General features: G+C 46.2%; 4 protein-coding genes across 7 annotated transcripts; 3 read left to right on the forward strand and 1 right to left on the reverse strand.

The window, feature by feature from the left end:
- The first annotated feature begins 26,923 nt into the window (after positions 1-26,923).
- Positions 26,924-57,634, forward strand: Vax2 (ventral anterior homeobox 2). The gene is made up of 3 exons (XM_074051007.1): positions 26,924-27,267; positions 45,995-46,182; positions 56,609-57,634. Exons 1-3 carry the CDS (start codon positions 27,021-27,023, stop codon positions 57,047-57,049), a joined length of 876 nt encoding a protein of 291 aa, XP_073907108.1. The 5' UTR covers positions 26,924-27,020; the 3' UTR covers positions 57,050-57,634.
- A 1,577-nt stretch (positions 57,635-59,211) lies between these two features.
- On the forward strand, positions 59,212-85,128 carry Atp6v1b1 (ATPase H+ transporting V1 subunit B1). The gene is made up of 14 exons (XM_074049928.1): positions 59,212-59,455; positions 66,203-66,258; positions 76,523-76,621; positions 76,827-76,920; positions 77,566-77,643; positions 78,570-78,709; positions 79,618-79,719; positions 80,264-80,361; positions 81,321-81,444; positions 81,714-81,864; positions 82,109-82,191; positions 83,188-83,292; positions 83,481-83,610; positions 83,723-85,128. Exons 1-14 carry the CDS (start codon positions 59,338-59,340, stop codon positions 83,884-83,886), a joined length of 1,542 nt encoding a protein of 513 aa, XP_073906029.1. The 5' UTR covers positions 59,212-59,337; the 3' UTR covers positions 83,887-85,128.
- Positions 85,129-93,160: 8,032 nt separating this feature from the next.
- On the forward strand, positions 93,161-99,337 carry Ankrd53 (ankyrin repeat domain 53). Its single transcript, XM_074049022.1, has 7 exons — positions 93,161-93,189; positions 93,555-93,941; positions 94,064-94,229; positions 94,556-94,755; positions 96,024-96,188; positions 96,646-96,766; positions 98,633-99,337. The coding sequence occupies exons 1-7, from the start codon at positions 93,161-93,163 to the stop codon at positions 99,335-99,337; spliced, it is 1,773 nt and encodes a 590-aa protein (XP_073905123.1).
- Positions 99,338-99,966: 629 nt separating this feature from the next.
- On the reverse strand, positions 99,967-108,471 carry Tex261 (testis expressed 261). Of its 4 annotated transcripts, none has more exons than XM_074049930.1 (7): positions 108,241-108,471; positions 108,130-108,154; positions 107,148-107,227; positions 105,462-105,615; positions 103,512-103,579; positions 102,780-102,882; positions 99,967-102,593 (listed from the first exon to the last, which is right to left on the reverse strand). In XM_074049930.1, the coding sequence occupies exons 1-7, from the start codon at positions 108,454-108,456 to the stop codon at positions 102,478-102,480; spliced, it is 762 nt and encodes a 253-aa protein (XP_073906031.1). In that variant the 5' UTR covers positions 108,457-108,471; the 3' UTR covers positions 99,967-102,477. The 4 variants fall into 4 exon arrangements, with proteins under 4 accessions (XP_073906031.1, XP_073906032.1, XP_073906033.1 ...); XM_074049931.1 differs by having other exon boundaries at positions 102,780-102,898; XM_074049932.1 differs by lacking the exon at positions 102,780-102,882.
- Positions 108,472-129,709: the final 21,238 nt, after the last annotated feature.

Genomic DNA, 129,709 nt, shown 5'->3' on the forward strand with positions numbered 1-129,709 from the left:
ATAAGAAGAGAGAGCTGTACGAATCTAGAACTCCAGAGACCTGCATGTGCCTCCCTTCAAGTATCCAGTGAGCACCAATCAGCACATGTGTGTGAGGAGAGCACCTGAGCAGGGACAGACCATTCAAGAGGATTAAAACAAACAGTGGCTGGAGCTCACACAAAGCCTAGCACAGTGCCCGTTCCCATCAGCCAGACTGGGATTTCTTATAATTCACAAGGTACTGAATAAAGTTCTCAGGAAAGTCTTGTCTCCATGATAGAGGATGCTTAGTTCTAGACCAGGTGGTTCCTAAATCTGCCCCACAACTCGTAACAGCTGGATCTAAAAGGATCTTTGAAAGTTGTCAGAGTCAAACTGGAGTCACTAGTGTCAACCTTAACAAAAAAAAAGAAAAGAAAGCCAGGAGGTTATGAAGAAAGTGTTCTTACACATGTTTGCCTGACAGTAACTGTTATAGTATGTTATAGTATGGACCTGGAATGCCCCCAAAATGTGTGAAAGGCTTGATCTGCAATTCACAGCAATATTCAGAGGTGGTGGAAACTTTAAGAGGTTGGGCCTTGTTGGAAGAGTTTAGGTCCTTGGAGTCCACTTCTCTCTCCACTCTTCCCTTCCCTTCCTCCTCTCTCTCTCTCTCTCTCTCTCACTCTCTCTCTCTCTCTCTCTCTCTCTCTCTCTCTCTCTCTCTCTCTCTCCTATCTGACATGAGGCAAGCTTCTTTGCTCTACCACATGCCCCCTGTTATGTTCTGCTCACCACCAGTGCAGAAGCATGGAGCCAAGTGACCATGGACTGAAACCTCTGAAACTGTGAGCCAAAACAATCATTTCCTCCTTCAAGTTGATTTTCTGAGGTGATTTGCCACAGAGACTCAAAATGAATGCAGTTAGTTAGTCCTTTGTGAGAAGGACGGCCAGACCTCAAGCTTGCACAGAGGTCCCCACAGTGTTATGCAAAATGTGTTCCTACAGGATACCTGCCCAGAAGCTCTTTGTTCAACCTCCAACACCACTCTCGTTACTAATTATTGCGGCCAAGGATTATTGTTTCAAAATATCTCATATAGTCTTCCCTATTTTTGCCTTTAAAAACTTCTCTTTGCCTCAATGTCTTTGAATATGTTCATGGTTTATCATGGTACACGTATTCCAAAAAAAATATTATTCTTTGGAGAATCTCCTTCTGATTGTTTTATTTAGTTTTAAAGGTGTAATTTACAAAGTTAGACTATTACAAAGTTTGCATCTTAGAATAGAGCAAAAAATGATTTACCAAACAATGCTAGTCCTAGATTACTTGATTTAACACCAAAAATATAGCAAAATATAAAAACAAATTAATGTTTTATAGATTCTGGGAAAAAGAACTTTCAGCAAAGAATAAAAATTTAAAGCATTCCTTCCTTTAATTTTGTAATTTTTTTGCTGTGGAATAGCTCAAGATGTCAGTTCTGTTTTAAGTAACAGAATTGACAACTGAGCAAGGAAATGTAATTTGGGTTATAAAATTCTTGCTTTAATAAAAATTCCTTAAACAGTGAAAAAAAGATTTATGCAAAAATATTCAGTACCCAAAAAGGAAAAATTCGAAATATCTGACATTTAATCAAAAATTATGAGGCATACAAAGAAGCAGGAAAGTAAGATGAGAATAACCTATCCATTGAGGTCAACCCAGAATGCCACAGACATTGGCATGAGCAGAGAAGAACATTAAAATAGACATGATACCTGGATCCCACATATTAAAAAAATTAAGTAGAGGCATAAAAGATTGAACAAAAAGACCCACATGAAACTTCTGGAGAACAAAGGTAGGGAACTGGACTGACCCCTTGAGAAGAGGAGTTTAAAGGGGATTTCACAAGGGGTGTCGTGGTACACGCCTGCAATCCCAGTACTCAGGAGGCTGCAGGAGGATTACAAATTTGAAGACAATCTGGACTACACAGTGAATTCAAGGCCAGACTGGACTACATAGTAGTACAGTTCCAATAGATAGATAGATAGATAGATAAAGGAGGCTTCTCCGTTCTTGAGCAAGGGGAATTCACTAGGTTAGATTCTATAGGAAGCAGATGCCGAGACAGGATTTAACACGCAATATATTTGTTAGGGGAGATGTCTGTGAGGAGAAGTCTGCAGAGGTCTGAAAGAGGCCAGCCTGACCCTAAGTGAAGGAAAGAGGACATGTTGGTGGAAGCATCCATCCTAGGCTGCTGTTTGTCTAAAGAGTGTTCAACCAGGCCAATGGGGAATCCTCAAGCCAAAGTCACCCGTCCTAAAAATTTCATGTCTCCTAAGTGGACACTTTAGGGTTGTCATGGGCTCTGCCATGGCTGGGGAGCAGGCCAGACTCATATATTGCTCCATCCAGTCTCATGTCACTTTTAAACATCTGGTCTTTTGTTTGGTTGGTTGATTTTGATTTTGATTTTGTTTTAATGAGACCGTGTCTCCCTATGTAGCCCAGGCTGGCCCCATACTTGCAATCCTCCTGCCTCAACCTCTGGAGTGCTGGCATTACAGACATGTGCCAGAGTGCTGCTTTAAATAGCTGGGCTTTAAGCAAAGATCATGTCACTGTAGAGTTCACTTCTCATAAGAAAGAATGGAGAATCCAATTTCTGAAATCCTTGCCACTGCTGCACTTTATTATGTCACACCCATGCTCTCTCCTCCAGTAACCCATAGATGGCACCATCACCCTCTCCTTGGACATGAGACTCCTGCTGCTGAGTTGTTTCTTCTATTTAGGAGACTCTTGTTATTTGTGGATATTTGTAGGACTGAACCATAGTTATAAAGGAATCCTGGCATCAGTAAAACTAAGTAGGACTGCTAGTAACTCCATCCCTATCGTTCACTCCCTACACCAGGACCCATTAGACTTTAGCAAGTGTATAAACTTGCTTTGAACAGAGAGACAGGTGATGGCTTCATGGAAGACCAACAACTGCTAGCCTGTCCCCAAAGAGGAGATGCAGATAATCACTTTTGGCCTTCAGGACATCTCCAGAGTGAATGTTAGCACCAAGTCCTGACAACTCAGCCTTGAGAGTCTGAAACGCCCAGAAACTCCAGTTCCTCTCTGTTGTGGAGTCAGGTAGCAGTGGAGCTCCACTTCCCCAACACACAAACACACTCCACCAAAGCCATTCTTGCCAAGGTCATAGAAAAATGGCCCTTTTCTTATAAAAACTCATCAGGCACTTTTCCTGTCTTTGACATTCTCACAGGTCTGTGCAGATTCTTTCCTTCTCCCAGCCCCTAGAAATGCCTTCTGCCCTTGGATTGTACGATCACAATGGTCCTGGTGGTCTGCTTCCCTGGCAGCCCCTGCTCAGAAACCTTTACAAGCTCCTCTTCTTCCTAGGCTCCTAGATGGTGATCTTCCCTGTAGATCTGTTCTTGGCCTTCCTCCCTGCTCTCCCCTGAATTCTCCCTAGGTATCCTCCCGCCAGCCCCAATTTAGTTTAAATCTGAATCAGCCAACTGGATTCAAATCTGCTGCAGCTGGCCCTCCTCAATGGCTGTCACACAGACCCTCCAAAAGTCACATTTCCAAAACTGAACCCAACCTCATCTCTTGTCCACCACAGTCCCTAGGCCTACCCCAACTACCAAATCTGACCACAGCCCCTGTTCTAGTCACTTGAGCCAAAAACTTGAGTGTCATCCTTGACTTCTGCATTATCTTCCTAGGTAAGCTGCTGTAACAAATTACTACAAACTAGGTAGCTTAAAGCATGTAAGTTTTCATTGTTCAGAAGTCTGAGATCAAGGTGTCAGCTGGATTGTGCTCCCTCCAGAGGCTCTAGGGGAAGATTCTTCCTCGCTTCTTCCAGTTTCTGGTGGATCCAGGTGTCCTTTGACTCCAGTCTCTGATGCCATTTCCACATGGGTTTCTTCTGTGTCTGTCCTTTTTCTCTTTTAAGAATACTGTCATTGAGTTTAGGGCATACCCTAATCCACTCTGATCTCATCTTTATCTTTACCTTAATTATCTCAGTAAAGACCCTACTTCGAAATAAAGTCACATTCTGAGGTTCTGGGTGGATGAATTTGGAGGGGATGCTATTCAACCACTATCACTCTTCCACTTGCCTCACCAACTAACTTAACTGATTTGGCCTGTTTAGACAGCTGTCAAATCCACCTCCACCTCTCCATCCACATGATCAGACCATTTCCTGGATCATGAGCCCTGGTCCAGGTTTCCCAAGGCCCTGCCTTGCCTTCTGTCCACAACTCACACAGCACTCTGAGGAATTGTTCCAAAACAGATCAAACCCTGCTTCTTACCTCACAACTTTCACTAAACACACACATAACATACACACACACACACACACACACACACACACACACACACACAGCATCCATGGGAGAAGGCTTGAGCTCTTCATCCAATACCCTACAGTACAACTCTGTCTCTGAAATGGCCCTGCCCTGCTCTCTGGTTTGACCTCTAACAATTCCCCACTCACTTTGTGCCTCCCTTCCTTGTGCTCCAACCTAACTGGACCAAGAGCATTAGCCCTGCTGTGCACCAGGTGTATCTGGAGAAGCTGAATGGCCTTAACCCCTCCCAGCCCTAACCTCACCACCACCCTCCACCCCCTCTCCAACTCCATTAAGGCTTAGGTTAGAGAGAACTCCTCTGACTCACGACCTCAGATTCCCAAGTCAGGTTAGAACCCCTAGGGACTCTCTCAGCTCCCCAGGCCTCCCCTGGCACAGTCTTGGTCAAACTAAACTATCTGATCTGTGCCTTCCTGAGAGTAGGCACTGCGACAAGCTCACCATGCAGCCTGGCACCTCACTCAGTACCAAACAATAACAAATGACTCAGTGTGAGCACCCAGGATAAGCCGGGAACTACCTCCACATTCTACCACACAAACTCATTCACTCTTCCCAACAGTTCTGTGAGGTGGTCAATTAGCCTTGTTCCCTTTTTTGAGATATGGAAACTGAAGTAGAGTGATCAGGCAACTTATTCAATGTTACAAAGTGATTAAGTGGCAAATCTAGTATTCCAACTCAGGCGACCTATTTCTAGGGTCTACTCTGAACCTAATGTCAAGTATTTATGGACATAATTAGCTAAAGATTTAGTTAGTTAATGGTAAATGGAGCCACCATGACCCAGAGAAGTTAACTAACATTCCTTGCAGTTGCCTAATGTGGTCAGAACTTTGAGTGAAGACTCAAACTTCTAGACTAGCCTATACCTCAGTTTTCTAGACCCGAGCTGTTCTGAACACTCCAGAAAGGGGTCCAGGGGCCAGGAGATTCACTGGGGTCCTGCAGATGCAGGATTCTCAGGAGGGTAGCCAAGACTAGGGGGCTCCCCTCCTTCACTGCCTTGTCTAGCAGTTCTTGTTATATTCAGGGCAAAAGTCCTCCGGCACAAAAAAAAAAGTACTGGGGACTACTTATGATCTCCTATTCTAGAAAAATAACACCTGAATTGAGGTTCAAACTTCAATCTGACCAGGCCCCTCGACCTAACTGCCAGATTACTAAAGAAAGTACAGAGCAACATGGTAAACAAATCCCTGTGGGAATTCCTAAGGACTAGGGACACAGGCTCTTATTTTCCTCATTCTCTCTCTCTCTCTCTCTCTCTCTCTCTCTCTCTCTCTCTCTCTCTCTCTGTGTGTGTCTCTCTCTGTCTCTCTCTCTGTCTCTCTCTCTCTGTCTCTCTCTCGCTCACACACACAGAGTGAATAATTATAGATTTTAAAGTCTTACAAAACCGCCACTGGGCATGATAGCCCAACCTGCAATCCCAGTGTTGCGGGAAATTATGAGCTAAGAGTCTCTGAGGCAGTTTAGCAGGAAGCAACTTTTTATTGTGCCACCACAGATCCAGCGGACTCATGTCCAAAGGCTGAGCCCCGAGAACAAAGGAGTCTCACCTTATATACCCTTGCAAGCAGGTTACAGATGCCAAAAGCAAAGCTCAACCCACATATGGCTGCATGTGACTTCATTGGCTATTTCATTTCCTTAGTGCTATGTGACCTTCATGTTTCAATTCTTTAAGGTTTATCTCTCTGCTTTGCCATCCTCTCCCCCTGTCTCATGGTCAGAACACCAGCCTGTCTGTTTCTCTTCTGGCTTTTTTCTTGCTACACCAGCACTAGGAAGACTGAAACAGAAGGATCTCAAGTTTGAGTGCCACTTGGGATACATACCAAAATCTTACCTCAAATAAATAATAAAAGTCTTAAAGATTTATCAAACAAACACAGTGAGTGTCATTCTTTTGGATGCTGATTGAAACAAGCTATCTGTAAAAAGACACATGAGACAAAATATAAAAGGTAAATAATGACTAGCTATTTAAGTGACATTGAAAATTGATACTAATTTATAGGAATAATTGTGTTTTTAAGTGTTCCTAAAATATGTATGTATTCATGTACATACATACTGATGCGTTTACAGAAAATAAAATACTTTGAGGGAGACTAGTAGGGCTATAGATAAGAGAGATTAATTTTGAATCCAGGTAATGTGTACATAAGGGGTTATTATATCATTCTATTCTTGTATTTGCATTAAAATGCATAAAAGGCTAAAATAAAAAAAAAATCCTCAGCACAGTAAACCAGGCAGCAGAAGCCAGCCAATCAGAGTTAAGTTTATGAATCCCACTGGACTCTAGTGTGGAGTATGGTGATCCTGATTAGACGGCTGTGAGACAGGAGAGAAGTCATGGGTCGCAAAGGTGAGTCAGCTCTGGTCTGACAACTGACTCTGTCTCCCTTTCTGTTGTTATTCTCCTTTAGTCTTTGTCAAATTTCTTTTATAAAAAATTCCAATTTCCTGCACTGGGGATGTAGCTCAGTAGTAAGTGCTTGCCTAGTATGAGTGAGGCTCTGGGTTTGATCCTCAGCACCATAAATAAACAAACAAACACACAAACAAACAATAAAATTCCAGCTTTTTTTTTTTGATGTAACTAGAAGAAACAAGGAATGTTGGTTTTGTGTTCTGAGTATTAAAACTCCCAGTTCCCAGACACTTGGCCTTTCCCTTTAAGCAGGAGACTAGAAGAGCCTTCACTGGGGAATGGAATCAATCCAGGAGAAGGTCTTAAATTGATAGATTTTTTCCAAAGATATTGAGCAGTTTTAGAGAGTTGACAGGTTTTGAGATTTTATTATTTTAAAGTGCTTAGGCAAATGAAAAAGAAAACAATTATTCCTTAAAAAGTAGTAAAAGAAAGTATGTTCTGTTCCTCAGCTGTGAATAGTGTTTGCATACTTACATAAATACAGAATAGTAATGTGCTACATGTTGCATATTGCTTTCCAGCATCCATCTCCATTCCTGATATGTTCTTCCTTATATCACAGGGGATTTGCAAAAAACTAGCACTAATTTAGGGGAGACCAGTGGGAGGGGGAGGGTGAATGAAAGAGATTAAGGTGACAGTATATGGTTTATGGACTTCATATACCTATATGAAATAGAACAAAGAAGCCTCTTGCGATTGCTTTAAGTGGGGCAGGGAGGGGTTGAAGTGAAGAGATGATGGGGGCCATGTAACTAATGTACAATATAAGTCTAATCAGAATTGTCACTATGACTTCCCATGTATAACGAATATATCCTAATAAAATTTTATTAAAAAAAATTAACACTACACTCCTAGATTTGCAGAAAGCTTGGGATATGATCTCCCACAGATAGCATTTTTTTCTTTTGGTTTATTAATAATCTACAAGTACGCTGAATCGGTACACTTCTCCCTGTAATTCCATCAGGATTTTTTTTTTCATTCACGTCAGAAATCACACTATTTAGTGCATACGTGTTAGAATTGCTATAACTTCTTGTGATGTCCCTCACTTTCTAATGATGAGTTTCACAGTCTTTTTTGGTATGATATTAACATGGTCATGCCGGCTGCTTCTCTGTCTGCCTGATACATCTTTCTGTATTCCTTTACTTTCATCTCATCTGCATCTTTATGTTCTAGATATGTCTGTCTTATTTTTTTTCCAGTGCTGGGGATTGAACCCAGGGTCTCACACATCACATATGCTAGACAAAAACTCTACCACTGAGCTACACCCAGTCATATTGTGTCTGTTTTAAACAACAAGCAGCTAGAGTTACACACACACACACACACACACACACACACACACACACACTGGCTTTGATCCCCAGCACCATAAATAAATAAACAAATTAAAAAAATAAAATTCCAGCTTCTGATGTAACTAGGGAAGCAAGGAACGTTGGGTTTTGTGTTCTGGTGTTGAGATCCCCAGTTCCCAGACACATGGCCTTTTCTTCTAAGCAGTGTTGCAGTTTGAACTCAGACCTAGCACCTGCTGGGTGGGTGCCCCACTACTTGAGTCACACCCTTTATCCTTTTTGCTTTAGTAATTCTTGGGTTATTGTCTCCCATTCATGCCCTGGCCAGCCTGGACGCAGATCCTACATGCATCCCATGTAGCTGAGATGACAGGCACATGCCAACACACCCAGCTTTTACTGGCTGAGATGGGAGTCTCCAAAATGTTTTGCCCAGACTAGCCTCTATCTGTGATCCTCCCTAGCTCTGCATTCTGAGTAGCTGGTATTATAGAAATCAGCCACAGTACCCAGACTTTTTGCTATCTTTTTTGAGTTCTTTCCCCAAAAGTGTTTTCAGTGCAAGTTATTCTTTAGTATATATTGAGAAAAATAATTATTATGCCCTTGCGTTTGAATGACAAGCTGCTTGGATGCAAAATTTTGGTTTCAAGTTTATTTTCCCTCAATATTTTAAAACTATTGATCTCAACCTGAATTGTTTCTTTGGAGGTGATCTACTCTTCCACTATGGAAGATTTTAGCTTTGTCATTGCTACTCTTAAATTTCATTAGCACATGTGTAGGTGTGAGTTATTCCTTCTCTCATCTGTTTGCTATGCTATAAACCCTTTCATTTTGAAGCTGTTCATCTTATTTCAAGAAATTTAGCTCTACATGTCTTCAAAGATTTATTTGTCTGTGTGTTTTGTTTTCTCTCTTTCTACAACTCTTGTCTTCTGGATTCTGGCACCCCTACTTCTATCTAACATACTTCTTAACATTATTCTAAATTTTCCTGCTTGTTTTTCCTTCAGTGCCTTCTTCTGAAACATTTCTTAATTTGCTCTTCTAACTGGTTATTTGTCAACTGTATTCATTCTGCAATTTGTCCCATCCATTGTATTATTTTTAAATTATTTTATCAGTATATATTAATTGTAAAAATTAAGGGATTTCTTTGTGATATTTCTGAATACACATGTAACATACTTTGATCTGCTATGTTCTTTATTTCAACTAGTATATTACCCACAATTAGCATTTCCACTTGGTTCCCTTTTATAAGTCTTTTCTTCCTTGTCTCCTTTAGTGTATTATGAAGATTACTTCAAAGTACTGGTCCAGGTGCATCCTTGAGGCCTATTTCAGGTGATTCTCACAATTGCCCATATGAGTGTCCCCTGGTGACTGCTCTCCTGAGCAGGGGTCCACACATCCTGGGCCAGTAACCTGGGTACCACCAGGGTGCCACATTCAAACAGACTACAAAATAATGGCCCAAAGTCATTGCCTCTAATTTTGCATGTATGAAAAACCAAGCCCCAGAAACCAACGATCCAAAGTAGCCAGATTGAGGATACAGCTTAGTCTTTCAGGCTGCTATAATAAAATACCTTAGCCTGGGTGACTTATAAGCAGCAGGCATTTATTTCTCACAGTTCTGGATGCCAGGAAGTCTCAGGCAGCTGCCAAGATGTAAGATTGGAAGCTGGGGAAAGAGACCATGCAGCCTGGAACAAAGGAGACCCAGTGCACAGAGATGAGCTTCCTCCAACATCTCTCTTCTGAGATCTTCTGCACAGGGAAACTCCAGCTCCTACCAAGCCTTGCTTAGGTGCATCTTCTCTGTAACTCCTGATCCTCCTGCACTGCACCTGGATTGTGCTTTATACACAGTTATTTTTGTCTGCAACATCTTGTGTCATTTTTGTCATGTCTGCCTCTCCTACAAGCACTAAAAAGGCCAATAGTGACTATGAGGAGAAGGAGGAGGAAGATGGTGACCTCAGGTAGCCAGAGATGGGAGCTGCTAATGTGCACTACAGCAGGGTGGATCTTCTAACATCCTTGTACCCCCCTGTATTTAGGAGTTACTTCAGAAATGAATAAGGATGTCCCTTAGGCTCCTGTTCTAAGGAGAACTTGGTCCTGCCGCCTCTAGCCCCTTCTGGATGGATCAGAATTAGAGAAAATCAGTCCTGTGCTGGGCACATCAGGCGTAGCCAGAGAAATGAGACATGTGACCATCTTCCTGAGCCAGGTCTGTTAGACTTCTCCCCGCCACACACACACACACCCTAGAAGGCTGAGAAGGGACAAACAGGGCTGGGGACCACTACCAAGAGCGTTAAACCAAGTGCCATCGGGGTTATAAATTCATGATCAGCAGGGAGTACCAAAAGACCACTTCTCTGGAGGTAGCCAGAAGAGCACAGCTACAAAGCTGAGAGCTGGCTGGCACTGGACAGGGGCAACAAGAGAAGGAATGAAAGACTGCTGAGCCTCAGGGGGAAATACCCACAGAAGACTGGGGTGTGGTATTAGTATGCAGGCATGGTACATGTCCCACTGCCATGGAAAGAATAGTTACCTGCACCCTTCTCCACCAATATGGTATAGTAAGACGATGTCAAGGAAATAGGCTCCCCATGGGTAACTTTGGGAAAACTACCTAACCTGTCTGAGCCTCCACTGCCCCATCTATTAAATGGGGTAATGCAGCTCACTAAGTGATTATGGAGCTCATAAGCACACAGAAAGAGATTAATAAATGTTAACCCTTATCAGCACTTTCCTTATTGCATCATAACTGCCTGTCTGTGCATCTCCCCGGGTACAGGCTTTCTTACACACCTATGGGGAAATATCTCTGGGATCTTTACCCAGGAGTAGAATTTCTGTCACATGGTGTGGAAAGTCCCCTGAATATCTGTGCTCCCTTAGGAAGAAAACATCTATCTGTCATCTTGGCATTGCCAGTGCCCAGCACCATCTGTGATTAAAGTGGCTGCTCAGTGAGCTGTGGTGAAGCCAAGGAGCTGAGCTAGGATGAGGTTGTCCAGGCTCCACACTGGGCCCTCAGAGCCCATGACTCAGACCCCAGACCAAATCAGCCTCTGGAACCCTGTCCAGGTCCTTGAGCCTGATCTCCTTACTATGTGAAAGGAAGGGTTATTGTCCCCCAGCCCAGTCTTCACATAGCAGCCACCTTGGGTGTTCATTCTACCCTGCTTAAGTCTCCATCCACTTTTGTCTCTATCTCTAAGCTTGTGACTGTCACTATGGGGGTTCTGGGTGGACAATGGGGATACCATCTCTTTCTATTAGCTCTCCTCCACTGACTCCCAGCCCCCTAAAAAAGAAGCACATTGGAAGCTTAGGCCAGTTACACCAACCTGCTTACTGCACAGCCACTGCACAACCTTCTGCTTACTGCACAGCCACACTCAGATCCAGCCCAAGGGGGAATGGGATGGGATCTGCCAAGGGAAGCAGGGCTGCCTCCCTGAGGGAATGCTGAGAAGGGAAACTTCCTCTTCAGAGATAGATAGCTGATAAGAGAGAGACCCTGAGGACCCTCCCCTAGGGTGCTTCATGTGCTTGACCTGAGGTCAGGAAGCCCTGAGTGCTGTCTTCTCAGAGATAGGATCACAGATAGGACCACATCTAACCATGCAGCACTCCTGCAAGAATTAGTTCATGCTAATTTATTCCAGTCCTCATCTACGTTCTGAGTCAGATGACTTTATGCAATGTACAACTTGCCCAATTTTATAAGACAGAACTTGTATCCTGCCAGTTCCATGTAAGTAGAATCTCAGTCTATGAATAAGCCTGTGATCAGGCAAATATCCACTTGCCCACCTCTGTACTCAGGGGTGGGGCAGGGGGTGGGGATGAGGAATGTCAGTGCACCTGTGAGAAAATACCACTTCTTATTCCTGACAGTGGGTTCTCAATTCCCTGTGGCCCCCTCCAGCGGCTCTGCCTCTAGACCTGTTGGAGTCTTCAGGACAGTGTCAAAAAGCCTGTGCCTTCCACCCCCCGTGCCTGGCACATCCTATCCAAGACGGTTGACCACTCCCCTCCTGGTCACTGTCCTCACTACCTCCTCCAGCTTCAATGCCTCTCCTTATTTCTGAAGTCAGGAGCACTTCTCAGGGATGCCTTTTTTATTTCCCAAATTCCAGTCCCTGACTGAGACCCTAGACTCCACTACAGATTTGAGGACACTGTCACTGTTTATGTGGCCAAATACAGTGTCTTTAAATGTGCATCCTAAACTAATGACACCACTTCTGGGAATTCATCTAAAGAAATTCTGGCACAGGTTTATGTGCTAGGGCGATTATTTGTTTTTTGTAGTGAAAAATTTTAAAGAGCCCAAATGCCCATTAACAGAGAAATGACTTAATATGTTATGGACCACTCAAGTTGTGGACTTCCACACAGCTGATCAAAACCTTTCTAAGACATCTTCAGTACGGAAGGAAGAGTTGGAGAACAACATGAACAGTCAGATCCCATATAGGTTGCAAGAAAATAGAAGATCCACACCAGCGGCTCATGCCTATAATTGTAGCTACTCAGGAGGCAGAGATCAAGAGGATTGTGGTTCAAAGCCAGCCCAGGCAAATAGTTCCTGAAACCCTATCTCAAAAAACCCAACACAAAATTAGGGCTGGCAGAGCAGCTAAAGTGGTAGAGCACCTGCCTAGCTAGCATGAGGCTCTGATGTCAAGCCTCAGTGCCACCAAAAAGAAAATAGAGGACTATATGAGGCTAAGTACATAGACCTGAAAAGGCAAAGACCACACTTGGTGAGATGCTGAAGATCCATGGAAACCAGAGACACGGAAATAAAAGCAACAACAAAATATCCCTTTATGTTTAGTTGACTGGCAAAACAAAAACAAAACACCAGGTGGATGGTGGAGTGGATGTTGATGAGTGTAGACTGCAACAGCCCTTCTGGACAGCAAGTGGGAAATGTCAAGCAAAGCAGACATTTTTATACCATGTGGTCCAGAAATTCCACTCCTAGATATAGGTCTCAAACATAGGTGCTTAAAGAAACCTACAGAGGATGTTTGGTGTGGCATTATTTGTGGTGGGAGTGGAATTGTTGGAGCCACCTGGATATCTTACAAAGAGTTACACAGTAGTCAGAAGCAACAGAGTTGAATCTTTAAAAATATGTTTGTAAGTCATTCTCATTCTGTCTCTAGAGATGACCCACTTTTAATGTATTGAAAGCTTATTCCTTTACTATCACTTTCACTATTTTAAAAACAAAAAGTGTTGCTCTTCCGTTCCTGAAAATTCTACTCACAGCCATTAGATGGAGCCAGTCAAGGCACATACCCATGAGGGAGGGTGTGTTCCACAGTAATTCAACATGGGTGTAGGGATCCAAGCAGGGAGATATCTGTGCAGTGTCAGTGCTAGATGTCCAAACTCCAATGGAATGAGAAGGGCCTCCACAACTGGGGTGAGGTAGCAACAGGAACCTGATTACACAACAGAAGATTGATCAAATAAATATATCAAAGACAATGGAAGCCAAGTTTCTCAGAGAAAGGAGTTACAAATATGGAAAAGAAAAAAAAAAATCACTAAAAGCCCTGAGGCTAGGTTGGGACTGGGGTTACTGGTGAATTCATGGGTCTCAATAAACATAAATGCAAGAGTGTGTAGGTGCATACATTCCCCGGATCTGTCCACTGAGAGGGTCTTACAGCTATAATCCACAATAGTGTGACCATAGCTAGAACCCAAATCTTGCCTTCTAGAACACATTATCCACTACAATGACCAAGATTACTTGGGGAAGAGATTGCTTAGTCAAAAGCTACAGCATGGAGAACTATAAGGTGAAATAGATGTATCTTGTGCCAGAAAGTTGGAAAATACTCCAAGAATGATAGTGGTGTGAGAAAAGAAAACAGGATTTTTTTTTTTAAGCTGGGGATCAAACCCAAGGCTTCATGCATGCAAGGCAAGTGCTCTCCACTGAGCCACAGTCCCAGCCCCAGGGTTTCTTTTTGAGATGATAAAAGTGTTCTAAAATTCACTGTAGGGATGTTTGCACAACTCTGTGAATATACTAAAAACCATTGATTAGTGCACTTTGAGTAGGTTAACTGTATGTAAATTATATCTCAATAAACTATACATAAAGAAAAAGGACAAAGAAACCACCCTAAAGGAATTCTCACATTTGGGACAATTAAATAAAAAATGATAGTTACAAATTTAAACCCAGTTTTTACAATAGAAATCCACTTGTTGATACTGATATATTCAATGCAGAGAGTTTTTTTTTCTTTTTTCCATCATCATAGCGACAATGCAGAGTTTGATGAGAAGCAGGATATTTACATAAAGCCAAAGTTACTTACTAATTGCAAAGGGGAAAATAATAACTTTACAGGGAAGAAACCTGGCAAAACACCATCTTACTAAGATGGTCAAAGTTAGCATCACCAATAATGAGATAAATCAAATTCATGTCCCATCTGAGAGGATACAATAAGAATAATTCAGCGTCATTTCTGTGATGTTCCTGCCAAGGGTATATGATCCTGAATCACAAAGAAACATCAGGCAAATTCACATTCTACATAATAACTGGCCATGAGAATCAAGCAATGACTGAAACAAGCTCACACACTGAAAGGGACTAAGGAGACACAGCAACCAAATGCAAAACATAATCTCCACTGCATCCTTTTGAGAATAAGGAATGTTTTCAGAACACTTCAAGACTTCATGAGGTCTGAGGAGACAACGATGATAGTATTAATTTTTCTGATTTTGATGCCTCCATTTTGATGAGGAATGAGTATGTCTTTGTTAGAAATACAAAACAAAAAACAAAAACAAAAAAACCATTCTATCAGTAACTTATGCTCACATAGGCCAGTAAGAGGGGTTCTTTTCTGTGTCAGGTTATTTAAAATAAAACAAAAACCATAATGTATTCAAAATAACTAGGCTATATTCCTTAAAAACATCTGTTAGAAAGACAAAGGCAAATCAATGAACTGTTTCCAGCTTAAAAAGACTAGCAAGGTCATGAAAACTAAATAACTAAATGCAATGAATAGTGGATTAAATTCTAAATCAGAAAAAAATAATAATATAAAGAACATTATTGAAACAATTGATGAAATTTGAATAAGGTCTGAAGACAATATCAAAACAATGCATCAATGTTAAATGTCTTGGTTTTGATCACCGCACTGTGGTGTGTAAGTGAAGGTTCTCCTTAGGAAAAGAAGCATGGTGACTGCAACTTATTCTCTAATGCTTCAATAATAATAATTTTATAAAAATGCCGAGAAGGAAAATGATAAATGAGCTACAACTAAAAGACAGGTATGCTAGCGTTCTTTCTGCTATTCTTACAACTTTTCCACACGTTTGAAATTATTTTAAAATAACATTTTAATTATATTAAATACAAAATGAAATATAAGACTCAATACTATGTACATGAATTAAAATTATATACACATAAAAATACGTGTTTGTGAGAACATACAACAAAGACAACACAATAAACACTACCTAGTGGTTTCTAAGAAGTGGGGGTAGGGAAGAGGAGAAGGGGCATGCTTAGGCTAAAGAGAATAAATACATAACACTTTATTTTCAGTACTGGGAATCCAACCCACTGTTTGGCCTCAAAGTACCCTTCCACTGAGCTACACCAGAGCCATGTCAAACTTCTGAGGAATAAATGGGATAGATGTATAAAGAGGGGCTTCAGATTTCACCTTTTTGCTTTGGTATTGTTTCCATTTTATGACATAAAATACATTCAAATGTTATTTAATATTTAAAGTAGAGAGAAAATGGTGAAATATCTATATACTTTATTCTAGACAAGTATTAAAGTGAGATAGAGCTACATCTGTTAAGAAGATCATAGCCCATGGTCAAGTCTGAGATAAAAAGTAATTTGCAGAGGAACCCAGGTAGTATGAATCATTGTTGCAAAAAACTTATAGAAGGTTTGTATAGGCAACATAGTTAACTACAAGCCATGCTGCTTTTGGAGGGAGGATTAAAGTGATGGACTTGTACACACTTCAGTCTAATTATTTTATGAGTTTGGGGTGACACTTAAAAAATTTTATTAGTATATATTAGTTGTAAAGAGGGGTTTCATTGCGACATTTATGTATGTGCTTACAATGCATCTTAATTAGATTCACCCCTTCCATCATTTTCCCTCATCCCCACTTCTACCTCTTCTTAGAACAATTTCAACAGGTTCATTGTTCAATTTTCATGCCCCTATGTAAAGTCCATCTACCATATTCGCCCACCTTTACCCTTTCTATTATGCTTCCCCTTCCCACTGGTACCTATCCCCAGACCAGACCTGTTTTACTTTCCTGTCCTTCGTTTTTTAACGTGTATATTGATTGGTCAAGGGGGGTTGCTTTGATATTTCACACGTGTACATCGTACCTAAATCGGATTAACCTCTTCCATTACTTACTGTTGCTCTATCTCCCTGGTCCCCTATTATTCAACAGCTTACAATAGATTTCGTTATACTAATTAATCATACAATACATGAGTATATTCTCATGGCAAAGTTTAAGTAATATATGCATTGCTTTTATGTCTTTATTACTGTCGCTAGTGTTTTTAAATAAGGAAATGTATATATTGTCATTATGCCTCTATTAAAATAATATAAATGCCCAATAATGAAATTGTGGTTTCCCAGTCCCTTGGCGGTAATGACGAGAGTCTCACCTTCCCAGATCCACCTGGAAATGTATGAGCCACTACAGTGTCCCTTTCCAAACCCTATAAGCTCCGAGACCTACTTGTGCGTGCCAAGATTCCTAAATCTGTCCTTAGTCCTTTGTTTCTACCTGACACTCCCCTGCCAGAAGCCGTCCAGGGTGGAGCAAGCGTCCCCTCCACCTAGACTTTCTCCAGGCTGGGAAAAGAACCTAGGCCCCCATGCTTCCCACTGCTTCCTCTTCCCTCTCCCTAGAAGACTCCCCACTTGGCCACAAAGGCTTGGGGACAGAGAAAGCGTTTCAAGACGGGGGCTGATTGTTTACATCTGGACTTCTCTGAGTTCTAGCCATGTCCAGCCTACGATTCCAAAATAAATGCCTGTGAACATTATTTTGGAAATCAGGTCGGCAATAAATTAGCAGTAATGAGAATGTTTCTATCCTTTTGAACTAGTGAGGAGTCTAAAGAAATAATCCTGCCCCGCCCCCCAAGAGAACGCTGTGTCCATGAAAATTTGGGTTTGTGCGCATTTTACTGCTGGAGAACTAAGAGCACAGGAATGTCTGACCTTGGAATGGTTAAGTAAACTACACAATAAATATAAAAGGGTATTAATCAGCAGTTGAAAAGAATATTTTAAGGATCATAGCACACGGCAAATATTTAGGTGTGACCTTAAGCAGAAAAGGCTGAGCACAAAAAGGCACATTTCACCCTAACTAAAACTATGCAAAATAAAGATGCACATATAAAAACGACTTAAAAAAAAGTCTTTGGGTGGGTAGTGGGACTTTTTCCTGCTTTTAATTCTATTATTATTGTTCTAGCCATACGAATAGTGTGTAAAGGTTACAAGCAGCATGGGTAGGACTCTCAACATTGTTTATAGGTTTTCGACAATCAAATGAAAGTATTTACACCCAGAGAAATGCATTTCTAACGGAGGAATTTCCAGCACCTTGACCGCTGAGTGGAAGCTGAGGGCTGGGATTGGCACTTCCAGGGTCTCTCAGAGCAAAGCCACAGCCACGGAGTCCACCTGCAAAAGGGGCAGGAAAGGGGCTGCTAGCCCACGACCCATCAACTCCGCAGCTATGACCCCAATCAGTTAAGCGGAGCCGAACGTCTGCTGGTTAAGTGAGGGGCGATCGGTCGCTTCCCCATTAGCAACCCTCAAGTCCTCACAAAGATCAACCCAGCCAGCCTACAAAATGGAAGGGTTCGGGAGAAATTTGAGGGGAAACAGCGTCACCACGGCCCTCGGCGGCGCTTTGTTTGTTTGAGTGGCGCGGAACCTCCGGGTTTCCGGCCCCGCCCCTTCTCACTACGCAGCCCCCTTTCCTGGAACCCCAGTTCTCGCGTCTTCGCCTCCTCGCACCCAGTTTTCGAGCCTTCTCCCGCTTCTCGCCTGGCCTCCTTCTCCCCAGTCCTTCCCTTCCTGTCCTCTTCACGCACGCGCTGCCCGCGTTACCATCTCCCCCAAAATGTGCAAACTTCGCCCCTGTGTAGAGGACTCTTTGGTTCTCCCAGGAAAATCAGCATCACCCAATTGCAGATGGGAGGCGTTTCTGGGAGACCTAGCTGCGCGTCTGAGAATCAGGATCCATTTCCCTAGGCGTCATGGGGGGAGGAAAAGCAAAAGGCGGAGGCGAGGGAAGCTGGAGGTAGGTATGGGAGGAAGAGAGGGAATGACGGAGTGCTGGGACGCTGGAGATGGCGACCGGGGCGGGGCCACCTCCACCCAAAGATCCAGAAGGCTCTCATCTACTTTTTGAGTTTTCTTAGATCTTCATCTGCTTTTTCAGGTTTTGTTTGTTTAAATCATTCACCAAGGCTGGCATTTCGGAGTGGAGCACGCACAGCATCCCGGAGTTTGTTCTCCTTGGATATCCAGGAGCCCTTTAAGAGAGAGAAAGAGAGAACTCACGCAATAGATGAATTTAAAAAAAAAAAAAAACATTCGGGGCTCTCCTTCGAGAAGAGCGTCTTTCCAGCGTTCCCTCTGTAGATGTGCAGGACGCACGGAATAGTGGGGAGTGGGTCTCGATTATATTTACGCAAATGGTGTCACAATCCCCAATTTGTTCCCCGAGACCACTAACTCCAGGAGGAGGGGAGAGGCTGACTCTTGGGAAGAAAATTCCTTTGCACTGCTTGGTGCATTTTGTTTGCCGAAGAAATGTTTTATTGTGCTAGAAAGAAAAAAAAAAGGGTGCTTTGGAAGAGGGGAGGAAATAGGACTAAAATTTAAAAGGAAAATGGGTGAACTGTTCTGCAGATAGGTACGCGCTCGCCGGGAGCTCGAACACATTCCTTGAAATTGTCGCAGACGCGCATCCGGATTCACCTCGCTGCCCGCTTATTCCTCTGGCCAAGGCCCAGAATGCGCGCTTTCCTTGTGCTGGGCGCCCCCAGAGGACACGGACTAAGCTCGGGAGCTGACTGAGCCCTCCGCGCGTTCGGAACACCGGCTGCTGGGTACAGCCTCCGGGCGATGAAAAGGCTACCCTGCGGTCCCCGCGCGGGCCGGGAACCCGCCTCTTCCGAGGACCTTGACCTCGCGCGGACCTGGTCACCACGTTTAGCTCTCCCTGACCTGTTTTTGAACCCACTAATCCCACCCCGAACTCTCGCCCCGCGCTAATTCCCGCTGACCCCGCGGCCCCACCGCCTCTCCCCGCTCCCGCGGCTTTGAAGTGCGGCGAGGGCTCCCTGCTTCTGAGCGCGGAAGTGGTCGGGTGCGCATCGCTCACCGCCGGGTGTCGCCCCCAACCCACGCTGGCACACTCTGCACTGAAGCAAACATTCTATTATCTTGCTGGTTCCTTTAGTTTCATTTAGTGTCTTTTTCATTAAGACACCCATCAGTCGCACAAAGATGATAGTCTTGGGTAACACATTAAGGTGGAGTGCTGTCACTGTCTCGATAGCCAGCAACGAGGGCATAGAAAGAGTAAGACAGGAAGGCGGCCGGCTGCCCCCAGCAAGCGCCAAGGCATGGCCGCCGAAGGCAGAAACCGCTGAAAAACAGCGGACAGTGTGACTTCATTTTTTTTAAGTTATGAATTAATGAGGTTTCTTTTGACCCATGATTCTGTTCCGAGGCTAAGGGGTTGCATCTCGAGGTGGCTTTTTTGGTACCGAGCATTGCATAGCATGGCAAGAGATTTGGAGTACACATATGTGTGCCTCTTCGTTCCTTTTTTTAAAGATCAGAGACAGAACAAGAATTTGGGGCTTCTAGGGATGGGGGCTGAAGGTCTATAGAGACGCTCGTCATTTTTATAACTCTTTAGGCTATCTGGAATTTTTCTCAGATGCATGTTTTCTTTTTTTAAAAAAATACAACTGATTAGTATTTGTAAGATTGATGAAATTGGTTCACACTACACACCCCACATACCTGCCCAAAATATGGACCTGCATGTTTGTTTGGAGTTGTTTGTTGGTTTTGTTTTGTAAACCAACAGAAAAGAACCAGTGTGCTTCTCTTCCTGCTACTAACAGAGCTGCCAATACTTCCAAAAAGCTCTTCGTTATAGGAAATTATTATCAAAGGCTACCAGCTGGCTGTGCATATCTGCATGAATCACCAGGTGGAGTGACCACACAGAATCAACCTCTGAGTTCCCCAGCCTTGACCTTATATGGGGTCCTACAGTCCAGGGCAAGGTTGGCCATCTCCAGTGATGTACACACTCCCACTATGGGGATTTAGGTCTGTTTCGCTCATGACTGTCCTCCAACCCCTGCAGACTCTCCAGCATATAATACAAGTTCAGTAGATATTTGTTAGACGAAGGATATTCCAAAGAGAAGACACAAATCTCTAGTGGCATCTGTGGTAAAGGAAGTGGCTCCTTGGGCTTACTTAGATCTAGAGTGGGCTTCAGCTAATGGCCACCATCTTCCAGTATTCCTTCCCATAGTAGCCCAACAGTCACCCTACACGGGCTGTCACAGGGCTCCTCCATCTTCCATTTTAGAAGTCCTTTCCCAGGGTCAAGACAAGGAGAATTCCTTTCTCCTCCCCCTCAGTCTTCAACTCCCTGCTTCACTCCACTCAACCTCTGGGTGACTCTCTCCCCAAACCCAGAAACAAACCAGACAACAGAGGGGCCTCAGGAGGCCTAGATAAGAGCTCCAGAGTGCAAGGAGGTCTCCAGAGATGGCAAGGTGAAAAGGGGACCCCAAAGCCAGAGTAATTGGATGAATGGATGCTAGAGATACTGCCTCCTCAGTTCCCAATCACCAAGCTCAGCCTGGATCTGCCTGTGAATGATGTTGATCACAAATGATCACTTCAGAGTTGGGGATACCAGAGAGGAATGGTTGGTGAACTTGAATGTACAATTTTCCTGTGGACAGACAAAGAGGGCAAAGTGAAGACAAAAAGGAGCCATGACTACATGGTAAGTCTTTGTAGGCAAACTGTCTGAGGCACGGGTAGTTACCTTTTGAAGGAAATGTGAGAAGAAATTGTCTCTGCAAACCCATTCTAACAGCGACATATGCTAGCCTCTAGGATCCTCTGCAAAGGTAGCCTGTGGAGCAGTCCAAGCAGTTCACTTCCAGCTCTCTCAAGCAGAAAATGCACAGGAAAGGTGGGGCTGTGACATCACCTGCCTCAAAACCCCTGCCCTTTGCTTCCCACTGGACTCTGTTTCCAGTTCTGCATCCTAGAGTTGTTCTTCCTTGGGGCTCAGGAAAGATCACTGGATTGGTGGGTGACTGGGCTGGGGATCGTAAACTGGGGAAAGGGTGGAGCCTGACTTCTGCCCCTGAAAGAAGCCAGACTAGAACTATAAACATGGAAAGCTCATCAGTGTCTGTGCCAGGTCCCAAAGGTGGGTGGTTGAAAACAGGGTTCCAATTTGGGTCTCACAGCTCACTATTCTCTCTGAGCACACAGCTCACTTTGGAGAGTCAGAGGTTAGACTAGACTGGCAGATTTGCTGTCTTGAGGCCTTGATTTCCAGTTGAGTTTCTCCTGTAGCCCCATCTTAGACAGACGCTAAGGCACAGAGGTCAAAGGCCAGGAATCTGTGCTCATAATCCTTGGCTGAACCCCTTGAACACACTCAAACAGCAACTAACCTCTTCATCCCTTCATCTGCCCTGGCCAGAGGAGAAGGGGGACCAACTGGTGCTATGGTGTTCTCTTGGCTTTGAGCCTGAAGTGATACAAGCTTAAATTTTCTTTCATCCAGCACCCACTATGTGCTAAGTACTAGATAAGTGCTTTACACAGATTAATTTATTCATAAAAATTCCTGAGGTTGGTTCTAATATTATTCCCATTTTATGGATGAGGCATAGAGAATGGATGTGCAACAGAGATGTTATACATAGTGCAGAGCCAGGATTTCAACCCAACCTAGCCAAGAGCCCTGACTGAGTTATTACTACAGATGTGGCAATTCTTACAAACTCAGCAGCCCTGAGTAAGGGGGCCCCTCCTCATCGGACAGAATTGGAAAGAAGATTTCCAGAAGGTGACTAATGACTCATAGCCATCTAATGACACTTTCCAGAGCCTCTCCAGTCTCCTCTAACTGGTCCCAAATAACTTCCCCTTCTGGCCAAGCTGCTAGCTGGACACCAAGAATCATCAAGCTATAAACTCACATAAAAGGTGGTAATAACTCAAATGTCCATAAATAATGGATAAATAAACAAACTGTGGTATAACCATACAATAATATTATTCAGCCTTAAAAAGGAATGAAGTACTGATACATGCTATAATATGAATGAACCTTGAAACATGGTAAGTGAAAGAAGCCAGGCACAAATACCACATATTGTATGATTCCATTTATATGAAAGGTCCAGAACAGACAAATTCATAGAGCCAGAAAGATTGATGACTGCTCAGGGCTCAAAGGGATGGGAAATTAAGGTCATGATTATGCCCTAAAATTGTTGGTGATAGTTGCACATATCTGGAAGTATACTAAAACTACCACACTGTGCACTTTAAATGGGTAGATGGAAGGGCAGGGATATAGCTCAGTGGTAGAACTACATCCTAGCATGTAGGCCTAGGATGCTCGAAGCCTTGGGTTCAGTTCCTGGCACTGCAAATAAATAAATAAATAAATGGGTGAACTGTATGAAATGTGAATTATATCACAATAAACCTGTTACCAAAATAAAAACAAAGCAACACTCACATCTTGCAGGACCTGAGGCCATCGCTCAGTCATGACAAACCCAGCCGAGCCATGACAGCTCAGCTCTGACAACATCCTCACAGTCTAAGTTTCCTTCTGTCTCTGCAGAGCCCACAGCTCCCCTAAATTCTCCAGTTGATTTACTACTATGCAATGAAGGTAGAGGACACCTCCCCTTCCTTAAACCTCTCTGTCCCTGGGTTAAGGCCAAAACCAAGGAGGATGCCGCCTGCTCCATTCCTGCCTGGTTGACACCTGGAGGGTTTTCTCAGAACTCACCAGTCAGCTACTGACATTACAGTTGACTCTGCAGAAAGGTACTGGGTAGTGCTAGAGGACCCAGATTAAGCTATGTCTTCCACTCACCTACACATACACCTCTTGGTACCTTAGTATCAGGCCAGTCTCCATATCCTAGAGAGGACTGGCTCTGGGTTGCTGCGGGAGGGTGCTGTTTGTCCACAGGTACCCCCTGAGGCTGGGAAAGGGAAGTCCATCCCATCTATTGATGGGCCAAAAGTGGAAGGAAATTGGATGGGACTGGGGGTTCTCCAAATGACCAGAACAGGCTCTCACCCTGAAAAAGAGGCAAGAATTGGAGGGTGGCTGGTGGTGCTGAGTAAGTGAAGCCAGAGAGGATGGTTGCTTTCCCCTTTAAGCTGACCCTTAAACAAATGCCCAAGAAATCTAAATCTAAGGGATCTCTGAGTGTCATTGGGAGCAGGGGAGCCCTTCCCTGACTACTCTTTCCCCATTCCTCCCACTGAGAGTGGAAGATGTGCCCTATCCTGAATGGGAATACCTAGTGGCAGTGCAAACACAGCAGCTGACTGGGCCCTGGAACTGGCTCATCCAGCAAGGGGGAAGCCCACTTACTTTCTCCAACTGATGGAGATTGTGGTACCTAGCATCCAGCTGGGCCTCCTGCTACCATGCTCCTGGGAACCCAGGAAGGGCAGGCCCTGGGACACCTGTGATTTGTCTGTGCTGGAGCAGAGGCAGGACCAGAGTTTAGAGACCATCACCCTGCCCCCATCTGCTGTTATTCCCTTCCCAATCACCACATTCAGGTTCCTCCTTACATTTCAAAAACAAAGCAGGAGGTACTGAGGCATAGGAAATCCTTTCTGGATCCCTAGGGTCTTGACCAGGTTGGGATGTCAGTGAGGCCACAGGCAGAGACTGCCCAAGTAGATGGTAGAGACTATAGGACAGTGGCCCTCTGGTTCCATTTGCTGGATGAAGAATCCCATTCCAGTGAATTCGCTCCAGCTGGGCTTACTAGCAGCCAGCTCGGAGTCCCTTTTATGGGGCTGCAAGAGGGTCCCCCGGAGCCAATCAGTGCCCTATACATTCAGAAGAGGCCGACACCACTCCATCAACACCCACCACCACCACCACTCCTGCATGTCCTCGCTAAGTGGCAGTACCCAGGCACAAGTGCACCCAGCCTTTCTTACCCAGTACCAGCAAGAGGTAGCTAGACAGGATGCGGCAGTTTTTCAAAATGGAAGAACGCGCGAGTGGGAGCTCAGTGACCCTGCATAGTCATTCTCCCAGAAAGGGAACTGGACCAGACCGACAGCGTGCTCAGAAAACACGGAGGGATCCAGGGATCTGGAGTGCGAAGCTTAAGTTTAAGCAGCTACCCAAACTCTCACCTCAGTCCCAGCTGGGCCAGGGCCGGAGACCCAGTCCCACCTCCACCCCCACACGCACTCACTGCGCAGAAGTCCTGACTTCATAACTTCATTCCTGTGCGCACAGGTATGGAGGCTGTCATCCTTCTGCCTTGGTCCACCAAGAAAAGAGCCAAAGCTTCTGCTGAGGTCAAATCCCACATGGAGAAGACAACGTGGGAAAAAGACAATAAAGAACTCAGGTAAAAAAGAACACTGGAAACTCCTCAGAGTCAACATGAGCTGGCCTTGCTGGGTTCTCCCACAACCAGCGACTGGCAGAGATCCTAAACCTTCCAGGTCCTGGATCCTTGCGGGACTCTGCAGATGTCATCAGCCTCTTCCCTGGAAGAATGGCTTCACTCATCTGCCGTGTGTGTCTGAAGCCCAACCAAGGACCCTGAAGAGGATACTGGAATGAAGACCTCTTACTGGCACAGAAGGATGCCATTAGTGAAATGAAAAATGAAAACAAACAGGACCCTTCAGGGTCCAGCAGGTGCTGTTCCATTTTTGTTTGAACAGAAACCTGAACCTTTGGTAGGGCCTGGGGAATCTCAAGGGATGGGAAGGTTGAGTTCAGTGTTTGCTTCTGCATGTATTTCTCTATACTAGACCATCTTACTTGAATGATAGAAGTAAACTTGAGAGCCAGACACAAGAAAAACTCAAGTGAAGAATGGAGGTGGCCAGTAGAGGGGTGACCAGTATCCTACTTGGGGGGATGGCAGTGGCCTCCTGTGGGGGTCACTGGGGAGTTTGGCTGCCCTCCAGGGTCCACTGCAGGGCTCCTCCACACTTAGCAAGGATCCTTAGCAAGGATCTCTCCTGTTAAGCTCAGATCCCACTGGGTCACACTTTCCTCAGGACCTTTCTTACCTGTCCTCCCTACATAGGCTGCACTCCAACAGACTGGTTCTTGCTGGTGCCAAAAACTCTACAGTTAGTTCATGCTGCTCTCCTCTGTGCACCGACTAGCACCTTGAGCACAATCCCTCCTCTCTAGTCACCCACTCAATCCCTTTGTGGCTGTGTTCCCTCTCTCTCTCCCTCCCTTCCTTCTTTCCTTCCTTTCTTCCTTCTTCCCTGCCCCCTTTTTCTTTGCACACATACCTTCCCTCTCAATCCTCCCAAGCCTCTTTAAAGCTGAGTCAAAGAAAGGGCAGTCACTCCTGGCACCTCCTGATTCTGTATATGTAGAAGCTAGATACTACAAAAAGTGCTGCCAATGAGGAGGCTTCCAGGTGGCTGCTCTCTACTCCAGGGACCCTTACAGCTCAGCTTCTTACAGCCCGACCCTGCCCAGCTTCCAGACTCATTCACCTAGGCCATTTTGCCTCTTGCATCCCAGCAGGAGCGGGTGGAGGGGGCGATCCGAGATTGGGGGGGGGGCGGGAGAGAGAGAGAGAAGAGAGAGAGAAACCCAAGAAAATGCCCGAGTTCTATGCGGGTTTGTAGGTGCCGCCCAATTATGGCCTCAGCGCTGCAGCAAAACCCAAGGCCTTACTCTGGACCCTGCTGTCTGTCAGGTTATCAGTTCCATGTCCTCCCCACCCCCGGACCCCCCGCACGCACCCCGCTAGAGCCAGTCCGTTGGTGTCCTTGCCTCACTCTCCAAGGCTCATTTACCCTACTCTCGGTCTTGGTCTCCCGGTAGGACCATGAGAGGCTTATGTTCAGTGTTCATGAGAGTGGGTGTGGGTATGAACCCGGAGAGTGGTGCACTGAACCCCAGGCCGCAGCACAGTTTCCATCCCACTCCCGCGAAGCGCCTGAGCAAGGCCAACCTCCTGTTTCTGTGCACAGTCTCGCCAGGGTCGCCTTCTTCGTGCACTCTGATTATTGATCCAGCTGAACCAGTAGGAGCGCCGAGCTGCGCTTCCCTGGGGATGGAGGGGGTGGGGAGATGGGTAGGCTACGGTGATGGTGAGGGGAGGGGAGATTGATAAACATTAAGAGATGGTTGTAGGGCGCTATTCAGTACCCCGGAGCTGCCCCAGACTCTCCCTGCCAAGCATCTAAGTTAGGCCGAACTAGCGGTGGGTGGGGACACCGCCTGCTCCACCTCCTCCCTCTACCCTTCAGCTAGGCGCAGAGCCCTTGTGCGAATGCCAGAGTCGGAGAATCCTGACTCCTGCCCAATCAGCAGGGAGGGGAGGAGCAGCCGGGAGGGGGCGGGAAGAGGAGTCGGGTAGCTGGTGAGAGGGGCTGGTGAGAGGGGCTGGGAGCCGCCAGCTTGGCCAGCCCAAGCTGGCTAGGCTGCGACGAAGGCGGCAGTGGCGGCCGGAATGGGCGATGGGGACGCCGAACGCGACCGCCGCCCCGCGCGCCGGGCGGAGTCTGGTGGCGGCAGTGGGCGCAACGGGGACATAGGCGGAGCGGAGGACTTTCGAGCTAATGCTGGTGGCCGAAGCCCAAGGGAGGTTGCCGGGACCTCGGCCTCCAGCCCCGCAGGTTCCAGGGAGAGCGGTGCGGACAGTGATGGGCAGCCTGGGCCCGGCGAGGCGGACCACTGCCGCCGCATCCTGGTACGAGGTAAGGGGACAGCCGGCGGCTCTGGCCAGTGGGCCCCCATGTGGCCCCTACTGGGGCCTCCGACTTTCCTGCAGCCCCTACCTCTCAATTCGTATATTCGTTCATTCATCATTCCGCCGTTCGTTCAGAAAATATTATTTTGAGTGTCTATTGTGTGCTGGACACTGAGCTGAGTGCAGGGGACAAAGCAACGTATGGAAGAAGTCCCCGTTCCTCCACGTTACAGTTCTCTTCCTCTTGGGTCTGTCCCCTCTCCCTAGGCCCATCTGGATTGGTTACTGTCAGTAGGGACAGAAATGGATTTGGGGAAGTAGGATGCTGGTCCCTGCCTTGCGCCTCTCAGGGTAAGGGCGGAGAAAAGCGTCACGCGCGCTCTGCAAGAACAGGATGTGGAAAGACCAGAGTGGGCAACAGCTGAAGAAGGCCTGGGCTCCCCTCGGTGGCCCGAGCGCTTCCCCGCCTCCTGCCCAGCATTGTTTCCGATCCCCAGCAACCGGGATCTGCACCAGATGCTCCCGGAAGCGGGCACCGGTAGCGGAGAGTGGCGTGCGCGTTACTCAGTAGCCTGTGCTTTACTGCTCCAGTTTCCACTTTCTCGCGCCGCCTGGGCCCAAGCTGGCTCTTGGCGCCGCCTTCCCCTGGCCTGGACTTTTGCGTTATTCACTTTCTCCCTTGCCCCTCGCCCTTTTTCCAAGCCATTTCTCGGCGCTGCACCCTCCCAGCCAGCACTCTTCCTGCAAACACACCTAGAGGCCGAGACTCCCAGCCCTCCCCCCACCCCCCCATCCCACCCCCAACGCCGGTCTCCCGCAATGCTGCGGGCTCCGCTTTTACTCGTTCTGGGCCTCGCCAACTAGATGGAAGGAAAGGAGTCTTCGGGGTCCTGCCCTCAGGCCGTTTCCAAGCCTCTACTAAATCCTGTTGTGCCCCGCCATCCCAGAGCCTGCGTTCGCGGGTAACGGTTCACAGCTCCCCGCGGCTGCTTCTTTGGCTTACTCTTCCTGCCCTTGCTGCTACTTCCCAGCCTCTTCTTTGAGCCCATCCTGCAAGCTACCGGGCCTCTGGAGGCCATCGGCCAGAGCTGAGTTTCCTTGTCTTGCCTGGGGATCCTGAGTTTATCTGAGCTGAGCTCTGGAAAACCTTGGCCGATCAGGTACAACTTCCCTACAGACGCTCTGAGCATCTCCGGGGGTGGGAGACAGGGCTAACACAGAGCGTGGAGGCAACCCAACATGAAGGAGAGAAATAACTGTCTTGAACATAGACACAGGGATCCTGGCTTGGCAAACATTTCTGGCACCAGGCATGGTCACCAGGAGGTTGAGTGGCTACTGCTGCTCTTGGGACAGACTTAGGTCAAGATAATTACACCACCAGGAATTACAGCAGGTGTGTGGACCTGGAATTAAATTAGGGCTGTTCTGGGTGTAAGGGGTGAGCAGCTAGTTTGGTTTCATTAAGGAAATCGGTTGATAAGACCTCAAGTCACTGCCACTGATGCTCAAGTCACAGCACACCCCATCTAAGGATGGGCATTTCCTTCTGCCAGGAGAGCTATGGGTTCTGAGCTAATGGTTTCTCACCTACCATCCCATCCATTCTATTAACCTTTATATAGAAAAAAATACTTTTTTGTGTTCAAATGTCAATGAAATAGTCTCCAGGTATAGACTCTAAGAAGGTGGGAGTCAAAAGTGACCTTCCACCCTATGGGATGGGGCCACCCAAGCCAGGCAGATGTGTGCATCCCCATTTGTAGGGCAGCCTGTCTGCATCTTTAGAGGCGTACTTTTATAAAAGTACGTATACGTTGCAAAGCTGTTACATTTGTAAAATACAAGGGAAATATTAGATATAAAGCACAGAGGACAAATGTATGCACCTAACAGAAATGAGAGGCAAATTGAGCCTTCATAAATCCCTCTGCCCTCCCCCATTTAATGACAACGAGGTTATTACAAGCCTGAAATGCCCAGGATGTCATTTAACACTAATCCCTCCTGGTCAGGATCACCTGTGTCAGTCACTCACAGCTCCACCATGGCTCAGGGTGGAGGCTTTGATAAATGAAACAAGCCTGGCACTGGTGGAGGAAACTGTGCAGTATCTTGGCCCCAGAATGAATGTCCCTCCCACAGGCCCTAGGTATATTTTGCCCTTGACCACTGAGGACTCCCAAAGTACTTTGGAAGGAAACCATTAAAGAGTGGGAGGCGATTGCCTTTTCAGCCCTGGTTGCTGTTGAGGGTAGCCTCCACCCCCCCCAAAAAAGGGCCCCACTTCCCTTGGATCTTTCCAGCTTCCTTTTCCTTCTGCATTCCCCTGCCTGAGGATCACCCCCCCATCCCCACCCCACCCCCACCCCACCACCCCACCCCTGTTGCAAGTCTGTTGAGGGAGTCATTTGGCACCAGGAAGTAGGACATCTTGGGCAGTTGGTTTAGAATACTGGTCTTCAGCCCCTTGAATCTGAACCAGTTCCTTTGTCTCCGGGTCTATTTCCTCATCTGTACTAGGCGTGCCAAGGATGTGAGGTACTGTCTTTAAAAAACCGAGAGAGATTTCCATAAATATTTGTTGATGGAAAGAAGGGGATGGCCCTGAAGTGACCCACAAACCATTTCTAGTGTGGGGGGCAATAGGACTCTGTGCTCAGAGGCCTCTTCCAACTCACTGTCCCCCTCCCCCTCCAAAACTAAGATTTACTGCAAATTGACCAGCCCAAGGTCAGGAACTGGCGGCGGCGGGGTGGGGGGGAGGGGTTGGGGGGTAGTGAATCAGCTCCACCTTGCAGACAAAACAGGTGCGGCCCTCCCTAGTCCCCTTGGTGGACCCTGCTTGGCCTCCAGCTGGCTCTGCCATATAGAGTAGGGACCAAGAGAGGCAACGGTTCTGTCCACCCTGCCTCAAATGGAGGCTGCTTCATGCCAATGAGATTTCTGTGTGGCGCACACCCCACCCCACACAGTGAGGTTTCCTCCTGGACCCCATAGCCTCTTAGGCCGGCCCCGCAATGTGCTTGGCCTTTGGCGGGTGAAGAATGGAGATGGAAAGATCCTTTTGTTTCGTAATGGAAAGAGTAGGACAACGCATGGGCAGGAGCAAGCCTTCCACGCCTCACACGCAGTGGCCAGCCGTGCGCTTGCCTTTTCGGTGGAGCCGGGATTCTGGCAGGCAAAAGACTTGGGACAGTAAAACTCAAAACTCCCTGCAACTTCTCAAACCACGCTGACGCCCATTTACGCAGATGCGCCTACCTGCTTCCCAGATTAATCAGAAGTGAATTCAAACAACCTTGAAAGATCTGAAAATGCTCATGGCTCCAATACCTGCTCACCCAAAGCCGTCCCTTCGCAGTTAGACGCAGTCCCGGCAGGGATCTCAAAACCCTATTCAACGCGTACCTTCCTTCCGCACCCCTTGGTCTGGAAGCGGGGGAGTAACAGCAGGATTCCTCGGAGAAATGATACGCATCCATCCATCCATCAGCGAAAATGCTCTCACGCGGGAACTGGGACGCATGGTCCCAGTGGTAGGAGGTGGGGGTGGGGCACGCGAAGCCCCGGCCTCGGGCTTGGGCTTTGCGATTCCAGCTATAGGTGTATTGGAAGGAAGAGAAATTGACTTTAGCGGGAGAATCTGAAATTGGCCGGGTCCCGCGTCCCAGATGCACATACACAGAGCACAATGGCGTGCAACCCGCGGGGTCTGCCTCCCACCGAAGACTCCGAAAGCGCCACTCAAGAGGCCCTGGCTTCAGAGGGTCTGGCTAGGAGCTGACTGCGGGGACAGATGTCCCCCCCTCCCCTTATCTCCTCTGCCCCGTCAAAGCCGGGTCTGGGCTCAGCGCAGTGTCCTCTGGATTTCCACTCGAATTTCCGGCCGGCCAGCCACTGGGCCATTGGCCAGGCTCTAGGCCTAGCCTTGTGCAGCAGGCGTTTTGGCAACAAAGATGGGGCCAGTGGTGTACTAGAATGCGCGCTAGACTGCCAGTTCCAGCTCTGGGGCCTCTAGGGACAGCGGAAACTTTCTGTTTGCATCTGAGTCTCCAGGGATCCCATAAACTATATTCAGAGATCCAGCCCCTCAACCCCGCGGGTGTTGACAGGTTTAAAGGGTTCATACGGTTACTTTGGGAATTTTATGTTTGGGGTTTTTTGTTTGTTTGTTTTGGGTTTTTGTTTGTGTGCGTGTGCGTGTTTTTCCTTCCCTGACACAGGGCTTTGCTATGTAGCCCAGTCTCCCTTTGAATTCTCCATCCTCCTGCCTCAGCCTCCCAAGTGTTGGGATTGCAGATGTGCACCACCACACGTGGCTCTGTTTTAATTTTTATTGTTTAATTTTAGTGTTTGTGGAGCATGTTGGGTTTCTTTGTTTTATTTTTGGAGTCTTTGTTTATATTTTTTCTCCTTTTGCTTTGTTTGGGCAGGGAACCCACATTCTCATAGCAGGCCTAGGTCCTGTCTCTTGGATCATTATTTTCCCCTTTATGCACACACCGCCTGCTCCCACCCTCCCAACACCCCTCAAGAAAACTAAAGGCAAATGCTGGTTGTGTCTCCTCCGCCCAGCCTTCATTTTAAGTGAACTGTGTTTGGAGGGGTGTTAAATGACTCCTTCCTTTCACAGTATTTCTGTCTTAACGGACACCTGCGCGGGTGGAATCCCCACTGCACCCCTCTCCACCCCCACCACAACGCACACATACACACTTATATCCACAAGGGCCAACCCCCAGGTAGCGCCAGGTGACTCTGCCGGGTATGGAGGACAAAACCTCAGGAAACTGAGACAGTGAGTGGGTACTTGGGGCTGGTGAGAAGCGGGGAGAAGCGGGGAGAATGCTGCGGCGTGCTTCCAGGGATGGTCTCCGCACCAGACTCAAGTCTTGGCTTTTTTGCGTACCATCTATATGGGCGTAGGCCCGACGCCATTTCCTCCATTACCTCCTAGTACAAGCCCCCTCCCCATTGGATAGATTTCTTTGATTCTATTTTAACTTGGGGAGGGGGGTGAGGAATTAACCTTATGAAGTTTGCCTTCTATTTGCTTAATATAAAATAACGATTGACCTTACTCTCCTTGGAGAGCCAGTAACCAGGTCTCTGACTGTGCATCTCCCAGGTTCTGTACCCCAGATGCTCTGATAGAGGACACAGAGGCCTGCCAGGAATCCCCCGGGATCCGGGATACCCTACTCTGTCTGCCTCATCCCTCCTCTCATCCCGGAAGGCCATTAGGAGCCTCCTGTATTCTCCCATTCCTGGAGGACGCCTAGTGTGTCCTAATGGGATGGGTTGCGGTGGCGGCGGCAGGAGGCGATCTGTCCTATAAAACTAAGCGTGGGCGCTGTATTTGGAAGGGGAGGGGAGGACGTTGAAAGGCCCTAGTGGGAGCCTGGGACTCTTTGCCTTCACTTGTTCCTTGACTCATTCTGCAAGCATAAATGTGCACCTACTGTGTGCCAAACTGATTCCAGCGGGGGCGGCCCGCACGCAGCTGCAGCTTCCCAGCTGGGGAGATCCCAGCTTGGAGGCCAAGGGTGCCCTGAGCCAGGTTCCTTTTCTGCCACGCGCGAACCAAGTAGCAGGTGGACATCAGGTCCACTCGATCTCTACCCCCCTTTTTTTTTTGCGGTAATGAGGGACTACACCTTGAGCCACTCCAATACCCCCCTCCCCCCAGATAGAGTCTCGCAAACACTTTGCCTGGGCTGGCTTTGAACCTCGATCCTCCTGCTCTCTGCCTCTTGAAGATCTAGGATTACAGGAGCTAGCCAGCAGCGCCCGGCTACAGATGTGTTTTTAGCACGCCGTAGGCATTCAAATATTTTCGAATAAATGAAAGGAGACAAAATCGTCAGCAGCACTTATTTCCCAAGATATGAGGCGCCACCCGCCCCCAAGAACATATGTTCTGAGGTTACCTTTTTTAAATGACGATCGTGAAAGCGCACAATGTAATTGTTAAAATATAAAGTTGACAACACCTTATTTTAAATCATTCTATTGTGCAATTTGCAGGTTTGGGAACCACTGAACAACAAACCTGAAAGTATTAACCTTTTAAAAATTATTTTCTCTAGCTCACAAGACAGGGAAGGCGGCTTAGAGACCGGTGCTGCTGGAGAGCGAGGTGCTGGAGGCTCACCGCCACTGGGGGTGGGATTTTTCCGGGAAACTGGCCAGAAGCGCAAGAAACCCCAGATAAACGCGCGCCCCAGCCCCTCCAAGTCACACGCCACGCGACGGAGGGCACAGTCTCTCTGGGTTGTGCTGGAAGTCTTGGTCCCTCCAGGCGGAGCCAGGTTGGGACAGCTGACCATCACCCCACCCCACCCCCGCCCCCGCCACAGAGGTCCAGCTGCGCTTATAGTGTAAACAAGTAGAGGATTCAAATTCAAGAAGGAATATGAGCTCCATACAAAGACAAAACCGTAAGCAGGATAAGACCTCCAGAAAGAGCCACTGTCCCTCGTGTCCTTCCAGGCAAAAACAGAATCGTGTTATACAGTCTGTTTTTGCAACTACCTTTTAATTTTTTTTAATTCTTCAGTGGGCATCTTCGGTTCAACCAGTTCATGGCGTTAAGTATGGCTTTGGCTGGGGAAAGCCTAATTCCCTGAACCTTGCAGTTGCTTTTCTTTAATATACACATGGTGAAATGAACTCTCAAGGCAAGAGGCTGTCTTTGTGCCATTTTTTAATGTTTCCGTGAAACAAATTTCTATCAGTGTAACTCTTGTTTCCAAATGTTTATTAACACAATTTTAACAATATTTTCATTTAATTGTAAAGTAGGTAGCCAGTTCATCAAGTTTTTTCATGCATACATCAAAACTTGTTTTTAACTACAAAATGAAAAACCTCTCCTATCCCTGTCCCCAGTCGCCCAATTCCCCTGCATGTTCAAAAGCAGCCATTTTTATTGTTTTCTACAAAGACCTTCCAGATCATTTTTATGCTTTGCAAGTCAGTGCAGCTATACTGTTTTCCTTCTGTTACATCTTGCTTGGCATATGAAGAACCTCCTGTTTTTTAGTTTGTTTTTTTTACAGATGCATGGTATTCCTTTTAGATGCTGGCTGGACCATAATGGCTGTTGTCACTGGTGCCCCATTGGAGAACATTTAGATTTTAAATCTGTTGCTGTTATATATAATGCTGCAGTAAATCAGCTTGTTCTTTGGTTATTTCCACGTGAATGGGCATATCTGTCAGAGAGTTCCTAAAATGGGTTACTGGGTCAAAGGATATCTGTGTTTATAATTTGGAAGACAATGTAAAATTGTCCTCCATCAGATGTTAGCAATTCATACTCTTACCTGGAATGCCAGAAAGAGATTGTTTCTCCAAATCTTGCCAGCATAATTCACACATTACATGTGACAACTACTAACAAATTATTCTGTGGAAAAAAAGTTTAGTAGTTTATACCCTTCCTTTGCCCTCTCCCTACATTGAGCATTATGAATCTTTTCACCTCTGTCAGTCCTACAGGTGAGGAACAGTAGCTCACTGGCATTTTGCCTGACTTCTTTGTTAGTGAGTTTGAATGTCTTTTCCATGGTTTTTTGGGTTTTTTTCTTTACTTTTTTTTCTTCCTTCCTTTCTGCCTGCCTTCCTTCCTCCCTCCCTCCCTCTCTCTCTATCTCTCTCTGTCTCTCTCTCTCTCTCTCTCTCTCTCTCTCTCTTCTTGAGGACTGGGGTTTGAACTCAGGGCTTTGTGCTTGCAAAGCAGGTGCTCTACCCCTTGGACCCCACCTCCAGTTCTCCTCTTTCCATGTTTATCAGCGATTAGCATTTCTTTCTCTGTTATCTACTAACTCATTTCCTTTGAAATATTCCTTTCCTTACTGATTTATAGAAACTCTCTATTATGGATAGTACCTCACTGCTTTCAATTATGTGTTGCAATTTTGGAAGGTTTAGTTTGTCTTTTAATTTTGTTTATCATATCTTGTTTTCTGAAGAATAAGATGTCTTCTTAATTATAAAAGCAATTGAAGCTGTTTTGTTATGTTGTGTAAAAGTAGAATTCCTTATTTCTCCCAGGATTTGCCCCCCGCCATGTAAATTATAGATTTTTTTAAAAAGAATTATTTTACAAACTGCTCTTTTCATTTAACAAGTATTTTGTGGAACTCTATCTAGAATTGCTTCATTCTTTTGACTAGCTACACAGTAACCCACTATGTAGATGGGTATTTAGGTTGGTTTTACTTTTTTCACTACTACAAACAATGAACATCTTGTATCCTAATTTAAACACTTTAAACAAAATCTCATGAAACAATTTGAAAAATGTAAAAACGTGTGGGTTATCTTATTACAGTAAGGAATCACTGGATTTTTGTTGTTGTTGTCCTGATAGTCGTATTGTAACTTAGTTTCTTTTTAAAAAACATTTTTATTAGTATATGATCAATATACAGGGGATTTCATTGTGATATTTCCATATATACATATACTGTAACTTGATTTGGGTCATCCCTCCATTACTCTCCCTCTCCCCCTACTCCCCTTCTTAAAATAACTTCAACAGGTCAATGTTCCATATGCATACATGTATAGAGAGTACCCCAGCCATGTTCACCTTCCCTTACCCTCTTCATTTACCCTCCCCTTCCCACTAGCACCCTCCCTTTAACAAGACCTGTGTTACATTCCTGCCCTTCATTGTTTAAGTGTCTGTTCATTGTTCAGTGGGGATTTTGCCTTGGATAATTTGGTTTCTTTTTTGGGCAAATGATATGTCAGTGATTTGCTTAAAGTTACAGCAATACAGAAGACATAGGATTGTTTCTGATTTGATAATAGTTGAAGTTGGGCGATAGGTATATCAGAGGCCATTATACTAGTCTTTCTAATTTTCTTATATGTTTAAAATTTATCATAATAAAATGTTTAAGATAGTTAGGATAATTTACATATACATGGATTATAATTACAAGATAAATTCCTAGAAGTGAAGTTTTAAAAATCCAAACATACACACTTAAAGTTATTATAGATATTTCCACATTTTATGCCAAAATGTATTAATTTATATTCCTGGTAATTAAATATAAATGTGTCATTTCCCTACATCCTTTTATTTTTTTATTTTTTTTTCCTTTTATTATTCATATGCGCATACAAGACTTGGGTCATTTCTCCCCCCTGCCTCCACACCCTCCCTTACCACCCACTCCGCCCCCTCCCTCTTCCCCCCCACCCCCTCAGTACCCAGCAGAAACTATTTTGCCCTTATTTCTAATTTTGTTGTAGAGAGAGTATAAGCCATAATAGGAAGGAACAAGGGTTTTTGCTGGTTGAGATAAGAATAGCTATACAGGGCATTGACTCACATTGATTTCCTGTGCGTGTGTGTTACCTTCTAGGTTAATTCTTTTTGATCTAACCTTTTCTCTAGTTCCTGGTCCTCTTTTCCTATTGGCCTCAGTTGCTTTTAAGGTATCTGCTTTAGTTTCTCTGCGTTAAGGGCAACAAATGCTAGCTAGTTTTTTAGGTGTCTTACCTATCCTCAGCCCTCCCTTGTGTGCTCTCACTTTTATCCTACATCCTTTTAATCCAGGATGTGCTTTTATGTTGTAGAGTGAAATCTTTTAAAGCAAAAAAAAGAGAAGAAGAAAAAACAACTTTCAGTTGCTAGTGAGGTTAAGCATGTTTAAAAATATTTATTCTTCATTTTAATTTTCTCTTCTGTGAATCATTTGGGCATTTAGCCATTTTTCTATTAGATTGTTTCTCGCTTTCTTTAAGCTATTTATATGCTTAAGAAATACACCCCTTTTCTGCAACATGTGTTGAAAAGCCCTAGATCTTTTTATTTTTTAAATGTTGTGAGTTGTTTTGTGTTTTTTTTGTTTTTTGTTTTTCTGAGTTGAAATTGAAACTGTAATCACATCCAGTGGTCATCCCCTTTTGCTAATTCTGATTAGAAAGGTCTCCATCCAAAGTGAAAAATAGCACATACACCCAGAGTTGTCCCTCAGTATCTGTGAGGACTGGTTCCAGTACGGGACCCCTACACTCTCAGATGCTCAAGTCCCTTATATAAAATGGCCTAGTATTTACATATAACCTGCCCACATTCTAGCCATCCTCCTGGGTACTCTAAATCTTCTCTAGATTACTTATGCTCCTTACTACAATGCAAAAGTTATATAAATAGTTTGTATACTGCATTGCTTAGGAAATAATGATAAGGAAAAAGCCTGTACATGTTCAGCACAGATATACTTTTTTAAACTAATTTTGATCTGTAGTTAGTTGAGTCCTTGGATGTGGGGACACACACACCTTAAACTTTTATGTTTCAAAACTTTGGGGTAAAGGCTGAAGATATAGCTCAGTGGCAGAGCACTTGCCTAGCATGCACAAGGTCCTGAGTTTCATCTCCAGCACTGGAAAAAAATGTTGGGTAGTTTTTATAGGAAACCAAATAATAAAAATATGCACAAAGCAAGATTGGAGAAATCTTTCTTCCCTGATCAGGTTTAGTGTCCTAGAGGGAATAGAAGAGTAGGGTGTTTATCCTACCAGACTTTTTTCCTATGTGGTATACACACACACATACAACATGAGTTTAGTTTTAATATGTATAAAAGTAATATATATTAAAATGAATATGTATAATATACATAGGTTCTGTTCTGTATTGGGTTTGCAAGCACACTGTTCTCACTTAGCAGTATCCAAGTGAACATCCATTCGGTCAGTACATGGAGATGTACTTCATTCTTACTAATGTCTACAAGTAGCCAACGCATGACTACACAGAGATTTCATCAACAATTTTCCTAGTAAGCATTCAAGCTTTTCCTTTTCTTCTTTTACAAATTATGTTACAAACAGTGAGTTTACTGGCATATCAAATATGCCAGTATTTCTCTGGGATACAAGGCTCTATATTCTGGGTGTGGTGATGCATGCCTGTAGTCCCAGCCAGTTGGGAGGGAAGGCATGAGTATCTTGAGCCCTGGCAAAGGTAACTTTCAAGATGCTGTCCCAAAAAACAAAAGGTTGAGGGAGTAGCTCAAATGGTAGAGCGCTTCCTGATGTTGATAATAGGTGAATTTGGGAGAGAGGTATATCAGGGATCATTATACTAGTCCCTCTAATTTTGTATATGTTTGAAATTTATCATAATAAAACATTTTAAAAAGTAAGGATCATTTCACGTATGCATGGTATGATTATAATTATAAGGTAAATTCCTAGAAGTAAAAATTTTAAAACCCACGTATACACACTGAAAGTTATTATAGATATTTCCTCATTTGATTACAAAATGTACTAATTTATATTCTTGGCAATCAAATATAAATGTGTCATTTTTCCACATCCATCTGATCCAAGATGTTCAATCCCCAGAACTGCAATAGAAAGTTCTATAAAATTTCTGAGACCAAGGGTCTGTGCTGGAGAGAACCTAATTACCCTCAACTTAGCCAGCACAATTTTCCTAGTCTGATAGATAAAACATGTGATCTTTAAAAAAAGGTATCTCCTTGCTTCTTAACTTTCATTTCTCTGATTCATTCTGAGCTTATTTTTTTACTTTTATTAGTCACTAGTATTTCTTCTCTGAATAATTTTTCCCGTTTTCCACCAGAATTGCTTGACTTTGCTCTCTGGTCTATAGCTAGGCATTAGGACACTGTTATACATACATTATGAATATTTTCTCCCAATCTGTCATTTCTTTTTAAACTGTCTCTCACCATGCAAAAGCTTATTCTGGATATTAAAGTCTGTTGTTTATTTTTCCTTAAAATTTTTCTTCAATTTTTGGAACTTTATTTTTTATATTTAAGGGTTAATCAGCTCGTGTTTGTTTTTGCATGCAGTGTGAGAAAATTTACTTTATTCCAAATAATGAGCGAATTGTCCAAAAGCTATGACTTTAATAATCCCGTCTTTCTTCTAACTAATTTGAAATATTATCTTTATGGACATTCTAAATCCACATAGATGCATGGATTTGCTTCATAACTCTCATGCCAGCATCAGACCATTTTAGTTGCAGCAAATTTAAAAAATCTGTCTTGCTCTGTGGCAGTGTGAATGTTCTCTTCTCATTGTTTACCATTTTTAAAACATTTTTCTCCCACTTTCAATTTTACCAATAAATTGGAGAATGAATTTTCCATAAGGAATTTTTGTAGTAATCACATTACATTTGAGGATTAGAGCAGGAAGGACTTTGTCTCACCAGAAAGTCAGTACATTACCAGCTTGTCATGCAAAGGGACTACCTGGGCACTGGGTAGGAAATGACGTCAGGAAGGCTTTCAGGGCTCTTATTTTGGCCTGGACCTTGGAGCATAAGATAACTAGCATTAGGCCAGGTGGGTTACCATCTCTCCCAAAGGGTTTTAGGACAGATTCACTTTCTCTATTCCTTCAAAATGTACCATTCTATGAGGAGACACAAAAGGCAGCAAAACTCAGGGCTCATTTCATTTAAACTCAAGCATTTTCACCCCAATAGTGCCTGATGGAAGCTTTGGAATCAAAGTTGTCCGTCCTTCCTGGTGCTTCCCCCAGATCCACTCAGAAAAGGAGCAATTCAGGGGAAAGGTTGGTGTCAGCAAGAATGGGCTAGATTTTTCTACAGCAACAACTCCAAATCTTAGAGGCTTAACCAAACAGAGGCACATTTCTCACTCACATGGTAAGGCCATTGCTCGTGGGCAGGGGCTCATCTTGGTACTCAGAAACCCAGGCTGATGATTCTAAGACCATTGCAGTAGGAAGAGAAGGAGGGAGTGATGCACACATGTAGTGCTTACTGGGTTTTGGTTATTTGGAGGAGACACAGTAATAACCCCCTATTTTATTTAATTAGCTTCTCAGCACTCATCATTACTTTACCTGTTTTTAATTTTTTAATTAAAAAAATTATTGTAATTTATTTTCTGTCTCCCTCCTCATTACGAGATCTTTGAAAACAGAACCTTGTCTAGTTTGCTCATTTCTATATCTCCAGACCTTAGAATAGTACTTGGCACATAGTAGGTATTTATCAAGTGCGTTTTGAATAGTCAAATAAATATGCTCACTGCAGAGATGGAGCAATGCTGCACAGTTTGTCCCATAAGTTAGTTTTTGCACTTGATGTCAGTTCATATAATTATTGCCTCACTCTTTGCTTCTTTGCCGTTGCTACATCTAGTGTAGAAGTACCATAAAGTGTTCAGCCATTTTGTTTAGCCATTTCCCTTGTACATTTCATTAAGGATGCTTTTAAATTTTCAACATTTTGAACAATGTTGCAAAAAATCATGCAACACATGAGTCTATATTTATGTAAGACAAATACCTATTAAAATTTAAAAATTTCTGTAGCAAAAGTTATTTGCATCTTTAATCCTGATGCAAATCCAAATGCAATCTTAAAAGGTTATAACAATTTATGGTCCTACCAACAGGGTATGGGATGGTGAATTTCCCTACAGTGCATCAATGCTTTATTAATCACCTATTAATGTCTTTCCCATCTCATGGTGATAATGTCTTTCTATGGCTGCTTGAACTTGTATTATCCTGATTACTATGAAAATACACCCATCTTTTAGTGTATTGGCCATTTGGATGCCTTTTTCTGTGAACAATCCAAATAAATTGCTTGAGCATTTTTCTACTAGGCCATTTCTCTTTAAAAATAATTTATTGAACTGATAGACTGTTTGTCTAGCACATGTGAGGCATGGATTGGATCCCCAAGCACCATAAAAAGAAAGGAAGGAAGAAAAGAAGAAGGAAGAAGGGGGGAGGGAGGAAGGAGGAGAGAGGAAGTGAAAGAAAAAGGAAAAAATCATTTATTTATAATTGCATTTTGTATGTTCTGGATATTATTTCTTTGCCTATTTTTAAAGTATCTTTTCCCAACTGCTTCTTGTGTTTCACCTTGGTTTTGGTGCTTTTCTCAGCTTTCACACTGTCAGATGCATTCTTTGAGTTTCCTTTACAGCCTCCAGTTTTCTATCTTGCTTAGAAAGCTCCTAACAAACCTCAAGCTATAAAAATATTCTCCTATATTTTCTTATAATACCTTTATCATTTTATGCTCTATGACTTGCTTTGAAATCTACCTGAAGCTTCTTATTTATAATGTGAAAGAAGAGTTTCACTTAATTTTCTTCCAAATGGGTAATTTATGGTCACCAGTCTACTTAAGTCCACTTATTGACCAGCACGATGTGTTTCCTTTTAGAATGTCCCTTCATCATGCACTAGATCACCACATAAACGTGTCAAGTAGTGTACCCTTCATTCTACTGTTACCCAATATTCAGTCATTTGAGTACCATCTCCATTTCTGTTGTATTCAGATTCCATCTATTTACTTAATACATTAGCATAATGCATTTTAAAATTAAATACTCATTTTAACCTCATCCTAAGCATGTAAAATCACGGGTTTAAGATTTTTCTAGTAAAAATTAAAATAAAGTGCACAACTTTTGAAATGACAAATGTTTATTATGTGCTGTTTTAAAACATCTTACAATCCACAAGCAGAATGCAGAGGCACTCTGGGGAACCAGCATTATATTCTTTCCACTAATGAATTTGTGCATTTCTGTGACAAAATAGCACTCTAACTTTGTGGCAATTTTTGCTAGTGTTAACTTCCTATGATGAAATAACTATAGAGTTACAAGAAATTGTAAACACAGTACAGAGAGGACCCACATATCCATCACTCAACCCAACTTCTCCCTTTGGAGGCATCTTATGCATCTCAATCACATTATCGGAATCAAAAAGATTGACATGGGTGCAAAATAATCAGCTGTTTCTGCCATTTTTCTTTGCATTATTTTTCTTAGTATATATTTCTATGATGTTTTGTCACATTTGTAGATCCATCGTACCACTGTCACAATTAAAACACAGAACTGTTGTGTCACCACAAAGGAACTTCTTCATGCTACTCATTTGTGGTCATATATTCCCTGTGTCCCCACACCCTGGTAACCATTGATCTCATCTTTACTTCCATAATTTTGTCACTTAGATGGTATATAAATGTAACCATATAATACATAACCTTTGGGGACTATTTTTCTCAGTATAATTCTCTGAGTAAGCTGTGTGTGTCAACACTGATTTGTTTTTATTGCCGAGTACCCCATTGTATGGTTGTGCCACTGCTTGTTTAAACCATTCTCCTATTTGTAAATTTATTTATTTATTTATTTTTGTGGTTTTGTGGCCTAAGCACATGCTAGACAAGCATTCTATCATTGAGCTATATCTTGAGCCCTAACCATCCCTTATCAAAGAACATCTGGTTTGTTTGTATTTGGGGACCATTGAAAGAAAGTTGCTGTGCACATTAGTGTACAGGTTTTTATGTGAACGTAAGATTTCATGCCCAGGAGTTCAGTCACTGGATTGTATGGTGAATACATATTTAATTCTCTAAGGAACTACCAGGCTACTTCCCAAAGTGGCTGAATCATTTTACATTCCCACCAACAAAGTATGAGTGGTCCAGTTTCTATGCATCCTCACCAGGCATTGTCATCCTCAGTATTTATTTTTCTTTATCTTTTTTCTCTATCCCCTTCCTTCCTTCCTTCCTTTCTTCCTCCCTTCCTATGTTTGTGTGCATGTGCTTCTGTCTTTTTTTTCCATGTAGTATTTTGAATTTTAGCATCCTTATAGGTGTTTCTCGTTGCAACTCAAATTTGCCTGTCCTTGGTGGCTGATTATATAGGACATCTTTTCATGTGCATATTTGTATGGCATATTTTGATATCTGGTGGCAAGTCTGAAGTTGCCATTCTTGTAGAGTGACCCTGAGGGACACAGTTGACCTTGTTTGCTCTTTTAGGGTGAGGAGGGGGTGGGCCCTGTGTATGGCTTGACTTCATGGTAAGGGGCTCAGGCTCAGCAGCAGGGTGGACTCTGGGAAGATGACTTAAATGAGGATATGAATCCTTTGGGACCAGGTGTGACAGTCCCTTCCTCCTAGCCATACCTCCCCCCACCCCAGACACATTGCATCAAGCAAATGCCTTTGGGTTGGAAGTGTGGCTCAAACATAGAGCGCTTGCCTAGCAAGTGTAAAGCCCTGAGTTTAAACCCCATTACTGCCAAAAAAACAAAACAAAATAATGCCTTTGCAGATGGATTCACTTGGATGTTATAAGAAAGTTCTGTCTGGTGATGGTGGAAAAAGAACAAAGGGAGCCAACCCTGTGATAACATAGTCACAAATATTACCCTATTTTTTGGAATGTGGAAAGAACTGGAGCTGGGGAGCTATATTGTCCCAAATGGTTACTACAGGCTCTCATGCATTTTATGAGCTCTGCCCAGTGCCCAGGCAGGACCTAGTCTAGGTTGGCAGAGCACGGGGCTGGAGGAGGGTCATCTCTGAGCAGTGACTGCATTCCCCACCCTGATTCACTTTCTTCCTGGGGTTGGCTGTGAACCTAAAGATGCTTGAGAACCTTGGAGATCAGGAGTAGGACTCATGAGCCTGGATCCCTGAGGAGCCAGGGTGTACCCTAGAGGGTGAGCACCCATTGACATGGGCAGAAGCACCAAAGAGGTGCTAATGGGGCAGGAAGCTGGGTGGAGGGAATGACTGAGGCTGACCCTCTAGAGCAGGGCTTTTAAAAGCAAGACCACAGTCCCTGTGGATCACAAGGAGTCTCCTGGCAAGCAGCACATCTTAAGTACAGCTCTGTCCATATGTTCTCCAGAGGAATGATGGAGCCATCCAAAAGATTCCTTTATTCATTCATAACCAGTCTTCTGCATTATAACCTACCAAATGAAGTATTAAGAATTGCCCCACAAAGGTCTTCGTGAAGTAAAATGAGGTGTTTTTCCCCTTGCAGTGCTGGGAATCAAACCCATAGCTAGGCAAGTAGTGTACCATGAGGTAGGTACATCCCAGCCCTTTTTTTTTTTTTTTTTTTGAGATAGGGTCCCACTACATAGTTCATGCTACCTTTGAACATACTATATAGTCCTATATAGTCCAGACTGGCCTCAAACTCCCAAGTGCCGGGATTACAGGGGTGTGGACACCACACATGAGAAAATGAGGATGTTTTCTAGAGTTTATTGAACACTGTCAATAACTTGAGTAAAGTTAAAACTTAAAGTTTTAAGTAAACTTGACTAAGTTTACTTGAAACTTATTCCTCTATTTCCTCATCTGTAAAATGGGATAGTTCCAACTCCATTTAGACACTGGGAAAGTTAAAAGTCTTAAAAACAGTGTCTGGCCCCACAGCAAGTATTGGGGAAGTGTCAGCTGTTGTTAAGACTGAAAATGTGAGCAGCCTCTGACCTGTTGCAAACTCCTGCTGTGCGCCCCCTGGTGGTGATCTAAATTCCTGCAGTTGTGGAGGCCACATTGATACTGGGCTTCCTCAGGGCTGCCTTGAGTTGGTTAGCGGTCCAGTGCTGCTGTTCTTCCTAATATGGTAAATTACAGTTAGCCTCCTTTCATCACTAGCAACATCTTTATTGGGAGTGGTTTGATAAAACATCCACGGTACCATGCTGCCTATTTCTGAAACCTGATTTTTAAAATGTTCTAATATCTAGATTTCAGGTCAGTAATGTGTAGTTCAGGCATGGATTATCTTTACCCTTATGGTTCAAGTTGATGTCTACATATCACCACCGCTACCCCCTAAATATTTTACCCTTCTGAGCACTTTGTATTGTTATGAAGTGAGGCTATGTGGTGAACATAGGTTGAGGGTTTTTAATCTGTCTTAAACGGTCTCCAAAATATTGGAGCTACCGTGCATAGAGGGTGTGACTCTGCTGTTCAGTACATGTGAGGAGTGATGGAAGTCCCCTCTGGAAGTCATCCCAGCAGCCTGATGTGGCAGTTGTCCCTAGGCTGCTTCTGAAGATTTTAACTCCCCATTTTGTCCTCTACACCACACCAGCTAACTTCAGGTGTGTCTGTGAGGCAGAGGGCATAGGACCTGGCTTCTGGACGTTAGTAAGCCTTACCTGACTGACCACACCCAATTCCAATCCTTCTTCTCTGTACCTGAGGACTCAGCATATTGATTTCTGTTTATTTTTACTCTGTTAAGCGAATGGAATCTTGACTGGGCCAGAGTGAGTCTTTTCTGCCCAGGCCATGAGAGCAGAACTGACATTTGTACTGAGGCATATATATATATATATATATATATCCATCCATTTTATATGACATGCTGCATTGAGTAGTTGAAGAAACTGGGCCCAGAGGGGGTGAGTAACTTGGCAGAGGTAAACAGTCACACCTGGGCCAGAGGAGAGCACCATGTTAGGCTCTTATCAAGATACTTGTTAGTAGCCAGGCACGGTGATGGATGCCTATAATTTCAGCACTTAGGAGCTGAAGCAGGATTGTGAGTTCAAGGCCAATCTGGGCTACATAGTGAGACTTTGTCTCCAAAGAAAATGAGAAAGAAAGGAAGGAAGGGAGGGAAGAAGGAAGGAAAGAAGGAAGGAAGGAAGGAAGGAAGGAAGGAAGGAAGGAAGGAAGGAAGGAAGGAAGGAAGGAAGGAAGGAAGGAAGGAAGGAAGGAAGGAAAGAAAGAAAGAAAGAAAGAAAGAAAGAAAGAAAGAAAGAAAGAAAGAAAGAAAGAAAAAGAAAGAGAAAGAAAAAGAAAGCAAGAGAAAGATGCTTGTTGGTGACCTAACTCAGCTAGCAAATTAATCTGACTCCCTTCATGGCCCCTGCAGATGCCAAGGGGACCATCCGGGAAATCGTCCTTCCCAAGGGCCTGGACCTAGACCGGCCCAAGCGAACCCGCACATCCTTCACTGCTGAGCAGCTGTACCGCCTGGAGATGGAGTTCCAGCGTTGCCAGTATGTGGTGGGCCGCGAGCGCACTGAGCTGGCACGCCAGCTAAACCTCTCTGAGACCCAGGTAAGAGGCCAGGCCCAGACCTCTCCGTGGCTGGAGAGGAGTGGCAACCCGGGAACTCCCTGGGGTATGAGGCCATGTACTACTACAGGGAAACCTGACTTTGGAGGAGTGCAGACATGCATGAGGGAAAGACTTAAAACTACAGATAAACAAAAGCAAAAATAGTGCCAGCAAGAGAGAGTTGGGCCAGCTTGGTGGCATACATCTGTAATTTGGAGCCTGAGGCAGGAGGATATCGAATTTGAGGACAGCCTAGGCTACATAGCAAGACCTTGCCAAGGAAGGAAGGGAGGGAGGGAGGGAGGGAGGGAGGGAGGGAGGAAATGAATCCATAAATGTTGAAGGAAGGAGCCTTCCAGATGTATCAGGCACCTTGGGTGGAATACAGGAGAAGGCCAGATAAATGGAGGGGTGGGCACATAGGACACAAAGAGTGGTCAGGGGATTCTGATATGTAAAAAGAACTTGAGGAAGGGATGGTGAGGGGTTGGCTTGCTGGGAACAAAGATTCTGGGGAGAGGCCTGGGATAATGGTGAGTACTTACAGTCCCAGGTACTTGGGAGAATGAGATGGGAGGATCACTTAAGCCTGGGAGTTTGAGAAAAGCTTGGGCAACATAGTGAGGGCTCATCTCCAAACACAAACCAAAAGACCAAAAATCGTCTGTTCTCCCTCATATGTGGATATTAGATCAAGGGCAAACACAACAAGGGGATTGGACTTTGAGCACATGATAAAAGCGAGAGCACACAAAAGAGGGGTGAGGATAGGTAAGACACCTAAAAAACTAGCTAGCATTTGTTGCCCTTAACGCAGAGAAACTAAAGCAGATACCTTAAAGCAACTGAGGCCAATAGGAAAAGGGGACCAGGAACTAGAGAAAAGGTTAGATCAGAAAGAATTAACCTAGAAGGTAACACCCACGCACAGGAAATCAATGTGAGTCAATGCCCTGTATAGCTATCTTTATCTCAACTAGCAAAAACCCTTGTTCCTTCCTATTATTGCTTATACTCTCTCTACAACAAAATTAGAAATAAGGGCAAAATAGTTTCTGCTGGGTATTGAGGGGGTGGGGGGGGAGAGGGAGGGGGTGGAGTGGGTGGTAAGGGAGGGGGTGGGGGCAGGGGGGAGAAATGACCCAAGCCTGTATGCACATATGAAGAATAAAAGAAAAATAAATAAATAAATAAATAAAAATAAAAATAAAAAAAAGTTTAGTGATCAAATTGAGATGTGCTAAAAGTTAAAACACAAAAATATTCTTAAAATTTTAGTATGTGGAGTAAATATGATCAAAGCATGTTAAATACATGTATGGAGATGTCATAACAAAACCCACTATTTTGTATAACAGATATACACTAATAAAAAATGTTTAAAGCTCAAAAAAAAAAAAAGAAAAAAAAATTCTGGAGAGAGAGGAGACATGACAGAATTAGGCTGGGGGTCTCTTGCTTCCCCATTCCAGCCCTTTCCACGCTCGGTCACCTTTCTTTCATCTCAGTGTGCTTCAGTCCCTCTTGTGCAGAGGACTGGTTGGAAGCCCCTTTCACCCAAGAAAGGCTGGCATTTTTAACCTTAGTATGCTTAACTGAAGGAAAAGCCTTTCGTAACTGAGCATCTGACCTGCATCAATGGAGATACTTTGAGCTGCCATTAGAGCTACAAAATGATAGTAATAAAGTCATAATTAGTACTTACCAGTACCAGGCTCTAAGTGCTCTACATGAATTAGTTAACTAATCCCTCCCAACAACCATGAGACACAGTCACCAGGACTACCCCATTTTGCAGACGGGAGGAGGTTATGCCCAAGGTCATAACCTGTCAATGAGTCTCAGAGCTGGGATGGAGAAAAGCAGTCTGGCACCTTTAGGTTGCCTGTAACCTGCAAGATCTTCCTTGAACTTGTCAAAGAATAACTCAGAGACCCCAAGGGTAGCTACAGCTGTAAGAATTTGATCTCATACATGAAGAAAATTAATCCATAAGTATATTGTAAGCACTGGTCAAACAGGATTTATAAAAGAAAGAGAAGAGAGGAGAGGAAGGAGGGGGTGAGGAAGCAGACAGTCTGAAAAGTGCACTGGTTTTCTGATGAGGCTATGAAGGCCTCTCTATAGTGCCCTGCTGTCCTTCCCTCTGCCTAGCACTTCTCTCCTCTGCAGAATTCCTCTGCTTTCTCAAGTCATATCAAAAGAATGCTGCCCTGCCCTGCCTAACCCTTGGGAGGGGTGGTCAGAGGGACCTGGATGTACTGCTCCCCTTGAGGGAGATCATGTTCCTCTGGTAAATCCAGAGCTCCAATGGCAGCAGAGGAGGAGGGCAAGGCAAGGAGGATGGGGAGCAGCTGCTGTCCTGCAAGGACACAGGACATGGTTTCCTCCTCCTGCCACTGTAGACTCCCCAACAATCCTGCTGACCTCCAGCCAGAGGGTCTAAGTCAGGGACTGGGAAGCCAAGCTTGTGCTCAGGGATGGCTACAATGACTGAGCCTGGCCTGGGGAAGTCCAGGAGACACCCTCCACACTGAAGACACGGCACAGTCAATACCAGCCTCTCCCTCTGCCTCACCTAATATTGTTCTAAACTCTCCCCTGAAACTGCTCTCTGGACACCTCAGATGCTCAAACCAGCATCTCCTTCTTGGTCCTCATCCTTCTGCACTCCACCCCCATCCATCTTTGACCCTTTGGAGGTCAACCCAAGCCCCTCCTCTTCCAGCAGACCTTCCCCAAGGCTTCTTGACTGTGTACCAAGATAACTTTCCCTTGGGATTTGACCTTAAAGTATGTGTTTGTGTTTCTGTGTTGTGGTGGTACTGCCCTAGGACAAGAGTACATTGAGGTCATATCATCTCTTCAGGCCCCCTGAAGAGAAGCCAGTTCTCAGCTAGGTGCACAGTGAGCCCCCCACTGATCCTCAACTTCCTACTTACTGTTTATGTAGTCTGTTATGGTTTGTATCTGGAATGTCCCCCAGTCTTGTGTGTTGAAAACTTGGTCCCCAGTGCAGCAATGTTCAAAGGTAGGGCTTTGGGGAAGTGATTGGATTATGAGTGCTCTGACCTTCAATGGGTTAATCCTTTGAGGGTTCATAATCTGATGGGTTATTAGGATGTGATGGAAACTTACAAGGTGGAATCTAGTTAAAGGGAGTGGGTCTTTGAGTGCATGCCCTTGGGAGGCTGTATCTTATCCATGGTTCCTTCCTGTTTTCCTCCCTTTCTGCTTCTGGGCTGCTATGAGGTAAAGCTCTGCTCTACCATAACACACCCTCTCCACTATGATGCTCTGCTTCACTACAGGTCCATAATAATGGGGCCAAGTGACCATGGACTGAAATTTCAGAAACTGTGAGCCAAAATAAATCTTTTCTTCTTGAAGTTGGATTTCATAGGTATTTTGTTTCAATGATGGAAAGCTTACTAACACACTCTCCTTTCTCTTTCTTTGATCCTGGGGTTGTGCAATAGTGTAAATATCATACAGCTAACATCTACTGGACACTTCCCTCTCACCAGGACCCTTCCTAAAGACTTCACATATCCTAACTCAGCCTTGAGGGATTGATGTTCCAATTCTACCACCAACCAGTTCTTCAATCCTCTGACTCCAAATGGATGTTCAATAATTTGATGCTAACACTAATTCCCAGAGTCAGCATAGACTCCAAGGTCTGTGGGTTCAGTCCCACAATATAGTGCCATGGCAGATGCCAGTTGCAAGTCCCAGAAGCCACCTGTGCTTCTTTTAAGGGGTCCTGAATTTAGAGGCCTCCACATCGCCTTCCTCAGTCTCCATAATTCACTGGAATGGCTCACAGAGCTCAGGAAGACCCTTCTCTTATATATGCTGGTTTATTATAAAGAACACAAATCAGGAACTGCTGATACATGGGGCAAGGAGAACAGAGTGAGGATGCGCCATGACTCACCCTCCAGCATTTCCACAGGAGAAACAGACAGCCCAGTCTCCAACCTCATCCCCTCCCAGGAGGTAAATGTTCCCATCCTATAATCGTGAGTATGGACCTGCTCCATCCTGAAACTATCAAGCTTTTACTTCCACTCCCCTACCCCATCACCTCATTAGCATAAATTCAGATGTGGTCGACAGGGGCTCACTTCTATCACTCAGGACACTAAAACTTAAGGAGCTCTCTGCTATGATCCAGAATTAAAGCCAAACATTTTTTTGTATTCATATTAAGTGTTTATTGCTTCCACCTTAAATGGAAAGAAACTGAGGAACAGAAAAATTAAATAAATTGTTCAAGAGTTAAAGCTGGTTGGGCTGGGGGGAGGGGCTCAAATGGTAGAACTCCTGCCTGGCAAGCATGAGGCCCTGAGTTCAAACCCCAGTACTGCCCCCCCCCAAAAGATTTAAAGCAGATACATTCACTAGCTCATTTAATCTTTGGAAAAAATTGGCTTTATGGGTAACATTATCCCTATTTAAGAAATCTGAGCCTTGGGAGGTTAATTAACTTGCCTAAGGTTATTTAGGTAGAATTTCATGGAATTGTTAGTCAGAAAATATTCTTTTTTTAATTTAGAGACTACTTTATTAGTTTTTGTAATCAAACCCATGTAGATAAGACCTTATATATTTAATACAGTGTGTTACTGCTATACAAGTGAAAAAAATAAGTTTACTATTTCTAGGCCAATATGGCTATTAATTTCTGTACAATGTCAACTCAACACAGTAAACTGGGACACTTTTTTCCAAAATTGACAGCACAGCTGAAGTTTCCAAATAATACATATGTGTGTGTGTATACATTTGTAGTTTTATAAAAAGAGCAATAATAGCAGTATGTTATACAATAGCAGCAACAGCTTTTACAAGTTCTGCAATCATCTGAGCAAAATTGTAGACATCCAACATACTCCATTAAAAAAAAAAGAAAAAGTAAAAATCAAAACCCTAGAAAACAGCAAAATTTTGTTACTGTTGTGGTATCTGGCACCATTTTCAAAAAACATTCTTGAAGCTGAGCACATCGGCAAACGTATAGTCCCAGCTATTTGGGAGACTGAGTCAGGAAGTTTGCTGGAGTTCAGGTGTATGAGACCAGCCTGGACAACACAGTGAGACCCTGTCTCAAATATATTCTAAGGCACCAGGAATATGGCAGAGAACAACACAGACCAGGCGCCTCTGTGCAGCTTACCTCTGTGGAGAAAAGGACAAACAGTATCTGAGTGATAAGTGCAGTGAGGGACATAAAATGCAGTAGTGTGATAGATTCATACAAAACTGTTTATTGAGGTGGTCAAGGAAGGTCTTTTTTGAGGTGATGACACCAACCTCAGACCTGAATGACAGGGAAGAGATGGCTAGAGGAAGAGCCAGAAGAGAAGTCAAGGCAAAGGGAAACTGTGAAGACCTGGGCTGGAATGTGGCATAGAATGTTCTAAAAGTGTCAAAAGGCCAATGTGGCTGGAGTTATAGGGCAGTAGGGTAAGTAAGTCAGGCTAAAGATGTACTGCTTACAGCCCATGGGAAGACATTACAGGAAGAGTGACATGAGATGACTGGCATTTTACAGAAGTCATTCTGGCTGCCATCCAGTGAATGAGTTAACAAGAGATAAGAGTGGGCCAGTTGAGCACAGCTGACATGGAGACTTGAGCAGAGTGATGGTGGAGGAGAGAAGTAGAATGGTCTGAGATGGATGTATTCCAATTTGGAGACAGAACCTGCTAGGGCTTGCTTGTGGATTACATGTATAGGGTATGGAAAAGGATATATCTTAGGCTGGAACTCTTGGGTGCATGTTGAAGCCCTTTACAAGCTGAGAAGATGGTGAGGGAGCAGGACAGTGGGAGAAGTACAGTAGGAAAGAGCAGAACAGTTTGATTAAGTGTGAGGTCCAAGTGGAGATGTAGGAAGGCACATCCAGAAAATGGATGGAATACTAACGCATTAAAAAAAAATGAGGCCCAATCTTGTGGAAATTCAGGAAGAGTAACCTTAGGAGCAAGGATTGGAAGTGTCTGGAAGTAAATGGTTCTGATGGACAACAGGGCTGGTCTCTGGCACTGCACTGAATGAGTGACCCTCTTCTCTCCAAGGGTCAGCTTCTCTCTCTGTCCATTTCTTCTGCTGCCAACTGATGTCTCTACCCCACAGGGAAGGCCCAGGTGTGCTCACATTTCATTCGGATAGAGAAAACATGGAGCTTGTCCAGAGCCCATGCTCATTCCTAGTCTCTTTCTTAATCTGTATGTGCCCACTTATCTTGAGTGGTCTGTACAGAAGGTCACCTACCTCTAGCCCACCAGGACCAAACACACAGAACTGTGAGGTTCCTCCCTCCCTTCCCATCCTGGGGCTCTGCCAGATGAAGGTTCCCCTATGTAGGCTCAGTGAACAAGACAGAGTGCAGCTGACCTATGACCCTGGCCTTGCCCAGGTCCCATGGCTGTGCAGTGGAGGAGGGCACAAGGAGCAAGAGGGGTCTCACAGGATCTCTCTCTTGGAACTATGGGAAGAATCTTCCACCCATCCTTATATGTTGTGACATGTGCTGAAAACTCCTCCCGAGGACAAAGAGAACAGGTATAGTCCCATTTAATCCAGTTCTCCTTGCTTTTAGAAACCTGATACACATTGTCACTATGCTTTGTTTAAAAACAGATTTGGGTCAGGTATAGTGACACACACCTGAAATACCAGCGCCGGGGGGATTGCGGTAGGAGGATTGAGTGTTTGAGGCCAGCCTGGGCTATATTGTGAGACCCTGTCTCAAAAAAAAAAAGGAGGGTGTCCGACTAAAACAGCATTTCTCAAGCTATGGCCTATGGAACTAACCTGGGCTTCTTGATAACATACAGACACCTGCATCACTCTCAGCCCAGAGATTTCCAGGGAAGAACTAACAATCTGTATTTTTTGTCTTCTCTGCGTAGTAATACATGAAAATCAATGGATTATTATAAAATGGCCAGTTCTGCCCAGCTGATAATAAGCACTGTGCTGCTTAAAAGACTTCCATTTCTGCCAGGCATGTTATCAAACCCATTGTTATTAGCTCATGGAGTCTGCCCAATGTCATTCATCTAGCCAGTTAGAGGAAGAACCAGAATTGATTCCAGGGCTGTTTGATCTCAGAGGCTTCTCCACTAGATTGTTAGCTACTTCTACCAAAGCATTTGCCACATTGTAACACTTGCTAACCTGTCCATGTCCCCCACTACTGGTGGCTGAGAGCTTAGTGAGTTGAGATGGAGTTTTATTTACGTTTATTTTTTCAGCACCTGGCAATGTCTGGCATATATCAAACACTTGATATTTATGTATTGTCTGAATGAATGACCAGAATAGCAGGTTCAGAGCAGGAAAAAGAAAAGACGTGGCTGTGGAAGAAGGAAAGGTGAGAGGCCAGCTCAGGGTTTGCCTCACTTGACTGGCTTGGAAGACTTTGGCAGGACTAGGGGCCCAGGCTGAAGACAAATTACCAAGTCCTGATACTGGCAGGATCATCAGTTAGCTTGGATAAGAGCTACTGGTGCCTTCAAAATTGTCTTCATCCCCCGAGCAGCAGAATAAATGCTCCCTTCCTAGTGCAGGCTATAAAACCCAGGGCCACTCTAGCCTCTCAGATGCCATTCGTCTTAGATTCAGCATGTTCTCAGGGTTACAGGAAACAGTCATTAAAAGATTAAAGTCTTATTACTCAAGTGAATAATGAGTTTGGGAATTTAACACTGACCATGACCTCAAAGAATAGAATGGATAATCTAGCAAATGCTTTCCCAGTCCTGGAAACCATGCCCCAATTATGGTCTGTACTCTTTGGTCACAGTGTGGCCCAACAAGGGATCAGAATACGAAGCCACCAAGATGACAGTCTGCAGAGAAGCCCCAGCACAGCACTGAGAAGATGCTGCATAGGGAAGGTACCCAAGGACATGTATTGTACTTCAGGCTAGGACCTTAACCCTACCACCCTGTAGAGTTGGTCAGGAATGGCTTCCTGGAAGAGTGTGATTAAAGCAAACTTTAAAGAGCCAATAACTTTGGATTTAACTCTGGCAAGAGGTAGAACCAAAGGCTTCCTGGAAGAGAAGGAACACGTTTAGAGGACTCTGAGCATGTCTTCCCTGTGTTTGTCCCATGTTTTCTGAGCCTTATGAACCAGTCATTAGGAACCTTGGGACTGATGGTGGGAAGTAGAAACTCAGGTCTTCTCACACTCATCCTTGAAGGTGACAACACCAGCAACACATTGGAATCCCCACAGAGCTTTCTAGCACTACAGGTGCATCTGCCCCACCCCTTAGCAATTTTGATGGAATGGGGTTGGGATGGGGCCTGGGAATCAGGATGTAGACTGTCCCCTAGTAATTCCAATGTGGAGCCATGGTTGAGAATCTCTGAACTAGCCCACACATGACAACAAATGACATGCCAGTTCCCAGTCTTTGCTCCATATACCCTCTGCATCTCTCCTCCCCTTTTCCAGAGTCCAATTGTCCAGGAGGCTCCCCACCCAGGGAAGCCCCCATCACCTCTCCTTGCTACACCCAGAGCTGTGTGAAGACAAGGTGTGCAGGAGAACACCTTCCACAAACTGTCATTCTGTATTGGTCACACCCCTTGTTACTACCACTTCCTTGTACCTAACTGTCCTCTCTAGCTCGGAGCAAGAAGCTCCTGCGTCATGGGTCTAAGTGTTCCAATGGTGGACCAGTGAGATGTTGGCCTGACATATTTTCTGGCTGGTGAGCAAAGGCCACTCACTGCTTCCAGAAGGTACTTCCAATGCCTATAAGTGAGTCTTTCTGAGCCCCTGACTTATTTCCTATGGGAGGGGCACTCCTTTCCTTTCAGAGATGGAGGAAATCAGGTTTGTGGCCCCACAGAGCTGACTACTCCCAGCCTCCTCAGATGCCCATCTCAGAGGCCCAGAAAAGGTGTCTGTCCTTTATAGATGGTTTTCTTGGCATCTCTTTATCTTTAAGTTTGAGTGTGTAGCTATCAGAAGTCCACTCAATATCCTGCCATATCTTGTCCCTCTTGGTATTGGTATCATGTTGAGAAGTTTGATCTTTATAGGGATAGAGAGGGAAGGGACTGCTGAAAAGTCCAGAAGAACGACCAGACTGCATTAGAAAGAGCTCCCTCCAGAAGTATGTGGGGACCAAGACTAGAGGTAGTAATAGAACTGTCCTCAGACTGGGCAACTGGCCCATGTCCTATGCCCCAAGTCTCAGAGGGTCCCACTTTGGCCTCATCTAGTCATACACTTTCCTTCAGGGTGAGGACTCTGTAAAACCAAGGGGTCAAGCCCTCCGGGGGTCATGCCCTCCAAGAGCTTGCATCTTCTAACCACCCCCCCAGGCGTCCAGGATTCTAGAATTCCTGCCAAGTGACATTACCAGTGTCTGGCTGGGACGCTCCTGTCAGTCTTCCAAGGGAAGACCACAGACATTATTCAGAACCCCAGGCCCAAGAAACGCCAACTAGGGTGGGGGGGAGTTCTGTTTGTAGAATACAAACAGGCTGGGGTGTCCACACATGTATGTCAGAACCAGTGCAGGCCATGAGACAGTAGCTTCCACTTTACATCTCAACACTGTAGATGATAGGGTTTGCACCTGGGACAGAGAGACCTTGAAAGCATTGGTTTTCTCACTTTGGTGAGCTATAGAAATTGTTAGAGCCTGAGTCCAGCGACCCCCAGCCTGAGCTGACTGGGCAATAAGCAGTGAGTTCAGGGTTTAAGCTGCAGGTGGTTCTCGCAGGCAGCCAGAGTCAAGAGGCACTGCTGTAGGGACAGCTGTCAAGTTGAGAGGACACAGCATAGGGAAGGGTCTGCACTGAGAATGGAGAGGAGGTTGGAAATGGACATGATGGAGGGAGAATGTGAGGAAAGGCCCTGTGTGAAGAAGTTGACCTGAACTGCTCTATGCAGATGGAGCTTGGGGTGCTTTTGAGACCCCCATGGGATAATGTCTAACAGGCTATAGGGCGCTTGACCTGGACTTCAGTTCAGAGGCCTGGGCCAAGGCATAGTTGAGAATTATCCATACATAAATGGTGCCTAAGGCTATGAACTTGATTAAGAACAGAGTATGTAGACCAAGAAGAGAATTTCAACACTTCAATTGTACCCCCAAACTTCACCTTCTCTATCAGTCAATCCATTCCTCCATCCTAGGCCAGAGTCAGCTTTAGCTGTTCATAATTTGGGCATAGGGTCCCTAATCAGTTCCCCAGAGCAGGCTGCTTGTAAGAAGACTTTAATAACAATCTGTTCTTTCTCCCCTCCCCATGTTTGCCTCATCCGTATGTCCACCACTTCTGCCCTGCCCTATGCAATTCTCTTCTTTTCTTCTCCTACCTGCCCACTTTGCTCTGCCTGTCCTCTCTCCCCTCCTGACACCCCGTACCCACCCTCTGTCCCAAGGTAAAGGTCTGGTTCCAGAACCGACGCACCAAGCAGAAGAAAGATCAGAGCAGAGACCTGGAGAAGCGGGCATCCTCCTCGGCCTCTGAGGCCTTCGCCACCTCCAATATTCTGCGACTTCTGGAACAAGGCCGACTGCTCCCTGTGCCCAGGGCCCCCAGCCTCCTGACACTGACCCCTGGCCTGCCAAGCCTACCGGCTGGCCACAAGAGCACCTCCTTGGGTGACCCCAGGAACTCTTCCCCACGTGTCAACCCGCTGCCCTCAGCCTCGGCGTCCCCTCCAGTGCCACCCCCTCTACCAGCCATCTGCTTTTCCATGGCCCCACTGCTGGACCTGCCTGCCAGCTATGAACTGGGTTCCTCAGCCTTTGCGCCCTATAGCCGGCTAGAACGGAAAGTAGGCAGCCCTGGCCGGAGCAACAAAAAAGCTAACACTTAAGACTCCTACCTATGTGTGACACTGAATCCCCAGCACATCACTGTCCTAGCTTCCCAGCCCCCAGTGGACTGCACTGAGCAGGCCCCAAAGAGGAGAGGTGGTGATGCCATGCCCCTTCCCACCTGTCCCCAGCTCAGGGACTTGACCAAATGGCCTTGGTCCCGCAGCTCATGTGTGTGAGTGCAGTGTGTGTGTGTGTGTGCGTGTGTGTGCGTGTGTGTGCGTATCTCTCACTGAAATAAAAGAAAACAAAGACAAGGGAACCAGTCCCCACAGCACCACCTCACTCCCTTCCTTTCCTGTCCTCACTGTGAAGGAAAATGGGCTGAGTGAGGGAGATGTGAAATGGGAGAGGGTCTGTGGGTCCCCCTGACGACCACTCCAACGGAGCTCCCATCCAGGCATCCCAAGTCTCCCCGAACAATATCAGGGCTGTCTTTGGTTAAGCATTACCCTAAGCCAGCTCCTCTTTCAAACTTAATAATACTTGATGGGAGGGATATTGACTCCTTCAAGGGTTATCAATTCAAGGTGAAATCAGATCAGAGAGAGGGAAAAAGGGCATCAAATGTAGCCCAGGCAAGACTCCAGTGTTTAGAGAGGGTCTGCCCGTTGCAAACACTTGAACACGAAGCATCACAAATTTATTTTTGCTCAAGGTACTGTCATTGAACTTTTAAGTTACAGTAATTGTAGATTTACAGGAAGTTGCAAAGATAGGGCAGAGAAGTTCCTTCACCCAATTTCTGCCAGCAGTTGTAGCTTCCATAGTTAGCATAATGTCAAACCAGGAAACTGACCTTGGCACCATGTGCACAGTTTAGTGTCATTTCGCCACCTCTGTAGATTCATGGACCCACCCCACCCTCAGGATATAGAACTATCATCTCACTGCAGAGACTGCCCTGGTGCTGCCTCTTTATATTCTTATCCTCTCCCCGCCCAGATAGGCGAGTTCCTTGACCCAAATGGGAATTGTGAGCAAGGGGCCGGAGACCTGAAATGGGTCCTCAGCGGAAGGATGTGGCCTGAGATTTGGACAAGCCCAGTTTGCGCTGCAGAATACAGTAGCTGCAGCTTCATTTCATATTGGCTTCTCTGTCCAAGTCACCCAGAATAGGGTGTTGAAAGACAGAGATCACCAACAATTGCCCTTCTGCCCTTCCTTCTACACAGGTGGGATAGTTTAGGGAAGTGCTTAGTAATGCAGGATGTGCTAAATATAGAATGAGGCAGGACTTGGGTAGGACTGGCCTAGCTACCACCCAGTGTCAAACCCACCTTGCCTGCACACCTGTGCTACACTTCACTACCTCTGGGAAAACACCCTGACACAAAGACAATTCTAGGAAGCAGGGTGAGGCCTATCATGGAATACAGGCCAGGATGAGGGCATAGTTTGATTTGTCATTCAAAATATTTAGGTACATAATACATAGGCCTCCATTTGAATTTTCTGCCCTGGGCTAAGAACGTCAGGGCAGGCCTGCTGTATGGGATCCTGGAGGGGAATGTGAGAAGCTGGGTCATGGTCCTAGGATCAGACAGAGAGACCAGTCCTCTTCTCAGAAAGTTCTCTACAACATGAGGCATAAGGCTTAAGAAAATCCAAGCTGATAGAAGAGACACAGGCTCACTTTTGGGGTTCAGAGCCCAGTAGCAGCCACAAGTGTCCTCTGCTAAGAAAGATCAGATGCATGGTGAATCCGATGCTGGAGAATCCAGGGAAGGCTTCCTTTAGGAGGTGTAACAGAAGCTGACCACATAATTCTTTTGATGATGAAAAAAGAGGACTAGGGAATTGAGGGAATGACAATACCCAGGTATCAGCAAGGCAGGGGTACAGGATGAGGGCTAATTGAAAGAACAGTGAGGAGAAGACAGCCTGCCAGAGATCAAGCATCTAAAGACCAGTGAGATGTGGTGCAGGGCGAGGGACCAACATTCACCAGGGGTTGTGGGCAGAGGGACAGCCAAGCACAGAGGTTAGAGAAAGCTGCATTCCTATTCTACCTCTCTCCCTTGCCAGCCTCCAGCATCCTGGTGGCCAGCCACCTCCAGTCTGCACAGCCTGTGTGTGGAGAAAGCTTCAGAGCTGGCCTCCTGCCCAGGCTTCCCTGTTTACCGTCAACCTGAGGGAGGAGAGGAGGGGGAGCAAGAGGAGAAGGAAGTAAGGGGTGGAGTGGCCACAGGCAAAAGCTAGACAGCCACTCCAGCTCCAGCTGAGCCTGAAGTCCTATAGCTGCCACCAACCTGCTCAGACTTCTACTCCCAGGCCAACACATACCATGGCCATGAAGGTAGACAGCACGCCTGGGGGGCTCCCTGGCAGTGGCTGTGACCCAGGCATAGCCCAAGAGCATATGCAGGCAGTTACCCGAAACTACATTACCCACCCCCGTGTCAGTGAGTATGAGCACCTGGTGGTGAGGTTGGGGTGGGGAGCTGGAGTGGGAGGCTGGGACCCCTGTTTCTTGCCTCAAAAAAAGAGGATGGACACCTGGGTTGACCAAGAGGGCTCTCGGTCCAGTGGAGTCAGGCAGTGGGGCAGCCTGCACAAGGATCACCTTTGTAGGTGGAAGGATGAAGGTTCCAGCCCAGGCTACCACAGAGGAGAGAGCTGGGGAGTTAGCTGTCATCACCCTGATCCTGCCTAAAACCTCAAGTCCAGAAAGTGTGTATGCGTGCTCCCCTGTGAATATTCATGCGTGCATGTGAAGAATGTGCACCAGAATGCTCAGCCTGAGTACATCCCAAATGTACTTGGGATGCCCTGTGTGACAGTGTTGAGTATGTGAGCAACCTCAGAGTAAGGAAATAGGTTCCTTATGTGTCGTGCCAATGGCTGCCTACTGTATGTGCCGCCTATGGGAGGGTGTCTGTGAGCAGAAGCAGATGTAGACACATGGCTGGAGGGGCTTGATCCTACCTTCACTTGGGGGAGGAAATGTGTGACAGCGTGTGTGTGCTTCACACACAGGGTGAATGGGAGTACAGGAGTGCTTGGATGTGTGTGTGTTCAAGGAGAGAGCACATGTGAGCTTGTAGTCAGACCAATGTTGCTTTCCTGAGTGGTGTGTGTGTGTGTGTGTGTGTGTATGTGTGTGTGTGTGTGTGTGTGTGTGTGAGTGTGTGTATACTGTTGGGGTAAAGTATCAGCTGTAGGAGCATGTATATGCCTATGGGTGCTGGATGTGCACTTGTCACTTTCTTGGGAAGGCATCCCTGTGTGTGGCTCCTGCTTCTGTTCTGCTGGGGTAGACCAAGTCTAGATGTCTGGGGTAGAGAACATGGCAAGGTCCAGAGAACCAAAGGGAACCCCCCCTCTGCCCCAATCTCCTTGGCCAAGGTCACTCTCCTTGGCCTGCTGAATTCTCAGACAGCCCAGTTCACTGGAGTAAACCAGCCTGGCTAGCCCCAGCTAAGCAGAGCCAGAGGCTCTAATAGGGGTGGGAGGGAAAGGGGAAGTAGCCAGCCTGACACAGCCACCCCTACTCTCTGTCTCTCTGCCTTCCTGCCTCTGAAGTTATTCGGTCCCATAGAGGTGGAGCGAACAGAGAGGGGGCAACACAGAGCACAGAGCAGGCCCTGCATGTGCACCTGCTGAGGTTGAGACAGGAGGGTGGAGTGCATTCCAGTTAGGGAGAAATGGTGAGAGTCAGGTGGGACTGGGCTTCTCAAGGAGCCCCATAGGCCCTGCCCTATGGAGGTAGGAGAGTATCGGAGTCCAGATTCCACCTAGGCAAAAGCTAGGGACACCAGGTCCCAGAAATAAGCAAGTGATGGCCCTGTTAGGTCCAGAACCCATGCCTGGAGCCAGAGCTGGATAGGTTGACCTCTGTGATGACCAACACCTGCAGGCCAGTCCCCCACCTGTGGGTACAGGAGAACTGCATGGGGTTGGGGAGTGTCAGATCCTACAGGCCCTGCCTTCCTTCTCTTGGAATGTGCCCTTGCAGGGATCCTGTGGGCACAACCTCACCCGCATGCCTCTCCTTCAGGGGAAGAAGCAGGCCAGGAGCAGCCTCTAGCCAGTTCCCTCCCAGCCAGCTCCTTATTTACAGTCAACTGCCAGGAGGTTCTGCCCCTGGCTGCAACCCAGGAATGGCAGTGTTCCCCCCTCTCACAGGCATCCTGTCTGATGGCTCCATGTGACCCCCACCCAGGTGAACACGTTCACCGCTCACAGCTGACCCAGAGTCAAGGTCAGAGGAGGGGCCCCTGCAGGCTGTACTCTGGCCGGTGCCCTTACCTTGCTGCACACTGAGTGTTCTCACAAGATACTCCAGGGGACTAGAGGACATCCCTCCTACCCCAGGAGCAGGCTTGACTTCCCCAGTGTGCTTCTGAACCCTCAGGGGCTCAGTGCCTTCCATTCTCCTCCATCCTCCTTGGGCAACTGTGGGACAGGAATAGGACAAGGGAGGTCTGGAAGCCCCCAGCACTGCTATCCTCCCTAGACTGGAGGCAGGACCAGTGTCCCTCTCTGCCAGCTCCCCCTGCCTGGTCCAACCCTGGGACTCTAAGTGCTCTCCCAGGCTGGAGAACTCCAGAAACTGAACCCAGGAGGACGGATGGGGGACCAAGAGGTCTCAGATGCAACTTGAGTAACCTTCTGCTCCCAGGGGAAGGTGGACTCCTCACAACTAAGGCGAGAAGAGTGATTTGACTTCAGTGGCTGAGGGAGAGAATTGGCCAGAAAGGAGGGTAGAGTCAGAATAAGGAGTGACACTGGGACAATATACATCCTGAGAAAGAAGGGTCCCTTTGCCCCACAGAGCTGGAGTTGTTCCCCCAAGGGATTTGGCAACCAAGGGAAGAGGAGGCACCCAGTCTCATCTGGTCACCAGGGCAGAAGATGCTAGGCTGGGGGAGACAGGGAGGCACAGTCTGGGCAAAGATTTGAACTGACAAGCTGGCAGCCTTGTTGGAGGGATGGAGCCTGGCCAGAACATCCAGTGGCTTGAGCGCCAAAGATACTGGAGACCAGCAGGGTCTTGGGCAGATTCTAGGACCCCAGCTTCTAGACCCTCCTGTCCCTCCCCAAGACCTGATGCCCCAGGCTTGCCCCCACCCTGGCCTCACGCTTGGGTGCCTGCCTCAGCTCCTAGACGCTACAGGTGTGGCTGGGCCTGCACTAATTAGTGGGCCACACAGGAGCCCTGCTGGGCCTTTGACAGTGAAGGCAGCAGGGAGGTGGGGGGAGCGGGGACTTCTCCAACCTGCAGCCCAAAGCACAACCCAAAGTGTCAGCTAGGACAATGGAGAGGGGTTAGACAGAGCAGCTGAGGGGAGTGACTGCTAAATCTCGGGAAGGCCCATTGAGGGAGTGCCCCTCAGGTCATCTGCAGAGCCCTCAGCCTTCAGCTCCAATCCCCCCCTTCCCTCTCCAGGGTCAAGGGGGACATCCCAGGGGTTGGGCGCTGGCTATAATCCCTGAGTGCCACAAGATACTGTCCTGAATTGTGGTGCATCTTAGGAGAAATCAGTCAAATTTCTTAGTTTGCCTCTCTGCAATAAACACAATCAGAGTGAGGCTGTGCACAATGAAATAGCCTGACTGCTAGTAAAGAACACAGCTCACTTTGTGTCCAAACTAGACAGCTCTAAGAAAATATCTGGTCTTGTGTTAGGGGAGAGACACAATTCTGCTAGGGTCTAGTCTGGATGCTGAGGGTCCTGAGGAGGATACAGGAGCCAGTTGAGGGCAAGATCTAGAAAGGTGTGAACAATCAGGGGCTGAAGAGAAACAGGCACATGCATGGGTTTTCTGCAAGGAAAGTTCTGGCTTCTCAATTCTACCTAGAGCCAGGCTCTGGGTTACTGAAACCTGGGAAGGTGGCTTACAGAAGAGGCTGGTGTGCTGAGATAGAGACAGAGACCTCGTGATGGTCACTGTGTGGCTAGGGCTGGGGAGGCGTAGACCTTCCACCCAGACTCCCAGAGGAAGGCTCACTTAGCAGCAGCCCCTGGGCTCCTCCCAAAGCAGCACCTTTGGGATCCTCTAAGCCCATAACCTAGAGAGAAGGCAGGTCATGGAAGCCAGAGTAGAGGAGGCTTCCCTTCCAGGTAGAGTTGCTCTGTGTCAGGGTTAATGGGGATTTCATGTGACCAAGGCTGGGAAGGAGAGGAGGGAGAAAGTTGAAAGACCTGTCTCAGGAGGCAGTGAAATGGGAAGTGATTCCCTGGGGCTCTCTGGCATTAGGGCCCCTTGCCCTCCCATACCTCCCTCACTTTGGCCCACCCACCTCATGTCTTTTCAACCCAGCTTCGCTGCTTCCTTCTCTCATCTCATCTTTCTTCCCCTTTGGCAAGTCTGAAATTTTCTTTATGGGGCCTGCAAGATGCCAGCTCTTCCTCAAACGTGCAGGTCCCTCCAGCTCAGCCCCTGCTTCCTCTCCTGCCTCTGCTGGGCTTACCTGCTGCTCTTGCTCTCCACAGTCCTTAAAATCTGGGCAGTTTTATCAAAACACCTTGTGGGTGTGGGCAGGAGAGGAATGTATGGCTGCTTGGTGATTTTTTTTCCTAGAATGGGGAGGTGAGGCCCAGGTTTGGTCTCCCAACCTCTCTCCTTGGAGGTCTCTACTCACTATGCCAGCTCTTTCTCATCTCATCTCTCAGTTCCCTCTAGTGTCACAGGCAGGAGCTAGGGCTATGCTCTCTTGGGCTAGGCAACAGGATCCTCTTTTGATTTGAGACTTAGAAAGTGGGGGAGCATGCATTGCTTCTGATGTAGGACATACAGATGAGCTGCTGGAAGCAGTTACTGCCACCCATAATTCTTTCAAGTATTTACAGGCTGTCTGGCCATATGCAGGTTCTGTTCTGAGAGACAGGTCCCAGTAAAGAGCACTGAAGAGGACATCCCTGCTCTCATAGGGTTTATATGTCTTCCTGCCTTCAGAAGACAGTCTATGCATGTCACCACACTGCCCTCTCTGATTTCCAAGGCACTGAGTGAAAAGTTCTTTTGCCTTTGAGCTGCTCCCCTCTGCTACATGTACCCTTTTCCCCAACCCCCTGGGGCTGGCTGGAGAGCTCCCCTTAGCCCCTGAAGGCTCCTTTGGGAAGGCTGTTCCCAAAAGGTACTTCCTTCCCTGAGCTCCCTCTTGTTCTCTTCCTTTTTAGAACTTGCTGCTATTTATAACTATGTTATTTTCTCTCTATCCCTTCTTTTAGGTTGTAGACTCCATGTTTGATTTGTTATTTTTATTTCATCCAATAGATTTGACAGTCCTGCTTGAAGAAAGGAAAGGAGGAGGGAAGAAGGAAAGCAGATCTCCTAGGGAAAGGGGAGGGAGAAGGAAGGAGCTGCGGGGTGTCACAGAGGGTCAGTGTCTTCCAAGAAGCCTGAGCAGCAGCCTGGATGTGGAGGAAGCAGGGAGAATGAGGCCTCTCTAGAATAGGACAGTGCCCCAGCCTCCACTGGAATATGTCAGGTCACCCTGGATGCAGCAATTCAGAGGCCATTGGTGACCTAGAGAGAAGGCAGGTCATGGAAGCCAGAGTGGAGGAGGCTGAGGCACAGATAGAAGGAAAGAGAATTGTTGGAAACCATGTATGAGAGACCAAGAATTTGAACTGAGGAAGCAGTTTTGAGGATGGGTGATATGAGGCCTGGATTGATGGGTACACTGCAGGAGGCACTGGACTTTGCCCCAGTAGGAGTCTTCTCTAGATCTTGGACCCTGGTGCAGGGGAGGGAACTGCCTAAGATGAAGTCAGGACCTCCTTCATGGGAAATGAGGGCAGCCTTGTGTGTTGTGGTGCAGTGGGTCTGTAGGTAGGTTTGGGGACAAGGAATTGTGAGTCTGCTTCTGTTCTGGTCAGAGCCCAAGCAGAACAGATCTCCTTGCATTCTCCTCAGGCCTCAAGCTTTGCAAATAGTCCTTACACTTGGAGGCCCTAGAAAAGCTCTGTGCAAGAATCACCTTGCCCTGTCTGGCTTCCTGGCCCATGTCCTGTGAAAGAAACTCAGAACAGACAAACATAAGGGGTTGGACCACAGAGGCCTGGACCAGAGAAGATGTGGGTGAGGGATTTTGGGTTCCCTTCGGCACAGGGTGGCTTGGGGCCAGGCATGCTCAGAAGCATGAGGTCCTGATGGAAAGCCCCAGTGGGATCCCAGTCCAGGCTCCACCACAAGCATGCCTTGTGATCCTGGGCTGTGATTTTTTCCCTCCAAGACCCATTTTCCTCTCCTCACCCCTGAGATCTGCTGACTGTGCAGGACCCAGCTCCCTCACCCCACCCACTCCCCCTTGCCAAGTTCCTTCATCTTGACTGTCAGGGAAGGGTTAGGATACCCCATTACTGTGGGGAAGGGACCATCCCAATGTCACTCAGCTAGCCCCTGGCAGAACTAAAGGTAAGCATCCTGGCTGCCAGTTCATGGTTGCCTCTCCCAAAGTCCCTGCAACCAACATTGGAAGTTTTTCTTGATGTCTAAGCTAATCCCACCATGTAAGCTGAGCTCACTTCCGTCTATGGGTCTCTCCAGCCACTAGGTCTATGGACATTTCTTCCTCCTTCCTTTTCACTCCTTCCTCTCCCCTCCCCTATAGAGCACCCAGTGAGCCCAGGAGTCCATGCTAGGACATGGCTAGGGCCTGGTGGTGACAGCCTTGTACACTGTCTTTCAACAAAGCTTATGTCAGGTGGCTGGAGAAAAATTCATGCCTGGAGAGGAGCAGAAGAGAGCACTTCTTCGCCACAGCTGTGGCCTAGAAGCTTTTGGAAATGCTGTGAGTCAGAGAGGAAGAAGTGGGTGAGCTGGGGGTTGAGGCCAGAGGGGAAGCCACATCAGGAGGAGAAGGCCTTCAGCTGGACTAGGGAGGTCTCTAAGGAGGCCTCTGCCCTCCTCCCCACCCCTCCCACCCCCCCACCCCCGCCTTCTGCAGGTGTCCAAGGCAGCAGGGGCCCCGCAGGCAGGGCCATGACCCTTACAGCAATGGTGGCTGGCCCTGTCACAGCTAATGACCCTGATGGCCCAGGCTGGAGAGGAGGAGGTGGGAGTGCATAGAGGGAGAGAAGGCAGAGGATGCCTCTGTGTGTGTGTGTGTGTGTGTGTGTGTGTGTGTGTGTTCTGGAGACAGAATACATGTGTGGGGGGGTGTTTTGATGAGACCCTCACCCACTTCTTCCCTCCCTCAGCCTATAGGACCGTGTGCAGTGTCAATGGGCCCCTGGTGGTACTGGACCAGGTCAAGGTAAGGCTATTCTGCCTCTTTCCTGGCCCCAAGGCCAAACCTCAAGGCTCCCCTGCCCTTCACAGGGTTTCATCCACATTTCCCTTGGACATCCATATGGGCCTGTTCTTCTCTCCCCTTCCCTTCCCTTCCCTCCCCTTCCCTTCCCTCTCCTTTCCTTCCCTTCCTCATGCCCCTTCCCTTCCCTTTTTTTCCTTTCCTTCCGTCCTTTCTTTTTGTCAGTACTGAGGATTGAACCTAGGACCTTGCACTTAACGGTCAAGTGCTTTACCATTTGAGCCACACTCCCAGCCCGACATAATCTTTGGGGTTTTCTGTTGTTGTTCAGTTGTTTGGTTGTTTGGTTGGATTTTTTAGTAATTTGGGATTTGGACTCAGGGCTTCATCATGCTTCAAAGGCAGGTGCTCTACCACTTGAACTACACCTCCAGCCCTAACCTACTCTTTCTAGCCCTGTCGCCCACTCCCACATGCTCCTTCTCTGTATCCCCAGGCATCTAAGCAGCCGAAGTTTCCTCCTCCTGCCTTGAGTGTGTGTGTGTGTGTAAACCACAAACACCCTACAGAGGCCAGTTCTGGGCCTTGGGAAGCCTGCTTCTACCCCTGAGTGATGGCAGACCTAGGGTGACTATGCCTTCATCAGTAAAGTGGTTGTACCTGACTTTCTCAAAGGCTGGGCTCTCACAGGGATCACGAGGAGGGGGCTGAGCAATGCCAGCTAATACTTCTCATGAGCCTGATGGTTTGATGGCTTCCTAAGGCTTTTGGACCATTTCAGTGTCGGAACCAGCCATGAGGATAAGAACTAAGTGGTTTCCACAGATGGCAAGTGGATGTGGATTATTTTGTATCCCCCAGGAACTGTAGAGGAACGGGCAGACACCTACAGTATTTTGAGTCCTGGGGTTGGTACTGTTGAGTCATAAAGAGCCCCATAGATGTCCAAGATCACACTGCTACCCTCCCTCCACAGGCCAGTTTTAGTCCCCCAGCCTACCATCCCAACCCCGGCGAGCTAACTGGAAACCTGAATGCCACCATTGAGCCCTCTCATTCTGGACCCTGCTCTCCACCAGTGCCCATGTTTTGTCAGCAGTCCCTTCCACTGCTGCTTGTTAGGGCTCTGGTCTCTGGGCCCTAGCCTGGTGCCCTCAAACCCTCTCTCCACCTGCAGCCATTCAGACCTGACCCCTCCACCCCACTTCATTCACCTAGGGCTCCCAGTGCCTTCCCCTCACAGCCTCTGCTACTCTCTTCCCTAGACCCACTCTATTTAGAAAACCCACCTGTCTCTGCATGAAGATGCCATTAGATGTCTCTCGGCCGTAGCACTTACTTTCCCTGCATCTCCTGCACTACCCTTTCCCCATTCCCTTCCCTGACTCATCCTCAGAGATACGGGATCACCTCCTGTTTGCTTCTCCCAGCCCCCTTGTCACAGAACCACTCTCTGTTCTCCACTTTCTCTATTCTTATTGGTAGCATCCTTTGAATCACTGAGTCATGATCTGGTCACACGTCTCCTGAGGGAGGGGAGGAGGATGGGAAAGACAAGGTAGATACTCAATATACATTAATTCAAAAGAAAGGTCAGTAAATTGTGATAGATGAATGAGTGAATATCAGCCTAGATATGGACCTATAAGAACCTGAGCCAACTATACTAAAGAAATCAGACCCACTCATTGCTAGGTCACAGTGTCCATGTTCAGGTGGACACTGCTATTTGTCCCACTAGTGTAAGAGTTGTCCTGGGAAGAAATGTGGCTGAGTAGTTAAATGTGCACCCACTGGGGTCAAGGAGTCTGAAGAGTCAGACTTTTTTTTTTTTTTTGATGGTACTGGTGTTTGAACTCAGGGTCTCTCACTTGCTGTGATAGCTAGGCAAGCACTTACCATTTGAGCCAGACATACCCAGACTTTTTTTTTTTTTGTCCAGGGATGGCCTCAGACAGAGATCCTCTTACCTCTGCCCCCCAAGTATGTGGAGTTACAGGCATGTAATAACCAGCCATGAAGAATAGACTTCTTGAATTTTGGTTTTACTCATTTTCATTTTAGACACTTTTATTATTTAAATTGTGACAGGAGCATGATTTGGTTTTTAGATCTAAATTGCTATAATAATAGCTTGTCTTGGCCAGGCAGACACTCTACCACTTGAGTCATGCCCCTGGCCCTTTTGGTTTTTGTTATTTTTCCAGATAGGGCCTCTCTTTTATGCCTGGATCATTATGCTCCTGCTTTTTATTGGGATGTTGAGAAGTTTTTGCCCTGGTTGGTCTAAAAGCTTGACCCTCGTAAGTATCTAGGATTATAGGCCTGGCCTCCATCCCACTATTTTCTAATAGCTCCCTGTCAATCCTAGATCCACAGCTTCAGAACCACCTGGGAACAGATTGCAAATATAAATTCTTGGGCTCTACCTCAGACTGACAGTATGAAACCATGTTCTGTTCTCATAATCCCTCCAGGTGATCTGATGCTCCCTGAAGTTTAAGAACTATCTGTCTGGGACTATAGACCACAGTTCTCTCATCTATTAAATTATAGGGCTGTTGTGAGGATGAAACCAGATGAATGTACTGTTAGTCTCCCTGAGAATAGCCAGCAATAGCTTTGCATGGAATGCAGAAACACTAAGAAGCCTGACTGACCTGCTGTGCCATCCCCTGTCCCCCTGTTCCATGCCACCATACTCTCCACCATACCTGTCATTCTACATGGGACTTGTGGAGGCATTCATTTCTCAGCTGAAACCAGAGTGAGCTCCCCAGACCTAGTCTTCTGTGGTGGTCAGATGCATTAGAAACTCTGGCAGAGAAAAATAACTGGTGGTCAAAGGTACCCAGAGAGCCCTGGGCTTTCAGGGAAAGGAAAGCAATAGGTAGTTTGTAGTCTCATAGATGATAGTGTGCTGTATTCCAGAGTACAGGGGAAGGCAAAGGCACCTTATGCCGGGCTCTCCACTGCCCACCCATTTCCCTCTTCCACAGGTCTTGCGCAAAATGCTACAATTCTGTCTTTACAGCGCCACCTTCTGCCCACATTAACTCACACAGGCAATTACTCTTTCTATTTCCATCCTTAAATGGAAAAATATATTGGGGAAGAATTGCATGTAGATCAGAGATTCTTAGCCCAGGAAATAAAGTTCTTGAAATTGTATGCAAACTCATGTATATTTCTTAGGGGGAGTTTCCACTAATTCATCTGACTTTTCAGGGGTTTGTGACCCCAAAAAGTCTAAAACTCTGATTTTTTGTAGAGCGTAAAACTGACCCTCCTAGATCATGAGACATCCACAGCCCCAATCCTGATCAAATGAAAACAAATTCAGGTACACACACACACACCCACATGTGATCACATACATTTTCAGAAGTTCACACATTTGCACCCTCACATACTAACACACCCTCACACGCTCACACTCTCTCAAACTCACACACAAGCATTAAAGAGGAATCTGGATATCAGACATCCATGTGCCTGCAGTAGGTTGGAGAGATTTCACTGCAACTCCAATTCTCTAAGCTGAACATGCATCAGAATCCCCTGGAACCTGTTACTGTGCAGACTGCTGGGATCCACCCAAAGTTCTGAAGCAGCAGGTCTGGGACAGAGCCGGAGAGCAACAAGTTCTCAGATGCTGCTGCTGCTGTGGCTGGGACCATGCTCTGAGAACCACTGATCTAGACAATCTTCTAACTCCTGTGTTCCACAATTCAAATGGGTCCTTATTTAAGAGTTAGAGTAAGCATCCACCTTATCCAACAGATGATCCCAAACATTTAAGGCTGCATTCAAGAGACTGTGCAATAGTCCTGAAGACAATTTCCAAAGAGGAGCTCTGGCATTGCCACGGTTGTTGTAGACGAACTAAGCTTTGGTGGTCAGCACTCCCTTGGGCAAATCTTGGCAGGCTTCCTCAGAACTTCCCAGTCCTCCTGGGTGCCCATGGCTTGCTCTTGTAATCCTACCTTACTAGGAGGCTAAGATCTGAAATCGGGAGGATCAAGGTTCAAGGCCAACCCATGCAAAAAGTTCATGAAATCCCCATCTCAACCAATAGATACACTTGCCTCAACAAGGCAAGAAGTGTAAAATAGGAGGGTTGCAGTCAAGGCTAGGTTTGGAAAAAAGTGAAACCCTATCTCAAAAATAACCAGAAGAAAAATGGATGGAGGTACAGCCCAAGTGGTAGAGCAACTGCACCTGCCTAGCAAGCGTGAAGCCCTGAGTTCAAACTCTAGTACCGAAAGAAAAAAAAAAGAACTTCCTAGTCCTTCACGTGGTCCCAGCAACTCCCCTGTGTGTGGCCCCTTGATGGCTAAGAGGTCAGAGAAGACGGATTGCACTGAATCATCACCATTCCCTGCAATCTACTAACAGTAACCAACAGTAAGACCTGATAGGATCAGGTTTGCTCAGTATGAACCGGGGAACACACACACACACACACACACACACACACACACACACACACACACACCTTACCATTCTCTTCATAAAGGATATCAGACTCTATACCTACCTGACAGTTCCTCCTGTTGTCTGAGAATGATCTATGTTATTTAAAATTCATTTCCTCTAACTTCATTCCTCAGGGACACACAGTGTACTAGCCCTTATCTCCTCCCACATAAAAATAAGAACTTTGTATCATCCCATTACCTAATTTTATTGACCTTTACCTAATTTCTTTTGGGTCTATTTTGGCCTATGCAGTCCAGAGATTTCCCTCCTGATGTCAAGAGCTCACCTTCACCTCCAGGGAGGTGACAATCAGTGAGGCCACTGACGGTTTCAGATAGAGACACAGGCCCAAAGTGGAAGAGGGAAGGAAACCAGGATTTTTTTTGTACAACTCATTCTCCGCCTACCCCAGCACACACCCCACCACTACCACCACCATGGCTGCTCTTGGGTTCCCTCTTGTGGTTAAGAACCCAAGGCAGCTGGTCATGCACAGCTAACCACCTGTGTGCTTAGCAGGCACAGGGCAATAGGTTCCATACCTAGCAGACAGAGAGAGAAAGAGAATCGATATTTGGGGCAAGGTGGCTTGCTCAGAAGGGTTGCGGTAATTCATATTCCCACCAACATCCCTGCAAGCACCAAATATGTTCTCTCCTGTAATTCTGCCTACCAACCAGATAAAAACTAGTTCTGTCTTGCTTTATTTGCATTTTCATGATGACTAGGAAAGTTGGTTATCTGTTTTCTGTTTGTATTTCTCTTCCTTCTCCTAAAGTCCTTCTACATATTGAATTGTGGGAGTTCTCCGTGCATCCTCCATAAACCATCTTCTGCTTCTCCATTTGTTTATGGTGTCTTTGCCATACAGAAATCTTAAAGGTCTATGCAATTAAATATTTCCATTTTTGGTAGTTTATGGCTCTGCATTCCTTATCTTGCTTAAAGACATCTCTCATCTGTCTTTCAACTGTATTATTCTGGGGGAAAAGGAAAGAAGAAAAACTCTCCCAGTATTTTAAAACATTGTTTTAGATTTATGTTCAAGTTTTTTCTGTGTCTGTGATGCATTTGTGTTTATCATGTGGTTATCTTCGAAATAAAGGCCCAGTTGTGTTAGCAATATTTGTTCAAATCATTCTTTTTTTACTGTGAATTAATATGCAACATTTGTTTTATAATAGTTCTTTAAAATCTGAGATCTGTTTCTATGCTCGCTGTTCTATGCAGTGGGATAGACTGGACTTTACCATAACTCACTGCTTCACTTTAGTAACTTCATAGTAAGTGTTTAATAGCAAGTTTCAATATCCAGTCAGACAAATCCTCTGTCTCTGATCTTTCCTTAACTGTTTTTGCCTATTCTCAGATAATTATATGAACTTTAAGAGCATTTTATTAAATTTGAAAAGAAATAATAATTCATAGGGTAGATTTAATTTGTATATTTTTAAAGGATTCATGTCTTCATTATAGTAAGTCATTCTGTCTTAGAAGAAAATATTGTTCATTTGTCTATGTTTTATGTTCTTCATAAGTTCTTCAATAAGATTTTATTCTGTTTTTGTGCCTGATCACATATTTTATGGGTTTGGGCCCTATTGTGGATGGAATGTTTTTCTCTATTGCTTCTTACAAAGGTTACCATTAGAATAGAAAAAAATTATTTTTATAAATTTATCTTATAGCCAAGTTCTCCAATTCATCCTTGTAGGGGTGTGAGTGTGTGTGTGTGTGTGTGTGTGTGTGTGTGTGTGTGTGTGTTAACCAGAGCCTCTTAGATGCTTCTAGATTTACAATAGCATCTGGAAGTAAGGGTGGGATGTCTCTTTTTACATTGGCATACTTTTATTTTGAAACAAGTAAGTTCAGGGTTTTTTTTCTTTGTTTTCTGTTTGTAGTGTTGAGGATGAAACCCAGGGCATCAAACATGCTAGGCAAACAGTCTGCCACTGAATTCCCCCCTCTCCACTCGACTTTAGTTTTATGCAAAAATAAAAATAGTACAAAGACTATCCACATATTAAATTATTTACATTTTCTATCATTTGTTCTATTATTGCTCTGTGTGTGTCTGTCAATGTGTGTACATGATTTTTTCTGAATCTTTTGAAGTTAAATTACACTCAGTATTCCTATGTGTGTTCCAGACAATGAGGATATTCTCTTACATAATCATCAACTTCAGAAATTCACACCGATACAATACTTTAATCTACCACCTTATTCTGATTTATCAGCTGACCTAATACGGTCTTCTATAGCATTTTCCCTCCAGAACAAGATCCAGCCCAGGTTATGTATTGCATTTCGTCATCATGTCCTTTTCCCTTCCTGTAATCTGGACCATTTCCACGGCCTTTCTGACACTTTCAAAAAAAAAAAAAAGTACAGCCTCCTTGTACCACCACCCTTAAAAAAACAGAACATTCTCAATTTATGTTTATTGGTTTGTTTTTTGTTTTTGTCTTATATAAACTAAAGCTTTTAAAACAATACTAAGGAACAATAGTGATACAGGTAACTCTATTTTGATTTTTATTAGAAGTGAAAATGGCTTTAGCATTTCTCCATTTATAGGGATGTTGATGCTAGTTTTGATAAGTTAGTTTCTCAAGCAGTTTCCGCTCATTCTTCTTTTACATAGAACTGCATGAGAAGCAGCTGCCTTGGGAATTTCATCAAAGACATTTATGCTTCTATTTATATAAGGGGTTTCTATTTTTAAGGGGGTTTTTGGTTATTTTTTGTTGACAAACACCCTATTATTATGAACTAAATTGTCAAATATTGGCAAATTCCCTGATTGTTGATTGCTCTAGCCTTGAATTCTTAGAACAAACCCTATTTATTGATACATGTTTATTTGACACACTGATTAGACTGAACAACAGTGTAAATAGAATTTCTGCATCCATTTTAATAAGAGAATTTGGTCTCTGTTTTTCTTTCCAGCACAAGCATTTTGGGGTTTGGGAATTACCTATTCCATTTTGATAGGGCTTTTTTTCACCTAATGAATTTTTATTAACATATATTAATAGTACAAAGTAAGTGGTTTCATTGTGATATTTCCATACATGCATGTAATGTACTTTGATCACACTCACCCCGCTATTACTCTTTCTTATCCCCCTCCCCCTTCTCTTATCCCCCTCCCCCTTCTCTTATCACCCTTCCCCTTTTCTTTTCCACATCCCTAACAGCCCCTTTTACTTTCAAGTCCTTTCCCCCCTAGATACCATACATGAGAAAAAACATGCAATACTTCAAAATTTTATTTATTTATTTTGGCAGTACTGGGGTTTGAATGAAGGGCCTCATGCTTGCTGGGCAGGAGCTCTACCACTTGAGCCACTCCTCCCAGCTGAATCCAATACTTGTATTTATGGGACTGGCTTATTTTACTAAACACGGTCTCCAGTTCCATCCACTTTTCCTGCAAATGATAGTTTTGTTTCCTTCTTATCTTGATTCATTTTGTTTTTCCATTTTTATTACTTTAATTCTATTCTTCTGACTGGCTAGTTGCTCCAACACAGTGCTGAATAGAGTAATGGTGGCAGGTGTTGTTTTGTTTCTAGTTTTAAAGGGAATGCTTTATTCATCATATCATTGGATGTGGCAGGTTCATTTAGGAATTAAGAAATTTCTTTTTTATTCCTTGACTTGTAGGAACCATTTTGTTTGCTTTTGTTTGTAATGATAGTCAAGTTTTTAACTTTTTCCAAAAAAATCTTTGATGATCAATTTTTATCCTTTAACCCATTAATAAGATAAACTACATTAATACATTTTTTCTAACATTAGAATAACCTTGCATTACTGGAAAAACAACTTGGTCTTTTTAATTTTGTATTTTGTATATGTGTGTATTTATCTTCATTTTTTTATTATTTTGACTTGTACCTTGGTCTTTTTTACTTGCTGCTAGATTTGGCTTGCTAATATTTCATTTAGGATTTTTGTATCCATGTTAATGAAAGAAATTGCCTACAATTTTCCCATAATTATTTTATTTTGCTATCAAGGTTATGCATTCCTCATAAAATGAATTAATTACAGTACCTTTTCTTCCAGGTTTTGAAGAGCTTAAGTAAATTTCAAATTATTTGTTCCTTGATCATTCAAATTCACTACCTGGATTGGTGCTTTTTTGTGGGAAGACCTTAAACTATTTATTTGATATCTTACAAACTATAGGATTATTCTGGATTTCTATTAACTTTTAATTGGTTTTGGTTTGAGTCATATTCTTCTAGGACTTCACTCATTTCACCTAAATTCTTACAAATATTGTATAAAGTTGTTCATAATTCTTTTAATTATCTTAAATGTTATCAGCATAGCTGGTTCTGAATTCCAAGTTATTTATTCATGGATTTTCTGTTTTCTTAATCAGTGTTACCTATTTGTCTATTCTACTGGTTCTTTCAAAGAGCCAGTTTGGAAGCTGGGAACCAATTTTTTGCAGCCTGCCCTAGATGTGGGCTAAAGACTGTGGAGCTCAGGGACTCCCTAGGTCAGAGCTCTACCTACATATCTAGTCCTGACAAAATTTTTTTAATTGAGTTATAAATCCCACATCATAAACATCACTCTTTTAAAGTGAGTTCAGCCCTTTTAACATCCCATATTCTATTTGTCCACTCATCAGTTGATGGACATTGGGGCCATTTCCACTGTTTTGCTGTTAGGAATAATACTGCTATGAACATTCAGGTAGAAATTTTTATGTGGATATATGTTTTCATTTCTTGGGTATGAAATTGCTGAGGCTTAGAGGGTCACTCTATATTCATCCTTTTGAGAACTTACCAGAGTGCTTTTCAAAGTGGCTGCACCATTTTACACACACACACCCCCACCAGAAGTGAATGAGGGTTCTAATTTCTCCACAACCTCAACGACATTTGTTATGATCTGCCTTTCTGGTTATAGCCATTCTAGTGGGTATAGAGTGATATCTTATCATGGTTTTGATTTTCATTTCCCTAATGGCTAATGATATTGAGCATTTTATGTGCTTATTGACCATGTCTATATCTTCTTTGTAGAAATAGACATTTCTCCAATCCTTTGATATAACTTCTTGATTATCTGGTTATAAGAGTTCTTTATATATTCTTGATATTAGTCTGATTTTTTTAAAATATTCTTGAGCCCCTGATTCATTACACATGAATCAATCCCAGTCCTGGAGTTAGGAAAAGACTATGGAGACACCTAGGAACAGAGGAAAGCACTTTGTCAATGTGCTTCCCATTAGTCCACAGGAGCAGAAACTCTATGCCTTCCAGGAGATCTGGGTGACCACAATAGCTACTCCATTTTATTGAGTTCTCACAAGGTGCCAAGCACCAGGCTAATGACTTACCCAAATGATCTCATTTCCTGACCACAGCAGACCTGGGAGGTAGGTCTTAGTATTATCACCATCATTTTAAAGATTAGAAAACTAAGACTCATGAGCTAATGTCTTAAATATGCAATGAATTGCTCAAGTCACTAAGCAACTCCCACAAGGTAACACAGCTAACTGACAGAGCTTAAATCCTAACCTGGTCTTCCAATTCTAAATTCCCTGCCTCTAAACACCCAGGTATACTCCCTCCCAAACAGAATCCAAGGGTCCACATCTCAGCCCTTTAAGTTCATTTCCACAAGTGTCTGGGCATAACAGAACAGATAGAAGCTTGAAACTGAATCAAGGAGGGATGGAGGAGGTGACATGGGCTTTGTCTCTGGTCTCACTTCACTCTGGGCTGCTCTTTTCACCTGCCAGTTTGCCCAGTATGCTGAGATTGTCAACTTCACTCTCCCTGATGGGACTCAGAGGAGTGGCCAAGTGCTTGAGGTGGCTGGAACCAAGGCCATTGTTCAGGTAAGTGGTGTCCATGGGATGCTGGCTGAGTGAGTTAATGAATGAACTCACAAAGTTCCAACACTGTCTTAAGCTCTGAGTACAGGGAATGACCTATTTCTGTGAGAGTAATCAGCTCAAAGCTGGGCACGGAGAGTGCCTGGAGTGGGAACCACCATTCTCTCCAGCAAGCCCCTTATCAGAGTAGCTATCTTTTGTCCCACAGGTATTTGAAGGGACTTCTGGGATTGATGCCCAGAAGACAACTTGTGAATTCACAGGGGACATCCTACGGACTCCAGTGTCAGAGGACATGTTGGGTAAGGAACAGGGTGGGCCATTCGCACCCCAACTTCTCTGACCAAGCACCACTCCCTGTTTATACATCTGTCTTTCCTGTGAGCTCTTTGAGGCCAGAGGTTCTCTTTGGTTCCCGACCCCAGCCTGACATACAACAAATGTTCAATGATTCAATGAGGAAAGCAGATTCAATAAACTGCCAGTATAGCAGTAGCTACTTTATTTGGGATCATTCTAAAGGGGACTGCTAAACCCTACATATCCCCAAATTTATCTGAAGACCTGCCAAATCTAGCCTGATCCTCCCTCTTTCCAGCCCCAGAATTCTCTCATTAGAATCACTGACCTGGGCCAAGGCTTTGTAAAGGTCTCCAAGAGAGAAAGGGAAACTCCTAGGGGAACAGTTGCTGTAGATCTCTCCCTGCGGTAACTGAGGGCTGAGGGTGTCTGTCATTGCGAGCAGGGCAGAGTACAGATGGTCCCAATGAGCAATGGCCTGAGCACAGGTTAAGATAAGTTGGCCTGGGGAAGTCAGGTCTTTTGAACCCCACACAGGGCAATGGGCTATTGTGGGGGAGATGGTGGTGGTTCAGAGGGTGAGAGTAGCGAGAGAGCCAGGACTGAACTGACCCTGAGCGTCTCCTATACTGTTTGCCCATTCTCAGGTCGGGTTTTCAATGGCTCCGGCAAACCCATTGACAAAGGGCCAGTGGTCATGGCAGAGGAATTTCTGGATATCAATGGTGAGTGAGTGGAGGCTCTGGATGGCTTTCAGGACTTTTTCCTCCAACGCCTCCCTACTCTCATTCCCACCCCCAATCATCATTTTTGACATTCTTCCCTTGGAAGTTCTACCCTGACATAGGCCAGGGTGACTGACTAGTGCTAGCCTTAGGGCCAGTCAGACTAGCAGGCAGATCAGGTGTGATGTGACAGCAAATCTGTCCTCAAATTTGCCACTGACCCTGAATACTGCCCTCAGCACGCCCTGTCTAGCTCCTATAAAATGTCATCATCGTTGCAGTGTTCTGCATGTGCCACAGGTCATCCCTCTCCTGCCTTCAGTTTCACACACCCAGCCCTGAGAGCTGTGCGGGCATGGCCTGCAGCAGCAGACACTGCCCCTCCCAGGCTCCTAGACATCCTCGTGGAGGCTTTCTGAATCCTCCAACCCCAATCTGTCAGTTTCCTGAAGGCGTTGGAGGTGTATAGTCCATGGCTTGCCCAGGAACACACAGAAAGTTGATGGCAGAGCATAGAACAAACATTTTCAACAGGTGTACCCACATCTGCTCTGAGTCACCTTCAGACCCTCTGAACCTAACACAAGTGCTTGAGTTGTGGGGAGGGCTATCTCTGCTCAAGTGTTCCTCAGCCTGGGTTCCTGCCACCTTCTTCCAATGCTCTAGAACAGTGCTGTCCAAGGTAGCACTGGACCTGTGGCTGTTTGAACTTAAACCAACAACGACGAAAAAGAAAACTTCATTTGACGCCCACATTTCACATACGCAATAACCACATGTGGCTAGGGCTACACTGGGCAGTACAGTTAGAGCACAGTTCTGCCACTACAGAAAGTGTTGTTGAACAGCACTGCTCTGGAGAGGGCTGGAAGAGGGCAGGGAAGGGCTGGAACCCCTGAGCATGTTCCATGATCGCCTCCTCCCAGGCCAGCCCATCAACCCCCATGACCGCATCTACCCAGAGGAGATGATCCAGACGGGCATTTCTCCCATTGATGTCATGAACAGCATTGCCCGCGGTCAGAAGATTCCCATCTTCTCAGCAGCTGGGCTCCCCCACAATGAGGTGAGCCTGTGAGGCCAGTAGACATGACTAAAGGGCAGGGATATGCCAAGGTCCGGATTACTGGACCATCAAGGAGAGCTACTATGCCAAGCAGAGAGCAGAAATCACTAACATCCAGACTGACAGGTGTCCCTTGAAGGTTCAGGGACTCAGGACTGCACAAGACCTGACAGACAGCAAGTGTCACTGCTCTGGAGCAGGACTTCAAGCTGCCCTGGGTGAGTGGGGCACTCACTGGCCTGAGAAAAGCTCTGAGTAGCCCCCAGTGTTAAAAGCCCTGCTCTATGAGCTGCAGCCTCTTCACCCCACCCTAGTGTTCCCTCCCCCATACCTACTCTACCACCACTACCAGGCATGAATAGCCGCTTCCTTTTAGAGCAGGTTTCTCAGTACTCTTTTCCCACCATTCCTGAGTGCTCCAGCTCTTCCTCAAGATGGTCTGTCTGGGTGATCCAACAGCGTAAGCATTCCTACCCTTCCACACACATACACAGATTCTGGTTTGGGACATGTGGTCTGGTAGCCCCACACACTGGAGGCCTGGGGCAACTCTGTGCCCACAGAAGGCCAGAAGGCTGTGGGAGATGTGGGGTTTGAAAGACCTGACTTCCCTAAGCCAACTTATCTTAACCTGTGCTCAGGCCATTGCTCACTGGGACCATCTGTACTCTGCCCTGCTCACAATGACAGACACCCTCAGCCCTTTAGTAGCCACAGAACAGGACCCCCCATCCTAAGAAAGGATGTAGACCCAGAGCAGCCCCTTCACCTATCTGAGCTTGGACACTCCCTACCAAAGTCTTTGGAGGAAGACAAATGGGAATTTTCTGTCCATCCTCAGTGGTGCTCAATGGGGCTGGCTCTGCCCTTAGCTCCCACAGCCTCTCTCCTGACCCATTCTGCCTCAGATTGCTGCCCAGATCTGCCGCCAGGCTGGGCTGGTGAAGAAATCCAAGGCTGTGCTGGATTATCATGAGGACAACTTCGCCATTGTCTTTGCAGCCATGGGGGTAAGAGAGGTCAAAAGGACCAGCAAGTTCTGGAAGTGGTGAGCAGGCAGCCCTGTCTCCCTTGGGCTGTGGCACAACCCGATCTGATGAGGGAGCCACAATCCTGCTCCTTGACAAACTGTCAGAATCCAGGCCAGTCTGGTAGCAGAGGAAAGAACATGACAGAAGCAGTGAGAGTAGCCTCAGTGAACAAAGGCCATGGCAGCTATAAGATAGGCCAGGGGTGGCCCAGAGAAAGAACCTGGGGAGACGAGGCAGCTTTGTGTGTCCTCAGAGGACCCATGGGGAGGACAGGGAGTTGGATAGGGCAGGAGTTGGCCAGGGAAGGACAAGGGATGGCACAAAGCAGAGCTTGACCTGAAGAAGTCTGACCTTGTTTGGGGGACCTGACAAGGCCCTCTCAAGCCCCAGGGTCATTCTAGGGACTATTAGCCTCAGTGACTGTTAGCCAGTCCACAGACTTTCCTGAGGAGAGTTCAGAGGGAACAGGTCCTACACTCAGGCCATAGGATTCCACCTCCAGCCTTCCCTGCTGTGTGTACAGGTGAACATGGAGACAGCCAGGTTCTTCAAGTCTGACTTCGAGCAGAATGGAACCATGGGGAACGTCTGCCTCTTCCTGAACTTGGCCAATGATCCTACGTGAGCCTTCCCCATGCCCAGCCTGCCCTTGGGGGGCAGGCCCTGCCCCCTTCCAAGACCCAGCGCACCAAGGCTCAGGGCATCCCACAACCACAGCTATGGGCCAGAGCTGGGAGAACAACTTCTGGTTGTGCAGATGGGGAAACTGAGGCCTCGAAAGAGCTAAGAATAGGCCACTAAAAGACACAGGGAGCCAGACCACAGCCTCACCAGCTACCTGCAGCCCGTCATCCTTGGGTCACTTCCACAAAGTCACCCCTAAAGATAGTGTTTGCCTGTGCCACTTACTTATAAAACCTGATTTGTAAGTTTAGAAAGTGGAAGTTTAAATCTAGTATCAAGTAGACGAAAACAAAATTCTAATAAACTATACTGGGTATTGATTACCTCAAAAACTAAGACAGAATTCTGGAGGCTGAAATGACATTACTAAGGAGATCCAAAGGACCAGAGCCTGGGGACTGAAAATGCCCAGATCCAAAGGAAGGGTACTCAGGAGTGCCTGGCATGGGAAGGGCACACTGTGCTCAGGACACAAAATGAGAGTACTCCAGCAGACCCAAGCACAGGGTGCCCTGGGGTAAGATGGAGCTAGAGCAACTGTTTGTGTGTGCCCCTCCCACCATCCATGGGGTGATACATGAGAGTACTTCATCTTCAGCCCTTGGGGACAAGGCACTCTTGTCATCAGACACTTCTGGCCCTCCCTGGACCTCTCCCATGCAACTCTTCTCCTGGCATCTGTCCCTGTCTATCAGACAGCAGGTGAGGGCTACCAGACTTGCTGAAGAGTGCCCACTTCTGGTAACTGGCCCTGACCTGAGGGCTGGGAGTAGGAGCTCATTTTATCCACTCCTTTGCTGCTGTGCACACATCAGCTTCCCAGGTCCCCTTGCTCTCATCCCTGGGGTTGTGTGGGCTTCCAGGCCCTCCAAACACCAGCCATGCCTCACCTCTAGGATCGAACGAATCATCACCCCACGCCTGGCACTGACCACTGCTGAATTCCTTGCCTACCAGTGTGAGAAGCACGTGCTGGTCATACTGACTGACATGAGCTCCTACGCAGAAGCCTTGCGAGAGGTGAGCTGGCTGGCGAGGGGGGTCAGGTTCATTCCTGTCTCTTCTTAGTTTTCACATTGCAAGGGGTCATCCTGAAAAAGAAGGAAACTCACCTACCTGGCCCTGCCCCCAATGTGAGTTCCAGGGCTCAGTCACAGCCTGGCCATTCCTCTCCTGCCACCACCACCCGCCCTGCCCTCCAGTCCTCAGAGTCACTGAACTTCCCACCAACCTTTCCTAGTTTTCCCTCTGACCTCCTTTCTTACCCCCAATGCTTATGGATATTGCAGGTCTCCGCTGCCAGAGAGGAAGTGCCCGGGCGCCGAGGCTTCCCTGGATACATGTACACAGACCTGGCCACCATCTATGAAAGAGCGGGCCGTGTGGAGGGCCGGGGTGGATCCATCACACAGATCCCAATCCTCACCATGCCCAATGATGGTAGTCTCCCCACAGTCCCCTGCCCTCCAGAGTCCCCCTCCACCCTTTTCCCACGAAGACATTAGAGAGAGATAGAGAGAGCCCGCATGCAGCTGTGTACAGCTGTGCACACTAGCTCTGTTCCTTTCTTCACCCTCACCCCCACCCCATCACTCTCGAGAGGGAAACAGAACCCTGGTGGCCCCAAGTGGGTGGGGACCTGGGCCCAACCACTCTGAGGCCAGTGCATTTTTTTTTCTTGTAGATATCACCCACCCCATCCCAGACCTGACAGGCTTCATCACAGAGGGACAGATTTATGTGGACAGACAGCTGCATAATAGACAGGTACAGCTGCTCCCTCCCCACTTCTGCTCTCACTCTTAACCCCTGTGCATGAATGAGGAGGTGCCCGGCCAACACCAAACAGAAGAAACACACTGGAAAGACTGGTTCACAGCCTACATAGAATCCAGCCCACCCGACTATGGACCTTGGGTTTTCCCAACTCTCTGAGCCTAGGTTTCCTCTTCTATGACTGGGAATTACAGTACTTTCCGTACCGATGCATTGTTGAGGACAAAATACATTGGCATGTAGGAAGTATCTATACTAAATTAACACCATTTCTCTTCTCTTTCCAGTTATTTGCTTTGGTGAACAGAAACCAAGGGGTAACTGACACAAGTAGATTGTGAATAATGTGCCAAAGGGTTAAAAAATATGTCTGATCCATTCATAGGGGGCAGATGTAGTAACTTATGCCTGTAATCCCAGCTACTTTAAGAGGGTTAGGTAGGAAAGAGGATGATGGTCTGAAGGAGAAGGGAAGAGCCAGAGACCCATATCTAACAATAAATAAATAAAGCGAAAAGGGGTGGGGTGGGGCTCAAAAGGAAAAGTACCTGCCTAGCAAGAGAGAGGCCCTGATTTCAAACCCCAGTACAGACAAATAATGATATTAATAATTTTAAAAGCTGTCCTTTAAAGGCTATGACTTTTTATTCCTCTTGACCGGCAGGCTGTTTCTTTACAGCTACTATTAAGCTTCAGCCTGGTTTTTGTACAAATAACACAAATAGTGAGCCTTTCATTAACTAACGTCATGTTATTTCCTGGCCCCCCACCGTCTTGCCTAAAGGCTACCTGTGTACCTGCATATCTAAGCCCTAGAATCTGGGAAATAAAGGAGAGAGGGGTGCAGCCACTCACTTCTCTGTAGGATGATTGAGGAGTCTCCTCAGAACCAGGGATGTGGGGACCGAGGTGTAGGGGACAAGTAGATGGACAGGAAAGGAAAGTTTGGGCTCTGCAGTCTGCCACTGCCTTCTTCTGCTTCCCCAGATCTACCCTCCCATCAACGTGCTTCCTTCTCTGTCACGGCTGATGAAATCTGCCATTGGGGAGGGCATGACAAGAAAGGACCATGGAGATGTCTCCAACCAGTTGGTAAGGAGGAGAGGGGCAGCGGAGTGGGTGATCTCCTTTCAGAAGCTGCAAGTTTGAGCCCCATCTGGACATAAGCTTTAATCCCGGCAAAGGTCCTCCCGCAAAGGGGAGGTTGGGGGGCCATGGGCTCGCGTGGGCTTGCGTGGTAAGCCCGCGGTGGCAGCGGCCGTCTCTGTCCCCTCCTGCAGTACGCCTGCTACGCCATCGGCAAGGACGTGCAGGCCATGAAGGCGGTGGTCGGGGAGGAAGCGCTCACCTCCGAGGACCTGCTCTTCCTGGAATTCCTGCAGAAGTTCGAGAAGAATTTCATCAACCAGGGTGAGGCTTCTCTGGCGCTGAGGCGGTGACTAAGTCACCTTCCTGTCGCCCCGCAACCCACCCCACCCCACCCCACCCCCACATAGCCCTGAGGCTCCCGCTCCATCCTCAGGCCCTTACGAGAACCGCTCGGTGTTCGAGTCTCTGGACCTGGGTTGGAAGCTGTTGCGCATCTTCCCCAAGGAGATGCTGAAGCGCATCCCGCAGAGCGTGATCGACGAGTTCTACTCCCGTGACGGGGCGCCGCACGACCCAGCGTCCGACACTGCGCTCTAGCCTTGTGGCGCTCGGTCCTGAACCCGCGCCCCGGCGCGCACCGCTACCGACACTACCGGCCCGCCATCTCCCATCTCCGCGCACCGAACCCACGGCTTCCACGGCTTCCACGCTCATCCTCAGCCCCTGCAGGCTAAGGGGGCTCCTAGGCTCCATCCCTCACCCTCCACTCCCGCCACTGGGAAAGGACAGAAGGTTTTCAAGCCTGTGTCTTACACCTTACTCTTACAATAGCCTCATGTTTTTATTTGGGAGGCTTGTTTTGTTTTGCTTTGCTTTGTGGTACTGGGGATAGAACCTAGGGCCTACTGTACGCTAAGCAGGTGCTCTTCCACTGAGCTATACCCCCAACCCTACACAAGAAGTAACTGGGGTCTGTGCTCCCATTCCCCACGTGGGGAACAGGAAAAATTCCTCTTAAGGGATCTATTTATTGTTGTGTGGTTGTTAAATATCTTGATAAACTTGGGTGGAACTTGAGCTCCGGGGCCATGCAAGGGGCAACTGTGTCCACAAATGATGTTTGACTTTAAACAGCTCTGCCTGGAGATGCTTGGGAGGTATTTGATTTGTGGCAGACCGGGAGGTAGGAGAACTAGGGGTGCAGAAGGCTAAGGAAGGTCCCCTAATTAAGAAGTGGGTGAAAAGCACCCTAATACCCAAGATGACTGATGCTCCTGAAGGCGCTGCTCTCTAATGTCATCCCTTCCTCTGTCTCTCTGCCCCATCTACAAGAAAATCATGAGTGCTTCTTAAAGGGGAAGGATGGACTGGAGGGTGGAACTTCAGCAAAGGAGTGAGTATCATTTCTAGGTCAATATGTTGCAGAACCAGGTCAGAATTTTTGAATCAGGAGCTGGCACTGAAGGAGACTCTGAGGATAAAACTCCCATGCCAAGACAATTCACAGCCTACTTGGTTTCTGAAAGCTTTGACTGTCCACAGGGCATAGAATTATTTTAATTTAATAACAGCTTTATTCAAATATAATTCACACACCATACAATTTATCTATCTGTAACTGGATTAGCTCACAGTTTTTAGTAGACGCACAGAATTGTGTTGTCATGACCACAATCAGTTTTAGAACATTTTCTTTACCCTAAAAAAGAAACTTTGTACCTCTAATCATCATCCCTCAACCATTCCCCATCATTCCCTTACCCAGCCCAAGTAACCACTACTTTCTATCACTATGGATTTTCCTATTCTGGATATTGCAAATAAATGGAATGTACAATATGTGGTCTCTTGTGACGGCTTCTTTCACTTAGCAAAGTATTTGCAAGGTACATTCATATTCAACATGAATATATATAATTGTCATTTCTTTTTATAGTTAAATAATATTCTGAAGTCTAAATATACCACCTTTTGTTTACCCGTTGGTTTATGGACATATAAGTTGTTTCCGGTTTTGACTGTTATGGATAATGCTGCACATTTTTGTGTAAACTGGACATATGTATTCGTTTCTCTTGGATATACTCCTAGCAGTGGAATTTCTGGGTCAGATGGTAGCTCAGTTTAATCTTTTGAGGAAATACCACACTATTTTTCAAAGCAGCTGTACACTTTTTACATTCCTATCAGCAATATTTAAGGGTTCCATGTGTCCACATTCTCAACAACCCTGTTAGTATCTTGTTTTGGTATAGCCATATTAATGTGTGAAGTGATATCTCACTGTACTTTTTTCATTTCCCTATCAGTTAATGATGTTCGCCATATCTTCCTGTTCTTTTTTGCCATTTGTATATCTTCTCTGAAGAAATGTCTATTTGATCTTTGCCCATTTTTAGTTGGGTTGTTTGCCTTTTCATAATTGAGATATAAGAGTTTTCATATATTCTAGACCCAAGGCCTTTATCAATGATTTACAAATATTTTCTTCCAATCTATGTACTATATTTTCACTTCCTTTATAGTGTCCTTTGAAGCATAAGAGCTTTAAATTTTGAGTATGCTAGTTTATTTTTTCTTTGTTTCATTGAGTGTCATATCTAAAAACTCATTGCCTAATTCAAGGTCATAAAGATTTATCTTAGAGCTTTATAGGCGCCACTGTTACGTCTTTTATCCATTGGATTAATTTTTGTATACTGTGTAAGTAGAGGCCTGTCCTCATTCTTTTTCATGTGGATATTCATTTGGCCCACTCTTTGGAAATACTATTCTTTCTCCTATTGAATTTTATTGGCAAAAAATCACATGATCACTAATGCAAGGGCTTATTTCTGGACTCCAATTCTATTCCACTGACACATGTGTCTATCCTTAAGCCAGCACCACACTTCCTCAGTAACTGTAGACTTACAGTAAGTTTTGATCAGGATTTGGGAGTCCTCCTACTTTTTCAAGATAGTTTTGGCTATATTGAATCCCTTAAATTTCCATATAGATTTAAAAATCAGCCTGTCAATTTCCGAAAAGAAGCCAGCTTGAATTACAATGAGTATTGTATTAAATCTGTGATCAATTTGTGTAGTATTGCTACCTTACAATATTGTTTTCTGATCAATGAACATGGAATATCTTTCTACTTATTATGGTCTTCTTTGATTTCTTCCAACTAAGTTTCACAGTTGTCAGAGAACATGCTTTGTACTTCTGTTAAATCTAAGTATTTTCTTCTTTTAATGCCATTGTCAATGGAATTTTTAAAATTTCATTTCAGACTACTTATTACTAGTGCATAGAAATGTAATTGATTTGCATATATTGATCTTGTATTCTGCATCCCTGCTGGACTCATTAGTTTTAGTAAATTTTATGGGTTTCTTGTAATTTTTAATGTACAAGATTATGCTATCCATAGACATAGTTTAACTTCTTCCTTTCAAATCTGGATGTCTTTATTTTCATTTTATTGCCTGATTTCTCTGGCTACAACTTACAATACAGTGTTGAACAGAAGTGGCAAGAGTAGATTGTTTTGTTCCTAATCTAAAAGGGTAATCATTCACTTGTTCACCATAATTGTGACATTAGCTGTGGAGTTTTCATAGATTCCCTTTATCAAGTTGAAGTTCATTCCAATCAAAATTCACTGAGTATTTTATCATGAGAAACTGAAATTTTGTCAAATACTCTTTTTGTGTCAACATAGATTTTTGTCCTTTATTCTATTGATATGGTATATGACATTGATTTCCAGATGTTAACTAAACTTGCATTCTGGGGATAATTGTACACCAGTTTGCCATGGTGTACAAGCCTTTTTAATATGTTACTGGATTTCACTTGCTAGTGTTTTGTTGAAGATTTTTGCATACACAATAGATGTTGGTGTGTAGATTTTTTTTCTTATGATATCTTTGTCTGCTGTTAATATTGGGGTAATACAAGTCTCATAGAATGAGGCAGAATTGTTTGCTCTTCTATTTTTTGGAAGAGTTTGTGAATAACTGGTATTAATTCTTCTTTAAAGTTTGGCCTGAGTTGTTCTTTGTGGGTAGGTGCTATTACTATAATCACTTACATTACTAATCGAATTCCTTTAGTTGTTATATTTCTATTCATATTTTCTATTTTTCCTGAGTTCCTTTGGTAGGTTGCGTTCTTACAGGAATTTGTCTATAATATCTAAATTATTTCAGGTGTTGGCAGTAATTGTCCAGAATATTCCCTTGTAATCCTTATCTCTGTAGCAATGTCTCCTTTTTATTCTCAATTTTAATCTCTTTTTTTATCAGCCTAGCTAAAAGTTTTACCAATTTTGTTTATCTTTTCAAAAGCCAACTTTTAGTTTCCCTGATTTTCTCTTTTGTTTTCATTCCTCTCAAATCATTTCCTAATTTCCCATGTGATTTCTTCTTTGGCCAATTTGTTACACAGGAGTATGTCATTTACTTTGTACACATTGTATATTCTCCAAGTTTCTTTATATTATAGCCCAACAAATTGCCTATTCTGCAGTTCTTCTTTTTCTTCTTCTTCTTGTGGTACTGGGATTTGAACTCAGGGCCTTGCTCCTTGCTAAGTAGGCATTCTACCACTTGAGCCATTCTGCTAGCCCTTGAGTTTTTTTCTTAATGGTTGCTCTAGAACTTACCAGTACCATTTCAGTGTATCACAACTGATTTCATATTTATGCAGACTTAATTCTAGGGAAATATTGAAATATTCTTTGTTCATTTGTTTTATTTTTGTTCTGTGAGGATTTAGATTATGGTGGGGGTCACTTATTCATAGCCTAAAGAACCTTCATTAATAATTCTTATAAGGCAGGACTTCTAGCAACAAATCCTCTGAGTTCTTGTTTTATTGAAAACTGGATTTTTTCAGGTAATAGACTTTGACAACTCTAGATTCTCATTTCCCTGCTTCTCCCTCTGGGACTTTGTTTTGGCATTTGCTTCTGTTTTTAGTGAGTTGGATGAGCTATTTTAGCAATGTCTTTACCCCCTGGTTATGAAGCCTCTAATCCAATTGCTACAGGGTGCAGCCCTGGGCAGTCTCTAAACAAGATACTCTGTCTCTGTGTCTCTGCTAAACTATCCACCTTCCAATTAGCATCTACTAGTTGCCAGCTTATTGCTCTATGTTCTATGAGGCCCTGGAGAATAAACTGCTGTTTGGGCTGATTCCTTTGCAGAGGTCAGTTTTGCAGCTAATCTTCAAAAACTAGGGTTTGTAATAACCCTCGGAGGGAACTTCTAAGCTGTCATTCTCTGGTTCCCTCTGACAAACTAGCTGGCCAACAGGTTAGATTGTTTTCAATTGCTTACCACCACAATGTGCATTGTTTTTAGAGCACATTGTTTTTAGGCTTGAATGTCCCCACACTGTTACATATTAAATAATTTCCTTTGGTGAAGATCTTTGGCTCTCATTTTGTTTGCTTTGTTTTTCTTTTTGTTTTTGTTTTGAGGCAGGGTGTCACTATGAAGGCCAGGATAGCCTGAAACCCACTATGTAGCCCAGGCTGGCCTCAAACACATGATCCTCCTGCCTCAGCCACCTGAGTGCTCAGATTATAGGCGTGATATACTACATCCAACCTGGAGCTCTGGATTCTAATGGACTGACTGGGCATCACCCCCGAGTCCCTGCTGTGGAGCTGAGGGCAGGAAGAGTAGCCCACTTCTCTCGGTGAGTCCCTGCTTTATGAGCACAGTTCTGGACAGGAACAGTAGCTTCTGGTCGCCTCAATTTGCCTCTCCCAACATGGATCCTATACCCTAGGAGCAAGGTAGGCCAAGGGTGATCAGAGCCCCAATAGTCTTAACTTGTGCCTTGTGTAGAACATCTGCCCTATTAGTGGGGGGCTGGATAGAGAAAGGGATCTCTCAATCCCTTAGCTGTACTCACCAGGAACTTAGCCTCTACAACTTGGAACTGGGAACAGGAAGGAGAGGCAAGTTGGCATCTTGTGCCTCCCAGTGACATATTCTATCTCGTAGATGAGGAAAGGAGCCCAAACTTCTTGGCCACTTACCCATATTGGAGCTTTGGTCATCACTCTGATATGGAGAGGGGAGCGGATGGGTGATGGCTCAAATGCCACAGATTCTCACTCTTCTTACTGAGATTTAGTAGATTTTCTTGGATGTTTCTTAATTTTTGTATGCCTTAAGACAAGGCCCAGAGACTTTAAACATTGATTTTAAAAATAATTTTCATCTATTTTGGTTGTTTCCTGGGGAGCGGGTCTACAGAGTTCCTTAAGTGGAGGTTGAGCATAGAGGTTTGATACCAACTTATTGTAAATCTCGGGTCCAGAAGACAATTATGTTCTGGCTGCCTCCTGAGATCCTCTGAATGAATAGAAGACTCAGTTTCTATTCTTATTAAATAACCTTCTGGATCTGACTGCCTCGTGGTAACTGCCAATCTAGAAACACCCAGTGGAGGGAAGAAGACACCTGCCCACGTGACACTCTGCTGATCCTTTGGAATGGCTCTGAGGCTGAAGAAAAGGTTGTACTCAGACTGAACGTGATGATGGAGAGACTGGGAAATGAGCACGTGGCTGGGAAACGTGCTTCTGATGTTCCTGACTGGAACAGACCTCTCACCTCTCGATACATGAACAACAGATACTTGTCTTTCTCCAAATCTGGTCCCAAGATGCAGACATTCCCTCCCTAACCTGTCAGGACCTGTCATCGAAGTTTCTTTTCTCCTCTGAATGGAACCATCCACCCTAACAAGACAGCATTGTTTCCCCTGGATACCCAGATGCTGACCTGAAAGTCCCGATCCTACCCATTACCACCACAGCCAGAACCCAGACCCACTACTAGAGGACCCCTCCACCCCTCCACCCCTCCACCCCTCCACCCCTCCACCCTTCCATCCAGGCCCAACCACCCCCACTCCATCTCCCTCCCTCCCTCCCGCTTCCCCATCCTGCTACCACCCTTGGGTAAGCACATGAGGGTGGGCCTCCAGCCCTAGGCCCATGAGAGGGTTTGCCCTACAGACAAACTACCACTGGGGCTCCAGGAATAATTCTTCCCACTCACCTACCCCTCCCCAACAGTGCAGGGACAAATGTCAAAGTCCCCTGGAGCCTCTCAGTGCCCCAATTATTTTACCCAATGGAAGATTTTAACCCAGACACTTCTTTTTCTTTCTTTCTTTCCTTCTTTCTTTCTTTCTTTCCTTCTTTCTTTCTTTCTTTCTTTCTTTCTTTCTTTCTTTCTTTCTTTCTTTCCTTCTTTCCTTCCTTCCTTCCTTCCTTTTTCTTTTCTTTTCTTTTCCTTTCTTTCTTTCTTTCTTTCCTTCCTTCCTTCCTTCCATTCCTTTCTTTCTCTCCTTCCCTTCCTTCCTTTTTTTTTTCCTTTATTTCTTTTTTTCCCCCCAGTACTAGGCCTTGAACTTGCTAGGCAAGGGCTCTACCACTTGAGCCATACCCCCAGTCCTCTTTGCTTTAGTTTATTTTTAAAATAGGGTCTCACTTTTTGCCCTGGGCTAGATTAGAACTACAATCCTCCTACCTATACCTCCAAGGAGCTGGAATTACAGGTATATGCCATTATACCTGGCTTGTTTGTTAAGATAGTGTCTCACTAACTTTTTTGCCCTGGCTGGCCTTGGACTTTCAATCCTCCCAATCTCCATTTCCCAAGTAGCTGGGATTACAGGCACCAGCCACCACACTTGGTCAACCCCAGGAGCTTTTTACTAGCCAGGCTTTGGTTGAAAATGACAAAAATTCAATCAAACTAGTGTAAGCTTCAAGAGGATCCTAGGTGGCTTAGAGGACATGGGGGAGGAACAGGCCTTGGGCATGGGACCTGGTGTGTGGCAACAGCACCTCTCTAGGTCCCGCCCCCTCCTCTCTGAGTGTGCCTCCTCCCCAGCCTTCCATCTCCCTTACCTTACCTCTCCCTTCCAAGTGGACTTTAATCTTTCTCTGGGCATTTTCTGTTGTCAGTCCTGAAATGTGGTCCAATGTCTTATTCCACCAGGCAGTTATGATGAGCTGCATAACTCTAGCTAAGGTCTCTGTTCAGCACCTATAGCCTCCTGCCTCCCTCTAATGACCCCTCTCCCTCAGGGTCACTGTTTCTTGCCTCCCCAGAAAGAAGACTATGGCAGGAATACCTTAAAGTGGTTCTCAACCCTGGCTACATTTGAAAATCACCTGGGGATTTTAGAAATATCAATGTCTGGGCCCCAAATCAGCTCAATTAAATTGAATCTGTTGGTATTAGTCCTTCGTATTAGTCTTTACTCCTTAAAGAATCCTAATCACCTAGCAGGTATGTGAAACACTGGCATAAGGACTGTATAATATTCCAGGTGAAGACAATCAGGAGAAACTTTCAGAGGTCCTGAAATGCACCTGTTGTCATTATTATGACCCCTAAAACCCCAAAAGCAACCATAGCCACAGAATCCTCCCAGCCACCAGGAAATTCTCACACTTTTATCCTTGCAAAGCATCATTACTTTATCTTAATGTGAAGTCAGTTAGTAAGGCCTGCATGGAACAAAAAGCAGCATGATTTGCCAGTTTTGAGAGTGCATAGGACTGCCAACTCCTGATCAGTGGGGTTGGGGGCAAGTGAGCTCTCAGAGGAGGCTCCCAGAAAGGAGAATAGGTGCTTCTGGGTGGAGAATCTGTATTATCTTCCCTCTCTGCAAGTCTCTATAACCTTAGGGAACCCTCCCTCCTCCTTCAGTTTTCCCAGGGCAAATCCCTGAACTGTTGGGGTGTAGAGGAGAGATGGTGGGAAGAAGTGGGCAGTGAGATCAGGTGTGCTCAGAGATGGCCCTGGAGCCATCTCCGCTAAGCTTGGAACTGTTCTTCTTAGAAGGAGTGAGAATTCAAGCAACAGTATTGCTTGGTCACTGTTTTAGCCACTGTGACAAAATACTTGAAACAATTTAAAAGGAAGAAGGATTTACTTTGGCGCTTGGTTTCAGAGGTTTCAGTCCATAACCAACTGGCTCCATTGTTTCTGGCCATGGTGAGACAGAAGGGCATGGCTGCCGGGAAGAAGAGAAAGAGATGAACAGAAGGGAACAAGATATACCCTTCAAAGGCACAACCCCAGTGACCTACTTTCTCCAGTCAGGCCTTGACTCCTACTTTTCACCACCAATGGATTAAGAGAGTAATTAGGTCAGCGCTCTCATGATCCAATCACATCTCAATGATTGGATCTACCAGCTAGGACGAAGCCTTCAACACATGAGCCTTCTGGGGGAGTCTTCATATCCAAACCCTAACAGTTTAGATAGCTATACTTATACATAGATACACAGTAAAAAGTCAAAAGGCAAACTGAGGAAAATATTGACAAGAAATATAACATAGTCACCAATAAATTTTATATACCAATAAGAAACACAGTAAGACCCTTAAGGAACAATGTGAATAAGCAGATAATTCCCAGAAGAGAAAAACACTGATTAAATGTTTAACCTCTGTTAAAAAGCCACACTCAAATTTCCACTATCAAATTGGTAAACATTTATTTAAAATCATAACATCCAGTGCTGGCAATGGTTTGAGTAGCCTTTTAAATAATAGCAAATGCAGAAATAGTACCTGGGCTGCTAGCACTGGCCTCACTACTTGCATGAGCCCCATTTTTCTGAGGCAGAAACTAAGACATAGAGGTCAATAACTGGCCCAAAGCCACACTGCTTCACCGCAGGTGGAAGTGAAAGTGAATGTAAAACCTTTCTGGTGTGGGATTGGAAACCCATATCAACAGGTAAAAAATATCAATGCCTCTTCACCTAGTAATTTATTTTGTTTTGTTTTATTTTATAGACAGGGTTTTGCTATGTAGCTGAGGCTGGCCTCGAACACATGGTCTTCTTTCCTCAACCTCCCTACTGGTAAGATTACAAGTATGGGCCACCACACCTACTACCCTAGTAATTCACTTTCAGGAATCCATTGCAGGGAAACAACCGGAGTGGAGGCATTTCGCTTTCCTCAGCACATGTGACATGGCACCACATCCGTGATGCTGGGCTGAGGTTTCATCATAATTTACGTTCCATTTGTGGAATGACAGTGGGAGCCAGCTCATAATATAACACTAAATGAAAAGAGATACAAAATGTGATGTGTGTATACCTCAAGACCGTGATTTCCTTGGGTGGTGAGATGGCGATTTTTAATTTCCATCTTGTACTTTTCCGTGTTCTGCTTAACAAAAGTTAAGTGAGCTGCGTGCTGTGTTGGATGCTGTTTCCAGGGCAATAGGCCAGGGCGGCTGGGGAGGGGTCGGCTTGGAACCAGCGGCGGGGCTGGGGGTTGGTGGCAGACAGGGACCCTCGATTCTGACCCCGACCCTGACCCTCGCGGCCTGGAAGGCCGTTGCGGACAACCTGGAGGACGACCTGGAGGCGGCTGCCGACAGCTGTGCAGCGCCCGTGGGGGATGCGGCGGGGAGCGCACGGCGCCCCTCCGGGCTGGGGGAGCGCGGCCAGCTTACCAACCTCTGGATGGCCTCGGGGAGCGGCGCCTCTCTGTGGGCTAGGGCCGGGGCCCGGCGCTCCGGCGGGGAAGAACGGAGAGGCACGCAGCCCTGGCAGCGGGCAGAGAAAGCCCGCCGGAGCAGCGCCCTGTCCAAGGAGTCCAGGTGGGCGGGCACTGGGGGAGCGAGAGGGGGCCGATGCTGCCTCCAGGCAACCCCCGCCCGGCCCCCGGGAGGTGCGGGGTGAAGGCCCTCGCCAGGCGGGCACCCCTTCGCTGGCCGCCCAGCCCACCCCCACTCACCCCGCCCCGCGCTGATGACAGCACCACCGAGCCATCGGATCCCAGGGCCATCGCGAACTACTCTGAGCTGTTCGCCGCAGAGGTGGGCAATGTGGAATGGCTGCGGTTCTGTCTGAATCGGGACCGCAGGGGAATCACCACCGATGGCAAGGTAAGGCCTTGGAGTGTGGAGGTAGGGAGATGGTCTACAACCCTCCCTGCGAAGAGCTCCTCACACAGTGTTCACCTGGAGAAGATCTGACCCGAGGGCAAGTCAAGAGGCCCTTTACTGTGTGGGCGGTCCTAATCACCTCCCTGAGGAGGCCCACTTGGAGGCAGGGAGATAGGATGAACTGATGATGAGGGTGCACTTACCATCGCAAGTGATGACGGGGACACAGGGAACAGAGGAAGGGTGACCCCAAAACACAGGCTAGGTTACGGGCCCTGGGAACCCAATCAGGTTCAGCCTTCTCCTGCCCACTGTGAACCCCACAGGGCTTCGCTGCCATCCACTTCGCAGCCCAGCAGGGCAAGCTTCTTTGCATGCAGGTCTTAGTAGAGGAATACAAGTTTCCTGTGGATTTGCTCACCCACAATCGCCAGACCCCTCTGCACCTTGCCATCCGTAAAGACAACAAGACCATGACTCTCCCCTGCATGCACTACTTGCTCAAGAAAGGGGCAGACATCAATGCGTGAGTCCAGCCTGTTTCAGGAGGGAAGTTTGGAGCTTAGGCAGACAGGAACTCCACTCCCTAGCAGGCAGGCAGATTCATTCAGGGTGCAGAGGAGCGAGGGCTGGGTCCTACATAATGCAGTGATACAATGGTGGTGTAATGGTTCAGAGATTGAGCTCTGGGATCAGAAAGACCCAGTTCACATCCTGGCTTTACCACTTACTAGCAAACGGTGGGACCTTAGGCCTGTCACTCCACCTCTCAGCCTCAGGGCTCTGGTTTCCAGACTCCTCTACATTGGAATCACCTGGAAAGCTTCCAAAATACCAATGGTGGTGTTCCATTTCAAAGACTATGAATAATGGGTCAGTATTGTAGCCTGGGCTTTGGAAGTCTTGAAAGATCCCCTGGTGTTTCTAATTTGCAGCTAAGTTTGGGAACCACTGAAAATGTCTCCAACGGAATTTGCCTATCACATGGGCTAACTGTGATAACTGAGAAAGTGCATGGTACTTTCTCACTCAAAATATTTATCAAAAAGAAAACTGAACATGCATTATGTGCTAATAAGCACTATTCCAGAATTGGCAGGTAGCAGAGAACACAGAAATGGTCCCTGCCTCTCATGAAGCCAACATTCTAGTCTAGGAGCAGTAAAATTAGCAAACAAATAAATGGCTAGAATTCTGATAGAGCATGGGAAGTGGTTGTGAAGGGAATAAACAGGGCAATGGAGTAGGGAGTGAAGGCAGGGGACCTATTTTGGAAGAGGCAGTCACCTCTAAGGAGGTGCCACTCAGATTTCAGCCTGAAGACTGAGTGAGCCAGCCATGCAAAGAGCCAGGGAAATATGTTCTAGGCAGAGGGAACATCAAGTACAAAGGCCATGTGTTGGGAAAGAGAGGGCCACAAGATCAGAGATTGAGGTTGGGTGTCAAAGAAGAGGCAGGTTCAGGTCTACAGACCTCAAGTTCCAATGACAAGGGCAGTGGCCGCTGGCTGGTTTAAGAGTGTATGAAGTTGGTATCTCTGAATCAACCTAACTCTCCTTCCAGCATTTCTTAACTGTCTTATACCTCTAATAGCCAGATTTCCACTATTCATTTAGTCCAATCTCTCCTTCTACAGTAGAGGGACATAAGGTTCAGAGAAATGAGGGGACATGGCCAGGCTCATCCAGTAGGTGGTGGCAAAGTGGGGCCCGGAAGGTGATTTGCCCGCCTATCTGATGAGCAGGTGCCCCTGTCCTTTTCTGCCCTCTTCTCTTGTGATGGGGCCCTCCACAGTCAGACATGCAACGGCTCCACAGCCCTGCACCTGGCAGCCTTTGAGGGCCTGCTGGGCTGTATAAAGGTCCTGGTACAGAGTGGGGCCAATGTTTATGCCCAAGACGCCATCGGCTGCAAGCCCATTGACTACTGCAAAATACGGAACTACCGCGCCTGTGCTCGGTGAGGGCATGGGCATTACCAGAAATCTACTACCCCTCCCTCTCTTGCAGACCTTCTCTTTCTCCTTCCCTCAGGGCCTTGACCCAAGGCTGGGCCTTAAGAGGAGGGTCTAGGAAGCTAGATGATGAGGAGATAAGTCCGTGGAGAAAGCCCCCTGCCCAGGATATTGTTGGCAGGACTTTTGGGAGGCCTCACCCCTTTAGGTTGAAAATTGCCCTCCTTCTTTTCTCTGGGACTCCTGGCTCCTCTGCAGGAGGATGGTGACCAGACCATCAGAAACCTCTCCTCTTTTCTCTCAAAGGAAGTAGTACACCAGAGGGCCCCTGGGCAGTGGGTCATCTTGCTCATCCCCATCTGCAGCTCCTCCCTGCTATCCAGGCCCTCAGCAGCCACCATCTTTCCATCCCAGTGGAAGCTCAATCACTGTATGATGACATATCCTCCACCTTGGCACCAGGTTCTTGAAGGATGCCATGTGGAAACGGGACAAGAAGGACTTTGCCTGTGAGATGGAGAAACTGAAGTGCCTCAAGGACAAGCTGACCCTCATGGAGCACGATTACCTGATTGAGTGCCAAGTAAGAGTGAGACAGGGCAAGGCCAGGCACTGCTGCCATGCAGGTTTGTGAGCAGAGGCAGGGACCCACGTGCTGTGGTGAGAAGAATGTTAGAAATACTCCCACCCAGAATGAGAGTTCCCTTCTCCACCCGACCCCACCCCACCCCTCCCTATTCTGTTGAAATTCCTCTTATAAGCCACTTTTCAGGCAGCCTAAATTAGCAAGTAGTCATGAGTCCATCCTAATGTACTGCCCCCTTCAGGATGAGAATCTCGAATGAGGCTAGGGCCCTGCCTATCATTGGGACTCACACTCTGGTTAAAAAGATTCATCCTTCTCAAAAGACACTCAGCACTCACTCTACGCTAGGCACCTGCTAGGTCCTGAAGCTCCAAAGTCAACAAGGTGCGGGTGTGGTCCCCACTCAAGTTGCTTAGAGACTAGTGAGGAGGCAGGTTATGGTCCCATGGCGGGGATGGTAATTCACGAAGGTGCTGGGAGGGATGCTTACAGCAGTCTTTGAGGATGGGCTGGCCACATGAAGTAGGGAAGTGCTGATGGGCAGAAGAAATAGCCATGTGTAAAGGTACAGGGGCACAGAAAACAGCAAATTCGGGGATCCAATGTGAGTTGGAGATTGACAAACTAGACATTTGGCAGGGATCCATATTAATGAAGGACTTTGACTAGGGCAAAAGGGGGATTTTAACCAGGTATAATTACATAATAAGCATAATACAAAAAGCAAAACAGAAAACTCAGAAAGATGCTTGGAATCTTAAGTGGATCCTGAAGTGTGTGGGATGGGCCCCACAATGATTCCATGATTCCAGCTCTGTTCCAACTGCCTTTCTTTCATGTATTCCTCATTGTCTGTGTCACCCAGCCCTCAGTCACACACATGTCCAGAGGAAGCAAAGCCCATCTGTTTCATGTGGACCTAACTCTTCCCAGAAGCTCCTTGCAGATCTCTACTCAGGGAATCTCTTTTTGGCCTCAACTGGATCATATGTCCATTCTTGTTCCAGTGACTGGAACTAAAGGAGGCCATATGCTGATTGACTTAGGTCTGGGGCAAGGCTGATGGAATTAGGATGATTGGCTTAGCCTAATCAGAGTCTACCCCCGAGCTGGGTCAATCTCTAAAGCCCTGATTGCTTAGCAACAGTCTGGAAGTGAGACACTGAGACAATAATGTAGGGAGGTTCTGTGACAGGTGGAAGGTTCAATTCCAGTGGAGGCAAGGACAGAGCTCTACTGAGTCATTGTCATCCAGCCTGGGAGCCAACTGACTGTTCCCTCTCCTACATTACTTCTCAAGGCCTATCACTTCCAAAACGGCTGTACAGGTTAGCTCTATCCAATTCCAGGTCTTCCAAACCTGTCTACTTTCTCCTTCTGGGGTCAAAGATGTAATGTAGTATGCACTTTTCATTTGCCTTTATCCTCAATCAAACCAGAGGCTCTCTTATGGCAGGACATGTCTACACTAGCAGACTAGGGATTCCTTTTGGGGGGGAAGGGGACTTTCCCCACAAAGCTTGAGGTTTTCCCTAGGTAGGTACTCTGTTTCCCTCTTGAAGGTGAAGGCTCCCCTAGGTCAGACGATGTAGCTCCTTCATCAGGGTGGAGGTCTCCTCTGGGTATGGGGGCGGGTTTGTCTTCCCATCAGCCTGAGAACTCCCTAAGGGTACAGGCTGTCTCCTTCCAAACAAGAGCTCCTATAAAGCAGGCGTTTCTCTCATCAAACCCAGGGTTTCCCTGCTGCAAGGAGGGTATTATGCCAATGAGACCTGAGGTTTCAAAGGGCTATAGGCAGGGCCTCCTTCCTCTTAAGCACAGGAGCAGCCCTCCACCACTGTTGTATGCCTTGTGTTGTTGCAGAAAGAACAGAAAATTCAGAGACAAGCTAATTTCAAAAAGTGGCTCCGTTCCAAGTATAAATGCCAGACCCTGGTACCCAACACCAAGCAAGAGGCTGGTGCCCAACCTTGGTCCTCTGCCCACTCCAAGACTCCAAGAACTCAGATTTCCAAGACCTTCCAATGCTCAGTGGAGGCACGCCTGCTGAGCATACTGCAGCCTAAGGTGCTGCCCAAGCCCATCTACAAGTGGCCCGCCATCAGTCGGCCCAAGTCATGGAATCTTAGTAATAACCCTGCCAGATCCCCCGCTACAGATATCAGCTGCCCACAGGGCATCCGCCTGGGCATGCATCCAGACCACCACAAGGAGCATGACTTCAGCAGCTTTTTGGAGGTGAATAGGGATGCAGATGACCATGTACTTCTGCGCACAGTGGATGGCCACTTGGTGGCGCCTGTGCCCCAGCTGCCTTTTGAGATGATAATCCGTGCACTATACCCAAGGGTACAGCCATACAGGATGAAGGTGCCCCAGGGCTTATATCCCATCAGTATAGTGAACGTGCTCAAGAAGCGACACTTGGGCAAGGATACCTTCTGGACTGACACTCTGGCTATGAACCTTCGTGAGACATTTGATGAAGCCTTCCTGACAGCCTTGCAAGCTCATCAGGTGCTCCCCACCCTACCCTCCCCCCTCATCACCCCCATAAAGTTATTTTAATGGCCTCTACCTGAGGCAGACCAGTGAAGGCTGAGGTGTGGTGATTCGTGTTGTGGTGGGGAAGAAAGGGGAAAGAATGCCTATTGATTTCCCAGTCCCAAACTTAAGGACAGGAGTCCCCTTCATTCCCCCACCACACCTCTGGCCCCCAAAATCCCAGATTACAGACCTCTCTTCTCTCACAATCTCTTGGCTCCCCCAGGAAATACAAACTATGGCAGAACCCCAAGGTTCACAGTGGGGGTTCAGTTACTATCCTAGGTCCTAACAATGTAAATGACACTGATCCCCACCCCTAACACAGCCCACCAGGGACAAGGCTTCCAGGACAGAGGGACCTTGGAAGAAATCTGCCCCTTGTTCAGGTTAAATCCTTCCTGCTCTGGGTTTAAGGCCTCACTCTTCACCTGCAGATCCAGACTAGGTAAAGGCCAACTGATGTGTTACTCCAGCAGGGCCATCCCTTGCTCCCAGCTGCCACTGAGGTGTCTGCACTTCAAGGAGACCCAGGCAGCACATTTAGGAAGAGAGAGAATCTATAGCTTTGGCAGGAGACTCCAAGAGCACTTGCACTTCCTCCAGGAAGCCATCCTGGATCCCCTGCAATTCCTTGTACGCATCACTGGTCATTCATTAAACAATCATTTATTGAGAGCTTTCCATGTGCCAGGTGCCAAAGTAGACACCATTGATACAAAAATTCAAGGACAGTCACTGCCCCCAAGGAGCTTACAGTCTAGTAGGGAGACAGACCATAAACTAGGCAAGTAAGCCCAGAGTGATCTGAGTTGAGGATGGGGGAGAAGGGGGGATATTCAAAGGATAGTCCTTGGAAGTAAAATCTAAGTCAAGACTTGACAGAGGAAGTACAAGGTGAGTAGAAGAAAGGGAAATCCAAGTGGCAAAGGAGCCATGGCATCTCTGCATACAGGAGGCTGGGACTGAGAGCAAGAAGGCAAGTGATGAGGCCAGATAGGCAAGCAGGGACCAGGACAAAGAGTCTCACAAGCCATGCTAAGGGGTCTGGACTTTATCCTGAGGGCAGTGGGGAGCCGTGCAAGGTTTTAGACCAGGGAGTGACTTGGTCAACTGTGCATTTTAGAAAGACAACTCCAGCTGCCTATCAGATAAAGAAGCACAGAAGGCTGTCACAATAAACCAGGGGAAAGTTGGTAGTGGGAGTGGCTCAAACCAAGAGATATTAAGCAGACAGACTTGACAGTTATTTAGAGATTGGATGTGGAGGACACAAAAAAAGGAATAGAAAGTTTGTCTGGCTCCTGAATGATTTTGGGGCTGTGGCAGATACTCAAAAGGAGCAGTTTTGTGAAGGAGAGTAAAGGTGCCATCTGGTCCATGGACTTGAGTTGTCTGTGTACCCAGAAGGCTGTGATTCAGAAGATGAAAGATGCTGGGGCTGGAGGTTAACACTTCATTCCTTGGTAGAGCTCCTGAAGCCATCAGCATGGATGGGCTTCCCCAGGGACCCTATAACAGAACCTTGAGAGGCCCCAATGTGCATGTGGTGAGCAAAGAAGCCTGCACAGGAGACCGTGAGGGCAGCCAGAGAAGTAGAGGGACACCAAGCTACAGAAGTGCTAGGGAAGTGTCTTTCAAAAAGCATGGGGTAATAAGCCACATCACCTGCCACTGAGATTCAATTAGGTAAAGTATGAAGATTCCACTGGATTAGCTCATGAAGGCCCCTGGCCTAGGAGAGCACTGACTGGCAAGAGTGAAGAGGGGTGAAGCCACACCATCAGGGTGAGGAGGAGGACACCAAGCCTTGTGTCCTCTGCCTTACCTACATAGCAGAAAAGGGTCTGGCAATCTCTTGCACATCAGAAGATCAAAATGTGCTAGTCTTCTCGGGTAAAGGGGAAGGCTGGTGTTTTTAAGAGAACAGAAATGGGGAAACCACTACAGTGGGACTTCAGGCATGATAACAAAGAAGACAGGGGTCTTCCCAGTGGCTTAAAGGAGCCACACATACACAGTTCGTCTCTTCACCTGCCTGCCTCGCTGTGAGGTATATGATATGGCCAGTGATGGCTCTCATGGGGACTTCATTCCCATATGTATTGTTGAGCACTTGCAAGGCACTGTAGTTGGAGTGCAAGGTCAACAAATGCTGGTCTGTGTCCAAGACATGGCCTGCCTTCTCAGAAGGCAGAGATCATCTCCCCAGGAGCCGGGAGAGTGCCAAACCTCGGGTGCTCCTAGAGTGACAAACAGCCTCTCCCAACAACCCCAATTCTTAAATAACAGGCTATAGTCCAGGCTGCCTGAAAGCCAATTTTTATTTTTCTTTGAGCCTGAGACAGAATTTAGCCAGAAACCACTCCTTTTCCTCAGAAGAAGACTTATAAATAGGATACTGTAGATGTTCTGAAAAGCTATCCCAGTCCTCAACTGTTTCCTACCTCCAGCTTCACAATAGCAGACCCTTGAGAAAAGAAGAGCTAGAAGAGGGAGATGCATAAGACAGGCTGCCTTCATCCTCCACCCTCCACTCCCTACCCAGGCTCTGCAGCTCATCTCTGCTACCTTTTCACTAAGGACCACAAGAACAGTCCCTTCAGAAAGATAAGCCTAGACCCAGAAGAGGAGTCCCTACAGCAGGAAACTTGTCCAGTCCAGGCAGAAGGTTGGCAGGAAGAAAGGAAGATGAACTTTTGGGATATTAAGGCAAACAATGCCACCTAGAATCTTTATTCAAATGGGAATCAGCAATTGGACAAAAATCACAGTTCAACAGCAAATACCATTTCTCTTGGAAGTGCCACGCCATGGCCGTCCCTGCAGCCATCTGCTCAGAGAACTTGTCACTGGCTATTCTCCAGCTTCACAGACCCTGCCCTGCCTGCCCATGTTGGCAGGGGGAAGGGAAGACTGGGGACACAGCCTTCTGGCTAAACAGGCTCTGCCACCCTCCCTGGTGCCCTGTGAGGTTACAGCCCCTGGCAGCATCGGATCTGAGCCAAGTCGAGCCCCAAGGAGGGTTGGGATGGGGCTTCAAAACTAAGGGGAGGGAAGCCCAGGCTGGCACTGGGTACCCTCTAGGCTCCCAGCCCCTACTAGAACAGAGGTCCAGGGGACCCAACTCTCCTGATCTTGCCCACATGCTTTCCCCAAAGGGATCAGTATATCTTCTGACGGCTGGGTAGAATGGCTTCTTTGATGAAGGAGAAGACAACCAGGATCCCTAAGCGTTTGCCCCGCTTGCCTTTGGTGAAGTAATTGGAGACCACGTCATCTGTGGAGACATAGGCAGGAGATGAGTGTGAGTAAGAGAGTGGTTGTGGATGTGTGCACGCATGTGAACATAGTTCTCCCAACTTGGAGCCCCAGTGTTTCATCACAGGGCTGGGCTCTAGTTCACCCAACTGACTTGGGCCTTGCTAGTACGCCCCCACCTGGTCCCTTCCAAACCCCTTCTCACCTCCTGGTTGCATGGTAGAGGGCAGGACATTCTCCCCAGCCGAAAGTGACACAAAGAATGCAAATGGGATTATCCACAGGCAGAAAGTAAAATAGGCCAGGACCTGGCAACAAGAGAAACTGAAAAGTGGGTGCCCTAAAGGTGCCAACAGTAGGTTGTGGATGGTCACCATAGGTCTTGGAGAGCTGGTACAAGGTACACAGAAGACCTGTCCATAACCTTTGAAAAGGCCAGGGCCCAGGAAGCAGGACATTCTCAGACTGGAGATAATTTACAGGGGAAAGACAGACACTACAGATGACTGAATGAGGCCACTTCCCAGAGAAGTGACCTTGTTCTTTCCTGGGGCTTCAAACTAGAGGGTAGGGTGCGCAGAACTCCCAGGAGGAGAAAACCTTGGCAAGCCACTTGGCAGGGAGCTAGTGCTTGGGGCTGCAGCTTACCCTGCCCTGTGAGATCTGTCACACAGGCCAGCCAGTGCCTCTCGTAGGCCTAGGGAGACTCAAAGGATTCCATAGGGGTAAGCAGAGTCCTCCCACCTCAGCCAAAGGGACCCCTTCTGTTCCTCAGCCACACTGCTTTGAAAAATCATCTGTATTGTTTCATGTTTTTAAAAATGTGATCCCGAAACAGACACAGTTTCAGATCACAGCTAAGTTCTCAAAGCAAATCATGCAAACCCCCTTACACCCTTGTTCCCGTTATTGACTGCATGTGCCGAACACTCCTTACCTCTGAGAAAGGATAATACTCTTCTGCAAAAAACTGAAATGCTAGGTAATGATTCACCACCACTAGTCCTGTTGGGGAATGAAGAGTCAGTCAGTTTGGGGGGAATAATGCAAAGCTAGACTTCTAAACTTCAAAAGGCCCTGGGAGTTGAGAGCTGAGACTTAAAACTTGACTTTGCACCAGACTCAAGAGGATGGCTCTGGTCAATTACAGAACTGTCTAGAACTCAGTTCTCCATTTGTCAAGTCAGGAGAATCAGCCCCAACCTGCCCACTGCAGAGGGCATTATAAGTAAAATTAGATGGTAGGTAAGAAAGCTCTGGCACATTATAAAAATGAATCTTTTGTGTTACATAATCCAAAGTACTGCAATGATGAACCTGGTTTTTATTTGGATGTAAGTCCTAAAGAAAGTTCCCCCATGGGCAGTAGGTGGAAGAAAGTCATAGGTGGGTAGACACCTCCCCCTGGGGGGTGTGGGGGGATTCTACTCCAAACTGGGAAGGAGGGAGAAGGCTTCCTCAAATAAAGGTGCTCTCACTTCCTGGGAATAGAAGAGCACAGTTTGTAGAGATTTTAAGGTAGTCTTAGGGTTCCCATAGATGCTGGGGAGGGGGGTCTTTTCCCATCTTGTCCAGGGTGAGGAACACTAGTCTGAACTGGTTATGTTCTGGTCTCCTTAGAGTTTAAGCTAACTTATGAAAAAAAGCAAGTGAGCAGATTCTGGGGCCAGGCTGCTGAGAAACAGGAAATCCTGTTATTCCCAAGGTGGAATAAAGGGAAGGCACTAGAAAGAATGTGTTCCCTGAATCTGAACCCTTCACGTATACCTTATAGCTACTACCGATTCTCTTTTCTCCCCTCTTGCCTCACACCTTCTAATGTAAAGACCATGGCTCTGCTATATCTAGTCACACACAAAACCAGGATGGTGCCTGGTGCCCACAATATTTTTCAGAAAAACTGTTAGGCTGAATGAGTGACAAAAGGAAGCCAGGGGAGCCTGGGCAGGGGGAATTCTTCCCTAGGGTGACATGGAAGGTGCCTGGTCTCCAGGGGAGGATTTCCCACCTGAAACCCTGCTCAACAAAATTCCATGCTGAAATCCCATCAGGGCACTCAGGGAAGAAACCAGCCCTTACTTTAACACTATGCCCTCCTTGTTGATAACAACGTTCTTTCCAGGATCTTCCACACATCTAGAAAAGTAGTTCTAAAACATCCTCAATTCTATCTGATACCTTGTTCCACAATTAGGATGGCCAAATAACAATTAGCAGGAGAAATGGCAAAGCTCTTGACCAAACACTTTCTGAAACCCGCATTATGAACATCTATAATCCTATCAAAAACATCACCTCTGAGCAGGTGGAGTAGCTAAAGCCCGAAGAGGGTAAATAACTTCCCAGGTCAGAAAGTGGTGGCAGGGTAAAAACAAGAAGGCTGAGATCCAATCCTGAAGCAACTGCAACCACTGAGAATGTGACTAGAAAAGGCAGCCCCCATGAGACATTCGTTCGTACCAGGCCAGTGTCTGCAGGGGCCTTACAGCACCTGAGGCTCCAGTCTCGATCATGACTTTGGGCCAAAGGACTGGATGGGAGCTGTATACATGCCAAGGGAGAGCTTCAGGCTTTTCAGGCCAAGTGTTTCTTAGAGACTGAAACTTCTCAGTTGGGGGCCCTGCCTCCATCAACCCACAACCTCTCCCTTCTCAAACCCTTCGTCAAGCTTACCTCTTTGGGAGATCCCTCCCAAGCCTGAGCCCCACAGCCCTAAGTTCTAGGCACTAGGGCCAAGGCAGACAACCCAGTTCTCAAGAGTGAGAAGCCCATATTCCCAACCAGCCTTTCCTCCAGGCTTGCCTCCTCTGTATCCCCTTCAGTGACTAGGAGTGAGCTGAGCACATTCAACTATGTCAGCTGCCTCCCCAACTCTGTCCCATCTCACCACATGACAGAATGAAGTTAGGCGAGGTCAGCATGATGAAAGGGAATGTCTGGAGGAGGCCAAAGTAGACAAGGTTGGTGAAGAGGCCCACGCCAATCATGCTGGTGGGGAAGCGCTCAAAGACGTAGAGGCCAATCAGCACAGCCGTGGAGAACTGAAACAACCAGAGGCACAAGGTGCAGGGAACCTTCAGGTAACCTATTCAGATCCCCAACCCAAGCCTACTCTGGGTGGCACTAAGTTCGGGCTTCAGTCTCCTTGTTTCATAGTCATAGGCCTCCCCAGCTAGACTCTCAGCTTCCAAAGGGAAGCACCTACTTTTTTTTCTTCAGAGCTGGGGTTTGAACTCAGGGCTTTGCACTTGTTAAGCAAGCAAAGGCAATACCTTTGAATGTCATTTGTCAAAGATTTTTGACAGCAACCCACAAGAAGAAAAACATTTTACACATTGACCCGAACACACAGATATATAATACATACATGTGATCAGAGCACATATTCAATTTTAGTCTTTTTTTTTGCTGCTGGGGATCAAAACCAGGGCCTCACGCATGCTAAGCATGTGTTCTGCCACTGAGCTATGCCCAAGTCCCTATTTCATCTTTTTTAAAAAGTGTTGAACATAACCCAATAATGAATCATCCCTGCAGTGTTAAAAAACACTTCTAAAGGACCTGTGGTAGTCAGTGCTTTACAAATACAACTGGATGAATGAAAGTCTAATTCCTGTACTGACAACACCCACAGGCTGTCTCTGAACCAAGACCTGACAGTTACAGTCTCGCATCTATCACTGATTTCCAACCTCAGGCCTTGCCCAGAGTGGAAGTGGTTGTGGATACCAGGTGACTTGACGAGTGATGGACTCTTTGTCCAAATGCACTCCCACCCCAACTCCTAGGCTTCCCTGCAGCTGGCAGGAATCTGTCCACCAGCAGTCACTTGTGTGGCCTTGACATGACTGGCAAGGACTCTATCTTCAGGAAGAGAAGCCTCCCATGAAGCTAGAGGAGCGCAGGGCCAGGGCCAAGGGAGACGTCCCCTTAGGACAAGACACTCAATCCAATTAGAAAGAGGGCAGTGAGCAAGCATTCAAAACTGTCCTTATGGAGCCAGGCTGCCAGTGGCTCAGGCCTATGATCCTAGCTACTCAGGACACAAATCAGGAGGACCACAGCTCAAAGCCAACCTGGGCAAATAGTTCAAGAGACCCTTGAAAATACCTAACACAAAAAAGGGCTGGCAGAATGGTTCCAGTAGTACGGTGTCTGCCTAGCAAGTGGGAAGCTGTAAGTTCAAACCCCAGAATCAACAAAAACAAAGCAAAAAACTGTCCTTATGGTTCTTCCACGTACTAAATGCTAGGCGCAGAGCAAGGGGCCACAGATGGTGGGAGACAGCCAAGCGAAAGCTAAGGCATGGTCCTGTCAATAGAGAATGTACACTTGGCTGACACCTTAAACCAAGAACAAGGTCTGCAGTGAAGCAATGCCACTTGGGGAAGGAGGCCAGGAAAGATCTGGGCCCAGTTATGATCTAAAAAAACAAAGCTAAGGATAGGGAGGTGGGAGTGGCACTCTCAGGAAACAGCAGACAGGGTTCTCAGCATCAAGGCCAAACTGCATCACTTCCTGTTGGAGGCTGGGCAACAGAGTGAGGGGGATCCTTAGGGAAACTGCCACTTACCCAGATCATGTACTTTATGATTCTGCTGGTGGCCACTGTGTATTCTTCTATCAGTTCTGCCAGGTAGTAGAGTCCAGCCGCTGGGGATGGGGAGAGGGGCAAGCAGGGAAAACATCAGCCAGGGTCATTCGCACCATCTTGATCCTACCTCTCTGGACAGCCAAGTCCCCAGCAACCCTTCGCAGATTCCAGAAAGTCAGAAACAAGTCAAACAACCCATGCGCTGCCCTTCCAAGTCTGGAGAAGCAGAACTTTGTCAGGGCACCTAAGGAGAGACTTCATGAAAATGAATGAAGCCTGCATTTGACTCCAGGCAATGCTAACCTCTGACCCAGAAAATTGTGATTTCATTCTCTCATTCAATAAATACCTGCAGGGCACTTAGTTTAAGTCAGGTGCTGAGGCTGAGTAATACAGCAGAACAAGACAGACCAGGTCCCTTTCCCTGACCCAGGGTGGTGGGAACAAGTAAGGAGGGGAGTCAGATGTTCCCAGAGAATGCTACTTCAGGACGAGTACATGACACTGATGGACCGTCAAACTCCTACGGAGGACTTCCGAGAGGAGGTAAGATCTCAACTGAGGTCGAGAAGGAACTACACAGAGGGGGGACCACTGTCACAGACGGAGGGCACAAGTACAAGCCCCAGAGGCGAAAGGGCGGCAGTATGCGTCGGGGAAAGTTCGGCGCGGTGGGCCGCGAGGGTGGGAGCGGTTGGCGGTTCGCGGGCAAGGGCAAGGCACTTAAGTCTGCCTTTCCCGGGCACTGCTGGGCGGACTTTGTGACACCTGGCAGGACCCGAGGTCAGGCCGGGCTGCTGGGCTCAGCAGGAGGGGCAGGACAAGGCGGGCCTGGAAGGCAGCGAGGGACCGGAGCACGGAGTAGGGATTCCGACTCGCTCCGGAACCTCCACGATGCGACCCCCGGCAAGCACAGATGCCGGGGCGGGAGCCCGCGCGGGCCGGAGTCGCGCACTCTCACCGACGGCCAGCGTGATGAAGGCCACCTGGATGAAGAGCGACAGCCAGCTCAGCACGTACATGAACCACATGACGCCCCCGCCCCGCCCGCCCCCCGGTCGCCGGGACGGGCCTGCGCGCTTCGGCTCCGGCGACACGGAGCCGCTACTACCGCCGCCGCGTCCCCGCCCCACGGACGGGAGACGGCCGTGCGCCGCCGCCGAGAGGAACCCGGCCCGAGCGCCGCGCCTGTCCAAGTTCGCGCTAGCGCCACCTGCCCGTGCGGAGGACCAAGCGCTGCTGCCCGGTCTAGACGCGTTCGCTCTTGGCTAAGTGTCCCCAACTCCATCCAGAGAGACTGTGAGCTGCTGCGGTCCCCAGCTGCTGCGGTCCCCAGGGCCGAGAGGAAGCATCCTTACGGAAGCTCTGAGTGCAGGTTGCCCACTGTCACAGGTAACGAGGACAAAGTTATTGAGTGCCTATGTGTCAGGCGCTGTGCTAAAGGCCAGCCTGTATGTTCCTGAAGAAGCTAGGGCCAAGGCAAGCTCCCTTGCCTCTGGTCACACGTTTAGAAGGCCGCATAGTCAGGAGTTGGGGTGCCTTTAATTAGCCACCCTCAGGCCTAACTCTCCCTCTAGCCTGAAGTCTGCAATTACCGTCTGCATTTTTTTTTTCAAATCAGTGCTGGGTTGCAAGGCGCCCCCTAGGCGCTGACTGCGCTTACTACACCTCTAAGAGACTTACTGAGGGGGGACAGAGGGAACAACACAGTCCTTGTTAAGAAGTCCCCCATCTAGTGGCTGAGACGGGCACACAAAATAAAGCACCTGTAATGGGATTCTGGTATCTAGGGTTTGAACTCAGCCTCACGCTTACTAGACAGGTGCTCTACCACATAACTCCAGAAGCCCATGAGAGCCTTCTTAGAATTTTTTTTTGAGACAGGGTCTTCCTATAGAGTCCAGGATGGCCTCAAACTCGAGATCCTCCTGCCTCAGCCTCCCCATCCTGGGATTTCAAGCGTGCACCACCACACCTGATCAGAATCATTGTTTTTTGCTTTGTTTTGAGTTCAGAGTGGGCTCAGCTGAGTGGTCTTTTTTTAATTTAACATTTTTATTAGTATGTATTAGTTGTATTAGGGGGTTCCCTGTGACATTTACATATGTGCTTATGTTGTTTCTTGATTAGACAGAATCATATTTTGGATGTGTAAAACTAGGATTGGAGGCATGGCTCAGGCGGTAGAGCACCTGCCTAGCAAGTGTGAAGCTCCGAATTCCAGCCTGAGTACCACAAAAAAGGAAATAAATTCATATTTCTCAAAAAATCAAACAGGAGCCCAGGGACAGCAGTGCACACCTGTAATCCTTACTACTCAGGAGGCTGAGATCAGGATTATGGTTCGAATCCAGCCTGCCTGGGTAAATATTTCACAAAACTCTATCTTGATACCCAATACAAAAAGGGCTGGCAGAATGGCTCAAGTCATAGAATGTCTCCTTTGCAAGCATAAGGCCCTGAGTTCAAGCCCCAATACTGACCACCCCCAAAAAATTGAACAGAATTACCATATGATCCAGTAATTCAACTTCTGGGTATGTAAACAAAAGAATTAAGGAAGTAAGCCAGGGATGGGGCACACCTGTAATCTCAGCGCAGGGAAGCCTGAGACAAAAGGATCACAAGTTCAAGGACAGCCTAGGCTACATATGGCCATCCTGTCTCAAGAAAAAAAAAAAAGATTTGAGAAAAAGAGACTTTTGCACACCAAGGTTCACAGCAGCAGTATTCACAATAAGCAAAAGATAGAAATAACCCACATGTCCAATGGATGAAAGAATAGGTAAAATTGGCATATAAATACAATGGAACATTATTTATTCTTAAAAAGAAATGAAATTCTGACACATGCCATAGCATGGATGATAATATGTTAAGAGAAAAGCCAATTACTTGTAGGATGAGCCTTGAGGACACCATATTAAGTGAAATAAAGCAAATGCTGTGTTGTTGCACTCAGATGAGCTAGCAGTAGTAGCATGGAGCAGTCTAAATTATAGTTACAGAAGTAGAACAATGGTGGCCAGGGGCTGGAGAGAGCAGATTCTGTGGATTTGTTTAACGTGTGCAGAGTTTCAGTTTAGGAAGATGAAACAATTGCAGATGTGGATGATGATGACCGCGGCAGAACGATGTGGATATACATAATGCCACTATGCTGTAAACTTAAAAATTATTTAGGTGGTATTATATATTGTTTATCACAATAAAATAAATGATAAAGCAATTGCATTGAAATGCCAATACAATTATATATTGTTTATCACAATAAAATAAATGATAAAGCAATTGCATTGAAATGCCAATACCAATTGTGTGTGTGTGTGTGTGTGTGTGTGTGTGTGTGTGTGACTGGGGGTTGAATTCTGGGCCTTGTGTTGTGCTCTACCACTTAAACCACACCCCCAGCCCTTTAAGATTTGTAATTTTGGGTATAAGTTGGGCCTGGTCAGAAATTCTTCTACTCATGCTTCCTGTGTATCTAGAATGGCAGGCTTTCACTACCACACCTAACATTTTTATTGGTTGAGATGGGGCCTTGATAACTTTTAACCCTGGCTGGCCTTGAACTTGAGACTCCTGCTCTTTGCCTCCCAAGTAGCTAGGATTACAGGCTTAAGTCACTGGCACTTTGCTTGAAATATTTTTTAAAACCAAATGTGTGCTACAATATTGTGTGTGCTTCTTTATTAATATATACCACATAACCAGATCTAATGGAAAATCTAATAACTACCTTCCAAGTGGGGGTGAGTGTAAATGACATTTCAAAAATATCTTCAATCATATGAAAGAGTTGCAGATCCTGCTAACTACTGTGAGTTTGTTGCCTGCATTCATAGTGAAAGGAAATGTTAAATTCCAGTTGGAGGTTAATGAAAATAAAGATACAAACTTTTCTGTTTCCAAATTTGAATTTGTCCTCCTGAATTCTATACCTGCTGATTTCTAAGAGGTACCCAGACTCCCTGATAAGAATTCCTAAGGGATATACATAGCAGAAGGACCTGAAAAACCATATGCGTATTTGCAAGGCTTTTCAATGCAGGATTGTGAGAGAATGAAAACAATCTGAATATTTATTAACAGGAAACCGATTAAGTACATTTTGGCATATCATAAAGCAGAGCTATAAAAACACGTATGAGGCTAGAGGTGTAGTTCAGTGTAGCACCTACCTAGAATGCTTGAGGCTCTGGGTCGATTACTCAGCACTGCCAAAACAAAGAAGAAGACACCTTTTTAAAAAAAAGCAAAGGATGGGGGAAAGAATTTATATATGTATTGCTTTATATAAAATATCTCTGGAAGGATGCATTAGAAAATGGTAACTTTGCTCAGTTGCTAAGAAGAGAAGGGATGGGGTGCAAGAGTAGGAGAAAGCTTCCCCACTGTGTGTATTTTTACATTCTTAAAACATTAAACTATGTAAATGTGTTACCTTTCCATCAACAAAGTTCAAAATTTAAATGTTCATAGTATGCTGGACCTGCTAGGATGTCTCAAATTTCCTGTCCAGTCCCTTTGGTGGGAAAAGCTGCTGTGTGGTGCCTTACAGATAAGTGGACTCATCTTTGCTCATGTGACCTAGTCACCCCTGATTGGTCTAATAGGGGAGGTTCATGCTCAGATCTTTTTATTTTTAATCAACAAATAATTGTGCATATTTGTGGAGCACAATGGGATGTTTTGATCTATGTATGTACTATAAAAAGATTCAGCTAACAAGCATATCTATCTTTTTTTTTTTTTTTCGGTGTTCTGGGGATTGAACCCAGAGCCAGGCAAGTGCTCTAACCATTGAGTTTGAGCTCTACCACAGCCCCCAATTTATCATTCTTTGTGTAGAAAAACATTAAAATCTATTCTTTTAAAAATATTTCATTAGTGAATGTTGTACAAAGGTGTTTCATTGTGTTATTTCCATACATGTATATAATGTACTTTGGTCAAATTCACCCCCTCTATTACTCTTTCTTATCCCCCTTGGCCTCCTTTTAAAACAATTGTTAACAGGGTTCAATACTCTATTTTCATACATGTATATAAAAGTACTTCAAACATATTCACTCCCTCTTCACTCTCTCCTTTCACCCTCCCCCTTCCACTCATTCCCACCCCTTAACAGTCCCTGTTTAACACTCCTGTCCAGATTCCACATATGAGAGAGAGCATGTGACTTTTGTCTTTCTCAGCCTGACTTATTTCACTTAACATGATGATCTTCAGTTCTATCCATTTTCCTGCAAATGGCATAATTTCATTCCTCTTTATAGTTGAATAAATTCCATTGTGTATACATACCACGTTTTCTTTATCCATTCATTGGTTGATATGCACATAGGCCAGTTCCATAGCTTAGCTGGTGTGAATCATGCTGCTTATTACCTTGGATGTGCAGGTATCTCTATTGCATGCTGACTTATATTCCTTTGGGTATATGCCTGTGGGGAGTGGATTATGAGAAGCCTATGAGAACTTGACAATAGCACAGCTATGTCAAATCATCTTCAGGCTGGGATTTGGCACAACCCCCAGCTACAGAAGGGAGCAAGCACAGCTATGTCCAATAACCTGCAGGCTGGGATGGGCACAGCCCCCAGCTGCAGAAGAGGGCAAGGGCAAAATGCAGCACAGCTGCTTTTTCCTAAGATGTTTATGTCCAGAGAGAAGCAATTGCAGGTTCCTCCTGTTCCTGATAACTACAATGTCACACCACCCCAAGAACTGTTGCTCTGCTTCCTGGTTTGCCGCCATATATAGTAAACTTGCTGGAGGTGGTGGAGGCTGTTGTGTGTCTCTACCAGAGCATCCAGCCCACTTGACCCCAGCTTTTGTGCATGTTTATCTTTTGTCTTATCTCAATCTCCCATCACTCCCAGTTAGGTTCATAGGACAAGCTCACACAAGCCATGAGATATGCCTAGGAGTGGTATACCAGGATCATATGAGAGTACTATAGTTTTTAAAGGAATCTCCATACTGCACTAATTTATCTTCCCAGCAACAGTGTACTAAGCAACCTACACACACACACACACACACACACACACACACCTGTCATGGCCAGTGTGAGCAAGTCTGTTAACCTGACTGGGATCAGGTGGGTCCAACACTCCTGATGAGAGACGCCTACGACCCTCTTGCATCCCAGTGCGTTTATTTATGCAGTGCATATGCAGAAGTCAAGTTAGGGTCTCATGGGCCAAGTCACGTAATCAGCAAGGATGTTCCTGCAAGATGCTATGGTAAGTTGTTTGTCAATTCTGACTGTCCTTGTCTAAAGGTAAACACATCCTGTTTCCCACACAAGGCAGCCATGCCGAACCTTGTCCAATTCCTTTAAGCTGGGGCCATGCCTTCTCAGCACAAAGGTCCTTGACATGGCCATGCTCATGTCAAGGCTTCTTCTTGATCCTGTCTGTTACTGGTCTCCCACATGCACCAGCATTTTTTTTATTCATATGTGCATACAATGCTTGGGTCATTTCTCCCCCCTGCCCCCACCCCCTCCCTTACCACCCACCCCACCCCCTCCCTCTCCCCCGTACCCCCTCGATACCTGGCAGACACTATTTTGCCCTTATCTATAATTTTGTTGAAGACAGAGTATAAGCAATAATAGGAAGGAACAAGGGTTTTTGCTGGTTGAGATAAGGATAGCTATACAGGGAGTTGACTCACATTGATTTCCTGTGTTACCTTCTAGGTTAATTCTTTTTGATCTAACCTTTTCTCTAGTTCCTGGTCCCCTTTTCCTATTGGCCTCAGTTGCTTTTAAGGTATCTGCTTTAGTTTCTCTGCGTTGAGGGGAATAAATGCTAGCTAATTTTTTAGGTGTCTTACCTATCCTCACCCCTCCCTTGTGTGCTCTCGCTTTATCATGTGCTCATAGTCTAATCCCCTTGTTGTATTTGCCCTTGATCTAATGTCCGCATATGAGGGAGAACATACGATTTTTGGTCTTTTGGGCCAGGCTAACCTCATTCAGAATGATGTTCTCCAATTCCATCCATTTACCAGCGAATGATAACATTTCATTCTTCTTCATGGCTGCATAAAATTCCACTGTGTATAGATACCACATTTTCTTAATCCATTCGTCAGTGGTGGGGCATCTTGGCTGTTTCCATAACTTGGCTATTGTGGATAGTGCTGCAATAAACATGGGTGTGCAGGACGCACCAGCATTTATTGTTTTCTAGATGATAGCCATTCTGACTGGAGTGAGATGGAATCTCAGTGTTGTTTTGATTTGCATTTCCTTTACAGCTAAGGATATTGATGCTTGGATCATTCTATTGGGCACAGAAGCATGAGGCATGGTAACCTCTCAATTGGCCATTTTCTTAAACATACTTCCAGAGGGCTGGGAGTGTAGCTCAATGGTAGAACCTGCGCTTAGCATGTGAGAGCCCCTGGGTTCAATCACTACATTACACACCCCCCCACACACACACACATATGCACACACACACACACACACACGAGCCCTTTCAAGAAGAGAGAAAAATAAAAGCATACCCCACCCCCCATCCCTCTTCAGAATTGGAGATAAGGGAAACTTGAGGTCCCAAAAAGGCTAAATGCATTCACTGTTGATTGATCCATCCAGCATTGTTATTCCACGAATGGGCACTGTCACTTCCCCATAGTTTTAGAGCCAAAAGTGGCCCTGGGGAACTAGGGCTGAGGATATGAACTTCATCTGACAGCAGGAAGGGAAAAGCTACAATTTCCTGTCAGCTATGAGAAACAAGCAGTGAGAAAAAGTGAAGGGCACTGGCTCCAGTCCACCCCACCCAGCTGATATCACAGGGCAAGGTACAGGAAGCTCCTGGCCACCACTGCCAGCATGGATCAGGATGGGGAAGGGCAAACCCATGCCTCACCTAAGAATGGATGGAAGGTAGCAGGAAGACCCCACACTCAATTTGAGGGACTCATTTCAAGAGTGAAAGGGTTTGTAGAGTCATCAGATTGTGGATTTAATTATTGAGGGACACTGGTAACTACATATACCTCTTTAACTTTTACTCAGACTTTCAGATATTACCATGCCTGTGTGTATGGGGACCATACATTTCATGAGAGAGGTCTGGGGGAAGCCAGCTATTTCAATATCATATGGATCTCTTCCTCAGAAATCAATGACTGAATTGTTGCCCAGCCTTTTGGCTAAGATCAAGGGCAGAAAACAGTAAGTGCTAGCAATTATGGTGAATTGCTTTGAGCCAGGTGCTACTCTAAGTGATTTGGATGAATTGACCCATTTAACACTCATATGTTGTGTAGGAGATAGTACTATTATTGTCTTTATCTCACAGATAAGAATCTGGGGCACAATAAAGTTCAATACTTTGTCCAGAGCCACATAGTACTTGAATGTGCTGGGGTTTGAATCTTGGCAGCCTGGCTCTAGACACCATGTCTTTTTCTCTGGTCTCTTACAGTCATCTGCCTTTATGGTCCAGGTGAGTCTGTCTACTCATCACCTGCCTTTTGGCCAGTGGAATGGGTTCTACATTAGTTCCATGCAGGCTTCCTGGTCCCCTTGGATTTTCTTCTACCTTTACCCTTGCAGGGACTAATGAATACACCCCAGGATTCTGGCTTTGGCCACTTCTGTGTTCTCTGCAGCATCTTCACTAACTCACCTTATCATGCTCTCACAGACTTACACATTCACTGTGCCTAAGGCCAACAGCAGGTATTTACTTGGAGCTAGGGTCCCAGTGGCCCACCCTGCTTGGGGCCTGCAGATCACTAGGGGCTAGGAAGACCAGAATTGTGTGGAATATGACAGAACTGAGAGTCTAAGGTCAAAGTCCGTTGGCCTGGCTGTGTTGACTGCTCCCCTCTAGTGGCGAATAGAGAAGCTGCAGAAAACCACTGGCAAGAGCAGGTTCATAGCCTCCTGAAGTTTTAAGAGACAGTTGAGGGACTTACCGCCAATATTAGAGTGAAGGCCAACTGGGGAGGTCCTGAGAGCACACATACACATCCAAGCCTCTGCATCACATCCATCACGCACATTGCACACAGTCATAAGCAGGGTCTACATCAGCATATGGACTCCTGTTGTCCCTGGCTGGCCAGACTACAAAGAATGGTTGCTGTAGGAGAGAGACCATGAAGGCAGAGAAGCTTAGAGGCCAGGCTCCTCTCTCCTTGTGTAGTATTTTCCTGGACCTGCTCTTCTTTCCCTGGCAGCTCCTCAGGCCTCAGAAGGATAGTGTTGGGGTAGGAAGACTTAAGGAGACATGCTCCTGTCTACTCAACTCCACCCCTACACTTGATCTGCCTCTGTGAAGACCCCACATCCTAGGAGAGAAGTTTCCCTGTGACATTCCACATAGTCAGCAGGTTTATTGTTCAGTATTCTGCAGCAGGCTGGACAGAACAAAATCCTGGTAAGAGACAAAGCATAAACCACGAGAAACAATGACTGCTGCTCTGCCCACCTGGTCTATGTCCACATGATCCAGTGTCCAGATTATACACTATGCCTCTGCCCCAAGTAATGTTCTTATGTCCTTGTTACATGCTTGGGATGCCAACTCAGGTGGCTGAATTAAAGAACTTTCTAGTGACACATCCTCAGAGGCTCTATTAATTGTCCCAGAATTGTCCTCAGCTAAGTTGCTAGGCCTGAGAGGATCATGTGTAGGGACATGGGGATGAGGAAGAATAACAAGAAAGAACTGGGTGGGGGGTTGTAAGATCCTAGCATACTGTTAAAGTAAAATTATACAGCCCAAGAGATGGCCAAAATAAAATGATTTATTGAGCTGTAACATAACGCTAGCCAGGAAGAAAGAGCCAGTCCTGGTGAGGCAGGCTAGAAGAAGGAAAAATTCGGGACTCATATATATGTAGGTTCTGGCTCAGGGATGGCCCAGACCACCCTCACCTGGCCAGGAACCACCCATGCACCTCCCCACACATTGATTATTGGAAGTAATCGCCTGGTTCCTCCCTTCCCATAGATTAGCAGAAGTTTTTAAAAGTACCTAAGAAAGAGAAGCTCACTCTCTCTGCCAGCAGACTCCATCTATGCCCACCATGCTCCCTCTTGTATTTCTCTTCCCTAACTTTTAATAAACTCCCTTTACACCCACATGTCCTGCCATGGATTCTTCCATGTGAGACAAAGAATTTGGAAGTCTTCTGAGCACAGATTGAACCAGTGCTATTAACCTTGCCACACATTCCCTAAGCTGGAAAAATATTCACTGGATCTAAGACAGAGTATTTTATAATGAAAATTGGGGGAAAGAGAGCATAAACTGATTATAGTAAACCTACCTCGGCTTTGGATATAGGGGCAGGATGAAGGGAAGTGAGCAAAGTTTTGGGGCAGGAAGACAGTCCATAAAAAGAAGCACTTGTCACTCCGTGATTGGTTGGGGTTGGAAGCAGAACATGATGGTGCCTTGAAGGCCAACCACCCCTCCCCCAGGGTTCAGTACCAAGGGCTTCAACATGTGCTTAGGTATGTGGAGCAGGTTTTTTGTTTGGCCCCAAACAGCCAAATGGAATAGTGTCTCTTATCTCTTTTCTCCCCCATTCTTTCGCTTATAACTAAGTTTAGGACATTTCACCAATTTTCTCTTAGCAATATTCTCTCTCTCTCTCTCTCTCTCTCTCTCTTTCTCTCTCCACACACACGCACACACACACACATGCTCACCAGAGGAACAGCTTACCCATGGAGGTCCAGCTGTCCAGGCTTGGAGCTGCTCTGGAGGCAGCCATATTAGCCATGATAGCAGAGAGCCACTCATAGGCATTTCTATTCTTAGCATAACTCAGATCACTGGACCAGTGCCTAAGGGTCTCCCTGCCTTTATTCAAGCAGCTTCCAGTGGTTTCCCTGACAGGAAGGAACCTCTGATGGCAAGACTGCTTTCTCTGCTTCCAGAAGAAAAAAAAAAAAGCAGAGGGAGAAACTGAGTGGGATCAGAAGACTAAGAACTTTCTGGATTCATCCACTTCACAAACCATGCCCAGCATCAATCTATACATGGGCACACTTAGCAACCCACCACCCATGATCTGTGAAGAAATGTTTCCTTGTAAGCCTTTTCAAATTGTCATGGTGAATCCCCTCCTGTACAATGAATATATCCTAATAAAAATGAAAAAAAGAGAGAGAGAAATGTTTCCATTTACTGAGCAGATTGATCCAGTTTTCCCCATTGGGTCTACCCAGAAAAAGCCTGTATGTGTAATGTAATATTATTTTAAGTAGGTAACAGGTGCTGAATATGTGCCAGGCACTGGGTTTGCTCCCTTATACAAACTGTCTTTTTCAATGCTCACAGTCATTCTATAAAGTATTTATTATCTTATACCCATTTTACAGAGGAGGAACATGAGGCACAAAGAAGTTGGATAATAGCTACTCAGTGTCAAGTAGGGTGATCAACCATGCTGGTATCCCCAGGACACTGGGCTTGCAGTGCTAAAACTAGGAAAGCCATAGGCAAGCTGAGACAAGTTGGTCACCCCAGTCCCCAGTCTTCCTGGCACTGGCACCCACATTCTTAACCACTGAGATACACTGCCTCATAATATCCAGTCTTCAATTGTTACACACACTTGCACATGCACACACGCTCACTCCCCCTGATTCTCTTCCCCACACATACCACTTTCTCTCTTTGCCAGCCTCCTCCCTCTTTCACACTCTTTGCCTGGGGGAGCACAGCTTGTGCAGACCTTGTGTAGCCCCTTCAAGTCATGCTTATTCCCAGTCAGTCAGCAGCAGGAGCTCATTATAAGTGGAATAGACACATGTGAACAGGGAACTTGCTGCCCGACCTTTTCCATTCCTTTCTTCCTAACAGAATCTTTCTTGTTTACAGCAGCAACATATCTCACTTAAAACAACAGCAACAACAACAACCAGACAACTCTTTGAGATTGGCCTCAGCCCAGTCGTTGGAGAAAGGAAGCTTGATTTAGGGGCAGTGGGTGGTGGCAGGAAGAGGAAGCAGCAAGATGCACATTGAATCCAAACCACACATCGTTACCAGAACCACTGATGCTCCAGGGAAGAGGTCTCCAAAACTGAGGAGCCTGGCCACTGGGTACTCAGTTTTCGATGTTGTCACAAAAAAATAATTTTAAGAATAGGTAGCCAGTGGTCCATGTCTGTAATTCTAGCTACTTGAGAGGTGGATATCAGGAAGATCACTGTTGGAGGCCAGGCCAGGCAAAAAGAAAGTTTAGAAGACCCCATCTCAACCAACAGCTAGACACAGTGGCATACACATATCATCCCAGTTTCACAGGAGGCTGAGATGGGGAGTATCATCATTCCAGGCCAGCAGAGATCCTTATCTCAACAGAAAAAGCTGTGCATGGTCTCATGTTTGTCAGCCCAGCTACTGCAGGAGACATAAATAGGAGATCTCAGGCCAGGCCAGGCCAGCCCAGACAAAAAGCCAGACCTTATCTCAAAAACAACCAAGGCAAAAAGAGCTCAAGGTGTGGTTCACATGGTAGAGCTCCTGCCTGGCAAGCACAGAGCCCTGAGTTCAAACTCCACTATGCAAAAAAAAAAAAAATAGGACACATTGAGGTAGAGACTAAGAAAGCTTATTAGTAAAGCAAAGTCAAGGAAAGATAGAGAGTACACGACGCAGACAGGTGATAACAGGTGCAGTGAGTATTTTAACATCAAGAGTATTTATGGTGAAAAAGTAGGTTGGGAATTTGGTTCAAATTCATCTTAGGATGAGTGCTCTCCTTTATTCTGACACCTGGTATATTTAATCATTCTTGATGTTACACTGTTTTATCAGTACGGTTCACAGATTTTTAAGATTGCTTCACTCGCTAAATTTGGGTCGTTATGACAGATGTTTGAGCATCACTTTAAACGAAAGATAGGCACTACCACTTGCTCCCTTCAAAACAGGTACTATTTTTGCGATAAGTATTTTCCTTTGTAAATCTTTTTGTGCCCAGAGGAGTCATTTCCCAAGAGTTGTTTTTTTTTTTCTCAGACCCCCAGAATGAGTGTCTTTCTTTAAAATATCCTTGCTCATTACCAGAGCACACTAATTGTTTGAGCAAGAGGGCAAGGTCAGAGGGAATTATTCTTTTTTTTTTCTTTTTACTAAGTGTTATGGCTTATAAAGTTTAAAGCAAAGAAAGTAGTATCTGTGTGCTTTTAATCAAGCTATTTGTTTGTACAATGCTTATCTGTGAACTCCTGCATGCTGTTTTCTATGCCTCATTTTCCATGATCTATCCTGTGGGGCTCTACCTTGCCTTGGCACTCTACCTCCACACTCAGACAGAGAGAAGAGAGCTAGGATCCAGATCTTTCTGTGGGGTTCTTGCCTCAGAGACAGGCTCCCCGGCCCCATATCTTGCCTGCTTCTCCATTTGAAAAACTTCTCCTCATTCTTTAAAACCCAGCTCAAATATTTCCTAAAAAGGCCATGAAAGTGTGCTCATTCCATGACCCCAGTGCCCAGCACAGGGCCTGGCACAAATACGGTGAGCAAGACCTTTTCTACCTACAGAACTGGCCTCTGTGACCTTATTTCTGCCAAGATGCACTAACCCCTTGAAGGGGTAGCTAACCAAACAGATTCTCTTTCTCACAGGGGTCTTAGAGAAGCTGGATTGGCGAGCGGCACTGGCCCATCATGGTGGCAGCTTGCAAGCCTGTAGTGGCCATTTTATGCCATGTGGGTGACAAAAGCAGAAGCCCATCTGTATTTAAGAAAGTCCAAGATGATGTGTGTGAGTAAGGAAGTCAGTGAATGTGGTCTGAGCCTTTCTATCATAGTTCAAGATCCTTCCTGTTCCAGTTTCCTTCCATCCTTAGGTTCTACCAAGCACTTCTGAGTTTCTGTTTCTTGAAACTCATGAGTCCTAACTGCCCCAAGGGAAGTGGTTCAAAGAGGCCCCACTTGTTCCCCAGCTGGCTGCCCCAAGTCATGTCCAACTCCGAGCCTGGTGGCCTTCAGCTTGGCCGTGCATTGTGGTTATCTCCAACCAGATGAGCAAACTCTCTGGAATGAAGTCCAGCATCAGCAGATTTTCAGGTCCCCATTTCCACAGCTTCCACAGGGCATCCAGGGTGGGAATCACAGCCTTAGAGACCAGTTCAGGTGTGCCCAGGAACATCCTGAGCCTCCCACCAACCTGCTCCTCTTGGGGAGAGCCGCAGAGGTGTTGGGGGTGGAGGGGTCTGCATGCACAGGCAGTCCTGCCTAGCCTGCCTTTCCTTCCAGCCTGCACCCAACAAAGGTGGTCCCCTAGAGGGCTCTGAAGCCCTGAAGTACCTGCCCAGCCTGTCCCCTGCCTCCTGCACAAGCCCCTCCCCCAAACCCCTTCTTGCTTCACTCATAGTACCCTTCCTGCCCCTTCTCTCTACCTAACCAGTTCTTACTAGTCTTTTGAAGAGGCAAACCCAGGGCCTTGCTCAGGTTAGGCAAGTGCTATACCACTGAGATATATTCCTACCCCTCTTGCCAGTCTTCCAGCGTCCAATTAACATCCCTGCCTTCAGGAAGCCTTCCTGGTTGCTCCAGAGCATTCTAACCCCTTTCTTCCCTGGCCTCCTGTTTGCACCCAGAGTACACTGTCCTTGCTGGACTCAGTCACAGCCTCCTTGTGATTGCTCTTGCTCTTGGTTAACTTTCCAGGAGTTTCCACCTTGCATCACCAGCTAGTATATGAGACCCCATATCTGTTCATCCAAGGCCTGGCCAGACATCAGGCGAAGATCGAGGGAGATGCTCAGAAGTCCATGCACTGGTGGGTACAGCACCCCTCCTTTACCACCTCGCTGGTAATCCTTAGAAGGGTACTGAGGAAACCAGGTGAGACGGGTATACTTCACCCATCTCTTTCTCACCCATACATAAGCATTTGTGGCCACTAGAGGTGGTAAATTGGAGGGGGAGGTTGGACTACCTCTTAATTCCATCCTAAATCAGAGATCTCTGTGCCCAACACACCTTATGAGCTGCTCACCCCAACCAGCTGACCTGCCCTTCCTCACCATCACTCTCCTTGCACCCTCAGAGTGGATGTCAGCAGGGATGTGAGTCTACAGCCACAGGCAGAGGTCATTAAAAGGGCTAGGGCCCTGGCCTCATTAGCTGAATGGCTGTGTGTGTGTGTGTGTGTGTAGGCAAAACTAAGAGCAGACCTGCCAACCAAGAGCACAGAATAGCATCTCCCAAGAGCTGCTCACGTATCCTTGCTGTGGCCATCTGCAGCCCTGATGAGAGTGAAGCAGGCAGCTTCTCCCCTGAGAGCCTCCAGGTCAGCTAGGGAAGAGGGTACAGACTTCAGAGACTGATAGGCAACAAATCTCGAGACACACACACTGTCCTCAAGAAAAGCACATACACAAAGATTCCCCCCTTCCAGTGCAGGGCCCACAGGGGGTGCACGGGTAGCCACAGGCACAGAGGCACATGGGACTTACTCAGAGACATGGCAATCGGGCCACACTGAACTGACCAGGACTCCAAATGCACACACATCTAGGCAGACCCACAGACACAGGACTCAGTTGGACCCACAGACACCAGCTTCACAACTGAAGTCCTGCAGAGACACCCAAACCAAAGGCAGCCTTTGGTTTGGTGCAGTGCAGCAATTTCCCCATCTATGCCACCTCCCTTTCCTTGCAGCCTTTCCTTGCACCTTTCTTTGCACCTTTCCTTGTGGCCACCAGAGGTGGGGTTAGCCAAGCTTGCCACTCCTTGGGCTGAAGAAGCTCTCTGTCCAGGGCTGTGGGGCTTGGAAGATGGAGGTCAAAGTCAGGAGCCAACTTTCTGTGTCTTTGCTGGAGGCTGAGCCTGTTCTCATTGTCACATAGAAAGTGACAGTGCATGAGGAGAACAGACAGGCAAGGTCTCCCAGCTTTCCCAACGCCCAGTCCTGTTGCTGCACTTGGCTGGGATTGTGCACCATGTTGGGCTTCTGGCCCTTGAGGGAAAATCTGGACTGAAAAAGCCTGATCTGGGGTCTTCTGTGTTCCCTTCAGAGCTGTGGTGGCCTATGCTGCCATCTGCCAATGGGTCCTGTGAGTCAAAGCCTTATCTCTGGCTACTAGAATACAGCTTCAAGGTCATTTTCAGGCTCTGGTCCCAGGTTGAACTTAGCTATGAGAGCCCCAATTGCTCTCCTTGGCCATCCCTTGTAGGTGGGTACCATGTGCACACATCTGAATCTGGATCCACATAGCTGAGAGTACCCAGCCATGGACAGTACCAGATAGGCATACTATGCATTCTGGGCAGTGGGGTTGGACTTAGGGAGGGAGTCAGAGCTGGCTCTCAGAGCAGAGCTGGACAAGTAGGTTCTTGCTGAGGGATGTCCCCTATTCTAGGCTGTCAGATGCCACACCAGCTATGGCATCTCCCTGTCCACACCACACCCTCAACAGCATAGTAGCAAAGTATAATTCCAGCTCATCTCACTCTGGCTCTGCTCTCTACCCTTGTCTACAGCCCTCCTCCAGATAATCAACAGGCTACCACATCATCATTCTGGCAAGATCACCTCCTCATGGAGGTCCTTCCTGATCATACTACCTAAATAGCAACCCCACCCCATTTCTAGCTTTGCCGTTCCTCATAGAACTCATCTCTACATGACAACACAGGAGATGTGTGTTTATTTCCTGTCTGCCCTACCAGAGGGCAGGGACTTTGGCCTGTTTAGTCCCAGATTTCCCAGTGAACAAAACAGGATGCACTAAATGTGTAACTGAACTTGAGAAGATATGCACAGGTAAATGGCATGCAAGTCCTAAGTGACCAACACATGCACAAACATACATTCAGCAACACCCACACATGCATTTGTGAGCAGCAGAGGCCTGCCTATTGGCGTGTGTCACTTGGCTCAGCTCCCCAAGAGCCCAGGAGAAGTGTTATCACCTATGTTCTCCCATCCAGGCAGCCTCCAGCTGGACTCCACTCAGCCCTCCTGGTGCTAACTTGGCCTGACACACTGGCTGCACATGGGGGCTCCTCTGGAAGCCAAGGCAAGTCCACCACCATTGTGGTGGCTGCTAATTGGCTCTGTGTTGAGCCATGGGTCACCGCTCGGTCAGCCATGGCTGATACCTTCTTCCCACTTGTCTCAGAAAAGGCACTGCTGTCCCTTCTGCTTAGGCCTCAGCAAGCTACTGAACCGCATATGCCCAGCCATGTGGGACCAACTGGGCCAGTCAGCCCCTCTGATGGCGGCCCCCACCCCACTCACTCTTGCGAGACAGGACTGGCCTCAGGTGGGCAGTTGCCTCAGGAGTGTGGTATGAGGAAGAGCCCAACCCCAGACATCTATGCATAAACTGACCCAGTTCCTAAATCACCACTATTGAAAGGACAACCTTCTAGTTAATCCTGGCCCTCCCTCAGGGTTTCTCCTAAAATACATAGCCCCTCCTTGGGGAATGGGAGAAGAGGGCCGGGTCCTGGAGTGTGAGAAGAGGAAACACCACTAACTGGATTCTTACAGTAAAGCCTTGTTTATGTTTACCTGTCAGGTGCCTCTTGGCCACTGTGTCCAGGGATTTTTGGTGGCTTGCTTTCAGAATAAAAGCAGCTGCCTCAGGTCTCTGCCATTACACTCATCTCTGAGGCCTTGCTCTGGGAAAGGTGAAGTGGCTTTTCCTCATCCAGGACTGAAGTCCTCAGTGGGTGCTGGTTTGTCTGACTTTCCTTCCAGTGGGGTTTGAGGCTTAGCCATGAGAAAACCCAAAGTCTGCTCTTTTACGTCTCAGTCCTCCAGAGCCCAAATTGTTCCCTTTCACAATTTTACCAGAGCCCAAGCATTCTAAGGGCCAGAATCCAATAAATACCTCTCACTCACCAAGCCATCCTCAAATCCTGCTTCCTCCAGGAAGTCGCCCTACTGTTACTCTTGCCTAGTCTTGCAACCTGTGGTTATGTTCTTGCCACATCTGTCCCTTTCGTGGGACTACAGAGCTCAGGGCAGGTCTGACCCACAGTGTGCTTCTCTCACATGTTTCTTCTTTCCCCGGTACCCCAGCTGGAGGCTTTTTTATGACTGAAAAAAAAAAAAAAAACTCCATCAGGTTAACAGTTCCAGTGGCCTCCTTGATATCTGCTGGGGAAGACACAGGAGAGGTTGTGGGTGATACCTCATGAGTCTGGTCTGACTTCTGCTCTGGATCTGAAGAGCTGTAAGCCACCTTGCTCTTCCTCCATAGGGAACAGAAAAAGCTGAGGCAGGCCAAGGTCTTACTGAAAGGAGCTGGGGAGAAGAAGGACAGGCAAAGGAAGGGTGGAGGGGTGCCAGCCTCATTTTCCCCACAGTAAGTGCTCAGCTTTTCCCATCTTCCTCAGGCCTTGGGCCTCCAGCAGGAATGTACTGGTTCTATGGAACCCTAGCTGCTGTGGGTCAGCCCAGAAGGAAACAAAGTTCAGGCCTGGGCCTCCGTGTGAGAGGTACTTACAGAGTTGAAAAGTTTTATGGCTTTTGTTTATTGTTGTTGTTGAGCTGGTGTTGTAAGAGGTGATGACCTCCTCCAAGAAGGGTCTCTCACCCAACCCCTACCCGGAGTGTCTACTCCAGGGTCTTCTCCGCCAGAGAGGCGTCTGACAATCAATAGAGGCTCCAGTCCTAGACAGCAGGATGCTCTGTCCCCAAGACCATGTCCCCACATTCCAGGAGGTGGGGTTCTTACAAGTCTTCTTCCCAGCAGACACTTCCTCAAGGAGGAGGGATGCTACCCACAGGGCTCAAGCAACGATGCAAACATGGTTTCTTCTCATTTCCCTGGTTCTTCTGGGAAAGTCAAGGTTCACAGAGAAGGAACCATGACTCTAACTTTTAGATAGATTTTTGCATATACATGCACATTATTGCTACCTAGCAATGAAAAGGAACAACTATAGAGATATATAACAACTTGGGTGAATCTCTAGGGTTTTATGCTGAGTGAAAAGGGCTACATACTAGATGATTCCATTCATAGACTTTTTTTTTGTGGAACTGAGGTTTGAACTCGGGTCTCACACTTGCTAGGCAGGCACTCATCACTTGAGCCACTAGCCCTGTCATTCTTGAAATGACAAAGTTTAGAAATGGAGAACAAATTAGTGGTTGCCAGGAATCAGGGACCAGGGTGGAAGGAAAAGAGGAACTGTGAGTATAAAAGGATAGCTGAGGGATCCTGGTAGAGATGGAACTGCTGTGTCTTGACCATGGTGGTAGATACATGAACCTACATATGTGGTAAAACTGTACAATTAAACACACACACATAAAGATGGATAATCTGAAAGATTTGTGGATTATTTCTAACTGGGTTGAGATATTGTACAAGATGTTACCATGAGAAAAACAGATGTCTTTGTAGTATTTCTCACAACTGCTTGTGAATCTATGATTATCTCAATAAAATTATAATTATTTACTTTAAAAATGAAATACATGCATGGTGTCATGCACCTGTGGTCCCAGCTACTCAGGAGGCTGAAGCAGGAGAATCACTTGAGTTCAGGAGTTTGAGATCAGCTGGGCAACAGATAGAGACCCCATATAAAAAAATAAATGAAGAAAAAAGAGGAGGATGAAGAGGAAAAGAAAGTTAAGTTCTGGGGGTGTCGTTCAGTGGTAGAACACTTGTCTTGTATGCATAAAACTCTGGGTTAGACTTGCAGCATTGCAAAAACAAAATACAATTTTATAAAAAGAGACTATGGCTTCCTCTAATTTGCTAATGAGCAAGGCAAGAGCCTAGAAGAGATGGGGCCTCCTCTGACCCTTCTGCTGGAACAATTGGAAGGCTCAAGGCTCCAGTTCTCCCCGGAACTCTTCCAAAAGAGGAGACTGCACCACAATGCCCCCAGACCTTTGGCCCTGTCTCTTGGGACACACAGTATTCATAATTCAAAAAGTTCTGTATTCAGGTCTCAAACTAGGAGCCCGAGAGCTAAATCGTGATAGGGAATGAGATGGGGGAAGTAGACTCTGCAAAACTGATCCCACTGGCTTTACATCCCATAGAAATCATACTGGTTCAACCCCACAGCACTCTCACCAAACACATCTGGTTTCCTGCTGTACCACAATATCAGGAGAGATAGTAATCGATGTGGGATCCAATGACCGAACTGGGATTCTATAGTTATTTGAGCATCAGTGTCCTAATCCATCATGACCAAAAGCATATCCTCATGTCTATAATTCATGGGAAGTTGTGGTAGTCTGGTGGTATGGCAAAGATCAGAGAGAACTGTGTTGAAACTTCAGTGTTGTTGTTTATGAAGCTCCAACTTCTGAGAAATTCTGCCTCTGTCAAATGAGCAGATAGCTTATTTTACAGAAATAAACTCAGATTATACTCAGGTAATATAATGTTCCTTTTCTTTTTTTTCCCCGATTCTTGGAGGAGACAAACTAGAGGGAGAGCATGAGAGCTCAGAGGAGGGGAACACCACCCTTGACATCTGACAACAGACAAGTTCCCAAAATGACAGTGTAGACTAAACAATCAGAAAGCTCAAAGAGCCTAACGATGTTGGGGATTAGGCATGGACCCTGGAGTGGGAAATAATGGAGCTTGCACAGCCTCTCCATAGGAGGAGCTTGCAAAGCTCTCCTACCATATTTTTTCCCAGCACCTGGTACCTTGACCTTTGTTCCCGCATCTCCTTGAAGAAAACAATCTGCTGTGTCCACATACCAGCCCCCTGATGCAAAACAGATAAAGTACCAGAACTGTTTGGAGACTCCCTGATGCCAGATTAATCAATACTTTAGATAAGGTGTCCTGCATGCGTTGATTTCCAGAACAGATGTGCTGTGATTAAGCTTCTATAGCCTTAGGAAAATTAGCCCACCAGGCCTCATTCCTTTTACCTTAGATCAAAGAATTGTTGAAGCTTAATTTTTTCCTGATTCATTTCCTTGTACTGACCTATAAAATAAACACTCTGGCTCAGGTAGACGCTCACTTATTCTATCAGGAACATGCAGTCCTTCCGAACCCAGTTTTTTGTGTCTGTGTGTGTCTACGTCTGTGTGTCTTTATTTTTCATTTCCCATTGCTCCTAGTCAGGTTCAGCAGCACACCCATGCAGGTCGCAGGCATAAGGAAGCTCAAATGTCAGCAGACTGGGTGCCTACTATGGGAAAAGTACACAAGTCAGCAGATGCCAGTGGAAGTCCCTCCTTACTGCTGCTGCAGCACTGTTTAACCCTGAATTTCACATGCCACTCTAGGGAGCCAAGAACAGGAGGACAGGTGTGAGATCTAAGTTGCAAACGAAATGACAGAGTTTACCTGTAAGTGATTAGATATGCTTTCTGCTGTTAGAAAGATTGAGACAGAAATCAGTAGGAAGAAGTTACACCTCTGCACCCTAAATTTGTAGGCTATAAAAAAATTGAACCTTTACCATTTGGCTGGCTAGGGTCCTTTTGCTCTAGCAGGATGAGAATCACGGGTAGGAGAGAAGCCCTTCCAGTGCTAGCAGTCTCCAATCCTTGAGTGCTCAAGGCCTAAAAGCTGGACTGGCAGATTCAGGGGCTTATAAGTCCAAGCTCTGAGAGCCAGCAGCCTATTTCTCCAGGTTTTAGAAGCTACAGACTTGTGGCTCTGGTACTCTGGTTGGATGCCTGTTGCTCTGGACTTTAACTTGCAGCAGCTTGGGCACTTGACAGCTATTGTAATCTTTGGCTTCTAGTAGTGTGGGCAACGAAAGCAGAGCACAGCTGCTCGTGATACTCCTGGGATGAGCCCCTTAGCTCCTATAGTCTGCTAGTCTTTCGGGTATCGGGAGTCTTGGGCTTTTATAGTGGTTAGTGTTACAACTCTTGAGGCCGTAGGTGTCAAGACCCTTGGCACTTAAGGCTTGGCAGCTCCAGCAATGAGGCTCACAGTCTTGACTCTCCACCCTTTCTTACCTCTCTGCCCTCTCTCGCCTTCTCCATACATCTGCTGCTTCTCTGTTGTCTCTGCGTTCCCAGATGTTTCTGCCCCTGACTGCCCTCTGGAACTCTTTAGCCACTCTCTTGCAGCTACTGCTGCTGCCACTCTGCAGCCATGGTCTTCTCTTCTTGTCACCAGCTCAACTAATGATGAAAATCAAAAGTATATGAGAAAATGCCACTCAAGAGAAGTCTTTTAATAACCTAATGTTCCAACACCAGAGGGAAGAACAGAAGGGTGTCTACCAGCTGACTGGAAAAGTGAGCAGAACAACTTGCTTATATAACCAGAAGAGGATGTGTGGCAAGGATAATTGTACCAATTACAGTCCTGCATGTAAGCAAAAAGCTGTGTTTGCACCATAGATCTTGCGTCACCAGTGGGATGTGTTTCCTCTCTGGCCTGGGTGAAAATAGCTACTAGAGTTCACGAAAGCTTGTAATGGCAAGCTGTTTGAAACAAATGTGGCTGGGATAGTGCCTTTCTGAAGCCTGAGTTGTGCTTCGGCAACACACAGCTGTGGTTGTAGTGTAGCTTCCTCAAGAAATCCATGGTGTTCAAAGCTGCCAGTCTGCCACAAGGGCAG

This window comes from Castor canadensis, chromosome 12 (assembly GCF_047511655.1).
Source record: "Castor canadensis chromosome 12, mCasCan1.hap1v2, whole genome shotgun sequence".
Lineage (NCBI taxonomy): Eukaryota > Metazoa > Chordata > Mammalia > Rodentia > Castoridae > Castor > Castor canadensis.

Bases quoted from the DNA above. Each gene is read 5' to 3' on its own strand.
- Ankrd53 (XM_074049022.1), top strand. From the start codon at position 93,161: ATGGTCTTCTTTCCTCAACCTCCCTACTG. The intron at 93,942-94,063 runs GTGGGCGGGCAC...CTGGCCGCCCAG, and splicing joins GCCCTGTCCAAGGAGTCCAG to CCCACCCCCACTCACCCCGC. The intron at 96,189-96,645 runs GTGAGGGCATGG...CCTTGGCACCAG, and splicing joins AACTACCGCGCCTGTGCTCG to GTTCTTGAAGGATGCCATGT.
- Tex261 (XM_074049930.1), bottom strand. From the start codon at position 108,456: ATGGAGTTGGGGACACTTAGCCAAGAGCGAACGCGTCTAGACCGGGCA. The intron at 107,228-108,129 runs GTGAGAGTGCGC...CCCCATCCCCAG, and splicing joins CTTCATCACGCTGGCCGTCG to CGGCTGGACTCTACTACCTG. The intron at 102,883-103,511 runs GTAAGGAGTGTT...TCTTGTTGCCAG, and splicing joins AGTATTATCCTTTCTCAGAG to GTCCTGGCCTATTTTACTTT.
- Atp6v1b1 (XM_074049928.1), top strand. From the start codon at position 59,338: ATGGCCATGAAGGTAGACAGCACGCCTGGGGGGCTCCCTGGCAGTGGC. The intron at 81,445-81,713 runs GTGAGCTGGCTG...TGGATATTGCAG, and splicing joins ACGCAGAAGCCTTGCGAGAG to GTCTCCGCTGCCAGAGAGGA. The intron at 83,611-83,722 runs GTGAGGCTTCTC...CTCCATCCTCAG, and splicing joins GAAGAATTTCATCAACCAGG to GCCCTTACGAGAACCGCTCG.
- Vax2 (XM_074051007.1), top strand. From the start codon at position 27,021: ATGGGCGATGGGGACGCCGAACGCGACCGCCGCCCCGCGCGCCGGGCG. The intron at 27,268-45,994 runs GTAAGGGGACAG...TGGCCCCTGCAG, and splicing joins CCGCCGCATCCTGGTACGAG to ATGCCAAGGGGACCATCCGG. The intron at 46,183-56,608 runs GTAAGAGGCCAG...CTCTGTCCCAAG, and splicing joins TAAACCTCTCTGAGACCCAG to GTAAAGGTCTGGTTCCAGAA.